Consider the following 144,179-nt stretch of genomic DNA (forward strand, 5'->3'; position numbering starts at 1 on the left):
CCTGTGGCAACCCTGAAACGACACCTATTGGCCTCTTAGGCTGCAACAGGAGGTCTGGCTTTCATTTTGATCATTCGCCTCGAGGCACCAGTATCAATAACTTAATAGATGGAAAGGATCTAACCGACGCAATGGCCACACTGGAGGACTCACACCAGTTCAACGTCCCCACGTTTAAAGGCCACAGTAAAGGTTCCTACATAGACCACATATTCCTTTCGAGAGATCTAGTTGATTTAGCCACAGACTTTGAAATCCTAACAAGCACTTTCAGCGACCACAATCCTTTATCAATCAGAATCGGAGGTAACCTTTTTGATCAGAGGAAGCCACGACCTGATCACGGTGTTTTAAATCCCATCAACGGAAATCGTCGCCTGAAGTGGTCAAAGGTCAACAGCGACTCCTTGTATGATTCAATTGCCATTAGCTGTAGTAATGACCTAGATCTTTGTGTTTCTCCATCTACTTTGCCCGAAGCGACTCTGATTGCCTTTGCTACTGTTGTTGAGAAAATCGGCCAATTGTTGTCAGTTCCAACAAAGGGACGTCATGAACATCAACCAGGGTGGTTCGATCAAGCCTGCTCAAAGGCCGGCCGAGACTTAAAAAAAGCACTCAAGGCTACCCCAAGAGATCCTGTTCTTATTAAGTCACTGCGATCTAACTATAAGTCAGTCCTGGCAGCCCGGAAAAAAGAAGTAAAAGCCGGTGTCTGGGAGAAACTATGTGATCCTGCAATTTTGGGCAATAGCTCCAAGTTCTGGAGCATTGTAAACAAACCCTTGTTTGATGTCCCCTTAAACTCTAACGTTGGGACTAATATACCTGAGGAAGAGTGGATATTACATTACAGCACAATTTTTAAAAGTGACAATTTGCAAGCAGACTTTGTTTTTAATTTCTTTGATGAAAATGTATTGTGTTTCACAGTGGGGGAGGTAGAAAAGGCGATACAAGGATTAACCTGTAACAAAGCACCCGGTCCCGATGGTATACCACCTGACCTATTTAAATCAAATATTTCTTTATGGGCACCAGTCATCACCGCAGTTGTAAATGCAGGTATCCTGGCTGGTTGCCCAAAAGCCTGGGGGTCCTCCACCATAGTCCCTGTTTTTAAGAAGGGTGACCGTGGTAGCGTTACATGTTATAGACCCATATCCCTGATTAACTCAGTCACAAAGGTGGTGGGGGGTATTATCCTAAACAGATTAACAGCCTGGGCCAATGATAATAACATACTGTCCCCAATACAATATGGGTTCAGACCAGGCCATTCCACGATAACCCAATGTCTGAACCTATATTTAATAAACAGTAAATACACCCCAACAAGAAAAGGGACGATCCATATGGCCTTTATGGATCTATCGTCCGCGTTTGACTGCGTAGACAGAACCAGGCTATGGGAGGTGCTGTTAAAAATGGGGGTGGAACAAAACCTGGTCAACCTTCTTGTTGACCTCCACTCGGACACAAGAGCAAACGTTCGTTACACCCATGACTTAAAAGTAACCAGAGATTTTAAAATAACCCAAGGAGTCAGACAAGGATGCATCCTTGCCCCTTTTCTTTTTAATCTTTATATTAATGAGTTGGAGGAGCACCTTTTAAAAACTGGTACAGACTTTCCTTACATTGGCAAGAAGGGCATACCGGTCCTATTATATGCGGACGACGCCGTGTTAATATCTAGAACGGCGCTTGGTCTTCAAATCTTGCTAGATTCTTTTAATGATTTCATGAACTCCCGTGGCCTGAGCATTAATAATTCTAAATCCTTTTCAATGGTGGTAGGTGTACCCCCCAAAAAAATATACCCTCACTCTGTAAACGGAGATAGAATACCCACCACAAAGACCTTTTCGTACCTTGGTTTACTCTTTGACCACAAACTAACTTGGGCACCAGCAATACTAAAGAAAAAGGGCGAGGTAGTGCGGGCCAACGCAGCAATACTGGACTTTACTAGAAAAATGGGCAATAGTCCGGTGGCTGCTGTCTTGAAGTTATATCAAGCCAAAAGCACCGCTATTGCACGTTATGGAAGTGAAATTTGGGGATCAGAATCACTAGGTGCCCTTGAAGTTACTGAGAATAACTTCTTAAAAAAGGTCCTAAGGTTACCCAGGGGGACGGCTAACTTTCCGGTACATGAGGAACTTGGCATTCCATATCTAAGTGACAAGCTGGCAGTGAACCCCTTGTTATGCTGGCTGAATAGCTGGCTTAACACAGCCATACCTCTCACCAGAAACATCCTTCAAGAGGCACTACTGTGGGATGGTAGGCTTAAGATCCCATGGATAAAATATGTAAGAACGTGGCTCTTTGAATTAGGCCGACCAGATCTATTTCTATCCCCCGAAACAATAACAAAAACTGATGTAACCTTTGTAAAGAACACTTTTATGCTGTCTAGGTGTATGACACGGGAGGAAAACGAATACAAGAAAAGCAGTGTGAGACAGTATGCCTTAACCAAAACTTGTTTATATATGGAACCCTACCTGTCCTGGCCCATGTCCGGTTATGACCGTTTTTTATTAACAAGGTTCCGATTTGATATGTTCCACTTTTTATTAGCTGTCCCAAGCGGAGCGCACAGAGGACAAGTGTTGCCAGCTTGCGGCTGCGACAATAAGTCTCCGCAAGATCTGGCACACTTTTTATTTTTCTGCCAGTTTTATACACTCCCCCGAAACCTGTTTTTAAAACCTTTACTTAAGCACCTGAATTTTGCACAATACAGACCTGCTTTGTGTCACCTTCAAATGCTAAACAGCGAATGTACTATGTTTGTATGTAATTTTTTAAAACTCGCAGTTAAATATAGAAAAAGCATGGAAGGGTAACCAACTCAGCTGCTGATTGCACTCTCACTTTTAATGTATTTTAGCCTTTTTAACCATATTACTGTGTATATGCTTGTGAATGTCTTGCTGTAATACTACTCTCACTATCTTTTATCATTGTATGGATTAATGTGTATGAAATGCTCTTTTATGATTGTATCATGTAAACAATCGAATAAAGATATTCTATTCTATTCCCTAGAGACGGTCTTAAGCTGCCTTATTATGTGCTTCTATCCCCTGTTTTTATCCTGGTTTTAAATTATTAGTTTTGAAGGCTCGTTCAGCTGCTGCTGTACCTATTTCGATGAGCGATTCTCAGCTCAGTCTCAAAGTCAATGCACAATGGAATTTCAGCAAATCAGCAGAAAGCTTTTTGCACGATGAAGACTACTTGTTGTAAGCAAGGCTGTCATTGGCTAGTGCCCCTTCCACCAAGAACAAAATCTAGCCTTAACAGGTCACTCACAAGCTCACACCTTCAGCTGTCGTCAAGGGGTGGGTTGTAAATCCAGAACACAGTGTTTGGCAGAATTTTTGCTGAATTCCACGTTACAAGCAGAGCGTTGAGTTGGCAAAACTGCGACTTCCACAGACAAAGCGGAGTTTACCGCCCACCCCTATTTATGGGGTGTTTTTTGTGGGTTAAGTATAGATAGAGATTGTATCATTGTGGCCATGTCTGGGAAGTGGAGAGGAGAGGGAAAACTTTTACAGAGGGAGAAGTAGCTGTTTATCTGGCTGATCATGCACTACTTGCCACAGATGCTGGCTGCATGAGGAAGGATCAGCCAAGGATACAGACCCAAGGATCGATGGATGTCACTGCAGTGACACAGGAAAGGGTGGCCCATGAATAACGCTTAATGTTGCAGCTCAAACATCGTTGGATGGGCATCATTTCCTGTGAGACTGATGTGCTGGACCTGCTGGGTAAAGTGAAGTATTTTGAGTAAAGTATATGTCTGCATTAGTAACATAAAGTATTTAAGGATGGGCACTTTAACAATAACTGCACACATGTAACTCTTGTCTTACACCTAGGATCCTGGTTCTGAGACACCATTTGAGGGTTCTCTCAAAGCACTTTGGATCGCTACCAACATGGTATGTTGACTGTCGTGTACAAATACCAAATCAATAATTTGATCAAATACACTTACTAGATGCATTTCTTTTCCAGCATTCTAATGTTATGCATGCCATGGTAGACTGACTGATCTAATCTGACTTGTGGGATACCAAGTTGCAGTCCCCAGGTAGGTCCTAGAACCACTTTACACAGTCTAATCAGCACTAGCTCACAATACCACATTATTTAACTTTTCTTTATTTCATTACTGCATGCCAAAATCCATTTTGAAGTTGTTCTTTGAAGTAGTGTTTGACACGTTCTGGATTGTGGGACTTTTTTGCCACAATAATTTGGTATGTAACAAAGGTTTCCTATACCTGTCATTGTCATTCAAAAGAAGTGTTGACTCCTTTGCATGATACCTGTGCTATTTTTCATTCCTACTTGCTGATACCCCTTTTTGAAGTTGCTCCAGGAAATAGTTTTAGACCCTCACTCGATTGTGGGTCGATCTACCTCAATTCTTTGGTATGTAACATAGGCTTACTATACCTGTCATTGCAATTTGATTACAAAACAAGTGTTCGCCTAAATTGATACATGCCTTTTTTACTTTTATGTGCCTCCTGTATATATATTTTGCATTCCTATGATGACCCTGCTCTAAAAACCTATGTTCAGGGTCAAAATATCAACAAATAACATATGCGGACTGTGTTTTTAAGAATTTGATGGTGGATACTAACACTCATTCTTCAGGTGTTGACTTCAAACATTCTATTGTCCCTATCAGCCACATGTATATAATTTTGTATATGGCACAAACACACTTTTTATTCACCATATATCCCTTTCACTGCACCATCACCTTCTAGGAGCACCTTGTTTCTAGAAAAGTATAAGTACTTCATTATACTGCTAACATTCATTTGTATATTCAGAAATGGGATATATATAAATACATTCTCTAAACGCATAACTGAATCTCACTCATTTGAGAGCCTTTCTTCGATCCCTGGTGTAATACATTTGCCGTGGAGATTACAACGCATGCCATTACAGAGCAGCTGCTATTACAATGCATGCCTTTACAACGTAAGTATGGGAAAGTATTTTTTTTTTTAATTAATGGGAGTGCAATAGTAGTGTAAGTGTTGGATAGTGTAGTGGTTAAAATTACTATTCTAACTCCAGGGGGGTGTAATAGTAGGGTAGTGTTGGATGGTGTAGGGGTTAAAATTTAATTAAATACTTAACCATACTTACGTTGTAATGGCATGCATTGTAATAGCAGATGCGTTGTAATGGCATGCTTTGTAATGGCATGCATTATAATGGATCCTCCATTGTAACATTTAGTACATCTAGTACTGCTACAACTCCTGAGGCGGAAGCTGGGAGTCTCTTTGCTATTTTAATCATTTTGTCACTTGTAATAAATTGCTTTTTGAACTCATTTACCTGCTACTAGCAGTCCGGATTGTACAGCGGATTTAGCGCTGTTTGTCATGAAGCCAGACTCTCCTTGCCAGCATACCGCCCAGGCTGCAGGCCACGCCCTCTTTTCCGAGGCCACGCCCCCGCCAAAGACTATTTAGTGACGCTGATCACTAGCGCCGCTACTAGTACTGCTACAACTCCTGAGGCGGAAGCCGGGAGTCTCTTTGCTATTTTAATCATTTTGTCACTTGTAATAAATTGCTTTTTAAACTCATTTACCTGCTACTAGCAGTCCAGATTGTACAGCGGATTTAGCGCTGTTTGTCACGAAGCCAGACTCTCCTTGCCAGCATACCGCCCAGGCCGCAGGCCACGCCCCCTTCTCGGAGGCCACGCCCCGCCCCTTCCAGCTATAAATTATGTGCCACTCTCGGACGCGCAGCGGACAAGCGCCGAAGGCGCGCCTAATGCAAGCCCGTCTGCGCCTGTCCGCGTCCGACCGGTGCTAGGGGCCAGCCACTCTGCTCAGTCCACACAATACTCCTCTGCGCAGCTACTTAACCTCCAAGGTCCGTGGCCCCTGGATGAAATTGTGACTGCACGAATAAACAGACTGGAATTGACCCCTCCACTCGCTTCCCCTCACTCCCCTTCCCCACCTCCTTCACCTACCACCGGCTCCCTCTCTGCTTCGCCAGTCCGCCCTCCCATTACCACTTTATCTGCGTTTTATCTTAATACCAGGTCAGCAGTCAAGCACTATCATGAACTCTTCACCTTACTGGACCTGCACCAACCCGATCTCCTTTTTCTTACGGAGATGTGGTTTTGTGACAGTTCCCTTCCCCCCCTTATTAGCAATGCTTCCTGCTTCATATTATGCTCTTCGTGCCGATCATCCCCCCGGAAAACCGGGTGGTGGCGTCGCCCTGATTGCCCGTAGAGAAATTGTTTTTCAACTTTTGGCCTTTCCCCTTATTGGCTCATCAGATTTTTTAGTTGCCCGTACACTCTCTTTCAGCACTCCGCTCACTTGTGTGCTGATGCACCGCCCTCCCTCTTCTCCTCAACGCTTCCTGCCAAGCTTCCAAGACTTGATGGCCACCCTAGTCATAAACAACTCAGCCATTTTGGTATTAGGAGACTTCAATTTTTGGCCGAATGTTCAACATCGAAAGAATTCTCGGAGTCTCTCCATTTTTTTAATTTTGCCCCAACTGTGAATTCCCAAACCCACTGTCAGGGCCACATCCTAGATCAGATTTGGTCCCTCAACTGCCCGATTTCATCTCTGACTATTTCCCCTTGTACCTGGTCTGACCATTTTCTCATTTCCTTTTCGTTACTTTTCAGTTTAGCCCGCAAGTCCTCCCTCCCGAAAAACATCTGGGCGCGCTCCTGGAACCATGCAGATGTGACCTCCCTGTCTGCCACACTTTCCGCCTCTTGCCTGGATCTTCACGGGTTGTCATCTCGAGAACAAGCTGAGTCCATCAATTTATGGCTTTGCTCAGGCTACGACTCAGTCGCCCCCTTAAGGCGGGTATCATCCAGACGAACCAAAGACGCTAATCGCTGGTTCTGTCAGGATCTCAAAGCTCAAAAACTCAATGTACGCCGGGCAGAACGCTCCTGGAGACGGGCCTACTGCCCAACACTCAGAAACCAGTACATTACTCTTTTGGCCCAGTACAAAAAATCTATCTTGGCGACCAAGAACGCCTATTTTTCCTCTAAAATACTAGCCGCAGAAAATCAGTCCAGAGAAATTTTCACTATTGTGCATGATCTTGCATACTCTGACAGGGCTTCCCTCAAACCCTCTCCCTCCCAGCATCTCTGTGACTCCCTCAATTCTTTTTTTCTCAAAAAAATCTCCACCATTAAAGCAAATATCCCCCCTCCTTCCCCTTCCTTTGTCAATCCCAATGCCCCCCCATCACAGCATGTATCGACTCTATCCCCCTCCTCACAGAAGAATCCTTTCTCTCTCTTCTACCGCTGGTCAAATCTGGTTTCCCTCTAGACCCTTGCCCTGCACATATTCTGAAACAGATTTACTCTGCTTGTGTCTTGCCCCCCCTCTCTTTCCTCAATAGCTCATTATCACAGGGCATCGTCATTCCATCTCTCAAATCGGCCGTCATCCTACCTATCTTAAAAAAACCCGGAGCGGACCCCTCAGTACTTGTTAACTATCGCCCCATCTCACTCCTGCCCTTTTTGGCGAAGGTTCTGGAGCGCCATGTAACTAGAACGCTCAGCACCTTCGTGGAGGAGAATAGGGTATTAGCCCCCCGGCAGACTGGGTTCCGTCCCTCACACTCCACGGAGTCCGTTGTACTATCGGTCCTGGACAACCTCAGAGAGGGTATGGACACCAACCATCCCCAGGCCTTGGTCCGCCTCGATCTCTCCGCCTTTTTTGACACGGTTGACCACTCCATCTTACTGTCCCGTGTCAGAGCGGCGGGAATCGGTGGATCGGCCTTGGTCTGGCTGTCCTCCTTTCTGAGTGACCGCACCCAAGCAGTGCGCTTGGGTGATTTCTCAGCGGACTTCCAGCCGGTCAAATGTGGGGTCCCCCAGGGTTCATCCCTTTCCCCGTTGCTATTTAATTTGTATATTGCTCCTCTTATTTTTGCCCTCCAACAGCTGGAGGTCACCGTCTACAACTATGCGGATGACCTCCAGCTTATGTTTTCCCTATCCTCTTCCCCAGAGTGCATTTCTAACTTTCAGTCTGTCATGACTTTCATCCGGGACTGGATGAACCAAAACCACCTGAAGCTCAACCCCGACAAAACGGAGTTGGTGCTAACAGGTGGTTGCTCCAGTCCCTGGTCTTCTGCCTTTTGGCCCCCCTCGTTGGGCTCCCCTCCAACTCCATCACCTCTGTAAAAACTCTTGGGTTTAAACTGGACCACCAACTCTCACTTCACTCCCAAGTCAGCACAGTGGTGTCCTCGTCTTTCCATTCCCTTCGCACCATTCGTAAAGTCTCCCGCTTTTTTTCCTTCCCTGCCCTTAAACTTATAGTCCTGGCAATGGTAATCTCTCGCCTGGATTACGGCAATGCCCTTTATTGTGGTATGCCCGCGTACAACCTGCGACGCCTCCAACTGGTTCAGAACCAGGCGGCGCGCCTGGTTTTCAATCTGTCAAAGTCTCACCATGTCACTCCCCTCCTTAAGACCTTACACTGGCTCCCCATCCGTGAACGAGCTCAGTTCAAACTAGGATGCATTATCTTCAATGCCCGGTCCGGCTCAGCCCCCGCCTTTATCACTTCTGAAATTCATTCTTATGTTCCTCCCAGGGAGCTGCGTTCTTCCACCCAACAATTGCTCGTAGTCCCTCGTTTCAAACATAAAAAGTGAGGAGGATCCAAATTTTCCACACTCGCCCCTGTCTTCTGGAACTCCCTCCCGGCTCATTTGAGATCCTGTCCCCAGTATTCACTCTTCCGCAAGACACTGAAAACTTTCCTTTTCACACAAGCCTTTTCCCCATAAACCCCTTTTCCGCGCTCTTGTTTTTCTGCTCCTCAGGGGTTCAGTACTGTACAGCGCCATGAAACCGCTAGGTGTTCGTGCGCTTAAGAAATATTTTTAAACTCAAACTCAAACTCAAACTTTAGTTGTACTGGTAGTGTGTTGTTTTAGTTGCGTTATAATGGCTGTTTCCCCTTCCCCCATAGGGACCACTTTATTACTAATAATTGTACACCCCAGGTACCTTGGTCACTGGGTTGCCACCTTGTTCTAGAAAACAGCATATCCGAGAAGCAGTTCTTCATAACAGTCAGTCAAGGCAAAGTGGCAATCCTTACAGCACAGCAGTCTTTACTCCTTTCCCAGGTCCAGGAGTGTACTGGTTTGGTAGGGTCAGAGACCTATGAATACTATAGCTGTGGAAGCCAAGGGCTACATTTCCCCCATAGAGACCCCTTTATTCTTAATAAGTCTCTGATTTGCTGAGCTTCCCTGCTGTCTGTTGATCTCTGCCCTGCTTAGGCCAAGGACTGGACACATCTCAGTTGAACATCACAGACGTTAGTTTTTGGAGAGAAAAGCAGTTTTCTCCAAAAACTAACATCTGCTAAAATGCTAGGGCATCCTTGCTGATAGCGGGAAGCCACGCTTTGATGTCCTGACATGTAGTGTATGTCAGGAACGCCCGCTTTGCATCTCATTAGAGATGCAAAGGTAGGTATAGTGAAAAAGGGTACTAACATGCAAATATGCATGTTAGCACCCTCTTGCTGATAGGGCAATGCTTTTTTATCCGCCTTTCCGGCTTTTAAAGCCAAAAAAGCGGAGATAAAGCCCTTGCTGATATGCCCCCAATTTCTAACTCAGAAGAAGGAATAGTCTAAAGTATCTAGAAAATGCCAATGGTCAATCAGTGCATGGTCTCCCATCAAATCCTGCAAGGGTGCTCTATCCATCAGGCTGTAGCTATCAGGACCCCCTTCTATGTCCAAAATTAGACAAATTGCCACATTCCAATCACCCCCTATTTATACAGGATGTTGTGCTGACCTGGTTTTTGGCTCTATTTCTGAGTGATGGTGACTTTAAGCTTGCTGCCATCCTTGATCCCTATTCTTAGCTTGTTTTGGTCCTTTTAGGCCTCTTTTAAGACCTAGAAGCATAAACTAGAGGATAGCCGCTTTATATTATTATTATTATTAAAGGGGTTTGTAAAGCGCCTGGTGACGCCTCCCGGCGTGTCCCCGCGCTGTGGAGAGAGAGTTTTAGGAGGGGGAGACAGAGATACAGACACTATAGGGTGAATAGATAGGTTTTCAGCAATTTTCTGAAAGATGCCTCGTTTATTTCTAGTCTGATATTCGTGGGGAGGGTGTTCCACTTCTTGGCTGCAAGAGTGCGGAAGGACCTACCTCCCATTCTAGCTCTTTTAGGGAGCGATGTTTTAAGCAAGCCCATTTCCTTAGATCTGAGGGATCTGTTGGGCTCATACAGTGAAGCCAGATCGGACAGGTAGGAGGGGGCTTTTTGGTGAATAATCCTGTGGCACCAGAGGAGTGCTTTGAATAGTATCCTCTTATGATGATAGATCCCTTATTCCTGACTCTAATCCATCTATTGCCTATTGGCTTTGACATAAATATGAGTCCTTTCATCATTCTACCTATAGTAGAGGGTGGATCCTGTAGTCCTGACTTTATATTACATATTGGTATGGTTTGTGTATGTACTCTGATAGAGTTAAGTGTCTATTTCATCCTTTTCGGGCCTACAAGGCCCAGAACTAGAGAGACTCCATTTTGTTTTCTGGCTCTGCAGACTGAGATGCTTGCAGGGTAAAGGTGATGTTTTAGTTATGAGGTGTTGTTCGCTCTTAGCAAACTAGAGAGAACCGGCCGGTGCTGAATCTTATCAGGAAATGTCCCTGGGCTCAAGTCTCTAGACGAAACAAGCAGTTGATCACTGTGGTGGCGTCTGGAGCAGGGAGCCTGTTGCATGGATTTGGTGGAAGGAGGCTACTGGCTGGAACTTTCCACTAGGAGAGAGCATTCCATATTAGCGAAGTGCAGAAGAGGCGGAGCAGTTAGTCGGTTCTTGCGATGGTAGAAGTCAGTTGGAGCTGGAGAGAGAAGTGAGTTGGTGTTTTTTGGAATGGAGAGAGAAGGCAGATGGTGTTTGGAGCTGGAGAGAGAAGTCAGATGATTTTTGGAGCTGAAGAAAGCAGTCAGAAGCAGTTACTTATCAGAAAGAGTTGTGATCAGTTGGAGCAGGCAGTTAACAGCTGGAGTTTGGAGTGATGCCTTTTGGAAGAGACTGAAGTTATATCGTGGATTAGTCTGTGGAAGCAGCTGGAGTGAGTTGGACATTGGAGCTGGGATAATCAGACAGAGTGAAGAAGCTAGTGAATCAGACGGTTATCAGAGCGGCAGAAACTATATCATTAGACTGAAGTTGGAAGGTGAAGACAGTTCGTGGGGGAGAGAAATCCAGTGCAGAGTGATCAGCGCAGATGTGTGTCCAAGAGTGCAGGGGAGAATCTGAGATAAGCCAAGGCACAGACGAGACAGGAACCCAGATGACAGCTAGAACAAGACTTCATACTAATCAGGTGATATCTGTACTGTTATATTAGTGCCCATATACATTAATCTTGTCTTTTATTTCCTAGGTTAGATTCCCTACACTGATTAATCCTTTTTCTTTCAGCGGTGTGCAGTCTGTTATAATCCAGTTCCCTTTTTAGCTATCTACAGTTATGTGAGTAATAAAGCTTTCCATTATAATAAAGAGACCCCGCAGATCTGTGTATGTGTCTATTCCCCTTTACTTTTCAGGCTATGTCTAGATTGCTAGTTATTGTGATGTTATAATAATAAAGGAACCCCAGTTCTTAGTGAACATTTGTGCAAGTGTTATCATTCATAATAAAGTTAACCTTTCTTCTAGTCAGATGCTGTTATGTGTACGGATGCATCTCCCGTCCAGGTAAATTGTAACTGAGCAAGGGAGTAGAGGAGCACTTGTATTTGATAATAACCTTTGCATATTGTGATTTGGCCATTCTTGTGTACCACATAAAATATAACAATTGCATATGAGACATCCCCAGTAGATATTAGAGAAACTTCCCAACAGAGAGAGAGAGAGCTGAAGGTATTCATAGGAAAGTGATCGTCATTGTGTAGCGGCGTTAATGAGAGCATTAATTGTGGTCAATGTGTATACCCACAGGATTGTGGCTTGAGTGAGCACTGATTGTGGTCAGTGTGTATACCCACAGGATTGTGGCTTGAGTGAGCACTGATTGTGGTCAGTGTGTATACCCACAGGATTGTGGCTTGAGTGAGCACTGATTGTGGTCAGTGTGTATACCCACAGGATTGTGGCTTGAGCGAGCACTGATTGTGGTCAGTGTGTATACCCACAGGATTGTGGCTTGAGTGAGCACTGATTGTGGTCAGTGTGTATACCCACAGGATTGTGGCTTGAGTGAGCACTGATTGTGGTCAGTGTGTAATGGTAAGTTATCAGAACTGCCCCCTTCATTATGAGTAGGAGGGTAGCATAGTCTGGGTCTGAGTTGCAGCGAGACTATAAGGTATGAGTGTGGTGTAGAGCATGGAAGTCCTTAGTAATCAGTGAGTATTCCTAGTAATCCTATAGATTTAGTGGTGCTTTTGATGATATGAGCTTGTATAATGCTAATATCCCATCCTCAGGTAGGTAACCAGGTGCCTGGATAAATAGGTCCTGAGGAGGGAGATGGTTACGTTTCGGCTGGATTGGTGGTGTTTTGTGAGCTGATTCTATCTGGTCCGAAAATCCGGTCGTCACATTTGGCGTAGTCGGGCAGTTTCGAATAAAGCGCAGAGGGGGGGTGGTCCTTGACATGTATTTGGACTTAAAACCCTTTAAAATTTGACATCTGGGAACAGTCTGTGAATTGCATGATGAGGTGTGGTCCCTGACCTATTGGCTTGAACAGTTGGAGTGTAAGGAGATTGCAGTACATCATGGCATCTGACTTATGCAGTGTAGAAGAAATGCTTTTCATCTTGGTGTTTGAACTGACAGGCTTGAAGGGTAACAGTACGTGAGTAGCCAATTACATCTTGGTGATGATGCAGTTGTAAATATGTGTATGAAAAAGGCTTGTAAATTGCCTAATAAATGGCTTGCTGCATTTGCTTATGCTGTGAAATGTGAAATGTATTCAGTGTAATATGATTGGTTGAGTTCCCTGTAAATAGCTCCTTGTAAATATGGCTTGCGAATAGCATGTTATCATTATGACTTGTTGAGTTTCTTGTGAATAGTGCCTTGTTAATATGGCTTGTGAATAGCATGTTATCATTATGAATTGTTGAGTTCCTTGTGAATAGCTCCTTGTAAATATGGCTTGTGAATAGCATGTTATCATTATGACTTGTTGAGTTCCTTGTAAATAGCGCCTTGTAAATATGTCTTGTGTATAGCATGTTATCATTATGACTTGCTGAGTTCCTTGTGAATAGTGCCTTGTGAATATGGCTTGTGGCGCCTTGTGAATATGGCTTGTACATAGCATGTTATCCTTGAGTTCCTTGTAAATAGCGCCTTGTGAATATGGCTTGTACATAGCATGTTATCATTATGTTAGGCAGGAGAGAGCTGGATCTCTTTCAAGTGCTTAGAGAAAATATTTAGAAAATGCACACATGTTATATGAAAACGTGGAGAGATAAGTTCTAGAATTTCCCATGTATCAGCAGATATCGGGGAACGATTGTGTTTGAGCTGCCAAAGGGTTAATATCTTGAATTGAGATGGCAGTGTTTATTTTAATATGCTGTTTAACATGCATTGTTACATGAGCTGACACTAAAAGTCAGTGAAGGTTTGGATTCATCTATGTACTTTGACAGCTAGCTGACGGAAGGATAACATCTTGCACAGAGGACAAAAGCTGTGTTCATTTACCATACTGTTTGATATGCGTCCACGAGTTTGTGTGGGTTTGCCTTTGAACACATGATTAAATGTGTCTGACTCGGAGGTCGGAGTGTTATAAATCAGCCAGTCGGACTGCGAGGGGGTGTTTTAAAATGAGCATTAGAAGAAGGTTTTCAGCTGAGCATGGACGGTGCAGAGAGATAAACAAACCAGTGTTTTAGAATTCGAATTCGTGTTCACCGGTTGTGGAAATAAAACAGATCCTATGTAGAATGTGCTTGAAAAAAAAAAGTGAAATGCAACCGTGTGCTTTTAAAATAAAATGCTCTGTAGTGTATTTTGAAAAAATAACTGATTATTTCCCTATAGCAAGCTGCCCTTTTGTTTAAAATTCAAATGCAAATGATTCTGTATTTTGCGCTGATATGAAGCAGAACAGCGTGAGAGAGAAAAATGTGATAAAATGTACCCATTCAGTTAGGAAAAAAGGCTATCTGCAAAAAATAAATCTGACTCTTTTAATAATTAGAACAGAAAAGCTTGCGCACAAATTTATGAATTCCTGGTTATGCTATGCAAAATTACATGTATAACTTTTTTTTTCCCCTTTGTTTAAATTGATGGTGTCCCACATGTTATTTTAAGAAATGTGTTGTGATTTTTTATGTCGTTACCAATGCATTTGATTTTAATGCTGCTTAATGTCTTTGCTTTTCAGCAAGTAACAGTACATTATGGTATATAGTTTCTTTTAGATTACTTTTTCATGAGGCTGCGGAAATATTTTGCTTCTTATTTGAGAATGCTAGCATGTGTCTAGGTTGCAAAAAAAATGACTTTATTAATTCTTGTTTTCAGGATGCTTTTCATCATGTCTAATTTGCTTAAATTAGTTAGAAATAACTGTGCAGTGTTTCAAATAAAGGCAGGGTTTCTCTGAAGCCTGAGAACGGGTATGTTTGTAGTTAGAAGGAATTTGCTTTTTGACCTTGGCTGATATGATAGCTCAGCCAGGCTCTCAGGAGCGTTTTGGAATGAGGGGCCCTTTTTGGAGCGAGGCAGACTTGCCCTTGCCTTGTTATTTCTTGGCAAATATTCAGGAGCTTTTCGCAGACACAGTTTTGAAAGGGTGGAGGAGCCCCGCGGGTGACATCACGATGAGGGGAAGGCAGTGTAGAGAAAAAACTTGGCAGGAGCTTTGCTCCTGCAATGAGATCAGCATTTGGCAGTGATTCAATTTTAGATCGCAGTGTAGCCCGTCTCCTGCTTGTTATGGTTGGAGCTGATTCAAAACTCTGAGTCGCGGACATCTTTCTGGAGGAGGGGGCTGCTTCTCAAAGGAGTGAGAGGAAGTTAGCCGTCCCAGCCCTTCTGGCTGTGTATGAAAAAATTAGATTTTGCCCAAACAAATTTAGAGAACATGGTATAGGTAGAATGCTTAAATCATTCCTTAGATTTAGAAGAGTTCTTTTATGAAATATAGGGTTTCTTACAGAGTTGAAAAGCAAATGGGGTGCTTTTGAATGGAATTTTTTTTTTTGCAAGATTGATGATGCTTGTTTTTCATTTCAGATGGCTGATATGTGGGGGCCCTGTGTGAGTGTTGTATTTTTTTATTTTGGAGTGGTGTGTTTTTCCTATTTTCGGAGTGAGTGCCCCTTCCCCAAAAACCCCCAAGCCTGGACCCAGACCGGAAGCTGACGTGCCTGGAGATGACCAGATTGGAGGGCGTGCTTCCTTGGCAAAGGATACAGATGAAGATGGAGGGTCGAATGAACTGTTTTCCTAAGGAGAAACCAACGATGGATTCCTATAGAAGAGAACTTTTCACTTAAATATATTGACTGAACTTTTAACATTGGTATTAAAATCTACAGTTGGCTGCCTTAGCAGTCAGGTTAAAACTCTGGATTTCCTAAAAAAAAAAAAAATTTTGACAAAGCCAATAGTTCTATTTTTGAAAAAAATGTTTTTATTAATTGACTTTTGCAAGTGATGATCTAAAAGAACCCATTTTTATTTGGTTATAATGATGTTTCCAACAAAAGGAGTCTACACTGTAATTTCTTGATCTGCATTCTTGAGTCTTGCATTTTTCCCATGTTTCTATTTCAGATGGACATTATGCCACTTTTGCAGTTACCACAAACAGGCCCCAATTAAATTTCACAGTCCTGTTCATGGTTTTGATTTTCCAGTTTAAAAGATGCAGTGCCACATTCATGATTTGGCCTTTGGTTCAATGATTCCTTTTGATATATGCAAATGATATTGTTTGAAAGTCATAGGGTGCAGTATATAATTAGTGAGCTGCTGTAATAATCTGATGCACTGTGATACATGATATTTTGATTTTAGTATGCTACGCTATTTCATTATTGATACAGATTGACTTTACACTATGTCTATTTTTCACCTATTTCATAGTTTACCTGTTTTCTGTAAAACAGTTTTGCCAATGATGGGAAAGCAGTGTTCTGAATGATGGTGCACACGTGTGTTCCACAGATTGATACAGAGGGATTAGGTGCAAACTGTTTCCTAACTTAGATGACTTATGACCTTTGACTATTGCCTTTGGCATGGTCTCCTATTACTTAATTTTCCAAGTTTAAGTCTATGATTTAGCTATTTCAGCTATAGGGATTTCTGGACAGACTATTTATGTCTGAATTATCTTTTAGAAGAATATATGCACCACACTTACATAACTTCTTGATATGCATAGTGCTACACCAGCTATTTCGCAGAGATAGGGTTATTCTTGTTTTCCTATTATTACACTTTCACTTTAAGCCATCAACTCTTAATTAGAACAGTGGGATTAGTTCCAAGGGTGGTCACTTTAGACTTTAAGTTATCCTGGGAGGTGTGTCTTTTAGTCAAGTTATGCCCTAGATCTATTAGTAATAGTTGCCCAGACTTTGAGGACCCTTTGTTATGTTTATTTGTCAGATTTTACCAAATCCTTTCTTAAGTTGACCGAAGTAGGTAGGCCTCATTTAGGCCCCTTGTTGTTTTTATTTCACAGACATTTCCCCACATCAATAGATTTCATGAGTTATCACTAGAAGTTGAGGCACATTTAGTTCAAGGGTGCTTTGGTTAGTTTTTTTTGTTATCAGATCAATCTTAGTTATATTTCAACATTCAGGTCAAGGGTGCTTTGATTAATTTTCAATTGGTTGTCAGATTTACATTCTCTACATTAAGTTTTAGGTGGTATTTTCCTTAGTTGTCATTCATTTTAGGGATTCTTTTTGTTTTTGATTTTGTTGATAGATTATGTTGATGTTTGTTTATTTGTTTGTTGTTGTTTACGGATGTTAGCAATTTAAAGTCAAGGGTGCAATGTGCTAACCTGGTTTTTGGCTCTATTTCTGAGTGATGGTGACTTTAAGCTTGCTACCATCCTAGATCCCTATTCTTAGCTTGTTTTGGTCCTTTTAGGCCTCTTTTCAGACCTAGAAGCATAAACTAGAGGATAGCCGCTTTATATGATGATATATCCCTTATTCCTGACTCTAATCCATCTATTGCCTATTGGCTTTGACATAATTATGTGTTCTTTCATCATTCTACCTATAGTAGAGGGTGGATCCTGTAGTCCTGACTTTATATTACATATTGGTATGGTTTGTGTATGTACTCTGATAGAGTTAAGTGTCTATTTCATCCTTTTCGGGCCTACAAGGCCCAGAACTAGAGAGACTCCATTTTGTTTTCTGGCTCTGCAGACTGAGATGCTTGCAGGGTAAAGGTGATGTTTTAGTTATGAGGTGTTGTTCGCTCTTTGCAAACTAGAGAGAACCGGCAGGTGCTGAATCTTATCAGGAAATGTCCCTGGGCTCAAGTCTCTAGACGAAACAAGCAGTTGATCACTGTGGGGGCATCTGGAGCAGGGAGCCTGGTGCATGGATTTGGTGGGAGGAGGCTACTGGCTGAAACTTTCCACTAGGAGAGAGCATTCCATATTAGCGAAGTGCAGAAGAGGCGGAGCAGTCAGTCAGTTCTTGCGATGGTAGAAGTCAGTTGGAGCTGGAGAGAGAAGTGAGTTGGTGTTTTTTGGAATGGAGAGAGAAGGCAGATGGTGTTTGGAGCTGAAGAGAGAAGTCAGATGATTTTTGGAGCTGAAGAAAGCAGTCAGAAGCAGTTGCTTATCAGAAGGAGTTGTGATCAGTTGGAGCAGGCAGTTAACAGCTGGAGTTTGGAGTGATGCCTTTTGGAAGAGACTGAAGTTATATCGTGGATTAGTCTGTGGGAGCAGCTGGAGTGAGTTGGACATTGGAGCTGGGATAATCAGACAGAGTGAAGAAGCTAGTGAAGCAGACAGTTATCAGAGCGGCAGAAACTATATCATTAGACTGAAGTTGGATGGTGAAGACAGTTCGTGGGGGAGAGGAATCCAGTGCAGAGTGATCAGCGCAGATGTGTGTCCAAGAGTGCAGGGGAGAATCTGAGATGAGCCAAGGCAGAGGCGAGAGAGGAACCCAGATGACAGCTAGAGCATTACTTCATACTAATCAGGTGATATCTGTCCTGTTATATTAGTGCCCATATACATTAATCTTGTCTTTTATTTCCTAGGTTAGATTCCCTACACTGATTAATCCTTTTTCTTTCAGCGGTGTGCAGTCTGTTATAATCTAGTTCCCTTTTTAGCTATCTACAGTTATGTGTTAGTAATAAAGCTTTCCATTATAATAAAGAGACCCCGCAGATCTGTGTATGTGTCTATTCCCCTTTACTTTTCAGGCTATGTCTAGATTGCTAGTTAATGTGATGTTATAATAATAAAGGAACCCCAGTTCTTAGTGAACATTTGTGCAGGTGTTATCATTCATAATAAAATTAACCTTTCTTCTAGTCAGATGCTGTTATGTGAACGGATGCATCTCCCGTCCAGGTAAATGGTAACTGAGCAAGGGAGTAGAGGAGCACTTGTATTTGATAATAACCTTTGCATATTGTGATTTGGCCATTCTTGTGTACCACATAAAATATAACAATTGCATATGAGACATCCCCAGTAGATATTAGAGAAACTTCCCAACAGAGAGAGAGAGAGCTGAAGGTATTCATAGGAAAGTGATCGTCGTTGTGTAGCGGCGTTAATGAGAGCATTGATTGTGTTCAATGTGTATACCCACAGGATTGTGGCTTGAGTGAGCACTGATTGTGGTCAGTGTGTATACCCACAGGATTGTGGCTTGAGCGAGCACTGATTGTGGTCAGTGTGTATATCCACAGGATTGTGGCTTCAGTGAGCACTGATTGTGGTAAGTGTGTATACCCACAGGATTGTGGCTTGAGCGAGCACTGATTGTGGTCAGTGTGTATACCCACAGGATTGTGGCTTGAGTGAGCACTGATTGTGGTCAGTGTGTAATGGTAAGTTATCGGAACTGCCCCCTTCACTATGAGTAGGAGGGTAGCATAGTCTGGATCTGAGTTGCCGCGAGACTATAAGGTATGAGTGTGGTGTAGAGCATGGAAGTCCTTAGTAATCAGTGAGTATTCCTAGTAATCCTATAGATTTAGTGGTGCTTTTGATGATATGAGCTTGTATATTGCTAATTCCCCATCCTCAGGTAGGTACCCAGGTGCCTGGATAAATAGGTCCTGAGGAGGGAGATGGTTATGTTTCGGCTGGATTGGTGGTGTTTTGTGAGCTGATTCTATCTGGTCCGAAAATCCGGTTGTCACATATGTAAATAAGTGAGAAACATCAGACAGGAAATTAGATTTATCTGCAGTGGGTGTATAGACAGAGCCCAATATTAAAGTCCGCTCCATGATGTGGCTCTTCACAAAAGCCCATCTGCCACAGTCATCCATCCAGGTGTTTAATATCCTACAATGCAATTGCCTACAGATCAGAATTGCCACCCCACATTTTTTGGAGCTGTTTTTTGAGGGGGAGATCTCACCAGCATCAAGAGCTCCTGGGTTCGGGATATCAAAAGTCATCTTAATTCCAGAAATAACCCCGCCACCCACCCACAAAGAACAAAGAAGGAAGTACGAATATCAAAATAAGCCAGGGATTAAGAAGAAAAGAAGAACCAGAGATGATGGCACTCACCCAGCGTGACTTCGCCTAGACAGCACCAGCACATCTGCACAAGAGAAACAGCTTCTGGGAAGCTGCTCTGCTACTGCTGAGATATTTCTGCCCCGGCTGATAATCTTGGCCGTGAAGAACGACGGCACGACGGACCGACTCCTTCACTCAGACCCCCGGCTAGGTGATGGGGCAGTGAAGATCCGGGGTCGGGATCCAGGTCACTAGCAAAGCGGTCGATGCACCCAAACAAGTTTGGCGCCCTGCTGTTGTCTCACCCTCTGACGCAAGGTAAGGGTTAAGAACGAGCTAGCAAATCCAGGAGCGTATCTGGGCTGCCTGCAACTGCGGCGATCCCAGGAATTAGATGCCCAGCACAGACTGCACATTGCCGAGTGCGTGCCCCCTTGGACATTGGCGGAGGCAGCAAGTGAGCAGTCAAATCCCAGCGAAGGTCTGGGATAACGGCCTGCGCCGATTATCTACTGAAGTAAGAAGGAGGACGAGGGGAGAGGTCGGGACCCCCAAAAACAAAACAAGAGGAGAAGCACTGTGTTGGGTCTCTGCAGGAGCGGATCGGGCAAGCACAGTGTGGACCCCAGCAGACCCCCATTACAGCGGAAAACCAATGCAAAGTGAGCGCTAGAATTAATCAATTCAATAAACACTAGATGTTCTGTGCAAAGGGAGGAGATAACAGAGGAGTCTGGACCCGGCTTGCCTGACCTTAAAATGGCGGCCGCCGAGGACATCCAGTCATGTGATCATCAGCTAAATCAGTCCACTCCTTGCTGTAGTCACTGCTATTTCGATCTGCACACATGGTATGACATCCTCTACTGCTGCAAAATACGGCCATCCTGGAGGTAGGAGGATAAAAAGACTTATGGTAGAGTTTATTGTTGTATACTATTCTCAGCAAAAACTTGGAGCAACAAGAAAAAGCAAGGGAAAGAGGACAACTAAGGACCACTAAATAACACAGGGTATTAGTAAGGGAAAGATTGAGAAAGGACTACAAAGGACTACTAAACAGCATCGGATATAAACAAGGGAAAGTGGACTACTCAGCAAGAGAGATAGAGAAAGGCAATCAGATCACAGCATAGGCTGACAAAAATGGCAGCCATCTTGAAATATTTGGAAATATTATTGAAATAAATTATTGATAAAAGTAAGATCTCTGATCTTCGCCCTGGCTTCTCAGATTAAGCAGAAGGTAATTGAAAAGAAAACAAAAATCTAGCCAATCAAGAAGATTACTGGAACATTCAACACGGTCAGTATATTACAACATTATATTCATAACAATCCCGACCAATCAACTACCATGGCGGACAACTGCTTAGAACCAGTAAGCATGAACTCCCACATCATAAGGTATCCTACCAAAATGTCCGAAAATGCAGCTAACAAATTCAAGCATAACCTATTGAGGAGAAACCCAGACACGCTGATATCTGACCCCACGTCTAACATAGTTACAGGCACTACAGTGAATGACTTGATATTCTTCACAAGAAGAACAGCTAAATTGCGCTATGCTATTACTAATATGCTAAAGGTAAAATCCATAACCAATATACCGCTTGGCACAAAAATCATGACGAAGTCAGCACCAAGATGCAAAGCTGACCTCAGCATAACTACATACAAGAACGGTGTAGTGCTCATACAAGCTTCTAACAACGAATTAGAAAAATTTGACAACATATTCCCAACTTTAAAAAGGTACACGGAGAACACAAGATCGGAACAACACCTAAATCAACAAGAAGGCACTCCGGACTCCGGGAACACTACTTCCTCAGACAACACAATAATAATAATAATAATAATCCACATTTGTAAAGCGCACAATCACCCGTAAGGGTCTCTAGTCATTGGGGGCTGTCAGGAAGATTAATCAAGCTATTGCCCAGAGTCATATGGTGCTGGGCTAATCTGCCGCCGGTGCCGGGGATCGAAAGGTGATCCCCAGATTCCGGAGTCAGTCGACCTAGCCGCGGTGACACACCTCTTCCTTAATCAGATAATCAGAGAATTGCAGGAAACACAACAGTCTACGCAAGTAACAGACACAAGCGGATTAAGAAGCACGTCGTCCAATATTCAGAGAATCGCAGGAAACACAACAGTCTACGCAAGTAACAGATACAAGTGGATTAAGAAGCACGTCGCCCAAAAATGATGCAGAGATATCAGAAATATCTACGCGATATTTGAAAAACAACATAGAAGGTCAGAAGGAAGATACAACATCCCGCCTCATTCAAGGAGCATCTCCGACGATTAGGGTACTTTCTGAACCTCGGGAAATTAAACATATAGAAAACCCCATCCCAGCTATACCCCACTCTACTCCAGCTCAAAGAACATCTCAAAGAACATCTCGAATTGCAAGAAAGTTATCTCACCCAAACATGGTATTAAGTACACAAAGTCAGGATAGAGCATCCAACAAGACAAATATAGGTGGAACAGACAACCAAAATAATTTCAAAAAGATAAGAATCTCGATGAAAAGAACAGAACTAAAAAAGGTGAATCACGCAACAGACGGGGAACACATCAAACACATCACCTCAGACCATGAGAGAATTTAAAGAGCTTTGAACAAAAATGAACAACATGTTGCAAAACATACTAAGCTCTCTGCAAGAGATGGAAAAACGTCATGAAATTACAGAAAACACCCACAAAATGTAGAGCACATCATAGATCTAATATATCACTCTCAAAGAAAAAGTAATGAGACGGCGATGCCATTTACAAACAGGCATAATCGACCGGACAGGAAACTTAAAGACTTAACGGAAGAAGAAACCATATCCTTACTCTGGGAATATGAGATGTCGGAACGCAGTAGAGGAGAGGAAATCAGAACAGTCCAGATCAATGTCAATAGAACGTCTAGACAGAACAATATGAAACCCAACTTTAATAACTTACTATAAGTCCAGGTAATTTCAGAACTGCAAATTCTGACCCCAAACTGCACTGAAAAATCATTAAAATGCCTTCGGATCAACTGTAGGTCTGCAGCTAAACATGCATCAGACATAGCTGACCTCGTCATTAGCCAAGAAATTGACCTGACAATCCTCATAGAAACATGGCTATTGGAATCATCATCTCTGGTTATGGACCTACTAGTGCCCCCTCAGTACAACATTGTGAGACTGGATAGACGAAAAGAAAGGGGGTGGCATAGCCTGCATACACCGTTCAGATATAGAAATAGGCCAAGTACATTCAGAACCTCTCAAACCGTGCGAATACCTGGGGCTCAATATAAGATCGGCCAACAACCAAATATGCAACTTGCATGCACTTTATCGCCCACCAGGTAACAATAGGCCGTTCATAGAACATTTAATGGAGATCATCACGGCAAATCATAACACCGACGCACACAATATATTCTTAGGGGACCTTAATCTACACTGGAACGACAACAATGACAATCAAATCAAAGCTTTTAAAGACTTTTTAACTGAGCTTAATCTCTCTCAAGCATGCACACAGCCAACTCACTCGAAAGGTGCTACGTTGGACTGGATAATATCAAAAAAACAAGAACATTTCAGTTCTATCAATAGAGCCATGCGACTGGTCAGACCACCATGACATAACATTCATGATCCCCACATGGAAAAAGAACAAGCACACACAACCTAATATAGTTAAAAAGTGGATGCGGGAAACTAAATGCTTGAACATTGAACTTTTATTAGAAAGCTGTGAGAAGGACCTATATCCACCTAAGAACATACAGAATGTAAATGATCTAACGGACCACTACTATACATCTATAATGGAGATAGTTAACTCCACAATGCCTCTAAGACAGAAAAGAGTTACAGAGAAGGTTAAAAATCCTTGGTTCAATGGGACACTAAATGAGGAAAGACGAAAACTGAGAGTGGCGGAAAGAAAATGGAGACAACACCCTTCTTCTCCCGTACTGAAATCCCTCAGAGAAACCAGGAAAGAGTACAACAAAAAGATCCTCAACTCCAAAAAGGAATTTATTAGATCAGAATTGGATTCCGCCAAAAACAGACCTCGGAGATTATTCGAAATAATAAAACAACAATCCAACAAGGCGGCCAAAACTACGCAAGAAATCACAAAAACACAACTAAATTGTGTAGTATTCTCATCCTTCTTCACAGACAAAGCCAACACGTTGGAAAGTGAGCTCAGGAGTGCAGCAGATAAACTAGAAATCTAAAAACCCACAACGAGCGTTACCAACGCTTTAACACCATCAGTGCTGCAGCAATTCCCCCTCTGTGCTACTTCTGATTTATTCCCATTGTTCATGACGAACTCAGCACGTCATGAGCACACGAGCAGTGTACTGCATGACGAGTTGAGCTCGTCATGAACATCAAAGGGGTTAATTAAAGAGGGGGGGGGAAAGGCACATGGGATACTTTGAAGTTATTAGACCAGAATAATATTGCCAAAACGCTACTAGATATCAAACCTAATAACCACTATAATGATCCACTCGAAATGCATGAAAGAAATCAGCCAGGCCGTGATTCCCTTATGGACAACATTTTTTAACGCCTGTCTCCCACAAGGGATACTTTCAGAATGCCTGAAAACTGGTCAAGTAGTCCCCATTATCAAAAAAACGACGGCGGACCCCGCAGATCCGAATAACTTTCAGTTGGTAACCAACATTCTGGTACTTGCCATACTAATAGAGAAATGTGTGCAAAAACAACTCAGCCAAAACATTGACAATTTCTCCCTACTGGTTGACTGCCAGTCGGGTTTCAGAACAGAACACAGCACGGAAACGGAGATTCTACATATAGTCGATGATGCTTTACAGGCCCTAGACCAAAATAGAACATGTCTACTCATCCTCTCAGACCTGTCTTCTGCATTCGACACAGAATTCCTTATAATCTTCTCACCCTCAAAGAACCACACAGAAGTTAAGGAATGGGCTAGAATGATCACGGCGCTTAACTGCACCCCTACCTTAGTCGACTCAGCTAAATCACTAGGAATAACAATTAACGAGAACCTGGATATGAAAGACCACATCAAAGCAATGGAAAAAAAGTGCCCGCTTTCACCTGAACTACATTAGAAAAGTGAAACCTTTCATTTCAAAAGCAGATCTCAAACTGGCAGCCCAATCTTTGGTCATCTCGAGGATTGAATATGGGTGCACTACGTTAGCAGGCCTTTCACAAAGCTCGACAGCACCTCTAAAAGCATGCCTCAATGCAGCGGCAAGACTTGTCACCGGTTCGAGGAAATTCGACCATATCTCTCCACACCTAAAATCATTAAACTGGCTACCGTACAAAGCCAGAATTCAGCTAAAAATGGCATGTATCACCCACAAAGCGCTTCATTACAACACTCCAAGATATATTGCCCAGAAAATAGTATTATCTGGAGGAAATAGACCTGCTAGGAGTGCCAAGGAGCTGGTCCTGAGACCACCCATTTTCCAGAAGAAGAGAACTTATGGAAGAGCTTTCTCTCCAAACATTAGAAAGATAACAAACACAGCAACATTTAAGAGGGACATGAAAATATTTCTAATGAGCAAATTCCTCCCATAGTTCTAGAGAGATCATTTTTAACACAGTGACAGAGTTAAATACAAGGGACCCTAGTAATTTAGGGATCAACGGAATGATAGACATATACTAGATAGTATATATGACTACTGTCCAGCCGGACAGAGTTTTTTATTTTTCAATTCTTCAGTTTAAGAGTGTAAATATAATATTTATACAAAAGTGGGCACAGCCTGTGACCCACAAAGGACAAGACAAAACATATGACAAAACACTTATGTAAAAGCGCACAAAAGCGGTCTGTACTGTTAATCTGTTTTACAGACTAAGATTAAATCGTAGCAACCCATTGTTTTACACAGTTGGTGAATTCCAGCAAACATATGGTGCAATAAGGTCGACGGCGTTTCGATGCAATTACCAAATACATGCATCATCATCAGGACAAAAACTTTTGTGTCAAGTTTGTCTTGAGAGTTTTTTTCAATATCATTACCCCTATGGCAGTTTACATAATGTTCAATTAACATTTAAAGAAAAAAGTGAAGAAAATGGGGAAGAAAAAATAGGAGAAACACATAAACAAAAAGATAATCATTAGAGCTTGACTAGGCATAAGTACATTTTACAGTCCACATAATTTACCAGCAAAGGTGGCGAGGTGGTAATTACTGTAAATTGAGCAGGTATAGACTGTGTGAGTTCTTGGCACATGCTAGTGAGCATTCAGTGAGAAAATAGTGACATATTTCAGTTTGGCTTCATGATGCGGGACGGTGAGCAAATTGTGTCAGTTTCGACGTATTTGGATTGGGACATGCACTGGGAAAAACTCGACGCATTTAGTTTTACTCATGCAAGTGGCGATTTACACTGATTGTCCATATTTCATAAAGAACGGCGCAGTGACTTTCGGCGCAATGTGATTCATTTAAAACCCGGAAGAAAACCTTATTGGCACATACAAGAAAGAGGAACATGTGATATTCGTCGTATTTAGTTTTATACATGCTTGTGATCTGGCATAATGTACTAGTGACGATTCGCAGTAATTGACAATGTTACATCAAAAAACGGCGCAGTGCGGGAACCTAAGCGTGATGTGAATCATTAAAACAACCCGATGCCAAAAAGGGTTGTTCTTAAATATTACCTTAAGAAGGCATAATAGCCATCCTGGGGGGTACTGTAATAGCGGAGAGCCGGGGGCTGTCTGTCAGTTTATGCCGAGGTGTGAGAGATTATGGTAATGTCTGCTCACATCGACTTCGCCGGTAATGTTATTAAAAACTAAGGGAAGAAAGTGCAAGGATTAGCTGAGGGAAGTGCACACAAGGCGGAGTGCCTGGGAACATTTGCCGAACTTACTTGGGGAAATGGAGCGGTGCTCGTATTCTCGGCGAGTCTTTAATCCATAATAGGATTTCTGGGGAGGCAGAGGGAAAGCATGGGTTAGGGCGCAAAGGGGGCCATCCCGGCTGCGAATACACGGAGCTCGTGTGCATTACTTACGGTTCAGGCTAAGCTTGATAGCAGGACAGATGGATTCTGGCGGGGATCTCTTCCTGGGCCGCTTTACAACCCGAATAGTATATGCATATTGTTTGTATATTGGAAGTATGTTCACCACCTAGCATCTTGACCACTCCAAGATGGCCGCCAAAGTCGAGGGACTTTCACTATTAGTCCTCCCTTTATTATAACCACCTGGGTCCTCCAACGGCCAGGAAGAGATCCCCGCCAGAATCCATCTGTCCTGCTATCAAGCTTAGCCTGAACCGTAAGTAATGCACACGAGCTCCGTGTATTCGCAGCCGGGATGGCCCCCTTTGCGCCCTAACCCATGCTTTCCCTCTGCCTCCCCAGAAATCCTATTATGGATTAAAGACTCGCCGAGAATACGAGCACCGCTCCATTTCCCCAAGTAAGTTCGGCAAATGTTCCCAGGCACTCCGCCTTGTGTGCACTTCCCTCAGCTAATCCTTGCACTTTCTTCCCTTAGTTTTTAATAACATTACCGGCGAAGTCGATGTGAGCAGACATTACCATAATCTCTCACACCTCGGCATAAACTGACAGACAGCCCCCGGCTCTCCGCTATTACAGTACCCCCCAGGATGGCTATTATGCCTTCTTAAGGTAATATTTAAGAACAACCCTTTTTGGCATCGGGTTGTTTTAATGATTCACATCACGCTTAGGTTCCCGCACTGCGCCGTTTTTTGATGTAACATTGTCAATTACTGCGAATCGTCACTAGTACATTATGCCAGATCACAAGCATGTATAAAACTAAATACGACGAATATCACATGTTCCTCTTTCTTGTATGTGCCAATAAGGTTTTCTTCCGGGTTTTAAATGAATCACATTGCGCCGAAAGTCACTGCGCCGTTCTTTATGAAATATGGACAATCAGTGTAAATCGCCACTTGCATGAGTAAAACTAAATGCGTCGAGTTTTTCCCAGTGCATGTCCCAATCCAAATACGTCGAAACTGACACAATTTGCTCACCGTCCCGCATCATGAAGCCAAACTGAAATATGTCACTATTTTCTCACTGAATGCTCACTAGCATGTGCCAAGAACTCACACAGTCTATACCTGCTCAATTTACAGTAATTACCACCTCGCCACCTTTGCTGGTAAATTATGTGGACTGTAAAATGTACTTATGCCTAGTCAAGCTCTAATGATTATCTTTTTGTTTATGTGTTTCTCCTATTTTTTCTTCCCCATTTTCTTCACTTTTTTCTTTAAATGTTAATTGAACATTATGTAAACTGCCATAGGGGTAATGATATTGAAAAAAACTCTCAAGACAAACTTGACACAAAAGTTTTTGTCCTGATGATGATGCATGTATTTGGTAATTGCATCGAAACGCCGTCGACCTTATTGCACCATATGTTTGCTGGAATTCACCAACTGTGTAAAACAATGGGTTGCTACGATTTAATCTTAGTCTGTAAAACAGATTAACAGTACAGACCGCTTTTGTGCGCTTTTACATAAGTGTTTTGTCATATGTTTTGTCTTGTCCTTTGTGGGTCACAGGCTGTGCCCACTTTTGTATAAATATTATATTTACACTCTTAAACTGAAGAATTGAAAAATAAAAAACTCTGTCCGGCTGGACAGTAGTCATATATACTATCTAGTATATGTCTATCATTCCGTTGATCCCTAAATTACTAGGGTCCCCTGTTCTGTAAAATATACTACTGCCCAAGGACCCTAGTGTTATTCCTTTTGGGTTTTCCCTTGTTCTGTGAAAATAGAGTTAAATACAAGACATTTACTCAAAGAAAGTGAAAAGAAACACAACAGCTGAGTTGGTCATACTCGAGGGAAGTACTCCAGGGATGGGGAAGATGGAAGTTAGAGGACTAAATCCTTACCCTGCTCATACTATGTTAACCTGCTTATATAGATCTACTGATATTTTGAAAGATAGCCTCTCCACGTACTGTACTGTACCTGGATCTAGAATTTGAAGAATATAGAACTCATCGGAAAGGTCACTTAAAAATCTTTCTGCAATCAGGGAATCGCATTATAGAGATAGTTATGTCACTAAACTAATGTCATACACTGTATATATTGTGTTTACCATATATTTTGTTTTCTGTATCTTTAGGGTTGTATACTTAAATTATGTCATATCTCTTTGTATAGCCTTACTTTACAAGATTTGTCTCCTTTTTTACCTCATGCTATGTACAGCGCTCTGATACCCATGGGTCTTGTTCGCGCTATACAAAACTCTTTAAATAAATTAAAATAAAATAAAATGTTTGAGGGACTCTTCTGATGATAAGTGGGTCTCTTGGAGGAGAGCTACTTTGCCATGCTTAGTGTAAATAGCTTCTTTCTCTTGATTTAGTTTGAAAGGCCATTGACGCTTAGTGAAACAACCACGAGAGAGGATGCCATAAAGCTGTCTCTCTGTAAATGAAGACTGCCCTAGAAGTCTGGAGGAAGTTATCAAGAATGTTAAATAATCTCCAAGAGGGTGATGTTTTCACCCTGTAATCTAAGTGGGATCAGAGAGGAATGTGAAACCAGTGGTGGTCCTGATGGATAGGTAAAGAGAGGGAGGAGAGATGGAAGGGACTGATGATTTCACAGAACTAAATTTACTTTCTGTGCTCAGTTAGCTCCATTGCAACATAACGGGTGTTCTGCCCTTACCTCTTGAAAGGATCTGGGGCATTACAAGCTGGTTTGGGACCAAGAGCACTGGGCTGTTCTTCAGGGAGCAATACTGTAAAGGGGCGGATATTTTCCCTAGTGAGTGTCAGAGTGGTCCCCGTCATGTAGGGTGATCGATTCTTTGGTCGGTAGATCCTAGTGATGACTTTCCCCAGGGTGTGAGAATTCCACTTCTTTTAATGGCCATTGGGAGAGCTTACTGGGGGGATCACATGCAGGTCACTGTGTGGGTTAGCCTGTATCTGGTAGTAATGTTGCAGATTCTAAACAGTTCAGGAAATATTCCCTCTCTCAAGCATGGAGAGATCTAGGAGAATTCTCACTGTAATGAGGTGCATCATCGCAAGCATGTGCCTTTTAATATTCAACAATTAGCAATAACTGACAGCCATCATATTCATAATATGGAAGGATACATTCTGTGACTTGCAAGACAGTCTGGTAGTCAGTCCTTTGTCCCCTCAGGGGGGTTCCCATCTTCTGTTCCCGGACTGTTCTACTTTATAGGCGATGTAGTTTATCTCTCTCTCTATCTCTCTCTCTCTCTCTCTCTCTCTCTCTCTCTCTCTCTCTCACACACTATCTATCTATCTCACCCTCTCTCTCTCTCTCTCTCTCTCTCTCTCTCTCTCTCTCTCTTTCTCTCTCTCTCTCTCTCGAAAGAGCTAGAGCGAGTACTTCAATGACTTGGTGGAGGCTACCTCTGTCCAAATATCTCCTAGGTCCTCCTCCTAATATAGTATTGTGGGGTAGGTACCTGGGTGGTGTCCATTGGAACAGGGGGCCTGCAGCTCCCTCTGTGTGGTATCCATTGGGTTGTCCTCCATTGCTTCACTCTAATACAAATTCAGAAGCTGCTCCAGGTCCCCACAGTCAATGTAGCTTCTGGTCTTTCCCTTTACTGTAATAACTTTTTGGCTGGAAAATATTGAGGCTGTGGTTGTTGAAAGAGGTGGAGTCGCTCGCAAACAATAATATGTAGCTCCTATTGACCTTTATTGTACTGCACAGACAGTTAAAATAATTATAAGTATTTGAAGGAGTAGGTACAAAATGTGATCTCACATTTTAGCCTATTGGCAAAAGTGAATATTCTTGTGCCTTTCTATGCCAGAGTGCACATGCATCAAATCTAAAGCCACCTTAGAAAGTGAGGCACATTCAGCTCAACGTCTACGTGATATTTTCGATTTTCTGGAGATCCTGGAAAAAAACTAGATATTTTAGGCTTTTCGTTGCATATGCATTCACATGACTCTCTGTGCCAATGATAAATAAATCAGTACCTTATTGATTACATATGATAAGATTAAAATGGTTAAATGTCCTCGAGGCTTCAATAGATCTGGACACAAGAGTTCAAATAATGGAAAAGGCTCTGGTATTCTGTCATTTTCTCAAAACAGAACATTAATTTTCCATAATTTTTTCATGAGAAATTCAATTTTACGTGCCAAATTTCTGAGTTAGCCTTGTTTTCTTTTGGACCAAAAAGAAGAAGCAAGAAATGCTGGTGTTGTGATGTATTTGGAAGAATCCTTCAGCATTTGCACAAAATTATCACTTGGCCTAATTCCAATCATTTTCCCACCACTTGAAATTTCATTTAAGGTCCAGTCCTACGATTCCAGAATATGAAGCCAAGACACAATAGAGTGCACGTATGTGTTTATTTAATCATCCGTTTGATCTACAAACATAGATGAATCTAAAAGCAAGGTTAATAAAATGAGTCATGTAGCTCTACTTAGAAGCAATGGTTTCTTGAATCCAGGATACAAAGTTGAAGACTTTGGTGTAGACCCCAGGATAGGTTGGAAGAGCACATCCAATGCCCCAGGAGACCACCCCATGGAGCTTGTCTTTGCAGACCACCGGCCCACCGGAGTCCCCCTGTGGAAGAGATAGAACTATGAGCGTAAACCAAGAAGACTTTCATCCAATCAACCACTTTGAGGTGATTTGATACAGTGCATATGCAAAGAGTACCACTAAGGTCATGGTGTGTAAACTCTTATCTGTATTGTATATCCTTTAGGAAACAGCAACAGGACAAATATGAAAAGGCTTCACGTGATGCCAATCTCGAATCTTCTCTTGAGCCTGACAGATCTCCGTAGAGCCCCAATAAGAGCGAGCTGTATAAAAGGAGCATACAACACCTATTCATCGAAATATGGAGAAAAAGTAAATTAAGTAATTAATTAAGGAGGTGAAGGAATGCCCCGGTAAGCACTGCCCCCTTGTAAACCAGGAGTCTATGCAAACCGCCACCAGACTGGGGGATTTCTTTACACACTTGCAACGGGTCTATATGCAGTGACGTAAGATTAGCCCCCGCGTGGGTGGTGCCAGGGCGTACTGTGCACGGAGGGCAGGCCTCTGGCCTGAGAGCTCATAACTGGGTCCGTAGGGGGAAGACTCCATGTACTTTGCAGGGGGTGCCCCCAAGTGGCCTCACCCTTACACTACTGTCTAAAAGAGTCACTCTCAGCTACAGCCTAGATCAGCCTTGAGCAATGAGAGCAGAGAACAAGGCACTGGATTGGAAGGGAATACCTACCAGGCTGTGGCAAATACAGACAATGTTTTTGAAACTGTGGGAGGTGACACAATGTCAGATATCGCTTTTGTCAGTTGGAAGGGGCGGCATGTTTTTGTCCATGACAATCACTGAATCGATAGTACACTTTTTAGAAGAAGGGACTGTTTGGGTAACCTGAGACCAGATTATGTTATTTTATGAATGGGGGAGAGGGTTTAGGAGAAGTCAAGTTTATTTTTTTAATATTTGGAGAGTCATGGAGAGATGTGAGATGGTGGTAAGAAGAACATCCTAATTTGACTAGCCCTACCCACAAATGTATAAAATATTGAAAAGTTCCTGTGTAAATCATACCTCCTGTTAGCATGAAGCTGGACAATTTCTACAAATATGGCTAGATGTCACAACATTTAATGATTTGGGAACCAGCGAAATACTGGTTACTGACTACTAAAATAGGGACTTGGAATGTACAAAGAGCTCTCAACGAGCTTGTCTTCCAATTGGAACTGGAACGTAATCCCTATAGAAGGCATTTTACACCATTTGGATTATGATGTCGGTTTCCAGCAGGGTTTCCGTTCTGGGCTTTCCAACATGGACACCCTGTCGGAGAGCATCTTTGGGGGCCCCTAGTAGGGCTCCCCTCAGCCAGCGGCCTCCGGTTGGAGACTGAAGGGACACCTATGGTGCCCTCCTGTTCATCCCTGCATGGCGTGGCAGGCACCATGCGGAGCCTGCCGCGCAGTGCAGAAATTAACACAAACTACCTTTTTTGTATTGGAGCTTGTGCTGCAGCTGCTTTCCGACTGCAACACAAGCTCCCATACTGAAAAGGGTGTTTGTGACTGCACCAGTGCAGTTGCATCAAAATTCCGCGGTCAGGACCGCCGACTGGAGGTCGATCGGACCAGTATTCACAACGGCCAATATCAAAATAAGTCCCTTAGGGCCCGATGTAGGTCGGTCTGTAACGGCCTAAAATTGGTATTTTCGGCCGTTACCGACCGGTATACAAGAATTGGCATGTAGGGGCACAATTTTACAGAATCGGTAAATTTACCGATTTGGTAAATTTACCGATTCTGTAAAATACCAAATCGGTATTTTTACCGATTCGGTAAATCTCAGATGTAGGTGGGACTCTTCTGAGTCCCAAAGGCCCTACAAAATCAGTATTTTACCACACAATCCTATTGTGTGGTAAAATACCGAATTCAGGTGTGCATGCACATGTGTGCATGCACACCTAGCCATGTGACAGACAGACATGCCCTTAGGGCATGTCTGTGTGCCACATGGCGCACATGCCTATTTGTGGGGTGCCAGAGGGTGTCAAAGTGACACCCCCTGCACCCTTGCAAAATTCGGTATTTTCCGATTCTGTAAATACAGAATCGGTATTTCCCATTGATTCCTATGGGCTTCAAAGCCCATAGGAATCGATGGGAAATACGGATTCTGTATTTACAGAATCGGTAAATACCGATTCTTACAGATTCGGTATTTCCACATCTGGAAATACCTACATATCCACCCTTTAGATTTACCGATTTTTAATTACCGAATCGGTAAAATTCGGTAATTAAAAATCGGTAAATCTAATTTACCTACATCTGGCCCTTAGTCTTTTGTAGATAAGCATTTTTATTAGCATGTTCCTCACTGAACACTACATACTCTTCTTTAAACTCTCCCTATTTTGTCATAGATATTTCACATTTTCCTGACACTCCCTCTGGTCCCTCCCAGAATTTCTGCATTTTATAATAAGCAAATATTATTTCAGTAGTGAGTTTCTACAAAATGCAGCTTGTGAATCTGTCCTATAATCTTTAAATATAAAGCTCACAATACTTTCTGAGGTTTTTGGATACATTTATAGTTGTGTTACCCCTCAACATTTTGAAATGCTCCAACACGGAGCCTGTGATTGAATATCTATAGGAGGAGTTTTATACCTGTATGCCTTTGTAGAGCATGTTTACTTCGCCTATAGGTGGGCTGCACCATAACCATAACCTACTTGATAAGCGCTACAAAAAGTAACTAAATAATGATTGTAAACATCATATAGCAGGAATTTCACAATGCTGGCAAGGAATATCATCTATGCAAAAAAAAGTGTCAGTGCTCATTTGTTTACTTACCCACTTATATATTCCTCTGAGTGAGCTCATTACCCAATCCAGAGATATGTCTGTACCCTACATGTCACTCATGCCTTACGTGTATTTTCTGGGAGTGAGGAAAGCTTGCTCTAGTCTGCCTTGCTAGATCTGTCCTTCAGGGAATGGAAGATGGCACATGCTGCCTATTGTGAGATGGGGAAGCTTGCTTTGCTGCTGCCATGCTGTACCTGTTCTGTGAGGAAGCAAAGCTTACACTGCCACTGCTTGGTTTATACATGCCCTGCGATGGGGAAAGTTTGTTCAGGGGCTGCTGTCCCTGCAATCTTATGTGAAACTCTTATGCCCATGACTAGCCCATCATTATTTACACAGCTTCAAACACCAGAACCTTTCCTTTGACTGAGAATATGAGGGGAGAAAGCAAAGCTCAACTGTTTCTAGCTAGACAGTAAATATTAAAGGTTTTAAATGTTGTCCAGATGGGTTAATCGTTTTGAAATTTGGTGCCAGTGGTGTTGGCCTTATTTCCAAAAATTGTTTTAAAAAATCAAAATCTCAGTATTTAGCCATAGAAGTGAGATACCACTAAGTCCTCCATATCTATCATGCCTATGTGCTGCCCCACTGTCTCCATTGCAGCTTCCTTGCCTACATTTCTCAACCTTTACTTATTGTTGCTCTGTAGTAATAGCCAATGTTAAATACCTGGTGACCTCAGTCTTCACTATTATAACAAAGATGATTTAAACCCTGAGCTTCTTTTAACATGTAAATTGTGGCATCAACCAGTTGATTAGCACCCCCTATCCTCTCTACTGGTCAAGCGTTGGATGTGTTATGGGCGCCCCCCAACATGGTTGACTCCCTCTAGGTTTTTCCTATGACCAGGATGGAGCATTATTTAATCTCCTTCCAGTTTTAAAAGAATATATAGTACTGGAAAATTCTAAAAATCTTATAGCTTTTTAGACTCTGACAAAATGGGAGTTTATATCAACTAAACAAAGCTTTTGATTCTAATCCCACTTTTTATGGTTTGGCTTATCGGCGCTGCTGTAGCCACACAATAATGTGAGAATAACTGAAAGAGGTGCTTTGACCTTGCCCACATGCTGGAAGCCTGCAGTTTATGTTGTGATTCGACAGAAGTTGTGTACTTCCACAAAAAAGTGCTTGCTCTCCAAGCAGCTGTGATCATTTTATTTATCCAGCTGCATGACCTTGAACTTTCAGTAGCACACACATGACACTGCATTGCAATTGAAGTGTCATATGTAACTAGTTACTTTACATCTTTTTTTCTCTGACTGCACCACAGGTGCGAGAAGGGCAAACATTAACCTATACAGACTATTAGGTCTTGCTTAACAGTGCAACTGTCACCTGACCTTATGCAATGAACAAAAAAGAGATGTTTGAGTCTTCTGAGAGAGGGGTTAGGCTCCATTCACATGTTGCTCCTCCGTCATTACAGGATTTAATTGTGCCACATTTTGAGATTCCACTAAAACGACTGCAAATATTGCACTTTTAGACTATGGGAAAGCTTTTACTTGATGCAGCAGGATTGAGTTGGTTATTGTGGGAAGTCAATGCTTTTGGCTATAGGCCTGGCCTGTTTATCAGGAAATGTTAAGATAAAGTCACTATCTGCTGCAGTCACCAGGATGGGCCCACTGAAGTTTACCTTCTCAAAATCCATGGCAGGAGTGCTGTTCATGGTGGAGTAGGCATCGAGGATCAGGGAGAGCGATTGCGGGAGGCTGCCAGCATGATGCGAAGAGCAGGTCAGAAGTCACAGGCGGGCATTGTTGGAGCTTCATGTTGGCTGATGCAGCAGAGGTCAATGCTGCAGCACAAAGGGATGGACTGAAAGAGCTTTGCATTGAATCCCGGTGTGAGTGGTGAAGTCTGGGTACAAACAGGCCCGTTTGTGTTTGTGAAGAGCCCAAAAGCTTGATTTCAGCTCATTGAGTCACACTAAAGTTCCAAGACTTGAGTGGCATGACTTGAGGATCCGAAACTCAGTGCAGCTGGGCCCAGGGAAAAGTGCAGGATGTTGGGAGCCTTTTGTCCCTGAGTCTCAGATCAGGATGCCAGCATACTAGCCCTTGGAATCACTCTTGGGTCCTGGGTTCAAGTCCAGTTCCTTTTTACCCAGGTAAAAGGGTAGCAGGCAGCAGGCCAGCACAGCAGGACAGCAGTTCATTCAGAGTCCAGCAGAGTGGCAGTCCGTTCAGAAGCACAGCAGTCCTTCATCCTGCCAGGTCCTGAAGAGTTGGTAGCACAGGAGGGGTACAAAGTTCCCCGGGGAGAGTGTGCAAGACAAGTGTGCGTGTAGCGTAGAAGAAGGTAAAAAGGGAGGGGGAATTCCCTTTCTGGAACTAAAACCCTCACACACCTAGCAAGCTAGATGTCATGCGTCATCATATGGGTTCTGCTCCTCGTCAGACTGGCGCTGCAATGTCTGACGGGCACCCGTAAAGGGGCTCTTTATCGGAGATCTATTGTTCCTGCCATATGGTGCATGCGGGTGAGAGGGCGAGTAAAAAAGTGTAGTCGTGAATTGGCGGTGAATTAAAAAAGGTGGGTCAGTCCACAAGGAACTTTATTAGCGTGGCTGACTCCCTTGATTAAAATAGGTGGGAGGGGAGATATGCGCTGAGAAGGTGCACAGCAGAATATCTGCAACCCTCTGGTCAGGTCAACATGTTTCTTGCCGACATGGCAATTCTTCAGGACCTAAGTGCTCAGTACTACACAGTGAACAATTAATTAAATGTGGATTACAACCTTATTCCTTGAGGTCACTAGGTAAGCCGGCCGGCAGGTCCTGCTATTGCGATGTGACCTAAAGGGAAAATATACAACATAGGGGTATGGTCAATGCTGTGTTCCATTACTTCCTTGGTCAAATGTGTTCTACGCTATAAAAAGCACACTAGTCAAAATTAAAACCAATAACAAACAACAAGAACATGGTGACAGGAGTGTGAATATAGCTATGTTAAAAAGGAGAAAATACCAGAACTCATGAAGAAAGGGTGAGGCAGACAGGCGCTTACCCTAAGTGATTCCCTAAGGTGCCTCGCAGTCTGCTCCCGTGGGACCTGCACCCATGAGTCAGGTACCTAATGGAGAGAGAAGACGTGCAGTAGAAGTGTCTGCCTGGAGACCAATTCGCACATAAGATTCAAGGTGAGCTGAACGCAATTAGCCCATAGGTTGTTACTCTAGGTGGTGACTACCTCAAGTATAGTCCAAGGCCACACCCGCGTGGTGAGTGTCATTGCCTGGTGGTAACACACGAGTCGGGGGGTAGTTCCTCACCTGTGGGAGCCTCCGGCACACTGAGTCGGCCCGACACATCACCGAACCCCCACATGTAGAAGACAGTGGAGGGCGGGACAAGCCAGGACCAGACCCACGTACAGGCAACACCCAGCGGGCATGGCAACTACACCCACCAGGGACCGCGCCTAGGACACAGGGCCCACGTACTCAGTAGCGCCGGCAGGTAGAGGCTATCCCTGAGGTAGAGCGCACCGCGCACGGAGTGTCGCAAGCATGGTACCGGGATAAAACCTGTGGAAGCCCCGAAAAAACACTTACCCAGTCGGTGCGCGGTCCTATCCGTAAACACCTACCCCCACAGAATCTGGTCAGAACGTTGGAGCGACTGGTAGCATACACGGGGGACACCCGTTGTTTATGTAGCGTCCTCACTTCCGTCCTGCCCTGGTCGGGGAGGGCGGGGCCAACGTGGATAAATACTGCGCATGCGCCTGGCAAGTGCAGCGGAATGGGACAACCACCAAGTTCAGCCTCAGCATCCTGAGGCTAATTGCGACGGCCATCTTGGGTGTAATAGATGTAAACAGGGATATGAGTGCCCGAATAAGCGTCCAAGGAGAAATTTGCTCATTAATGAGAGGACGAGCCAAGGATTGGCAATAACGGGCCCAGGGGATTGAATACTTCAGAAACAATGTTGCCCTGTTCGCAGCCCATTGAAATGTGGGGTACAATTAAGGATAGGTGACAGGGACTGTAACGACCGGATTCTCAGGACAGGCAGCTCATCAACCGTGGCTAACCCAGTCGTTACGTAACGACACTCTTCTCAGCCACTATTTACAAGATATCTAGAATACTCACCTGAGAAAGTGAAAAGAAGCTATTTACAAGCCTGTATAATCAAAGATACCACTAACATCTAATGGATTCCATATCTTATTCTATATTTACCTCATCTTATATCTTCTATATTTATAGCCCCGTAAGACTGTATCTTTAACGTCACCCGATGATATCTTTAACGTCACCCGACGATATCTTTAACGGCACCCGACGATATCTTTAACGTCACCCGACGATATACACTAATGGGGATACTAATGGGGATTCACCTTTAAGAGTTATTTCCCAAATGAAGTTCACACTCTCCCCCAATCATCAGTTACCTTTTCAGAAGGGCATATCCCATCCTTCTGTATGTCAGCACCTGGTTAAAAGGAAAGGTCAATCTCATTCATGAAAACATTCAAAGATATTTGTTATTAAATCTTTATTCTACAATCATACATGACAGAATGAGCAAAAGACAAATGAATTAAGTTAGTCACTACCTATAACCTAAAGGGGGATAAAGATGAATAGTTAAATGTATTCCACACTAAGCTCAGAACGCCTCGCCTTAGACGTGTGTCTTTCCATCTCAGCAGCGGACCTGATCCCTCTCTCTCTCGTTTTGTCTTCAATGCACTCGGGACTCTGCTCTCCCTCTATGGCTCACGAATACACGTCTGCACCGCTACGCCTCATCTAAGCTGCCATGGTTCCAGGATACTCGAACCCTCTTCTGGACTTAGTCTCTGCCACTCCTGTATGATGTCGCTACAGGATTTGTAGTCACTCTACCTCTTCACTTCAGGATTTCAATTAGCTGATGGTATCAATCTCTATGCACCAGCCTTCAGACCAACTTCTTCGGTCTTCTCCACACGCTGCTCTCTCTCTCTCCTTACTCGCTCCATGATAATATAGAGCTCACTTTCTCTATGGAAAATTCCGGTATTAGGCCGACTCCCACCGAATTCCTGTACCAGTCCCTGGCTCACTTCGCCTTCCACAGTGGCCACCTGCGTATTGCGTCTAGAGCCGGGGAGACAAACACATTCCTTCGATAAGGGACAGTCTTGACCGGTTCCTCTCTAGCGAACAACAGGATGAATTCTAAACATTACCTTTACCCTGCAAGCGCCTCGGACAGTCGAGGCAGAGATACAAAATGGCTTCTCTCTAGCTTTTGGGCCTGTAGGCCCGAGAAAATGATAAAAGGCACTAAACCCTGTCAAAGCACATAGTCAATCCCTACAAATGAACGCAAATGCAACTAGGACTGAAATGGTAGTGGATTATAGTCACCACCAGTCTGAAAATAGACTAAAATTACCCTGTCGCTACAGGGACTCTGGTCAAAGCCAAGCATACTCGAATCACCCGGCTGGGAAGGTGCCAACATGCCGGCTTGCAAACAGGTCATAAGCAAGGTGGAAAAAGAGGAAGGTAACACTGTGAGGTGAGGTTAATGTACAAATACCCCCAATTGTGGTAAACGCCAGATGGCGCAGATGTTTATGATTACAGGGGCTGTGCAAGGACAGATCGTATTGCGGTGAGAGCACTCTGGTTGCTATGGTCTGTCATTGAACGTGTGGTAGAGGCCCAATACTGTGCAGACTCCGAGGTGCTGTCAGTACGTATGATGTTCAGTTATAGCAGGCACTAGGTTTGGCATAAGCTAGTTGACCCCCTGTATGTTGAAGTTGGTCATAATGATGAGGGGCTGGGTCCCAGGAGCTTGCACTAGGTTATCAGAACAGGCCCCACAACCAGGGACGAGGTGCCTATAGTTAATTAACAGCATGGGTAGTGTGCATGCAACAGATATAGGGATGGTTATCAGGCATCCTCCGGGTCAGGGTTAGCGAGCCAGTGTCGACCATGGGCCCGAGTCATTAAGACCCGTTGTGTCAAGTTTCAACCGGTGAACCCATCTCTGTTCAATCCGGAACAGGGCCTGCTGGGTAATGGCAGGATGGGATTCTAGAACCAGCCAGAGTACACTGTCTGCTCGATGGCCATGCTGTATATTGGGTCCATACAGTCTGGTATGTGTCTTTAAGCATCTGATATTACTCTTGTGCTCCATAATTCACAGTTTAACTTGTCTTATTGTCCTCCCAATGTAATACTTATTACAGGGACAGGTTAGCATGTAAATGCATCTGGTGCTATTGCAATTGGTATGCCTCTGGAGATGCCAGGTGAACGTGTCTGTAAGACTGATCTCTTTGCACTGTTGTGTTTGAGGGCATACAGCGCAACCGCCACATGGGAAGTGGCCCACTACGGGGGGAGGTCCCATAATGTGCTCTGGCTGTTGATGTTCTGCTTCTTGGGTCGTGTGTGGATCAGTGCATCCTTTAGATTGGATGTCCGTTTGAATGCAAAACGTGGAGTGGAATGTCCCGACCACCTGTGTTGATGATATTCCAGTGCTTGTTTATTGTGCTGTTAATGTAAGCTGAGTTTTTGGTTAAGCAGGTGACACAGGTTATCAGGTCTTCTGGTTCCTTGGGACGTGTTTCCAGCAACACTTCCCTAGGGTTATTTAAGGCTCATTTATTTACAAGAGTTGCAAATGAGCCTAGTGGGGTACCCTCTATCCTGTAGTTTGTGTTGCAGGAGACTTGCTTCTTGTTTAAAATCAGTCTTGTTAGTGCAGTTTCTGCGGACCCTGAGGAACTGTCCAAATGGGAGATTGTCCCTCAGGGCCCTCGGGTGGTAGCTTTCATATAACAGAAGGCTGTTCCTGTCAGTGTTTTTGCCGTAGAGTGTAGTGTTTAGCCCGGTAGGGCTCAGACAGATATTCAAGTCTAGGAAGGGAATAGCCGTCTCTGAGATAGTGCCGATGAATTTAAGGAAAGGGTTCTGCAGATTGATCCATTAGCAGAAAGCCTCACAAGTCACACGATCTCCTTTCCATAGTACGAGGATATCGTCTATGTATCTGCGCCAGAGTGTTATGTTGTCACAGAAGGGGTTATGTGTGGCCCTGATTACACTTTCTTCAAAGGTAGCCATGTAAATGCAGGCCAGACTGGGGGCAAAAGTAGACCCCATAGAGGTCCCCAGGATTTGGTGGTATAGTTGTGTCCCATATTGGAAAAAAATCTCAGTCAAGGCTATTTTTGCACAGGCTATTATGAAGGAGACTGGTGTGGGTGAAGACCACTTTTCCTCCAGGAGAGTGGATTCCACAGCTTCTAGGGTGGCCTGTTGCGGGATGTTAGTATACAGTGCTTCGACGTCTAGTGTAAGGAGGAGGTCAACACCCTTCCCTTCCCTCAATGTTATCTATAAGACTGAGAACATCCCTTGTGTCTTGAAGAAAAGAGGGTATTTTCCTAACCACAGGTTGTAGGAAAGAATTGCAGAATTTGGAGAGTGGCTCTAGTAGAGAGCCAATCCCTGAGACAAGGCCTCCCAGGGACGGGTGTCTGCCCCTTGTGAATTTTGGGGAGGGTGTAGAAATATGGTATCACCGGGTCAGTAGTTAGTTAGAATGCCGCTTCGTTCTTGGTGATCCACTCGTTGGTCTCACCCTCCAAAATAAGGCTGGTGATGGTGGTGGTTAGCCTTTTAGTGGGGTCTATAGACAAAGGTCTGTAGTGGGTGGTGTTTGCTAACTGGCGTTTGCATTCCATGTCGAAGTCACAGCTGCTCTGGATCACTGTGGCACCCCCTTTGTCCGCCTGCTTGATGACAATGGTTGTGTCTTCGGAAAGGGACTGTACCGCCTGTCTTTCTGCTTTACTCATGTTGTTGAAACAGCTGGTGTTAGGTCTAGTATCCAAACTTCTGAGGACCGCCCTCTCAAAGGCTAATACCTCAGGTGGGACCATATTATCGGTTAGTGTAAAAGTCGATGGTTTGCGTAACCCAGAATCAGTTCTCTCATTTTCAGGTTTGTCATGAAAGAAGGACCGTAGCCGTACCTTCCTAAACAGTTGTTTGACTTCACACATCTCAGTAAAGCTGTCAGGTATTGGGGTAGGGACAAAGCCCAAACCCTTTTCAAGAATCTTGGTTTAAATGGGGTTTAAAGTCCTATCAGAGAGATTAACAATCAAACTCTCCTTCCCCTGGTTATGCTCCTGGTCTCCACCGAGGATGATGTGGTTGGCTGGTCTTGCCATTGTACAACCTTTTGAGCCCCTCGCTTGTGCCCTCTTCCTCTGCCCCAAACTCTGTCTAAAAAAGGGGGTTCATTAGGTAGAACTGTTGTGGTCCCTGTGGGTAAAAAGGGTATTGCCAGGGTGGCATCATTTGTGGTTGCCCATTGAACATTGGTCCATTGTTGTACCCTTGGTTCCAGTTACCACGTCACTGATTGCGATTATTCTTGGGAGGGTAGCTCCCACTCGAATCACTGCCAGAGGATCCCCGCCGGCTCCCAGTGTCCGAGCTCTCATCAGAAGAGTAGCCGTTTCTGTGGTTGGTATACCCATCTTTGAAATATGGATACACCTTCTCTTTATCGAATCTGGCCACATCTTTCTGTAGTTTGGTAATTTTCTGCTTTAAGAGGAACTCTTGGTTCTCTGAGATCTCTTGGTTGATCTCTGCCAGTTTAGTTGTAAAGGGACTTTTATTTAGTGTCTGATAGCCGTCTCTATGGCTGTGATCTTTACCAATAACGCATCAGCCAGTCTCTTGGCTGTTTTTACGATTAGGAAGAGTAGGTCTTTTGTACATTTCCACGAGACTTGGCACCAATCTACCTTGAATTGGCCATCCTCAAGGAAGAGTCTCTGCACGATGTTAACAATAAGACCCTGTGGAGCGATATTGGCTCTCAAATACTCGATCATCATAGCCCCATGGACAGTGATCTTGAGCCATTCTTTTTTCATGAAAGTAAGTGTCGCCCAATCTTCATTCGTAGAGCCAGAGGCTGTAGCCCCTCCCACCCGAAGAGTGAGGAAGCTGATCTTAAGGCCTCAGCTATTGCGTCTTCATCGAAGCTCAAACCTGGGACGTCCTCCATGTTTGGTACGAACGGTCAGGGTCAATTTAAGGAAATGGTCTGAGCAAAGTAAAAGAGTGGAAAACCCTGGAGTACCGGGTTGGTGTCAACAGGGATCCAATGGTCCTCTCAGTAAATTATTACTGGAGGTAACCTCAATGGTTCCGCAGGAGAACTCCTGCACACAGTTTATCAACAAAGGGGGAACCGTAAGCGGACGAAATTTAAGGGGGTCCAGTGTACATGTCCGGAAGACTAGTAGCACAAGAGGGGTACAAAGTTCCCCGGGGAGAGTGTGCAAGACAAGTGTGCGTGTAGCGTAGAAGAAGGTAAAAAGGGAGGGGGAATTCCCTTTTTGGAACTAAAACCCTCACACACCTACCAAGCTAGATGTCATGCTTCATCATATGGGTTCTGCTCCTCGTCAGACTGGCGCTGCAATGTCTGACGGGCACCCGGGCACCCGTAAAGGGGCTCTTTATCTGAGATCTTTTGTTCCAGCCATATGGTGCATGCGGGTGAGAGGGCGAGTGAAAAGATGTAGTCGTGAAGTGGTGGTGAATTAACAAAGGTGGGTCAGTCCACAAGGAACTTTATTAGCGTGGCTGATTCCCTTGATTAAAATAGGTGGGAGGGCAGATATGTGATGAGAAGGTACACAGCAGAATATCTGCAACCCTCTGGTCAGGTCAACATGTTTCTTGCCGACATGGCAATTCTTCAGGACCTAAGTGCTCAGTACTACACAGTGAACAATTAATTAAATGTGAATTACAACCTTATTCCTTGAGGTCAATAGGTAAGCAGGCCGGCAGGTCCTGCTATTGCGATGTGACCTAAAGGGAAAATACACAACATAGGTATATGATCAATGCTGTGTTCCATTACTTCCTTGGTCAAATGTGTTCTACGCTATGAAAAGCACTCTAGTCAAAATTAAAACCAATAACAAACAACAAGTACATGGTGACAGGAGACCCACAATCGTGGGTGTGAAAATAGCTATGTTAAAAAGGCGAAAACGCCAGAACTCATGAAGAAAGGGTGATGCAGACAGGCACTTACCCTAAGTGATTCCCTAAGGCGCCTCACAGTCTGCTCCCGTGGGACCTGCACCCATGAGTCAGGTACCTAATAGAGAGAGAAGACGTGCAGTAGAAGTGTCTGCCTGGAGACCAATTCGCACATAAGATTCAAGGTGAGCTGAACGCAATTAGCCCATAGGTTGTTATTCTAGGTGGTGACTACCTCAAGTATAGTCCAAGGCCACACCCGTGTGGTGAGCGTCATTGCCTGGTGGTAACACACAAGTCGGGGGGTAGTGCCTCACCTGTGGGAGCCGCTGGCACACTGAGTCGGCCCGACACATCACCGAACCCCCACATGTAGAAGACAGTTGAGGGTGGGACAAGCCAGGACTGGACCCACGTACAGGCAACACCCAGCGGGCATGGCAACCACACCCACCAGGGACCGCGCCTAGGACACAGGGCCCGCGTACTCAGTAGCGTCGGCAGGTAGAGGCTATCCCTGAGGTAGAGCGCACCGCACACGGAGTGTCGCCAGCATGGTACCGGGATAAAACCTGTGGAAGCCCCGAAAAAACACTTACCCAGTCGGTGCGCGGTCCTATCCGTAAACACCTACCCCCACAGAGTCTGGTCAGGACGTTGGAGCGACTGGCAGCATACATGGGGGACGCCCGTTGTTTATGTAGCGTCCGCACTTCCGTCCTGCCCTGGTCGGGGGGGGGGGCCAACATGGATAAATACTGCACATGCGCCTGGCAAGTGCAGTGGAATGGGAAAACCACCAAGTTCAGCCTCAGCATCCTGAGGCTAATTGCGGCGGCCGTCTTGGGTGTAATAGATATAAACAGGGATATGAGTGCCCGAATAAGCGTCCAAGGAGAAATTCGCTCATGAATGAGAGGACGAGCCATGGATTGGCAATAACGGGCACAAGGGATTGAATAATTCAGAAACAATGATGGCCTTTTTGCAGCCCATTGAAATGTGGGGTACAATTAAGGATAGGTGACAGGGACGCTGGTCAAAGCCAAGCATACTCGAATCACCCGGCTGGGAAGGTGCCAACATGCCAGCTTGCAAACCGGTCATAAGCAAGGAGGAAAAATAGGAAGGTAACACTGTGAAGTGATGTTAATGTACAAATACCCCCCAATTGTGGTAAAAGCCAGATGGCGCAGATGTTTATGATTACAGGGGCTGTGCAAGGACAGATCGTATTGCGGTGAGATCACTCTGGTTGCTATGGTCTGTCATTGAACATGTGGTAGAGGCCCAATACTGTGCAGACTCCGAGGTGCTGTCAGTACGTGTGATGTGCAGTTATCGCAGGCACTAGGTTTGGCATAAGCTAGTTGACCCCCTGTATGTTGAAGTTGGTCATAATAATGAGGGGCTGGGTCCCAGGAGCTAGCACTAGGTTATCAGAACAGGCCCCACAACCAGGGACGAGGTGCCTATAGTCAATTAACAGCATGGGTAGTGTGCATGCAACAGATATAGGGATGGTTATCAGGCATCCTCCGGGTCAGGGTTAGCGAGCCAGTGTCGACCATGGGACCAAGTCATTAATACCCGTTGTGTCAAGTTTCAACTGGTGGACCCATCTCTGTTCAATCCGGAACAGGGCCTGCTGGGTAATGGCAGGATGGGATTCTAGAACCAGCCAGCGTACACTGTCTGCTCGATGGCCATGCTGTATATTGGGTCCATACAGTCTGGTATGTGTCTTTAAGCATCTGATATTACTCTTGTGCTCCATAATTCGCAGTTTAACTTGTCTCATTGTCCTCCCAATGTAATACTTATTACAGGGACAGGTTAGCATGTAAATGCATCTGGTGCTATTGCAATTGGTATGCCTCTGGAGATGCCAGGTGAACGTGTCTGTAAGACTGATCTCTTTGCACTGTTGTGTTTGAGGGCATACAGCGCAACCGCCAAATGGGAATGTGGCCCACCACGGGGGCGGGGGGGGGTGGGTCCCAAAATGTTGATGGGAAGAGTTGGTGTCTAAGGTGCAATATTTGCACCTGTCACTCTTCTTCTGGAAGGTAGTGGAAGCTTCTAAAAATTCCCTTTGAATTCCCTGGGCATCCTATCTTGCCTGCCCTGGCTCACGACTAACTATATGGGGTATGCAGCCCTTTGTATGGAGGCGTAACGCGACTGTTTTATGCATAAGTGGGGCGGTGCCCAGCTACGCCCTCCCATCTATGCAGAAATGGCCTCTCAAGACACACCTCAGCTCTTTGTTGCATGTGGCTGTCTAGGAGGAATACACATAGCCCAATTGCCAGCTACACCCAATCAAGAACCCAGAGGCAGGTTGCAGGCATTACATAGCTAATGCAGAGAAATGGCAACTTTCTAAAAGTTACCTTTCCAAAATTGTAATTAAACCTCCTACTTTGCCAAGAGTTAGGATTTCTCATTACAATTCCAAAGATACCAAACATGAAGGGTGTATCTGTTCCCGTTTGGATATTACAGCTTATTAAATGTAATAAGAGAATTCCAATGTTTTCCTGTGGGAGGGGAGCGCCTCACAGTAGTGAAAAACTAATTTGGGAGTTTTTCACTACCAGGACATGTGAAACTTTGAAGTTTATGTCCAACCTTTTAATTACACCTCACCCTTCCCTATGGGACCACCTTGGGGGTGACTGATGTGTAATAAAAGGGAAGTTTAAGACTTGCCGTTACACCAAGTCGACTTGGCATTTTAAAACATGCATTCACGCTGCAGTGGCAGACCTGGGGTATATTTTAAGGAGCTACAGGCCTACTAGTAGCATTTAATTTAACAATAGGACACGTTGCAACGCAAACCTTTACAGTGCATGCCTTTACAACACATTTTTTACATCTCAACATCCATTGCAATGCAAGATTTTACAACGCATGCCATCACTACGCATTTTTGGAAACTACATTTACAGTGAATTCTATTACAACGCATACCATTACAATGCATACCATTACAACACATAGTACTTTTTGGGCAACAGTAGGGTAAGTGTTAGATAGTGTAGGGGTACAAATGACTGTTCCCACTCCAGTGAGTGCAGCAGTAGGGTAATTTTGGGATATTGTAGGGATAGAAAACTACTATTCCCACTCCAGTGAGTGCAAGAGTAGGGTAAGTGTTGAAAAGTGTAGGGGTAAATATTACTGTTCCCCCTCCAGAGAGTGCAACAGTAGAGTAAGTGTTGGATAGTGTAGGGTTAAAAATTACTATTCCCAATTACTAACCTTATAATGCATTGTGCTGGCACCATTCGCTGCCGATTGAATACGAGTCAGGCATGCTTGCTGATAATTGATAACATTGTTTTTAAAACGTATGTGTGAATTGATGTTAGACTTTGCCTTACTTTTAAAACCACCTTGCGGCGCACAGGACGGCTGCTCTCTCACCCCCAACTGATCCCCCTCACTTCCCCCCTTGCAGCCAATCACGTTGGGTAAGGGCGGAGTCGTGGGCGGGGCCAGAGCTCTTAAGCAACCGTAGTCTGGAAGCGTCCCCCTGGCACCATTCGCTGCCGATTGAATACGAGTCAGGCACGCTTGCTGATAATTGTTAAAATTGTTTTTAAAACGTGTGTGTGAATTGATGTTAGAATTTACCTTACTTTTAAAATCATCTTGCGGCGCACAGGATGGCTGCTCTCTCACCCTCAGCTGATCCCCCTCACTTCCCCCCTTGCAGCCAATCACGTTGGATAAGGGCGGAGTCGCGGAGCAGGGCCTGTACACTTATGCAGCCCACTACCCGGAGGCGCAGCGGACACGCGCAGCGGGAGCCTCAGCGGAACGCAGAAGGCATGCCAAAGGCAAGCCCTTCTGCGCCTGTCCATGCCCAGCCGGGACCAGGGGCCAGCCATGCTGCCCGCCGGATTACCTACTCGTCTGACGACCTCATAAAACTAAACACAGGTCAGTCTCGCCCCCACACGACATTCGTAGTTGGGCCAAAAAGTTGGGAATCCGTGCAGATTGATCTTCCTTCCCGGAGATTAAGGGCCATCCCATCCCCCCCACTGTAGACTCTCTTAGGCCGGCTCAGCCCAGGCCCCGAACCATAGCCATTTCCTATCCTAACACCCGTTCCCTCATCAAACACCAAGCAGATATCTTTCTTCTTCTGGCCAGCGATAGGCCTGACATTCTTCTACTAACCGAAACCTGGCTGACACCCCTGACATCCTAGCAGCACTTCCCGCATATTACTACATCCTACACGCCGATCCCCCCCCCGGTAAACCTGGAGCGGGGTCTCAGCCATTATACGTTCCAATCTCAAAGTAAATGCCCTAACCTGCCTCAACTTCCCGGATTCTAAGAACTTAGTCTTAAAACTAGAATCCCTTGGCGACGCCACTGTCTGTGTACTCATATACAGACCTCCAAACTACATGCCCTCTTTTCCCCCCACTTTAAGTGAACAGATTACTAACCTGGTCCTCGACCACGCTAGGGTCCTCATCGTAGGTGACCTCAACTACTGGTTCAACGACCCCCGCGAAGGCCGACACTCTAGGGAACTCACTGACCTGCTTACCAATCTGAACATCACTCAACAGGTCTTCTTGCCCACTCACCATAAAGGTCATATTCTAGATCAAGTTTGGACTAATTCATTGTTGGTCACCACCCCCGTCATGCTTCCATGTCTATGGTCCGACCATTACCTACTTAATTTCACACTAGCCCACTCTAGTATCAAGAAAGCCACGATGGCAGCAGGTGGCCTGGCTAGGAAATGGAACGCGCTAGATAAGATGAAATTCCTTCAGACAATGACGAGCACTATCTCGCCCTCCCATCCTGACATTGATGTACATGAAACCAACCTCTCTAACTGGCTGCGCGCAGTAAGCAACACACATGTCCCCCTTAAGAAAGTCAAACTGGCGCGACATGCGGACGCCCAGAGATGGTTTTCCTCTGAGCTCAAATCTCAGAAACTGGCCCTACGCCAACTTGAGCGACAGTGGTGAATGAGTTACGCCCCAGATATGAAGCTCAGATTTACCACAGCCCAGAATGAATACATGAAGGCTATCATCTCTGCCAAAGCTGCCCACTTCTCCTCACTAAGCATGGGCGGATTTTGCGGATCCACGATCCGCGGATTTTGCGGATTTGCGGATCGTGGATCCGCAAAATCCGCGGATTTTGCGGATTTGCGGATCCGCGGATTTGGGGCGGGGCTTCCATGCGAGTGCACATGCCTCTTGTGTGCATAAAAGGTCAGAGAAAGATCAGTTCAGCAGATGGAGAAAGACGCCCCTGGTCACAAGAACAGCACGGGTATTGTGCTTGTGAAAGTCAAGGATGCAAAGGCCTCTATACAGCATCACAGCTGATTTCCCACGGTAGAGTTGGGAAAAAAGGCACACCTGTCCAGCCTCGACGACGCTCACGATTGTTTTTGGGCTAATGAATGAGTCACTGAATTTGAGCATCAACTAGTTCGAGCGACCATGTGTGTGTTACTATGCAATCGCCCCGAAGGGCGCAGGGGTCCCTTGAGTGAGCTGTCCATCATAGTGGGTGAATGGCGGGAAGACGGTGCAAACTGCGAGTGTGTGGGCGGGGCCAAACGTGCGGGGCTTCCATGCGAGTTCACATGCCTCTTGTCTGCATAAAAGGTCAGAGAAAGATCAGTTCAGCAGATGAAGAGAAAAAGCTCCTGGTCACAGGAACAGCACGGGTATTGCGCTCGTGAAAGTCAAGGATGCAAAAGCCTCTATCCAGCATCACAGCTGATTTTCCACGGTACATTTGGGAAAAAAAGCACACCAGCCTTGCCTGTTGTAACTATTTTACGATGGCGCCGGCAAGCTGCCAGCGCCATCCTAAAATAGTTACTAAATTAGCTTCAACAGGAAGCTCTAATAGATAAAATCGAGCACCTGCTTTATTTTATCTATTAGAGCTTCCTGTTGAAGCTAACTTAGTAACTATTTTAGGATGGCGCTGGCAGCTTGCCGGCGCCATCGTAAAATAGTTACAACAGGCCAGGCTTCAACTTTCGCCCCCGGATCCGCCGCTCGCGGATTTGCGAATTCTCGGTAAATTTGCGGGAGTTCACGGATCGCGAATTTACCGAAAATTCGCAAAATCCGCGAGCGGAACGGATTTTAAGCTCATGCTTACTCCTCACGCATCCTTGACTTCAATAACAAATCTAAAGAAATATTCACTATCATGAATGAATTGACCAACTTAAGATAGCATCCGGCCCAGGATCACCCCCACCCAAACTCTCTGTGACTCACTCAATGATTACTTCATCGAAAAAATTGCGTCCATCAAAGCAAGTATCCCTAAACTTCCCAAAACGAACTCCCTTGCTCCCCGCAAAAATGTTTGCACAATCAACAGTTTCCCCCCCATCAGCCCGGAGAGATTTCAAGAGCTCCTTGTCAAGGTCAAATCGGGTGCCCCCTCGGACAGCTGTACCCCTCATATACTAAAATACTGCCTCTCTGCTCTCCCAGATCCTGCCCTCTCCTTCCTGAATATCTCCTTATCATCTGGCCAAGTCCCTTCAGTGTTTAAGGAGGCGACAGTAGTGCATCTCCTGAAAAAAACAGAGGCTGACCCCACCTGCATGTCGAATTATTGCCCCATCTCCCTACTCCCTTTCCTAGCAAAGGTGATGGAGTCACACGTAGCCAGATGCTTATCTGATTTCCGGGAGGAGTCCAGCTACCTCGAGTCCCATCAGGCAGGCTTCCGGCCTGCGCACTCGACGGAAGCTGTTCTACTCGCTGTACTGGACATACTCTGTGACTGAGTAGACAACGGTTCCCCTCAGGCCTTAGTGCTCCTGGATCTCTCGGCCGCGTTCGACACGGCCGATCATACCATCTAAATTGACCGTGTCGGCCCGGCCGGCATCCGGGACACGGCGGCCAGTTAGCTGAGCTCCTTCCTGGAGAACAGATCTCAGGCCGTCCATCTGAACAATCTGGTTGCCCCCAAACAGAGAATCATCTGAGGTGTCCCACAGGGCTCCTCCCTGTACCCCCACTTGTTCAACCTCTACATCTTTCCTCTAATTCAGTCCCTTAGAGATAGGAAGGTGACGGTCTTCAACTACGCAGACGACCTACAACTGCTATTCACGATAAACACCACTGAGGAATCTATTGCCAACTTCCAGTCTACCATGAGGTTCATCCAACTTTGGATGGACCAAAACCACCTCAAGTTGAACCCGGGTAAGACTGAGCTGGTTCTCACAAGAGACAGCCACAAGCACTGGGGCCCACATTACTGGCCTCAAGAATTGGGCTCCCCTCCTTCTCCCTCATCGTCGGCAAAAACACTTGGAGTCACTCTAAATACCGATCTATCATTAAAAACGCAAGTGAGTCTTGTAGTGTCCAAGTGCTTTTTCCAACTTAGGAAAATCAGAAAGGTCCGCCGCCTCCTTACGGCAGAGGCCCTCACCCAGGTGGTGATAGCTACTGTCCTGTCCCACCTTGACTACGCCAACTCCCTTTACCTTGGTATGCCACTCTACCTGTTAAAGTGACTGCAGATGGTTCAGAACCACGCAGTGAGACGGCAATCAGCCACCCCGTTGCTTAGAAAACTTCAATGGCTCCCCATGTCTCAACGCTGCACTTTCAAAACAGGATGTCTGATTTTTAAATCTTTACATGGCAAAAGTCCTAAATTCATAAACAACTTTGATAGACAGACATACCCCTCTCCGCAACTTACGTTCAGCCCACCTCTCACTTCTCCACACCCCCTCATTCAGGCGGAAGCGCACAGGAGGCTGCAGATTTGCCACACTCATCCCTAGACTCTGGAATTCCCTCCCCCTTGGAATCCGAGCCTGTCCGGACCTCATGAAATTCAGAAGAGCACTTAAAACCTGGCTCTATAAGCAAGCCAACAACTAGTGTCCTACCGAGTAGCAAATTCTGCCTTTTCCTATAGCGCCAAGAAACCAATCGGTGTAAGTGCGCTCTACAAATCATTCTTAACATTAACATTAACAATGGCATGCATTATAGTGACATGCGTTGTAACAGCATGCGTTGTTGTGACATGCATTGTAATGGCTGCAATGTAATGGCATGCAATGTAATGGCAGTTGCATTGTAATGACTGTGTTGTAAATGAATGTACGTTGTTACAACGCATGCTTTTACCACACATGCCTTTACAACGCAGGTTTCTCAACGCAAGTCGTTACAACGATTTGTGTTGGGGGTGCTGGATAGTGAATAGTTTAATTTATTATTCCAGCTAAAGTCCCCGTGGATAGTAGGGAAGGTGTTGGATAGTAAATTAAACTATTACCTATCCTGGAGCGCCCCCCAGCCCAAGTCGTTGTAATGACTTGCGTTGAAAAACCTGCATTGTAAAGGTACTGCGTGGTAAAAGTTGCATCATAAAGAATGTTTCCTGTTGTAAATGTAGTGCGTTGTAATGACTGTATTGTAATGGTTGTTTCCCTTAATTTACACGTCCTATGTACATGGACTACCAATTTACTACGGCCTTATGAGTAAATTAAATAGGCCAATTTGGTATGAGCCAATGAAACCATGTTTTAAGGTTTAAGCACCTGCACTTTAGCACTGGTTGGCAGGGGTAAAGTGTGCAGAGTCCCAAGACCAGCAAAAACAAGATCAGCAAATATGGAGGAAGAAGGTAAAACGTTTTGTGGAAGACTACCCTAAAGCTGACCGGTCCAACATTCCCCCAGTGAGGAAAGTGAGTATATCATTTATAGACCACATACTGTTGTAAGCCATCACCATGTTAGTGGTCTTCAACATGTAGCCATTAAGCAACACATTGCTGGCACCACCAAATAATGTTGCTCACGAGTTCTCAAATTCTTTTTTTGTCAGCACTGAAAAAAGCCAAATAGATAGTTTTAGTACCTTCACATTACCAAACAGGAATATTAACTGGCTGAAGAAAGAAGTCATTGGACGGACAGTCTTAATTTTCACAATGTGAGTGTTGGGCTACAGGTCAAATAAAGTTTGTGTGTCAGAATGATTCTCACCATTGTGAGTGTTAATGCTCCACTCAAAGCCTAGTGAGCAAGACTGAACCCAAGCATCATTAGCTTGGTTTAAAGTCTACCTTTATTTTAGATCTAAAAGTGAATAGAAAAATATGGTAATTTCTAGTTTGTACATTCTTTTTTTGGGCATAACCTGAGTTTACTGGCATTTTCATCTAGGTACTTAACAACTGAATTTGTCAATGTTAAGCAACAAGGTTCAAAGATCATATGAGGAAGTATTTTTTTATTCTAGACATGAATCAGTGGTTGAATGATGTGCCCCTGCCCCCAGGAGTATAATCAAGCCAAGGAAAATCTCCTGACTGGAACTATGAGCCACATATACAAAGGTAATAATTTGTTATTACAAAACAGTGAATATTTGCAATTTGTTATTTGGTAATCGCAAAAAGCTATGTTCAAATGTGTCTTTGACAAATTTAGCGACTTCCAGTGGGTCTGTATTATACCTACCTGATAAATGTTAATCAATCAATCAATCATGGTTTTATAAAGCACGCTACTCACCCAAGAGGGTCTCAAGGCGCTCTGTGGGGGGGAAGTGCAGCTCCGAATCAGTCAAAGAGCCAGGTATTGAGGCTCTTCCTGAAGATGTGCACAATAGGGGAGCATCTGATGTTGATTGGGAGCTCGGTCCAGGTCTTTGCTGTGACATAGGATTGATTGATTGATTGATTTCAGCTTTTGTATAGCGCGTACTGTCACCCTACGGGTATCCTAGCGCTTCAGACTAAAGAACTAGCTATGACCAGAGTTGAGGCAGGTCGCAGCAGAAGGGGAGAGAAGCAGGAAACTAAATCATGGGATAAAGCCAGGTTTTTAAGTTCCTACGAAGCACTAACAGAGAGTTGACTAATCTGAGGGTCTGAGGGAGCTCATTCCATAAACGAGCACCAACCCTGCTAAAAGCCCTTCCTCCAAGCCTGGCCCGTTTAAACTGGGGGATCGTCAACAGGCCAGCGCTAGGAGAGCGAAGCTGCCTTGTTGGATGATACCACATGAACCTTTCCTGTAAGGGGACAGGACCAAGCTCGTGCAAAGCTCGAAAAACCATACACAGAGCTTTAAAAGGGACACTTTCCCTAATGGGCAACCAATGTAGCTCTCTCAGAGCCATGGTAGAAGAAGAGCTCCATGGCCTGCCAAGGACCAGTTTGGCTGCTGCAGACTGGATTCTTTGCAGTCCCTGGAAGATGTACACAGGGGCTCCCAAATATAGGGAGTTGCAGTAATCCAGCCTGCTTCACACAATGCTACTTACCACCAGAGGAAGTGCCTCTTTAGGTAGTAAGGGGAGAATTTTCCGTAGCATCCGGATAAGGACAAAGCATACGCTAGCGGTCTTATTTGCCTGTGATTCCATCTGGAGGTCATCATCAAACAGCACTCCCAGGTTGCAAACTTTCCTGACTGGGGTTAGCAATTCCTCCTCTGGTAAGAGTCTGAAATCAAAAGGCAGTTGTCTAGACATCCTGCCTGCCGAGCAGTACATTACCTCTGTCTTACCACTATTGAGTTGCAGAGAATTCCTTCTGAGCCAGTCCGTTGTCTGCTGCATGCATTGCTGGAACAAGTCCATCGATACTGCGTGGTCCCCTTCCAAGGAGAAGGCCAGTTGAGTATTGTCGGCATAATTGACTAAGCAGACTACGAAGGACTTTATGATGGAAAATAAGGGCTGCAAGTAGACATTAAATAAGATAGGGCTAATTGCAGAACCCTGCGGCACCCCATGGGCTACTGAGGATTTACCAGAGGAAAAAGGTGCCAAAGTCACCACCTGCTATCGACCTTCCAGATAGGACTGAAGCCATTGAAGTGCACGGCCAATCACTCCTATCTTCTTCAGTCTTTCCACTAGTAGAAGATGGTTCACTGTATCGAATGCGGCCGACATATCGAAAAGCACTAGAATAGTGACATTCCCGCCGTCGGCCTGCATATGTAGATTATCCATCATCGTGGTCAAAGCGGACTCAGTCCCGTGCCCCGGGCGAAAGCCAAACTGGTCTTTATCCAGTAAAAGGTTCTCCTCCAGAAAACACGGCAAGGTCCTACTGAGTGCTTTCTCCAGAATCTTCACCGGGTAAGGGAGAAGAGAAATTGGCCTGAAAATAGCCGGTATAGACGGGTCCAAGGAGAAGGATCTTTTGCCTGCTCTGGTTCTGCGTATCGGTGGGGTCTCTGCCAGGGTGAGGTCGGCGGAGCAGAGGATCCTTATGGGTACATGGAAGGAGACTCTCTCGTTGAAGTATTTGGGTCTGATGTTGTGGAGGGATTTGAAGGTGTGGGTGAGTAGGTTGAAGGTTACTCTCTTCTCAGCGGGGAGCCAGTGGAGGTCACAGAGGTGCTGGGTCATGTGCTCATGCCATGGGGTTCGGAGAATGAGTCTGGCTGCGGTGTTCTGGATGGTTCGAAGCTTGTGTAGCAGGGTTCTGTTGATTCCGGTATACAGGGTGTTGCCGTAGTTCAGTTTGCTGGTTATGGGTGATGTTCTTTCTGCATTCGGGGCAGGGGCGGCTGGTGACATTTGAAAGTGGTGAGGTGTAACATTCTTGTCATACTGCACTGCAGCAAGTGAGCGAGCCCAAACAACCTAAGGGGGATTCGGGGGGGCGGGTTTCCCCCTGAGAACATTTTGAAAAAAGAGTGGACAAATGGTGCAGTTTCAAGCAAAGTTGATAACGCAGGAAGGTTAATAAAGCAATTGTGAAAGTGCAGTTATTACATTAATAAAGAGATATCATATAACATAGGTAACTGCTGATTCAGTATAACCACAGAGCTTCATAAGAGACTTCAAGATACAATGCATTGCTGAGTAATTTCAAAGGAAGCATTTTTTTATTAGCCACAGTGCTGTACCAAGACTATAGGAGGCAATATGGAAGCAAGAAAAACATGAAGGATCAAGGTGCTAAAAAATAGCCTTGAGCATAAGCTTCCCAGCCCAAGACATGAGCTCAGCGGCACCCACATGTGTAACTGGCATACCTGCCTCGCCCAGAGAACTGGAAACCAAACACTGGGAAGTATTACATGTTTAACACACCAGAAACCAGCTCACCATCTTCAGTCTTCATGCTGAACAAATCAAACATTCCCCCCCAGTCACAGATCTCGCTTAAATCCATTTTTTTTGCATGCCGGAACGTTTATGATCTGGAACAGGCCACTTGAATAAAACAGATCAATTTCACAAAACATAATACATCCCTTGCACCTGCCTTACAGGTTAAACATATGGCTCATTATACATCATTGCATATCTAAAAACCAGCCTGAAAAACACAATGACAAGACAAAATTACAAATTATACGGATAAAAAAGCTCAATCTTGCTTATGATAGGTGCACATGACAACAGTAATCGACATATTGGTTGCTGATGCCTGCTCTAGAAAGTAGACTAGGTGCACTAAGTGCGAGTAGGTGCCAAAGATATCAAAGAAAATTGCAAAATCCACAAAAAGGATTTCCATACAGGTAAAACAGATGAATAAAAGTACAAAGAAAACATGGAAGCAATAAGAAGGTCACCAAACACCACAAATCATCTACAAAAAAGACCAATACAACAGGTGCACAGTAAAGCCTTTATAATGTATTGTAGTGAAGGAAGGGTCCGAGTTGCAGTGGACTATTATTCTAATACCAGAGGCAGCATCAGAAAAAGCATGGCTGAGACATGATGATGTTGTATTTTGGAAGGGGCAGTCTTGCTTCTTGTGACTAGGGTCACCTGCCAGATTTAAAACCTATTCAACAGGTTAATGTATAACAAGTACTTGTAAGTTAGGCAGCAATGTTCAAACAAAATGCAGGAGTACTGTGGGAAATATTGTAAATTAAAATCAACATGAGTGGTGTGAGGGAATTTCAGCATGCCCGAGATAAGGCAGGCAAAGCATGAATCCATCCATAGAGACTAACAAACTTTTTTTGCCAAAGCCATTCATAGAGATAAACTAGCATTTTTAAATCTTTCACTTTTGCCAAGTCAGCCACTAAATCATATGGGACAATTATCAGCAAATTCCCTCCGACAGGCCCCGTGCCTGCTGAGGTAATGCAGTTGACAAACTTTGAAGCGCCATGCCCTCGCACATTATGTTCAAGTAGTGTGTGCATCTGGGTACCCTTTACGGCGATGCAGCAAACACTAATCAATTATTCCACTCTTATTAGCACACAAATAGGCTCTCTTCCTGCAAATGAAAGTAGTGCAGGCTTGCTTCATGCAAATCAAAGAAGTGAGGAACTGAAGTCTAAATTAGTCATTCTCAATATATCGTAGGGGCATAGTCCCACTTGGAAGTTAGCGTGATGTATCTATTTAATTCAGTATAAGCATTAACACACTGATAGGTATCACATGATTTCATTCTTAGTTTCTGCTGCTCTTGCTATATGAGTTTCTACCTTTAGACGAGCATTATAACTTAACCCGACCAGCGTCATTTTGTGGCCTAGCCTGACTTTGGCACTAGCAAAACCAATTACGCATTAGTTAGTAAGGTTTGCTCTTCCAAGCAATAGCGTAACAGCCATGACAAACTGCTGCTCCTGCATGTTAGGCCTGTCAAGGTTATAGGTGGGGGTAGGTCGGATAAGCACATTCCAGGAGGCGCTGTGCGAGCCCTCCTAAATGATAGGCAGAAGGGAGTCACCCTCATTGACCTTGCTATAACGAGCTGAGCCGAACAAGCTGCCTTTGTTTGCTATATATGGTTCTTCCTTTTCAGCAACCTGTACCAACTTGTATTTTTCCTTCTTAGGTAACGGTTTCGAAATGTAACAGTATATATGTGACCTCTTGATAATGTGTCAGCAGTCTTCTTGGCGGACCTCGAGGGGTTATGTCGCGAGAAGCTCCTCTGGCAGAGTCTTTGTATAATAAATGATTGAACCTTCTTCACTGCCAACTGACTGGTTATTGGTAATTGGTATTGGGGGCTATCAGTAAGTATAGCTCTATATGGTATTATTATTTTCGGTACTTCAGAAGTGCAGGCTCTCTCATTGGAAAGGAAAGAAGTGCAGGCTATATCTTGTCAAAGGAAAGCAGTGCAGGTACTCCGTTCCTGACTGTGCCTCACAGTTGTCCACAACATTGATTACATGTATCACACCTCGTCCTTTAACAATATAAATATTTAAGAAAGGCTAAGGTCAGCTTAATTCTCGTTTTATTGGCTGATGGGAGGAGTAGGAGACAAAGTTCCCTCTGTCACGGTGACCTATGCTTCAATTTGCCTGCCAACCAAACCTGACAGCACTGCTGTGAAAGCAGATTTGGAGCTAAACACAAAACGAATATATGTCTTTACATTTATATGTTGTAGATAAGACCATACCAGCTACAAGTGAATCCCTAGACCTAGATATTTGACGAACTCGCTAGAAAAATACCCTTCCATAAATAACTTTTGTTTCAGGCCAGGTATCTATGTAGAATGCTTCCACCGCCCTTTCCCACTTTTTTGATCTGAAAACCCCTCTACCCTAACCCTGGGCGGAGGACTCCGCTACGCCCACGGAGTGGGCGTAGTGCTGCCTACTCCGCCCTTTGCAAAGTAGGCGTAGCGGAGTTTGCCGCCACCCGCCTCCCTCCCGCATTCCCCTACTACTTTATTTTTGTTACCAGAGCCATAATCAAGTAAATAAAACGCACTTACCTTGTCCGCGGGTCCGGGGATCCCAATGCGCATGCGCGGCCGCCCGTGCATGCCTATTTCTCGCAAGAAATGCGCATGCACAGCCACCCGCGCATGCGCATTGGGATCCAAGATGGCGGCGCGCGATTAGAAGAGGGAGCCCCAGACCCGCGGACAAGGTAAGTGCGTTTTATTTACTTGATTATGGCTCTGTAACTAAAATAAAGTAGTAGGGGAAGGCGGGAGGGAGGCACGTAGTGGGGCTACGCGGAGTGTGGAGGTGGGCGTAGTTTCTCGCCCACTTCGCGTAGCTCCTCGAAGCCTCACTACGCCTGCTACGCCCACGCCACCATTGCTCACCAGCACTTACCTAACTGTACGGCCCATTGAGCTTGCTTCTTATGATACAGAGACCAGTCCAGAAGGTCTGTGAGTTTTGTCATTTAAAGCAACCATTTGGGTTTTCCCAGACTCAAACCGTCCCAATGCATTGTACATTTCATGACAAACCACAGCTAAGCGTCTAAGATCACACTGTTGTCAAATCTCGAATCACAAACCCCTAAGCCCGCTGCTGCCTGTGTTTCTATTACAGGAAATGCACTCTACAGTGAATTTTAGGGGACCATTTTAAAGTTTCCTTGCGTATTAGAAGATTCTATTTAGGCACAGAAAATGTGTCCATTATTAACTGTAAAATCCATTTCCCTAGATTTGCCATGCAGGTAATAGCAGGCACCACAGTGCGGAATCGGATGGAACAACACAAAGACGGGTAATAAATAAATGTGTAAATTCATAAATACCCGCTAGCACTGATACATTGTGCTTCCTATTCCAACAATTCCTCTCAGACCGCCTTGCAGTTATGTGCTAAATTGATTACCAGTAGCCCTGTGGCCTAGTTGTTAAAAGGGGTTCAAAGACAACCAGTAACCAAAGACCCCTTTATGTTGCCCGGCGGTGTCGCCTCTATGACCCACCAATATTAATCAATGAAGAAGCAGGCGCTGGAGACTGGAAGGCAGGAAACGAGGATTTTATTCTCTCCGGAGGAGAACACATCAATTCAGACAGCAAGTATCGTCACGAGGTGCTCTAACCACATCTCTGAGGCCTGGCCTCTTATACTAGGGTTTATGACCTTTATTACACGTAACACATTCTCGCAACACTTTGATATTTGAAAGAACATCCTCGGAATCTCCCCTTCAGGCCCGTTCCCACATACATTTACAGTTGAATTCCCCACCCCGGTCACAACAGGTGATGATTGTCGCGCAGCAGGGCATTCCGCCGATTCACGGAATGCGTGGAGTTGATCGGATCTCATAGGGTGGGGGCTTTGATCGGCTCGAGGGTCTTTTGATGGGGAGGGGAAGCTTCCTACTGTACGGGGTAATAAACAGTATCCGCAGGGCCAGGTGGCGGCCTGGGAACAAGGAAGACAAACGGGGACACAGGAAAAGGGGTTTGTATCAAAGGATTTGGGACCATGAAAGGAATGAAGGGAGGTGTCGCGCTGGGAACAGGATGGGATTCTGTGGCAGAGCTGCGCTGAAGAGGGGTTTATGGCCCAAGGCATGTGAGAGCGAGGGGGTTGTCAGCGTGCGGGGGATACCTGCGAGGATAGGAGAGCGAGAGACGCGCTGGCTATCAGGAAAGGGGCAGGGAGGCCATGGTGCTTAAAATGGCTGCCGCTTACGCTCAAGGCATCTGGGAGCGGGAGTGATCAGTGCGTGGGGGTGTTGGTGAGGGTGAAGGTCCGTGTTGGGGGTCAGGGGCGCGCAGAGAGTGGTTCTGATCAGAGCAGCTAAAATGGTGGGGACACATGACAAAAGTGTGGCATCAGAAAAAGGCAAGATGGCGCAGATGATGTTCACCAAAACGTAACAATTTTCCACAGTCCTCCCTTTAACATTTCCAAGACATCTTGCTGGCCTATTTCCTATCTATATCTACTGTGGTGGTCATAAGTAAAGGGATGGAGACCTAGGCAAAGGAACTGTACATAAATATCACATTATAAATATCACAGTTGAAAATCTTGTCATCTAGTAGGCGGGTTCTTCGCTAAACTTGTTGCAGAAAAAGTCATAGTAATGCAATATCAGACTGGAATTACATAGCGGGGGTGTTGGGTACAGATCATAGATGCTTATAGTCATTTGGAATAGGAACTGGTAAGTAAGTCCTTTTTGTACTCGGTGGGAGTATAGTCAGATTCAATGGTGGTTGGGAGAGAAATGAGACATAGCAAAAAATAATCAAGGTCTCCAGTGTCTTATGGTCGTGAACCATTATTAGCTAATTCTCAACAGTCTCTGCCGTCTTCCGTTGACACCGTTAAGCACCTGTATTACAATTCGTTCTTTCAACAGGAATGTTCATGTGGGTTGAGTCGTTGGAGGTCTGCGGGCGAGAGTACGTCTTTGCTTCGTTTCACCAGACCTCATGGAGAAATGCGTTACGGTTTTGGGGCAGGTGCATTTTCTTCCGTAACCCGGAGCACAGTTATTAGAAGACAGAAAAGGATTGTGATGAAAAAGTGCAATGGTCTTCGAGTTGTGGAGTCTGTTTGTTTCTTGAGTCTCTGTGGTGGGTACTTCCTGTTGTTTCCGTCATCTTCGAGGCGTTCAGCAGCGGGTAGAACCACATACTTCGTTCATCTTCTCTTTGGGGTGACCCTTGGTGGAGTTTAGGTCACCGTTCTGAGATTAACATAGTTCGTGGTCTACTTAGTCGGAGCTTCCTCCCTTTAGACGCAGGAAATACCTCATTCTGGATAGCTCAATAGGATTTGGAGGATTTTGAAAGTTCAGGTGGAAAAGGGGGGGGGGGTGTGTGTGAGTAGTCCTTATGGTAGGTCGGAGGAGGAGGGGATGGAGCAGGGCCAAGTCGGGAACAGACCAGGGGGACGGAAAGTTTTAGACAGACGGGTCCATAACCAGTTTCGGAGAGCGGGGACTTCTCGGCATACGTCGATCATAGAGCAGGGGCCTCAGGTCAGGCCCTTCCTTTCGTTTTGTCGGAAATAATGCCTCGTCCTGCGACTCCTTACTGTTACAGTCTCGCCTTGGTCACCGTCGCTGATGGTCCACGATCTTCGGACAGGCCGCGTGCTCCCACATCCGGTCTCTTTCTCCTCCGACAGTGGTACCCTTGAATGAGTTTGAAAAGACAGTCTTTAGAGATTTTGCAGAGGAAAGTAATCACATAAATCTATTTCTCTCCCAACCCCAAGCAACTGGGGTATACATCCGCTGCATCGAGGTTTGCAAACAATTGATGATAGGTTCGCTGGATTCCCAAAAATTTTCCTTTGTGGCTATTTCTTTGGTGTTTTGTTGATCATTACATTCATTTGTCGTGGTACGAGGTCTGATACCCATTTATTGCATTCGTTTATTACAGGCATGTCAGTTCTTCTGGCAGAGACCTATTTCCCTAGTACAAGCCTTTGCAAGACTAGATCGGTCTTCAGGGCTTTGCATTTTATGAAAAAGTGCAACGTGCTATTCACCATAATCTGATAGGTATCTTTCTGAGGGATGAACACAGGCTAAACGATTTTTCATTATACCATTGCACCTTATCTTTCTGCTAAACATTTTATTTTCAACAGGTTTTATCGCAACAAGTTCTTGTATTTTCCGATCTGATTTTAACTTTGCACACATCATTCTAATTTCTACATAGTCTCTTACAACATGGTTATTTCATCAAAAAAACTTCGGGGTTTGCGATGACTATTTAACTTATCTGTGGGGTGAGAGGAGCCTTATGGGAGACTATTAGTAACGTAGCGTATCGGGGCAAGGGACATTCTTCGGACTCTCCTTCCGGGCAGCTGATACGAAACTGGGGGCATTCTGGGAAGACGGGGATGTCTTGATCATTTTTACTGCTTGGGGTACGGAGACAACTTGGGACGGGGAAGGTTGCATTACCATAGACATTTTTTATCATAGAAGCCACTGACAAGTAGTTCCCTTATTGCGGGTCAGATTAGGGAACTTTTAGTCGTCTTACGTGTCCCTTTCTTTTTGGCCAATCTAATTTTCATCCATTTTTAGCAGAAAAGGAGAGGTAGTAACGTGGTATCGATATAATTTCATTTAGGACAAATTTGTGCAAATACTTGTGGTATTTGGGGCCAATTAGGTGGTGCACCAGGTTCGCCAATTAGGTGCCAGTCGCTAGGAAGAGTAAAAGTGTGGAGGAGTGAGAGACAGAGAGAGAGAGAGAGAGAGAGAGAGAGAGAGAGAGCAACAATAGGCTAAATAGTACACGTGTGACATGGAGAATGACCGTGTATTATTTAGGCTATTCAGTGCATTACCCAACGTTAGACATAAGGACATGCATTGAGTTGGGTATCTTTAGGAGCCATCTCGCAGTGTAGGTCTGCTTCAGGTATCGGACATGGCGTGGTACCAGATCTCTACTATCTCCTGGTCGTGATTCCAAGGTAACCTGCAGAGGGTGAGAAAGGTAGGAGGAAAAAGGAAGGGGGGGGGCAACATTCAAGCATATCAAACGTATGGGCACGAAAAGACCTTTACTTACCACTTACTCGTCTTATCTCCTCGGGATATAATCTCTGGGGTCTTGGTTTCTAGAGCCAAGAAGGAGGGGGAGGGGGCAGTGTGGTGAGGGTGGCGAGCGATAGGTTGTACAGGGGGAAGACGGTCTGGGCGTGGCATTATAGATAGGGTGTAGGAGAACGCTAAAATGAAATCAGAGGTGTCTAGTATAGCATCATAGGAATGAATTAAAAGATGAATCGAAGTAACATAAGGTTAGGTTTATTCCACAAGTAAGAGCGCATCCATACAGATCTTCTGTCAGCATACACAGTGAGCAACTGTCCTCACAGCGATTGCATCATGGAACATAGAACACAGGTAATGAAATGCATACGAGTCAGTAAAAGAGGAAATGCGTAATAGGCACAACGCTAGATACTGCGTCTAGTGCGAGGTGTCTGGGTTGTGGATGAGTCCGGCTATTGGGTTTCTCAAATCACTTCTCAACGCCTGTAAGGTGCTGAAGGCACGTTAGTTCTTCGGTCAACCCCGTTCCTGAGTACCTTCGAGTATCGTACCTTTGTAACATTCTACCATCTACACTGCTTCGCTTTACCCATTCTCAGAAGTCGAGGTCCTTCTTCATGTGTTAGTTCCCGAGCTCAGTCGCACATTTGGAGGCAGCGTATCATACCTTAGATTCAATCTTCCATCCGGGGCCGACCAACCCTTTTTTTTTTCTCACATCACCTAAAAAAAAAGCAGAACGGTTGCGCACAGAAAAGCCCTCCCACCAACTCCCACATTTTACAAAAGTATGCGATAACTGTTCATAGTTTTGCAAACCTTTATTTGCATAATCGTTCAGTAAGTAAAAGGTGCGAGTGCAATCGTATTTTGACCGAACATGGCGGTGACTGAAGCACATACAGTAGGGGGGCTATTTTTGCAACATTTAAAAACATTAAAAAAGGTCTACTTAGTTATTTGCGAGAAACTAAAAATGTCTATTAATAGTTGAGGAAAAAGGAGGCATTTATTTCATGATTGGAAACACAGTCATACTAATCGCAATCGTATTTCCTATACGTTTACCGTGGGTGTGCGTCATAAGCGACTTTAGGTATTGGTCATAATAAATATCATTATAAATCATACATTGAAATCAACATTTTAACGGGATCCTTTCAAATGTTTGCCAAGTGAACCCTCCTCCCTTTTTCGTCAAGTGTACAAAGGTTCACATACATATCTCAGAACATCAAGTCTTGTTAGCTAAAGAACACCATGCGGTGTTCGTAAGTTCCTATTGATACCGGCGCCATTTTGGGCGATGTCGGGTTGGTTGCACCAGAATCCCTTTCGGCAGTTCAAAAACCTGTGCTAACAGAGGGGCTGGTAATGTGGACCGTCAATCAAGAGGGGAGGGAGGTAGAATCTTCCCTACCAGGTCACGTTGAGGTTCAGCCGGAACTCACTCGAATTCGTTAGCCCACAATGTTCCTGGGTGGTTCAGACTGAAGCTGGTGCAGACACGAGAGCACCACCATCTTGCGGCTATGTCGTGGTCGTTCCAGTTGTTCCCTACCGGAAGCCTGTAGGGGCCGAGGGCTTCTGGGACTCTGGTAGAATCTTCAAAGCTGTGGGGATGCTGTCGGAGGTGGGGGCTCGTGCCCAGGTGGGCAAGTGCCCGAGTTGCAATTCCGGACAAAGTTACTCCAGCGGCCTAGACCCGCCTTCCAGAGGGCCCAGACGCCATTTTGAGACCCTGCAGCCGCCGCCCTTCGTCGTGTCTTTCAGGAGTGGAAGAAAACTTCTTGTGGCGACAAAGACAGAGCATCATGCTGTTGGAGCAGGACATTTGATTTGGGGCGCCAGGGTGCAGCTGTGGAGCCTTCATCTGGGGAGGTGAGGGAGGCTCGTCCGTGCCGCCTCCCTCTCCCGGCGCAGCCCACGCCGTCCCTTTGAATCAGGGGTGCACATGATGACCACCCTACACCCCTGACTCCGACTCTTGGGGGACCATTGTATGTCCGGTGCTGCACAAGTATGCCCGTCGGACATTGTATGTTCTGTGCTGCGAAAATAGGCCCGTTGAACATTGTACGTCCTGGGCTACGCAAATAGATCTGTGGCCTGGCTGGAGGATTTCGGCGCCGGGCCGGGGCTGGGAAACCTCCTACCTGTGGAGGTGGGAGAGGTTCGTCCGCGTCGCCTCTCCCTCCCAGCCCACCCTGCATCAGTTCGAAGGAGGAATTCGTGATGGCCGGACCAGGAGATACGAGGGAGGGGGTCATTTGCATCCGCCCCCTCCCTACTCGTGGCTCGGGGGACGCCATCCCTGGAAGGGTAGTATGGGAAGACCATTTCATTGCCTTCTTTGAGGAGCCTCCTGTACCTTCTCGCCGGCGATCTCTTTTGGTCTATGGCTGTTGGCAGGCCCCGCCCCACACGTGCTATGTGTTTCGGGTGGGCGGGACCGTCGAACTGTTACATTTCGAGGACTTCCGGAGTGAGCGTAATATGTTTTGTATTTCTCCTATTAGTACAGTTTGCTTTAGAGAGTGTTTTACTAGTTATTCTATTTACCGTTGGTTGTGTGTCATCTTTACCGTAATTAAATCCTAAATTATATAACAGATGCTTGGCTTCCTTGAGTCCTTTCTCTAACGGGGGTTGTTTACACTGGCCTGTAATTGTTTTTTTTTTTTGTTTTTCAGAGTGGGGGAGCAACAGAGAGCAATCAGTCCCAGAACTCTAACATGTCGTTAAAATTGGTCTGACGAAATCTGTGCCATCGAGCATAATCAAACGTGGTGGTTCTATCCGTCCTGTCCGTGCTAGTCTGATTGGTTTTTATCTCGCGCCTTTTCCCTTTCTGTCGGCCAGTTCTTTCTGTCGACCCTCCGCTCTTACCTATGCTCTGTAGAGTCGGGCATTGGGCTTTCCAGTGCCCGAGGCATCTACAGAAAGCACATTGGTTTTGTTTTAAATCTGTTCGTCCTGTGCATAGTGTCGGGGGATTACTTTCGGGTCGTCGTGTCCCGGGGTTGTTCTGTCGGCACATCCCTTTACACCGTTCCCTTTTCATGTCTACTCCTCGGAACTGTGCCATCACTGGCCCTTCCCTTTGCCTACTAGACGTTTGGAGGGTTGTCCGTCGTGTCTCTTCACCCTTTCTGACTTCATCGCTTTCCTTTCGTCGTGTGGCTTCTTTGCGCCACATACCGAGACTATCGAGCATAATAGGTGTTGTTTCATTCCTACGAAGGGCTATTTCTACCGTTTCTATTTTGTCAAGATCGAAGGATCCTATCAGTGGCCACTGACTTTCTCGATCCTTTTTCGTATATTTATGCCACAGCTGGCTATAGGCTATAGCGATTAATCCATGCTTCATGAACATGTCCTTATTAGGGGTGCCTTCCAGCGGAGCCGGATGGTTCATCTCTAATAAGCGGTCCGGGCTAAACAGGCTACTAACCAGTGGGGAGAAGACAGGCATGACGGATCGCAATGGGGATAATAGTCAGCACTACCTATCTTATCACTGCGTGCAAAGACTAGACAGAATATTTCTATTCTACGTTGTTTGCAGGCAGTGAATACCTCATGAACCAATCTTGAGCAATCAATGTTAGGTCAAAAATAAAAAATCAATATGGTCAATGGGGAGAATAAGTAGGCTCGCAAAGGTCCGCGTCACCTACCCTTTCACTATCTGCAAAGAGGGGACCTATTCTTCCCTGTTTGCAGACAGAGAATCTCCAGAAAACAATCTATAACAGTTAATCAATGGGGGAGGGGCAATTGTTCAGTGGGGGAGAAAGATAGGTCCGACGGATGCGTACCTATCCTTCACTGTTTATAAAGGGAGAGCCTGTTGTTTCTCCGTTTGCAGACAGTGAATCTCCAAATAAATTAACAAAAAGTAATACTAGTATTTTCTCATCAATTATCAATCACTTTCGCAATTCGTCGTGTTTACACGACCTTACCCGGACCGCATGGACAGTTTCTTGTCTTCCGAATCCAGCGTCCGATCGTCCTCTTCTCTTCGTACTCCTTGCGGCACTCCTGATGGTTCCCAGTCAGGACCGCAGATCACTCGAGAGAGGTCTGTTCGGAACCAGTGAAGTTCGGATGATCGGCTGTCAGACGAGGGTCTATCGGACAGGGTACCTTCCGATCGTTGCAGTCGTTCACTCTGTCGTCAGGACCTCTCCCACTGGATCCACGAGTCGCTGATGGGCCCCACGCTTGGGACGCCAATTGTTAAAAGGGGTTCAAAGACAACCAGTAACCAAAGACCCCTTTATGTTGCCCGGCGGTGTCGCCTCTATGACCCACCAATATTAATCAATGAAGAAGCAGGCGCTGGAGACTGGAAGGCAGGAAACGAGGATTTTATTCTCTCCGGAGGAGAACACATCAATTCAGACAGCAAGTATCGTCACGAGGTGCTCTAACCACATCTCTGAGGCCTGGCCTCTTATACTAGGGTTTATGACCTTTATTACACGTAACACATTCTCGCAACACTTTGATATTTGAAAGAACATCCTCGGAATCTCCCCTTCAGGCCCGTTCCCACATACATTTACAGTTGAATTCCCCACCCCGGTCACAACAGGTGATGATTGTCGCGCAGCAGGGCATTCCGCCGATTCACGGAATGCGTGGAGTTGATCGGATCTCATAGGGTGGGGGCTTTGATCGGCTCGAGGGTCTTTTGATGGGGAGGGGAAGCTTCCTACTGTACGGGGTAATAAACAGTATCCGCAGGGCCAGGTGGCGGCCTGGGAACAGGGAAGACAAACGGGGACACAGGAAAAGGGGTTTGTATCAAAGGATTTGGGACCATGAAAGGAATGAAGGGAGGTGTCGCGCTGGGAACAGGATGGGATTCTGTGGCAGAGCTGCGCTGAAGAGGGGTTTATGGCCCAAGGCATGTGAGAGCGAGGGGGTTGTCAGCGTGCGGGGGATACCTGCGAGGATAGGAGAGCGAGAGACGCGCTGGCTATCAGGGAAGGGGCAGGGAGGCCATGGTGCTTAAAATGGCTGCCGCTTACGCTCAAGGCATCTGGGAGCGGGAGTGATCAGTGCGTGGGGGTGTTGGTGAGGGTGAAGGTCCGTGTTGGGGGTCAGGGGCGCGCAGAGAGTGGTTCTGATCAGAGCAGCTAAAATGGTGGGGACACATGACAAAAGTGTGGCATCAGAAAAAGGCAAGATGGCGCAGATGATGTTCACCAAAACGTAACAATTTTCCACATAGTTTATTCAGTTTATTGCCTCTTAGAAAACAACACTCAGCGTACACGTCAGATTAGAGCAGTTCTGGTGTATTATGTTTTATTTACATGACAAAAACCCGGCAACACCAACGTTCCTCATTGGAAAAACTGGTATTTGCAGCGCCTACAAAGGCAATAGACGATAACGTTAAACGTTGCTTAAACACAAGTTATTAGTTTCAGCTGAACTGTCACGGAGCATCAAGTGTACTCAAACTTTCTGATTGTGACATTTCAAACCATTGGGCTTCATTGTAAAAACAGGCAAAGAAACCTGTGCTTTTCCTATCACCAACAACCATGCAGTGGTCTGTCCTGTTAAAAGTAGGACTGTCTTCATCCCCGCCTGTCTTACCTGTAAGAAAATGAACTGTTTCCCATTATTACAAGCAGTACTGCTTATAGCCCGGAAACGTTTTCAACAGCACAGCAACGCACTGGAGCACGGACTTACTTCTCTTTATCAGTGACGTAACCCAAAATGACGGGGTTCTTCTGAAGTATTTGATTAGAGACTCCCTCCGGATGGTACGTCACAGCTCTCTGTAGACTTTACACTGAAAGAGAGCCCCTGTCGAGGCATTCAAGTGAGCCACTGTTTAATGATCTGGGAGTTCATTCTACCTCTTGAGGGAGAGAGGATGCGGTGTAAGGCCCAGTGTTACCGACTTTGGAGCTAGGGAACCCTGCAGGTTCGAGACTCGACGTCCTGTGATTTAGGGCAGATCACTTAATCTCTCTGTGCCTACATAAATAAATGAAACATAAAACTGAAAAGTGAAACCTTACCTGACCACCGATCTGCGCTGCTTCTGCTTCTTCAAAACGGCACAGGAGCGGATTGGCAGCCACTCTCAGCCAATCCAGGTGCTGCCAGCAGCGCCAGGATGGGTCTAGGGCACTGCTACTCTTCGCCCCCAGCATGCCCATTAGGAGACCGAGGGGCTTGAAATTTGAATCCTACTTAATGGTCAAGTCAGGTTTTCAGTCACAATTCTGGAAAGCGCCTCTTTAGAAGGTTGGAATTCTCTTGTACTAACCATTTTGTTCCTGCAGCCTATATCCTGGGTCACATGACTAGGTATAGCTGGAAACTGGCCTTTGTGTATCACTCCCAGACAGTGAGACAAAGGGGGAACAAGTGTTGGCAGAACGGGCCATCTCTAACTTGATAGGGATTTTGAAACCTCCCAAGCATCTAACACCCTATTAGTTTAGTTGATAACTTGCAGAACCATTTCTAGAAACCAGTTTTGGGACACCGTCAAACAGGCATGCTGGGCAAATGTCAATATACATAGTTAGACCTTTGATTCCATAGAGAGAACTAAGGATTTCTCAAGTGCAAAAATGTATTTATATTAGAGGATGCCCGGGATTACCTTTAACTTAGTGCTGCGTTTATTTGTGGTTGACTGTCACTGTCACTTAATGCATTTTCTTCTATTGTATTGTGTTGAATATGACAGTTATCATCATTTGTCTGCTGGATGTTGTTGCTTGTCGATTCTATTTCATTTTGAACTTTAATTTATGTAATATGTTTTCAATGTAACAAGGAGAAATAAAGATATCTCTCCTCATTATGCGTCTCTTGGAAAGCCATACCATTTTGATGGAATTCCAGGTTCACTACTTTTAGTAAATCTCAGATGGGGTTAAATTCCATGCCTGTATGCATGGGAACACCCATGCTCCACCCATGGAATGCCTTCTCAACGCAGCATAACACAAGGCAGTGATTTGAGCCACCCGGAGTTATTCTGGATTTACTAAGCCAAAAAGAGCCACACAAGGTGACTTTGTGTGCCAAAGTACATCTGACTTAAGGGCTTATGTTGCCTTGCATCACCTTGCATGATGCAAGGGCAATGCACGCCCATCATAAATCTAGTCCTAGATTTTCAGAACCAAAAGTCAAAAATGGTTCACATTTCTGAAGGAAGTTTCTTTCAAAATGTGCTGCAAGAAAAATGTCAATTTTTCCATTTTTTTTTCTCCTGCAGGCAACTGAACAATCTTCAATAAATGGTGAACTAGTTGTATTGCTAGTCAATTAGTAAAACACTAGGGGCTCGATTCCGATCCGGTAAAAAAAATCCCCTGTACGATTCGTATCCGGAGCCGTTTCCGTACGAATCGTAAACACACCATACGACCCGGCGAGTACAATACGGACCGGGTGATCAGGGCGCTATTCGTACGGTCCGCATCAGGTAAGGGCGATCCGTACGGAAAAGCGCTCAATCACATACACACTGTACGCCGCATACCCCACATGATCGCCGTGGTACGCGCCGTACCCCTGCGATCATGTGGGGTACGCGCCGTACACCCAGCGTACATGGGGTGCGCACCGTACACCCACCGTACATGGGGTACGGTGCGTACCCCATGTACGCTGGGTGTACGGCGCGTACCCCACATGATCGCAGGGGTACGGCGCGTACCCCGGCGATCATGTGGGGTACGCGGCGTCCCCAGGGGAGGGCGTTCTGTACTTGTTACGGCGCGAACTATGCGTTTACGGCTGTTTCCAGCTCCCGTAAAAAAAAGGCTCGTATGTTGCGTACCCGACACGAATCGTACTTGCTGGGTCGTACAAACCAGCCGCGACCCGTAGCGATGTCACGTACAGCGCGTTCCGAGTGAGACTCGTACGGATATTTTAGTCGTACGGAGTCCTGTACGACTCGTACGGTCTTTGGCTCCTGGTACGGATCGTACTTCGTCGTACGTACGGGGACGTGTACGGGTACGATTCGTACGGGGAAAATTGCTCCGTACGACGATTCGGAGCGCATTTTACCGGATCGGAATCGAGCCCAAGGAGTTAGCTTTGGCTACTTTTTTCCAACTTCCTCTGCGGTTTCCCTTAATTCTTATTTAAGCCTGAAGTGATACATGGGAGAGCATCAGACAGACTGAAGAGTCCTCTATTTCTGATGACAAGCACCAAATCAAAATCAGTTGGCTCACCCCAGAATAGTTATAAATGCAGTTGTTGCATGCGCCTGAAAAATGGAGATAGATTCACAATGTCTCAGATTAGTAGTGCTTTGAATATAAGAATACCACTTCTGTAGATTAAAAGAGATAAGTATGTGTTTCCCAACCATAGCCTGGCCATAACTTTGTCCATTGCCTTTCCATCAGTGTTCAGTGTGGGCACTGGAGCAAATTTTTATTTTGGTTAAGTTCTGTTTATTGCAAAAGTTTGAACGTCCTCTCCAATTATAATGATCTCCTTCACCAAAGATGTTAAAGACAGGCAGTGGCTGGGGTGTGTATGGGACACTTTATCCCTGTGCTAGAGTCATGCGGATACCAGGTGGGACATATGCTAAACAGCAGAATGTTAGAATTAGGGAGGCAGAATTATTCTGTTAAGAATTGTGGTGGAATTAATTCTAATTGAGTTCCACAGAAGAGGAATTCATATTAATGTGAGTACCATATTGCAGTTTTATCCTGATAGATATTACACATGAGAAGCGTATGTAACAACAGATAGAAACTTCTAAAACTGGTGACATGAGGGTGGTAGAGCAGCTCTCCTCTGTAAATTTTCACGTCAAGAGGAACTATGGGGCATATTTCCAACAACGGGCGCTAAATATCGCTATGCGCGAGTAGCGCGATTTCAATTATCGCTGGCTATCGCTGGATTTTATCAGCCGGGTACTGCGTTATTAACAACGCTTATCACCCAGGCGGTAAAAATCCATCGCTACGTGTGTCAGGGCTGGCCTTGTAAATACCACGATGTGCAGTTAGCGACTTATTACCTGTGGTTTTGCTTGGTAATGCCTACTTTGCATCTCATTAGAGATGCGATGCAAGGCGTAAGCAAAACCGGTGCTACGACAAGGAAACACGCTCTAGCATGTCCTTGCTGATACTGCAATGCCATTATCGCCGCTTTTTGGCAGAAAACGTCCGCCAAAGTGGCGATAATGGGCTTGTTAATATGCCCCTAAGAGAGCAGACAAAGCCTACCTAGGAGCAAGGAGAAGAAGCCCCCCTTAGAAAAAATGTAAGATAAATGAATGGAACAAGTTCCTTTGGAAGCTTTTAAAATGGCACTGTGCTGCCTCTGAGTATTTACAATCACAAACAGTACATCAGTTCTTTGGGTTATGGCCCAACCAACTATCTGCAGAAAAACTATGCACAGCCTCATAGAACACACGGATAACAATGGAACTGACAGCTCACTGGTGGATATGAGACCTTTGGACAAACATTGCTGTACAGGTCCTGTCTGCTTCGAATTTACTCACCGCCATTGCTGAGGGTGTTGCCCCATCCTGAGATCAGACACATGGTTCCGGCTTCTGGACATTTGGTCGGCAGCAGAATGGGCTGGATGCTTGGGGTAAAGTTCACCGGTCGAGACAGCATGATCAGCATGATGTCATTGTCAAGGTAATAGGGGCTGTAGTCTGGGTGGCTGACCACATTGGCGGCAGCAATATATTCTTCAGTTCCTTCGATGATCTCAAGATTATAGTCCCCAAGCACCACCACGATATTTCTGAACAGAAAGATTTGAAGATTGTTAAGTTTGCGTATTAAAAATAAATTATATTATTGTGTACTGTTAGCTCTCAGCATCTGATGATTAGCGGTGTTATCAAGTGATAACACATTTAATTTTTTTAGCACAATTCCACGTTAGCTCTAGTACTAATAGTCTTTGCAGAGATAAACAACCTCAATGAATTGCATATGAAAAATGACCTTTTAGAAAGAGAACATGTAATTGACTGGGTAACTGATTGAGGGGGGTGAAACCCTATTCAAGCAGCAACCACAATTCCCAGTTAGGGTGAATTCACAAGCCAACCCTAAATTAACCTGTCCTCAATCCTCTAGTAGCGTGGCACAGAACAGTCAGTCTTACATTAGAGGCAATGTGTAATGAATTTATGCGCACTTCAAACACTAATATAGTAATTCACAACAGAAGAAAAGCACCACACTCATTCAGAATAATAGAGAAAATATAACAAATATTTTAAGAGTAAAATAAAAAAAATCCAATCAGTAGAACAGGAGATATGCAATTTTAAATATTTAAGTGAATAGTTCCTAAAAGCACAAAGCACCAACTTTGGTTATATGATGGGCCGGACAGGGATACACTCACAAGTTCCTGCTGACCTCAATAGGGCAGGGGCTGGCTACAGGGATCCAGTTAAGACTGATAAGACGTTTCTCTGTAAAAGCGTCCACCGGATGGAACTCCCTCCCACGCTCCCTCAGACTGGAGCCCAGTTACCTGACGTTCAGGAAAAAACTCAAAACCCTTTTATTTCCTAAATAAACTCTTCGGCCCTATCCCCCTCAGCAGGATTTAATCTTTATAGCGCGGGGATGCCCTCGGGTCACCAGGCGCTTTACAAGTTGCTAAAATAAATAAAATAAATAAATGAGAATACCTTCAATCTGGTTGTGGAGCGTTGCGAGGTCCCCAACCGAGGATGTGTTGCGCAGTCAAGGTGATGCAAGGTCCTGGAGTGGAGATGTGTCGTGCAGTGGTGGTTCTGGGAAGATGCAAGGCTGCAATATGAGGTCCTGCACCATCATTGAGGATGCGGTTGATGAGGGGCTTGCGATGCAAAGCCATGCGTTAAAGTTGCGTTGCACAATGACTGGTTCTGAGAAGCTGTAGGACTTGCAATGTGAAGATCTGCATTGTCGATGAGGTTATCATCGGGGAGGGGCTTGAAATGCAAAGACCTGTAATAAGGATGAGTCACACAGCGGCGGTTCTGATGAGGCTGCGGGCTACAATGGGAAAAGTCCTGAGTCAGGGTTACGTTGCACAGCAGTTCCGAAGCTGAGTTTGAGGAGGATTGCGATGCACAGCATCTCCAATGTGAAGTTTCTGAGAGGCGTTTTGTCACAATACGTTGGTTCTGCAGGGACTACTGTTTGAGCTGGCCCACTTCCAAGGGTCCAGGACTAGGGTGGTACCACTTGGGAGGGAAGGACCCACAGATTGTAGCGTCCAGGTGCTGGGTTCAACCTGGAGGAACTAAGCCATGCCCCTGAGACTTCTGATCAGGATGCCAATCAACTAGCTCTTGAAGTTACTCTGGTGGTCCAGGGTTCAGGTTCAGTCCTTCACTCAGGTAGCAGGGAAGATCAGCAGGGCAGCAGTGTGGCAGCCCTTCTTGCAGCAAATTAGCATAAAGAGTCTTCCATAGATCCATATGTGTACTCATGATTGTTGGGTCTAAGGGTCCAATATTTATACCTAGCACCTACTTTGAACTAAGAGAAGGTTCTAATAGCTTCCACCTCCAGATTTCTATGGAATGTCATGCCTCTCTGCCCTGGCCCGTTTGGTAGGTGACAGCTCCTTCCTTTCATCAACTCAGAGGTGGCCCATCCTGGCAACACCTATGGCCATTTGCCTCACCATCTAGAAGCAGTACGCGAAAGACCAACTGGCAGCTATACGTAGTCACATGACCCAGCGACAGACTGCAGATACCAAATGGTTAGTACAAGAACATTTAAACTTTCTAAAAGTGGCATTTTCAGAATTATGATTTAAAATCTGCCTTTACCATTAAAGAGGGATTTTAAATGCAATTCTTTAAACACCAAACTTGACCGATCTACATGCTCTCAATTGAAAGTCACCACTTATTAAATGTAATACGGGAACCCAATGTTAGCCCATGGGAGAGGTAGGCCTTGCAGTAGTGATAAACACATTTCTGAGTTTTTCACTGCCAGGACTTCTAAAATCTAAAAGTACATGTCCAACTTTTTGAATACACTGCACCCTACCCTATGGGATGTTTAAGACCTACACTAGGGGTGACTAATAAGATTTGATTTGATTTATGGATTTGTAAAGCGAAGCGAATACCCAAGGGCGTCTTGGCGCTAGATAGAGTACTTGACCGAGCTGCTCAACCGGAGCATGACTATCCCAGACTGAATAACCATATTTTTATCTCTTTCCGAAAGGAGAGTAGAGAGGGGCAGTTCTTAATTGAGAGTGGAAGTTGGTTCCATGCCTTCGCTGCATACAGCAGGAAGCTTCTCCCTCCCCATCTGAGTTGTATATATCTGGGGACATGAATCAGGTTGAGGTCACTGGATCTCAAGGGCCTTTTGGGCTGGTACCTTACCAGGTTGGATTTTAGAAACTGTGAGCCTGCACCGTGTTGGGCTTTGTATGCCAGACACAAAGATTTAAATTGTATTCTGTTTTTCGTGGGTAACCAGTGCAGAGCTCTCAGTCCGTGGGCTATGGACTCATGTTTGGGTATGTTCAGCACCAGTCGTGCTGCTGTATTTTGTAAGCGTTGGAGTTTCGTGAGATGTTGGGACTGCATCCCCACATAAAGCGCATTGCAGTAGTCTAATCTTGATGATGCCAACATTGTTACTACTGTTTTGCATGATGTCAGTGGGATGAAAGGAAGCACCTTCCTGATCCTCTTCAGTATGAGCCATATCGATGAGGATAGCTTGTTAGTTTGTGCTTCATAGGACAGTTTTTTATCGAGAAGTATGCTTAAGTTTTTTACCTTGTGTACTGGCGAAGGGCATTGCCCCAGATTATCTGGCCACCAGTCCTGGGACCAAGACTGTAGGTCAGAACCTAACATCATCACTTCGCTTTAATCACCATTTAACTTGAGGCAGTTGGTTCGCATCCAGCAAGTGATCTGTTCCATGCAGCTTTTAAACCTGGTCGCTGTCTCTAGTGTGTTGTTAGAGATAGATACCACTATTTGCGTGTCATCAGCGTATGAAACTGGGAGAAAGCCACAATTTCTAATAATAGCTGCCAGGGGCACCACGTAAAAGTTGAAAAGGGTGGGGCTTAGTGACGACTCCCGGGGCACCCCACAAGGAGATCTAAAGGCTTTATACTTGGCCTTTCCCAGTTCCACCGGAAAGGACCTGTTGGATAAGAAGGATGCTAGCAGGGCCTGAGCCGTCCTGTGTACTTCAGCCTCCTTGAGCCGGTTGAGTAGAGTGTTGTGGTGCACGGTGTCAAAGGCCGCCGAAAGATCCAACAAGATCAAGGCGGCCTTCCCCCCGGCATCTAGAACGCTCCTGAGTTCCTCTGTAGCCATCAACAATGCAGTCTCTGTTCCGTGACCTTCACGGAAGCCGAATTGTGAGTAATCCAATACATTAGCTTCTGCTAGGAATTGTGACAGCTGACTGTTCAGAAGCTTCTCTAATACTTTCGAAGCAAAAGGTATCCTAGCAATGGGCCTGTAGTTACCTGATTCTTGGGGATCTAAATTGGATTTCTTGAGAAGGGGTAGTACCGAAGCTTTTTTCCAAGGTGCGGGGAACTGGTTAGATTTTATTATATTAGTAAAAAGTAGGTATAGTTGCTCTCTTAGCAGGCCGTCGAAGAGGTGCATTACCTTCGGCGGACAGGGATCAGATGTACCTCCCGATTTTGTTGACCTGACCACCTGGAGAATCTATTCAATCGGAGGGGGCTGAAAAAGAAAACTGTGACCATGTGAATGGCATGAACCCTCTTCTTGTGTCTGTATTTTCGACTGCTTGTGCATCGGCGCCTCCGATTCTCTGAAGGAGTCATAGACTGCAGATACTTTTTCTACAAAGAAGTGGCCCAGTGTGTTACAGAAGTCTGAGTTCATTTCAGTGGACATATTGGTGTTTGTGCTCGTTAGTTTTCTGTCGAGAAGAGTTCTTTACTAGAGTTTTTTACCTCTTCAATTTTTTGTGTGAAATATTTGCTTTTTTCAGTCAGTATTAGTTTTTTGTAGATGCCTAGAGAGGCTTTGTATTCCTCTTTTGGTCCTTGTTCGTAAGCTAATCTCTATGTTTTCTCAAGCTTTCTGCAGTTCTGTTTTTTGTTCTTTTAGGGCCTGCGAGAACCAAGGTTGGGATGGCGTCTTTCTCCTACTTGTTTTGGTTTTGTGAGGGACTGCTATTTCTGTGGCTTGAAGTATCCAGTTTGAGACTTGGAGGGAGGCAGTGTTACAATCTTTGTCCAGCATTGGAGTAGATTGGTTTAGGAATTTTTTCATATTTACGACATCCATTTTGGACCAGTCTAGATAAGTGGTCTGTTTGTGGCATGATGCCAGTGCCTCCTCATTTTTTCCTACCTCTAGATTAAGTATTATTGCATTGTGATTGGATCATGGGATTGGGAGGATCTCGGGCGTCCTGGTGCATTTATTTGACGTAAAGATTCCGTCAAGTGTGTGCCCTGCCTTGTGGGCGGTGTGTTTCACTAATTGTTCCATGTCTAGATTCAATAGTGCATCTGATAGCTGTAGAACTCTAGGGTCAGAATTGTAGATTAAAGTCACCTAGGATAGTAGGGTCAGCATTCCTAACGCTGTTTTCAAGGAAGTGGCTCAGAATTTGAGTCAGGGGGGTCTTGGCCTTCGGGGGTCTGTAAACTAAAAGACCCCTGAAAGTATCGTTCATGGAAATGTTTATTTGGAAATTTAAAATCTCGCAGTCTGGGCTGCTTTTATGGTTGGTACCCTTAGTTCTTAATTCATTTCTGTATAATATTGCTAGCCCGCCGCCTCGTTTCTCCTATACATCTGCTTTAATGATAGAGTATCCGTCTGGAATTGCCAATGTTAGCTCAATGTTTGAGGCTTCGTCCGCCCAGGTCTCTGTTATGAAGAGTAGGCTGAGTTTTTGAGTTTCTATTAGTTCTGCTGTCTCTATATTGTGTTTGATAAGATACCTTTCGTTGATTAGACCTGCTCTAATGATCACGTTTGCTGTGTTCTCCTTTTGTTGAAAGGTAGGAGTAATGGCCCGTGTGTTAGTAAAAACCGAATGGCAAGACTGGCAAGGGGTCGCCAAGCTCATAACGGGACTTGGAGGGCAGGTCGGGGAACGCCTGAGTACAAATATCTCCCCTCTTGAATAGCGGGTCCTCGCTGAACCTGGTGAGAAACTTACAGGGGGTATGGCCCTGTGCCCGGTCGAGGCGCGGACGGGCGCAGACGGGCTTGCCTTAGACGCGCCTTCGGCGCGCCTGCGGCACGGCGCTGTGCGCGTCCGCTATGCGTTTGCCCTGACATTTCCATTAAATGGTTTTGTGCCTCCGATCAACTAGACCCCTGAGCGCTCGAGCGCCAGAAATGCCCCTTGCCGGAAGTAGGAGAGTCTGTCCCCGTCTCCACCCTCCGTTCAATCAGCACTTGCCGTGACGGACCGGGGTGTGTGGCGCAGCGGCAGTAGAGGGGTAATTGCAGGTAAGGAGAGCATAAGTGAGTTATTAAAAACAAAGATGCTGGATGAATTTTAAAATGAGTAAAGTGCGATCTAAATCAGCGCAGCCTTACTTCCAAACGTGCAGTAAATAACGCAGAGTGCATACAGTTTAAGCAGCCTTTCGCCAATCGTGGCGCCGGTCTAGTAATCAGACCAGTGCCTTCAAGGTCAGATCTTAAATGGTCTCGTGCCTCCGGTCAACTAGACCGCTGAACGCTCGAGCGCTGGAAATGCCCCCTCCCGGAAGTAGGAGCGTTTGTCCCCATCTCCACGTTCCATTCAATCGGCACTTGCCGTGACGGACCGGGGTGTTCAAAAAGGAAGGTTTAGATCTGGCAAAAGGTTTGTTTTGCCTGGTCCAAAAGGCAATTTAAAACTGCACACACCAGCTGAAATGGCAGACCTGAGACATGTGTTCCTAGGCTACTTGAGTGGTGGCACAATCAGTGCTTCAGACTCACTAGTAGTATTTCATTTAAATGCCCTGGGTACGTGAGGTGCCACTTTACTATGGACTAACAAACAAGTTAAATGTGTCAATGATGTAAATTTTACCATGTTTTGGGAGGATGTATGATGTTACAACGCAAGTCAGTACAACGCGTGCCGTTACATCGCTGTAGTTACAACGACTGCGATGTTACCACGCTATGCCATTACAACGCAAGTCTTTACATCGGCTTGCGTTAGATGGCGTGCTAACATTAAAAAAGTGTCATTTACTATTCCAGCTCCAGTCCACTTAACAGTAGGGAAGGTGTTGGGATATTAATCTACACTACTTGTCATGTTAGTATGCCATCTAGCGCAAGTCGATGTAAAGACTTGCGATGTAATGGCATAGCGTGATAACATCACGCTTGTTGAAACGACCGCGATGTAACAGCATTGTGGGGCACTGACCGCGATGTTAAGGATGTTTCCCGTTTCAGGGAGAGAGCACAAGCACTTTAGCACTGGCTATCGATGGTAAAGTGCACAGTGCCCTGAGGCCAGAAACATAAGATCAGCCAAAATAGAAGGGGTGAAACCAAAACATTTGGGGTAAGCTTACCCTAAGGCTGACATGTCTAACATAACAGATCACATCTTCCCTGCTAATTTACCCCCCTGAGGTTTGTTCTTTATTACTGTTAAGTTAGACAACACTGTGTTTTGTTCACTAGTCCTGTTAACCAATATTCTGCTGCAATTGTTCCTTAGGCTTAACGTATCTTGTCACAAGCCATGATGAAGCATGGCAAAGCAGCCTATCAGGTGCCTTGCTTAACTGTGCTACTGAAGCAGCTGAGTACTGTGTAAAATGAGTTAAACATCGTGTATAAGAGTATCTGTTGTGATAGTGCAATCATCTTTGGTGGATGTGTACCCATGGTTGGAGCTGTAAGCAGGGTCACCATGAGGGAACCTGGAGGAAGTGAGGGGATGCACAAAACTCGTGCAGGAAGGGGATACAGTAAACTAGAAGGAAGCAAAGCAGAGCCCTGGATGGAAGAATGAATTGCAGGAGCCTAGAGGAAATGAAGAGGCTATACAAACATGGAAGTAGGAAAGCAGCAATAAATAAAGAATAGTATAAAGCAAGAGGGAGCATTGCTTGAAGAAAGTGTGCAGATTGATGCCCAATGGGTGTTTGGAGAAAATGACAGGCACCACAAGATCCTTACTGACCCATAATTTGAGGAACACCTGTACCTCTCAGATCAGACCATCCTAATCCTTATATGTTGCTTTTTTAGCTCAATTCCTAGCAGGTACTCTGACCATGGACTGCTTGACTATGGTTTTTGGCAAATCTTGCTGAAGAAAAGTCCAGACTTATAGAACAGCAAGGGCAGCAACCATCTGAAAAGCTGATACTTACCAAAAATAGCAACTGATTTTCCTTTGCTCATCCAGCACCTGCTCTTACAAAAAGATTCATAAGTAAAATTCCAGAGGGGTGTCCATTCCAGCTTCTTCTGTGCTCTGATGGGCACAGATAGAACGGTTTTTGCCCGGGTGCAGAACGGTCAGGGCCTGCGTATGTCCCGCACAGCTGGGAATATACTTTACCGTGGCCTATCAAGTGCGTGAGGGCCCTGCCTCGCCTTCCTCCTCACTGCAGGCTGATGATTGCACTCATGCAAACAATCCATAATCAAATGCCTATCCTTTCATTAACATTTATTAGGATATCAGTTTAGAAGGGTGGGGCCCCACCAAATAATGAGCACAATCCTTGCCAAGGTGAACCACAAAAGTCTCAAAATACATTTGGGCTTATCCCTTCAGTAGTTTGGCACAAAAAAAATCAAGCTTTACTTTGATACAATATGTAAAGTATTTATACAGTACACAACCAGCAATAAACTGAATACACAATACAATAAAATCCCTTACCAATATAACAACATAGAGTCAATTGTAATGCAGAACAAGACATCTAAACAATGAAAATCTAATCAGAAGAACTGGTTTATAAATTCTTCAAGTTTCAGACAAAGTAGCACTAACAAGCAACGTGCCACTTACGGGTAAGTGGGGGTCAAAGTTACAAGTTCACAATGACCATGATGAAGTGCAGATTAGCTACAGGGACCAGGTTAATCACAGGAAAGAGTTTCCCTTCTATGAATCCAAGTCCAGGCAAGGAGTCTGATCTTTGCATTGGTGGGAGCCGCACGGTGGTCGGCATGCAGAGCAGGTTACGATTGGAAGCTCACTTTGGCGGAACACACGATGACTGGCGCAGATGCGAGGAGACAGTTTGCAGTCATGAAGACCTCCACCCCTTTAACCTCACTTAGAGGTTAGTATGAGGCAGGAAATGAACATTTTGATGCTGCGCAAGGGCCCAAGATCTCCGGGAGACATTTTGGGGATCAGGAATCACTACAGTAGAGGCCAGCTGCAGGGCTCAGGCAGGTCCAGGTGGTACTGGTGAGCTGCCCATTTGCCGGGAAGGCCCCTGGAAGCTTGTTGTGTCTCTGTAACTTAAATAGGAGGTCAGCCAACTGACCCTTGGAATTACTTCTGCGGAGCCTCACTTCAAGGCAGGCAGGTCCAGTCTTACATCTTCAGACAGCAGGACAGATCATCTTATGAATCTTCCTGAGGTCCGGGAGTGTTTGATGGAAGGTTGTGAGGGTGACACTCTTAAACCCAGTAAAATAAAGAAGTATTCCATAAATTGCATAATTAAAAATCCATTAAATAGTTAATACTTATAATTACTACTTCAGTAATTCTTACTTAATTACTTTCCTACCCTACACCCATAAACACCTAACATCCCACAAAAAACATATACACTCAAGAAGAGTATTACCTAATGTACATATTAAATATTAAATATATAATTAAATAACATGCATTCCACGATTAATTAACTCACCCCCTACAAACCCAGAAAATCACTTTGACACTGTAAATGACTATTAATAATTCAATGAAACATTCAAAAACACTCAAATTATAATCTATATTTAAGAAAACGAATAACATTTATAGAAACAATAGAGCACATAAAATTCATATATTAACTAAAACACATAAAAATACTGAATTGGATGATATTTTTAACAACAATATTACTGAAAACAATGGTAAAAATCTTGATATTCTTTAAATCGATATTACTTACCTAAAAAAAAGAATATTCTTTTCAGCGACATTTGTGCATCGTAATATTTGTGACTCCCAATATTTCAAACTCTATATTTTTTCCAAACACAGGCTTGTCTATATCAACTACTGTAATGCTGAACCTTACTACACTTAGGAGTTAAAAGTTTCAGGAATATCACCCCTATCCGCATCATCCTGAAATAGAATCTCGTAATATTTTCAAATATTTATATTATTGGTCAAACATTTAATTCAGGAATCCTGAGAGGACTACAATGAAAATTATACATTCTGGGGGAGCACTGTCTTCCAGCTCTGATTCAGTTGTTCACACAATTCTTTCCTCCATAACCAAAAAACCCTAGTGGAACCATTCTTAGGGAATGATCCAAAGTTAAGGAACTTAGGGGCATATTTACAACCCCTTATCGATACAAGAACATCACCTATAGTGACCTTCCTGTGGCAATATATGCTTCACCTTATTTACAAGGTAGCCTTAAGCCACTTAACGTGCCATAGGAATGGCCCATACACTTACCAGCAGACAAAGGGCAGCTAGGGATTTTTATCTCATCTCCCGCTTCCTGCGAGTGCTGGGTGCAATTGACTGTACCCATGTGGCCCTTCAACCACCCTGACGCAGTGCACACATATACTGCAACAGACACCAATGGTGTTCCATCAATGTGCAAGCTGTCTGTGAAGCTAGTGGGAGATGCATTGTTCACAGGCAGTAACTATGACAGCTTCATATACCGCATGTCACCTCTTGCCCGGCGGATAGCTGCAGGAGAATTTGGCAACATGTGGCTACTGGGTAAGTACCAAACACTAAAAATGAGGGATATGTGTAATTGAAATGTTTGAATGCCACCTTACAATAACAACTTGTGAACAATAAGAACCATAAAGCAACATACACGGACGCAACAGACACTGCATGTACCAAAGTATAGATGAAGTCCTGTGTAAATCAAAGAGGGAAATGTAACCAATTGTCCTTTCTTCCCTCCTCAGGCAATGCTGGGTATGCACTCTCTCCACAACTCCTCACCCCTTACAGACACCCAAACCTTGTACCTTAGCGTAGGTACAATAGGGCGAACATACAGACTCGAGCCATCATAGAGCGCACTTTTGGGATGTTGAAGTCACGACTCAGCTGTCTTGACCGTACAGAGGGTGTGCTGATGTACTCCTCTGATGTTGTGTGCAAGATCATGTTAGCCTGTTGTGTTTTGCACAACATAGCTTTAACGCATGGCTTACACATACCTATCGTACCTTGGCTCGCTCAGAATCTGGGAAACAGGGCCATTGCACATAACCGAGGTCAGGGAATGCAAGTCCGTGATGAGCTGATCGCCGCTTTTTTCACATGAGCAACCTGTTGTGCAATGGACTGAATGAGGTTTGCAGTCTGTTGTCAATGATGAAAGTTGTATAAGTACGAGTCTGTCCAAAAATCCTATCCTGGGACTACTTTGCAAGCCACACCAACTTCATGTAAACCACAACTGTTGACACTAGTCAAAAGATTGACAGTGCTTCAGGTCATGTGCCTATGTCAGCGATCAGTGTAGCTGATGTCCCCAGGAATCTATTGGTGCAGAGGTAAAAATGTACATGTTCTGAGAGACCTTCCTGGGGATTATGAGGGATGTGGTTCTTCATCACAAAAGGGCATAACCATTGCAATCTCACAGCCTTTGCCCTCAACAGATTTGAATCCCCCTCAAATGATAGGCCCACAACCTGAGTGACAATGTATTGGGTGAATCTGGCACTATGTGTCTGTGCACTGCTTCCACCCATTTTTCTGTAATACAACACACAACTCTTGTGTTTAGCACTAAATATGGACTACATGTACCATAATGCAAAGTGGGAGAAAATTAAACTAGGGTTTGATGTTGTCAGCCCCCCCTTGTCTGAGGCAAAATATCATTTAATGGTCTGCCCCCCTTTTGTTTCATCTCTATTATTCTCTCTTGCACTGTTATTTCAGGTCTAATCTCTACAAAACAACAGGATGGCAGTGGATTTGATTGGGGATCGTGGATAGAGCAGAATTATTAAAAAAGGGCTGTCAACTACTTCCTGGGATGTATTTCCTGAGTACCACTTCCCGAATATAATTTCCTGTATGAAATAATCACTTCTGGTTCAATTTCGGAGGTTACAGCCCGAAAACGTAATTTCCAGGGCTGGAGCAGAGTTTGTGGTCTGGGATCGGAATTTCCGCTCCCGGGACGCAACTTCCGATTCCGGGCTGGAAATTCCAATCCAAGTCCGGAAATTCCAGCCCGAGAGCAGATCGTAAAGTTACTAGTTGTAAGTGCATTCTGTGAATACCATAAATCGTAAGTGCATTCTGTGAATACCAAAAAGTACTAAGTTTAGGATTTTGTCTTAAGTTCATTCTGTGAATCGGTCCCATAGTTCTTTTGGCAAGATGGGTAAATCAATGAGAATAGACCAAATTCCCCAAAGCCCATTACTTCATGTTAATAGTACCTTCTCTAAAATAATTGAATTTTAAGATAATTCAAATGTTTTGCTGTTCTGTTTTTAATTAACAAACTTTGTTTTACAGTGATTAAATCTCCATAGGAGAACTGTAAATAATGATTATATTCTGTTTCTTCAGAAAATAAAGTTTCACAATATTTGTTGTTACAGCTGCAACTTGTGTGATTGTGGGTCAGGAAGTGTTCTGTCAGCCTGCTAAACACTTCCTGACCCACAATCACACACCCAATGACTTTTCCTGGACTGTCATTGAGAAGTTTGACAACTCTACAAACGAAAAACTCCTCTTACAAAAGGAACAACGCTGGATATATCGATTATCCACACATACCAATGGCCTTAACGACGCCATACCATGGAACGCCTTAGCTGTGTAAATATGGATTAATCCCCACCATGCATTCTTAAATAATGGAGTCTATACTGTGCCACAAGACCCCTACTTGAACGTCCCCTTTACTGCCCTCTTCTTTTTCTCCCCTTCTGTGCACATTGTGCACTCATTACCACCCACATGTGTGTGTAAAAATTAAAAATTATAAATCCCCTGAACCTTGACAGTTCATCCGTACAATGACCAATCATCACCACTGGTTACTCATAGCGCTTGCAAAACGCAACATTATCCATATGATAAATGCCATTCACGTGTAAAACTCAATCGGGACAATGTCCACAATACGCATGCGTCTAAATACCTAGCGCATGCGCACAAGCACCGGCCAAAAAACTCTACCGCGATCTACTGCGCAAGCGCGACCCACCGTGCATGCGCCTCAACGCGCACTGATCCCTCGCACAGGCGCAGTAACCACCCACCATGACATGGCGCGATGTGCGAACCCCTCCCTCTCTGTCTACCGTTTTAACTCTACTCAAGTGCACCGCATTTAACAACGAGTATAAATGGAAACCCAGGCGGCCCATTCATTTCAAAACGGGCGCCGCGGAAGGACGAATAGGTCCAAGGAGGAACCAGACCGAACTACTCGTGAGTAAACAAGACCACTATACCTACAATGGGGTAAGCACCAATTCTTCTTCCCTACAGGTTAGATAGCCCTGTACAACCTTTTATTCCCACAGGGTCTCTTTCTCTGCCAGGCGACCCATGAGGCTTTGTACCAGAAAACACAGAGTGAGGACCCAGTATCTATTCTTACCTATACCTCACCTTGTGATTTCGTTTTTTTAGCCCACCACCTCTCACTAACGGTTTCATTAAACCCTCACAAGGTTCATGCAGTAGCCATGAGCCCACACTAGCCGTATATAGGTCGCACACCACCTTATAAGTCGGCTATCAGTGGTTCAAAAGATATACCACTCTAATATGACTCTCCTCTGTACGTCCTGTCTCTGTCTTCTGTGTTTTGTGTAGCAAAGCTTGAGGGAATCCCCCTCTAACAGTTACAGCGCCTTAGCGTGCGCAACACATAATAAAGAAAACAACACAAACACTTAATATAGTTTATTTTAATTTATTTTGCACCTTTTCACTTATCCTATTTTGGTCCTGAGGAAAGCCAGCTTAGAAAATAAAGGCACTGGCTGAAACATGTAGACCACACTGGACGTTGGAGGTCATCATAACACTCCTACTTACATCCTTTTGCCTTTTTAACCTGCTAACAGAGACCCAGTTTATTAAAACTTGTTAACCCTCGGGTGCTGGGATCTTCTGTATAGCTTTTAAACTTCACTATTTTCACCCCTTCACTGCACACTCAGCAATATACCAGCTCCCGCGTCACCTGGCGTTGCAGCACACCCGGGGCACATTCGGTGCCACTGTGGTGGCCCGATGATGAAGCATGCCACCGACTAGGTCAGTGGGTGAGGGATTTTTAAGGAAAACAATGTTTCTCCTTACCACTATTGTCTGACGTACTTGAGTCTTCTATACTCTCCCTTAAAGCAGCTAGTCCCTATTGATCTTTATATATATAACCCAGGGGATCCGGACTAGCCTATCTAGTCCTCTCTCTCCCTTTGATCTGTATAACAAGTATTTGTAAAACAGCATCTAGCAAACCAATGCATAGTCCATTGATTTCCAAATTAGATACTCTTTTTCAATGTAAATTCTGAAATGAGGGCATATCACTTTTTTCTGTTTCTACATATCTGACTTCACTAATAGAGTTAATATGTCAGTATCAGAATATCTTTTGTTTGACATTTTTGTCCTTGAAGTTACGATAAAACCAAAAGATCAGAGGTGGGACGTGGAAGATGTCCTTGCTGGGAATAGATATAGAGATCTGGCCTACATGAATGGTGAGGAAGACAGTTATATGAGTAACATCGATTAGGAAGAAGGGTCGTTGCACAGCCTTGCCATTCTGTCCTGGAATGTAAATGGATGCAATAGAATAAAATCACAGGAAGATTTCAAAAACATCTTGAAGAAAAATGATATTGTATGCCTCCAGGAAACATGGCTGTGCGACGAAACCCCTGTTACGGAAGGCTTCACGCACCACGTAAAACCAGCAAAAAAGAACCAATCAGGTAGACCTTCCGGTGGCCAGATGACGCTGATCTCAACAAGGATAGCCAAAGATATGGAACCCCTCGAACTTAAGTGCAAATGGGCGTTGGGTAGTAGAGTGTGTACCGTAAATAATATGCTGGGGGGTGAAAACTTATGTATTATAAATGTGTACATACAGAAAGGGAAATCAAATGAATATAAGACTGATTTAGAACGTTTAAAATCAGACCTGGAGTACCTATGTGATTGCTATCCAAGAGATGTGCTAATGATATTGGGGGACTTCAATCATAGATTAAATCCTATTAAAACGGACCCCTGGTTGAGGGATATGTTGGGAGTATATAAAATAGAGCTCGCACATTTTCCCCGTTGTGAGATTTCAACTCAAGACGATGAGCTTGAGCAACTGCTGGGGGCCATAGTTATGGTCTGCGTAAATGGAAGGAAGGATGCAGACCGGCCCGCTAATCGCACCTTTAAGATAGGACAACAAATGTGCCCAATAGATTACGCATTCATTCAGGCCTGGAATATAATTAAACAATTTGAAATCCTTAGGCTTGAGGGTAGTGATCATTACCCTCTACAGGTAGAACTCCAGGTACGCAGTTCCCCTCACAGACAAAAAGTGCTTCCAGTAGAGGTGGAATACCCTAAACATCTTACTACGAGAATTACTGATGAATATATAAAAAAACTGAGCGCACACCAGTTATCCGTGAATTTAGATAACCTAGCACCAGTGGAGGGCATAATATGGTATGAGGATACAATAAGGGATATGGTGGAATGCCTCAGGATAAAATTAAAACACGGTAATCGTAAAGTAGTAAATATTGTGAAACCATACCGCAATAGCACCTCCCATTGGTTCGATGATGAATGTCGGAAGGTTAAAGCCAGTATCAGAAAACAGGAGAGACACCTAAGAGCATATTATAGTGATGAAGCGGTAATAGAACTTAAGAAACTAAAAATAAAATACAAGGTCACTATTAGAGATAAAAAAAGGACATTTAAGGACAAATGTTGGGGGAATTTACTTGAGACAATTGAAGAAAAGAATGTGAGAGGCTTTTGGAAGTTAATTCAGGAATGTACTGGGAAAGCCTCAGGAACCCTACATTGCTCGGTGCCAGAGGTCAAGTGGGTGACATATCTGAAAGAAATCTATGGTACATGGCCAGATAGAGAGGGGACAACGACTAATGATTGGCCTAGAATAAGGGAAGAAATTAAAGCACACTTCTCTCCAGAAGCCATTAGCGGTATAATAAAAAGACTAAATCTAACACGGGCTGCTGGACCTGATAATTTACCAGCAATTATAATAAAAACGAATATAGATTGGTGGGCGGAGTTTTTTCTAATATGTTTCAAGAGATCCTAAACACAGGCAAGTTCCCAGATAATTGGAAAGGGGCAATTGTCAGGCCAATACATAAGAAAGGTGATGTAAACTCCCCAAAACATTATCGCCTAATAAACCTATTGGATATAGGCGAAAAGGTCTTTTCAAAAGTAATTTTGGGTATACTAAAGGACTGGGTGGACAACAAACAAATAGTACCACCAGAACAGGGAGGGTTCAAAGAAGGCCACTCAACTATTGACCACTGTTTCGCCCTTTGGTCCATGGCACGGAAGTCGATCGATCAGGGGGGAAAATTATTCGCCTGTTTCGTGGACTTCCGTGCAGCTTTCGACCTGGTGGACCGGGAGCAGCTGTGGTCATCACTGGTTGGTTATGAAATACAGGGTGACCTGCTAGCCCTAATCCAAGAACTGCATACAGAAAACTGGGCACAGATAATCCTGGATAAGGAGGGAGGATTGACAAAGAGAATCCCAATTTGGAACGGTTTAAGGCAGGGTTGTGTACTTGCCCCCCTATTATTCTCTCTGTTCTTAGCAGACCTGCCTCAAAAGTTGAGAGAGGTTAGAGGGGCAAACCCAAAACTGGGAGGAAACCAGATATCATGCCTCCTCTATGCTGATGATCTGGTAATTATGGACCAGACGCAGATTGGGCTCCAAAGAAAATTTAATTGATTCAAAGAATACTGTACTACCAAAAAACTAGTAGTAAATATGGAGAAAACAAAAATCGTTTGTTTTGGTAGGAGAAAAACAAAGTTCTCTTGGTACCTGGACACAGTATTACTTGAGAGGGTAGCTGAATATAGATATCTGGGAATGTGGTTTTCTGGTACCCTGAAATGGCATACTCATTTACAAGCACTAAAAATGAGGGCGTTGGCTTCTGTGAAATGTTTAAAAAGATTCAACAATACATACGGAGAAATGTCGGACAGACCGGTTCTGAAAGCCTATCAAGCAATGGTGCCTCCCCAATTCTTGTATGGAGCCGAAGTTATTTACTTAAGCTGTAAGACCTCCTGGGATAGAGAGGAGGGAAATATATTAAAAAGCCTATTTGCACTGCCCAAATCTTCTATGGTACAGGCGGCCAGACTTGAGTTGGGAATCACCTCGTGGCGATAACCGCCTGTATGGCCCTTGTACGATTCTGGCAGCGATTGGGAACAGATGAGCTCCTCAAAATCTCTCAGTGGGCCAAAGAGGAAATTACAAAGAGCGACCTACCCTGGGCAAAAGAGGCTAGAACATCAATAAGGAATGCATACAGGGTGCTCGATCTGAAGGTCTGCCCGCTACAAGAGCATATAATAATAGGTAAGAGAGAACTAAGGCTCCAAGGCACCGATATGTCCCGCACTTATGACCGGGAGTACCTCTCACAAAAAAGCTCGGTAGCCCACATGACATCTGCCTGGGAGCTCGACCAACACTTTCCGTATGTGGACCGGCTACCAAGTCATAACTTAAGGCAGGAAGTCCTAAAAATGAGAATCGGAATAAACCCATGCTACGCGAATAATGGAACCCAAAATCAAATGTTAAGTTGTAATGGGTCCTGCATTTGCACTTTAGGTACTACCTGTAATATTATACACCTTTTATTAGATTGTATGTGGTTTTTAGATTTAAGGAAGGAGATTTTACGTCCGATTTTTAAAAATTATAATATTACAAATAGGATGCAAGCCGCTAAATTGTTGATGGAAATGGAGAACTTAGACATAGCCTGTGCCTTGGGGAAATATATGAAAAAAGTTAAGGTATTTATCAGCTGCACAGAGTAAGATCTAATAAGATAGATCCTTGACATCAAATAAAGGGAAACATTTAGTGTTTAAAATAGCGCTGTATGACTATGAAGATGTTGTATAGAATTAAGTGTTTTTTAAATTAATTGTGATAACATTTCGATTTTAAAAATGATAGTTAAGTATACGTATATTAAGATGTAATATGTCTGTCGATACCGCCGTGTTATGTATTTTTGTTGTTTTTATTTTCCCTGTTTTAGTAAGATAAGAGGCAAATTGTACTTTTATGGTTGTAACAAACCAAATAAAGTTTGTTTTGACTGACTGACTGACTGACACAAGTATTTGTAAACACTAAAGAAAGGGAGTTAGAGGAACAATAGCTAGGCTCGCCCTCCAAAAACTATAGTTAAACAAATGGTCTCTGTTACCAGATTCTTAAGAGCCTTGCTAGTTACCATAAATCACAACCAACACACAATGGGGTCGATCGAGGAAAAATGTTATTGTGTACAAAAAAGGAGAAATTGCTCCTTTTTTAGGTGTCCCCTCACTCACCAGGGTTGCCCCATGGTGACATGCTTCATCATTGGGGCCATCCCAGTCCTCTACGGGCTGGGGCGTGCTGCGACTTGCGACAGTTACGTAGGAGCACTTTTTAGAAGACTATGTGTGGTGCATGTGTATTTGAGGAGTGGACTATGTGATGTATCTTAAAAAATACCTGCCCAGTAGGTTGACAATAAACTTTATTCTTGCCTCTAGGTGGTAATATTAAAAACGGGGTGGATAGATAGGGCGCCCTAAACGTAATGTGTCAAGGTGTACCTATCAACTCCTATCGTCGACATGTTTCGTGCATACCCCAAGCACTTCTTCAGGACTACACAGGGACCAGCCCTGTGTTCGCCACTCCTTAGCTCTCCAATGAGTTATTTTGGTATAATAATAAAATTAAAGTGAACTTGCAGCAAACTATAATAAGTGCATGCAATGATACCTACGTATTTAATCCAAACACGTGGTTCCTGTAAAATAAAAGACAACTTGAGAGGTCACGGGGTGGATTACCCCAAATCTTATCACACATAGATCACAAAGTGGAATTATTAAGGAAAACGTAATTACATTTCCCGTGGTCCTTAACGGACGTTTTGACCGTGGTTGTTTCCATGCACAAAACGTGTCTGATCTCATGCATCGAAAACGTGATGAAAAAACAAACACCTATCGGTGACACACCCAAACATTCATCTATCACACACACTCATACTTGTTTTTACATACATGTCATGAGACCTAACTGGGCCCCATGGATTCGGAGGGGTTCAGTATCCCAGCAGATCTAATGGAAATAGGAGAGATTGGATATCGTAAATAGAAGACCACAGGGTCGGTTTGAACTGGCGGTGGTAAAATGACCCGTTAAATTGCAGGGTTAACACCCTTCGTTCGTCAGATATTTACTTACTTGTGCACTGGATACCTCCCTCTTATAGGCACCTACTTGTTTCCCTCCGGTCCGGATATTACTCGACCGAGGGTTTTAGTTGTGTTTATAAGGAAGCTCCCGATCCCGGTTGCTTCCGCATACGTGCCCACGCTCATTGGAGAGCTGGTGCGTATGGATCGTCCTCTGCGATCGCGGGTGGCGGCCATCTTGGGAGTAAAGATTGCTTTTTCGTAATTTCAAAAGGACAGAAAAGGCATAAATAGGCAGTGATTTCGTCCTAGAAATAATTTGGAGTATATATAATTACTTATTCTATATTATCAGACGTATAGTCAAATTTCAAAGAGTTTTTTGAAAAAGTTTTTTGAAAAGGCTATTTCGTAGATCCAAAATTGTTTTTCAACCTGCCCTTCAAGTTATTGGTAGTCCGTTTATATTACTCTCGAGGGTAGAGTATTGGTTACTCAAAAGTCAACAAAGATACCCTCATTACATACAGATACAATTGGGTTGGTGATGGTATATTCTCAGGTTTAAATGTACCGGTCATATCAATCAAGTTAGCCACAGTTATTCTATAACATATGCCTGTGGTTGTTTTTGTTCAGTTTATCTCATTACAGATACACTTCAATTCTGGGAAGGGCTCATTCCTGTCAGGTGAATTGCCCCCATGGAATGTCATCATTTAGTCCCACTATGTGAGAGCGGAGTCTGAACACCCAGCGTTGTTCTTTTTCAAGTAGTTTCTTTTCCATTTCTGCATGTGGTTGTTGCGTTTCCAAAACCACCCACCGCATGTCATTGGGAGTATGTCCTTTTTCCAGAAAATGTGTAGTCATTTTGGTATTTGAGTGTTTGCATCTGAAATTGCTGCGGTGTTCCACCATCCTTGTGTTAACCTTCCTAGTGGTCATACCTATGTAGTGTAAATTACAAGCACATGTGATCATGTACACAACCCCTGACGTGTTGCAATTGGAAAAGGACTTCAAATTCCAAATCAGGCCGGTGTTACACGTTACCTGTTTGGTTGCATTGGTCAGATGACACACACTGCAACTGGAACATGGATAGTGTCCCACAGGCAGTGGGTGTAGACGCCTGAGAATTGAAATTGCAGGAATGGTGGAAGAATGTCTGATAAACGACTGGCTATCCAAAAAGGAAGCAGACTTTTTGGACAACAAACATCCAAGAACTCCGTATTTTTATACGATTCCAAAGATCCACAAAAGACTAGTGAATCCACCCGGGAGACAAATTGTCTCTGGGATTGGATCGATCCTAGAGCCATTGTCAAAGTTTGCAGACGCTTTCTTAAGACCGCTAGTACAAAAAACAGAGACATATCTGCAAGATACCAAATCTGTTCTATGCCTCATAAAGGACCTCACTTTTGACCCCACTACACAGGTATTGGTTGGACTCGACGTGGAAAGCCTCTACACGAGCTTGCCCCACAGAGAAACATTACAAATTCTGGAGGATATTCTGTTTGAGAACGAGTGGGAATACAAGACACCAAGACATGTGGTGTTAAAGTGCTGCCGCCTCGCACTGACCGAAAACTTTTTCCTTTTCCAGCAAACTATGTATAGACAGACCCATGGAACTAGCATGGGAAGCACATTCGCGCCGAGCGTGGCTGGACTGTATGTCCACTGGCTGGAGAACAAAAGAATCCTAACTCCAAACAATCCCTTCTCCACAAAGATACAGATGTGGAGACGTTATATTGATGATGTCATCCTCATCTGGAATGGCAATGAGATGGATGCAAACTCTTTTCTGGATTGGCTGAATTTGCAAGACCCCTTTCTAAAATTTACCTCTACAATGAGTAGAGACCAATTGGTCTTTCTTGACTTGAATATCAAAGCGGATAGAGGAAAATTGACAACCACAACACATTTCAAACCAACGTCGAGGAACTGTTTATTAAGCTTTGAAAGCTTTCACCCTCGACAACTCCGGGAAAATCTACCTTTCGGGCAGTTCCTACGCCTAAGGCGGAACTGTTCTGAAAAATGTGACTACGAGATGCAGGCTAAAGAACTGTGCACAAAACTACGCCAGAGGAAATATCCACAAAAAATTGTCTCAAAAGCCAAAAAGAGAGCATCAAATAACAACAGAGATGCACTCTTAGAGTCAAAACCCAGCTAACTACCTGTAGATAACTTTTTTTTTTTAATTTTTTTTATTTATTTATGCAATTTTATATAGCGTGGACTTTACCCGAAGGTGTCAGAGCGCTTCACAATAGGAACAGAAATGATACAAACTGAGAACATTACACGAGCAACAGATTGCAGAGGCATACGTTACGTTACATACGGTAAAGTGATAATTGTGAGCAAACAAGAATACATGAGGTAGTAAAAATTGTGAGAAACCAAAAATACATGAGGTAGACAAGGTAATTGTGACACTTGTGAGCAAACAAAATACATGAGGTAGTAAAAATGTGGGCTACCAAAAATACATGAGGTAGTAAAAAGTGCACAGGAGGAAAAAGTGACAAGTGTGCAGGCTACAAGAGAAAAGAGTATAATTTGCGGTATAATACTGCAATATATGTTAGACACTCAAGCACAAGAACAAACGATTACGTAGGCAAAAGTGGCACTTGTGCAAGTATCAAAGGTAAAAAACATGTGAGAGGAAGCAAACCGTGTGTTACAGGGGCAAAGTGGTGAGTGCAAGTTGCAAGAGGGTACCAAACACAAGTACATGGATAATACTGCAATAAAAGGCAAACACTCTAACCGCAAGAACACACTGGGAAGGCACTTCCATGGACATGAGAAGTAGAAATTATCAGTAGTGGGAGATCTTCCTTCAGATAAAAGAGAGTTACTTTTGGAGGTGTCTCTGGAGGAGGAGAGCTTTGAGGTCCCTTTTAAAGGCCTGGGAGGAGGCGGTGGTCCGGAGCTGAGGCGGGAGTGAGTTCCAGATTCTCACTGCGCTGCCTGAAAAGGATTGGGCCATCGTTCTTTCCTTCTTGAAAGTGGGAGGTTCAAGCAGTAGATTCTCCGCATTGCGTGAAGGTCTAGAACCTCCAGAGAGTTTCAGTTTATTCGCCAGGTAGAGAGGAGAAGAGGAGTGCAGGGCTTTGTGGGTGATACAAGCGGTCTTGTAGATAGCTCTAGCCTCAAAGGGAAGCCAGCGGAGGGTAGATAACATCGGTGTGATGTGATCGCTTCTTTTGGCCCCATAAATGAAACGAGTTGCTGAGTGGAAAACAGACTTAAGTGGGGACAAGTGGGATTTGGGGAGGCCAGTAAGAAGAGAATTGCAGTAGTCGAGTCTGGAGAGGACCAGTGCTTGCACCAGGGTTATAAGGTCCCGCTCCGCGAAGAAGCAACGGATTCCCCAAAGAAGGCGCAGTTGGTATCGAGCTGATTTCGCAATGGAATTGATGTGGGGAATTAGATTGAGTTTTTTGTCTAGTATGACACCAAGGGATTTGGCGCTGTCGACAATGATGGGTTTATTGTTTAGTAGATTCATCTGATCCATCCATGATTGAACCGGGGGAGGAGAGAGTGAGGAGGAGAAGAGGAGGAATTTAGTTTTGGAGGGATTCAGAATCAGTTGATGAGTTGACATCCAGTTTTGAATGGAGTCGAGAATGGAGCTTAGGATGGAGAGATCGTGAGTAGAGGCAATCTTGAGGTAGAGTTGAGTGTCGTCAGCATAAAGATGATAGTGAATCCCGGATTTACTTAGGAGATTTCCCAGTGGTTCTAAATAGAGATTGAACAGTGTGGGAGCAAGTATCGAGCCTTGGGGAACACCTTGACCTACCGCCACAGGAGGTGAAAGACTGTTCGCTATTTTGATCATTTGGGATCTGCCAGAAAGGAAGGATGCAAACCATTTAAGCACAGTGCCCTCCATGCCCATTCTCTGTTGAAGAATATTGAGGAGGGTGTTGTGATTGACAGTGTCAAAGGCTGCGGAAAGGTCAAGGAGAATTAGAAGACAGGACCCCCTGAATCGAGTATCCTCAACGCGTCATCAACCACTTGCAGTAGGGCTGTTTCAGTGCTGCAGTTTTGGATGAAGCCGGACTGACAGTGGTCTAGAAGATCATTGTCCTTGATATGACAGGAGAGTTGTTTTGCTACACATCTTTCTGTGATCTTCGCCAGAAAGGGAAGGTTAGTGATGGGGCAGAAGTTGTTGAGGTCATTCGCATCAGCAGTGGGTTTTTTCAGAAGAGGGGTGACCTGCCCAGTTTTGAAGGAGGCAGGAAGGGAGCCTTGCCAGAGGGAGAGGTTGATCAGAGTGGTCCAATAGGAGAGGGAATGGGTATAGAAGTCAATGGCAATGGCACTGGGGATAGGGTCAAGAGAATGGTTGGATGGCTTCGTTTCCCGTATGCACTTGAGAAGGGCATCTTCAGATATGGGGTCAAAGCTCTGCCAAATGGCTAAGGATTTGCGCTCCTCTGGAGGGGTAGGATGAGCGACCTGATCCATAAGTGATTTCACTTTTTCATCGAAGAAAATAGCAAAATCCGCTGCTCTCTTTGTAGAATCATCCACCTTGGAGGTTGGGGGAGAGCAGTTAGGCGTTTTGATCAGATCGAATAGTTTTTTGGGTCTATTTTTGGCGGAGTCAAGGAGGGTTTTGAAGTGTGTCGCTTTCCCAAGGAAGATGTGCTTGTGGTACTTGGATCTTGCTGAGCGAAGCTTGGCCAAATTGTCGGAGGAGGGCACTTGCCTCCATTGTTTCTCCAGGATCTTAGCTGCTTCCTTTCCTCATAAAGGGATTTGTTGAACCAAGGTGCTGAGGGAGTGGGCCTTAACCTTTTGCTTTTGAGTGGAGCGACTTTATTAATTTCAGCTGCAAGAACTATGAGGCTTTGAGAGGTGAGTTCGTCAACATCTAGGTTCGGGTCGAGCCTTGGAAGAGATAACAAAGCTGATTCACAGAGGGGACCGACATCAATATTTTTAGCATCCCGGAACCATGAGATGGCCCTCTTGGGTTGGCCAAGAGTTATAGAGTGTGAAAGTTGAAGAGAGAATGGGATGAGGAGGTGGTCAGACCAATCTACATGAATTGGGGTAGTGGTAGAAAGCATGCCTGCTTTAGAAATAACAAGGTCCAGGATTGCGCCCTTAGAATGGGTTGATTCAGTGCAGTGTTGGATAAGATCGTTAGTAGAGAGGAAAGTGGCCAGTGAGTTCGCAGAGGAGTCTTGCGGTACTCCCCAGTGGAGATTGAAGTCACCCACGAAGGTCTGATTGTCACTTCGCGAGTATTGGTCGCTGATGAAGTCGGTGAGTTCATCCATAAACGAAGGGCCACTACGAGGTGGGCGGTAAATGACATGGCATCTGAGGGGTGAACGGTGTTGCAATTGAAGCTCAAGAGAAAGGCATTCAAAGGTTTTGGAGGAGCTGTTAGGAGAGGCCTTGAGTTGGAGGGTGTTTCTAAAGATGACTGCAACACCTCTCCCCGTGTTGTCAGTTCTGTCATTCCTAAGTAAAGAGTAGCCTGTGGGTAATAGGAGATCAAATATAGAGTGAGATGTATCTTTGAACCAGGTCTCTGTGAGGAAGAGCATGTCAATATTATGAAGGGTGATGGTATCGGAGATTTCAAGTTTGTGTTTTACTGCAGATCTGCAGTTGTGAAGCATGCAGCGCAGCTCTGTCAAGACTGTTTTGGTGACGGGGGCACTAGGGCTCTGAAGGGTGATCGGGATATTGTACTTATGAGGGGGTGCTCGGGGGGGTTTAGGTGGATGCTTTGTTCTGACAGAGGTGATGATCGGAATGGCGTAGATAGTGGGGTTGCTAGGGTATGCCGGTTTAGGAGGGGTGGCGTTCAAGGGCTTGAGTGAGTTAACAGAGTTTCCCGAGGATAGGTTAAGCTTGGCTGTACTGGGGTGAGGGGGCGAGGTGCATCTCGTGGGAAGTTGGGAGGGAGTAGCGGTGCAAGAAGGGGTGACAATCTTAGAGCATAAAAGTGAAATGGCAGCTGTAAGCTGGGAGATGGAGGTGATAAGAGAGCCTAGCGTGTTTTCCAGTGAGAATGGGGCAGAGCACGGAAGGTTCGGTTGGGGAAGGTTGGGTGGCTCTATTGAAACAAGGGGGGGTGGAGTGGGTGGTGGCAGGCAGGGAGAGGTGGCAGGAAAGGAGGTAATGTTGGGTGTGGGGTTCATAAGTGGGGAAGGGTGGTGGGTGAGAGCGGGAGTTAGTGAAACAGAGGTTAAGGGAGAGTTGTCTATGTTGGTGTTGCAAGAGGGAGAGGAATTAAGGACAAATTTAGGGGGAGAGGTGTGTGGAACACGGCGGTTGGGTAGAATGAGAGGGGAGGCCTGTGTGGCGTCATGAGAATGTAGGAGGTTTGGGAGGAAAAGAGGTGCGGTGGTTGTGGAGGACCTGTCAGCTAGGAGAGGTTGCTGCGAGGGAACGGGCATCAGGCAGAGTGAGGGGTGTTGGGAGAAAGGGGAGTTGAAGAGAGGAAGTGGTTCTGCTGGGCCCGAGGGAGGGAAGTGGAAGGGGTTACCGGGCGGGGAAGGGGAGTAGTACAGCATTACTGGCGGAGTAGGAGGGAGGAGAGAGATGCGGTGGGATTGAGGAGAGGACGGGGTGAATAACGAGGGGAGGAGGGGGTAGGGGGGAGGGATGGAAGGGGTGAGGGGAGCATAAGGTGAGGGGAGCATAAGGAAACTCAGAAAGAAGACCCATCTGCATCACTACCTATACAGTAGCCTCAGAGCAAGTGACAAAGATTGTCAAAAAACATTGGAAAACGTTGAATAGCGGTGGTCTCAACATCACCCAACCAATGTTTAGCCACCGAAAAGGTAAAAACCTGAAAGATTTGGTAGTCCACACACGTCCAAAAAATGTGGAACGTCCAATTCGACGCCTACACCCACTGCCTGTGGGACTCTATCCATGTTCCAGTTGCAGTGTGTGTCATCTGACCAATGCAACCAAACAGGTAACGTGTAACACCGGCCTGATTTGGAATTTGAAGTCCTTTTCCAATTGCAACACGTCAGGGGTTGTGTACATGATCACATGTGCTTGTAATTTACACTACATAGGTATGACCACCAGGAAGGTTAACACAAGGATGGTGGAACACCGCAGCAATTTCAGATGCAAACACTCAAATACCAAAATGACTACACATTTTCTGGAAAAAGGACATACTCCCAATGACATGCGGTGGGTGGTTTTGGAAACGCAACAACCACATGCAGAAATGGAAAAGAAACTACTTGAAAAAGAACAACGCTGGGTGTTCAGACTCCGCTCTCACATAGTGGGACTAAATGATGACATTCCATGGGGGCAATTCACCTGACAGGAATGAGCCCTTCCCAGAATTGAAGTGTATCTGTAATGAGATAAACTGAACAAAAACAACCACAGGTATATGTTATAGAATAACTGTGGCTAACTTGATTGATATGACCGGTACATTTAAACCTGAGAATATACCATCACCAACCCAATTGTATCTGTATGTACTGAGGGTATCTTTGTTGACTTTTGAGTAACCAATACTCTACCCTCGAGAGTAATATAAACGGACTACCAATAACTTGAAGGGCAGGTTGAAAAACAATTTTGGATCTACGAAATAGCCTTTTCAAAAAACTTTTTCAAAAAACTCTTTGAAATTTGACTATACGTCTGATAATATAGAATAAGTAATTATATATACTCCAAATTATTTCTAGGACGAAATCACTGCCTATTTATGCCTTTTCTGTCCTTTTGAAATTACGAAAAAGCAATCTTTACTCCCAAGATGGCCGCCACCCGCGATCGCAGAGGACGATCCATACGCACCAGCTCTCCAATGAGCGTGGGCACGTATGCGGAAGCAACCGGGATCGGGAGCTTCCTTATAAACACAACTAAAACCCTCGGTCGAGTAATATCCGGACCGGAGGGAAACAAGTAGGTGCCTATAAGAGGGAGGTATCCAGTGCACAAGTAAGTAAATATCTGACGAACGAAGGGTGTTAACCCTGCAATTTAACGGGTCATTTTACCATCGCCAGTTCAAACCGACCCTGTGGTCTTCTATTTACGATATCCAATCTCTCCTATTTCCATTAGATCTGCTGGGATACTGAACCCCTCCGAATCCATGGGGCCCAGTTAGGTCTCATGACATGTATGTAAAAACAAGTATGAGTGTGTGTGATAGATGAATGTTTGGGTGTGTCACCGATAGGTGTTTGTTTTTTCATCACGTTTTCGATGCATGAGATCAGACACGTTTTGTGCATGGAAACAACCACGGTCAAAACGTCCGTTAAGGACCACGGGAAATGTAATTACGTTTTCCTTAATAATTCCACTTTGTGATCTATGTGTGATAAGATTTGGGGTAATCCACCCCGTGACCTCTCAAGTTGTCTTTTATTTTACAGGAACCACGTGTTTGGATTAAATACGTAGGTATCATTGCATGCACTTATTATAGTTTGCTGCAAGTTCACTTTAATTTTATTATTATTCCAAAATAACTCATTGGAGAGCTAAGGAGTGGCGAACACAGGGCTGGTCCCTGTGTAGTCCCGAAGAAGTGCTTGGGGTATGCACGAAACATGTCGACGATAGGAGTTGATAGGTACACCTTGACACATTACGTTTAGGGCGCCCTATCTATCCACCCCGTTTTTAATATTACCACCTAGAGGCAAGAATAAAGTTTATTGTCAACCTACTGGGCAGGTATTTTTTAAGATACATCACATAGTCCACTCCTCAAATACACATGCACCACACATAGTCTTCTAAAAAGTGCTCCTACGTAACTGTCGCAAGTCGCAGCACGCCCCAGCCCGTAGAGGACTGGGATGGCCCCAATGATGAAGCATGTCACCATGGGGCAACCCTGGTGAGTGAGGGGACACCTAAAAAAGGAGCAATTTCTCCTTTTTTGTACACAATAACATTTTTCCTCGATCGACCCCATTGTGTGTTGGTTGTGATTTATGGTAACTAGCAAGGCTCTTAGGAATCTGGTAACAGAGACCATTTGTTTAACACAAGTATTTGTAAAACAGCATCTAGCAAACCAATGCATAGTCCATTGATTTCCAAATTAGATACTCTTTTTCAATGTAAATTCTGAAATGAGGGCATATCACTTTTTTTCTGTTTCTACATATCTGAATTCACTAATAGAGTTAATATGTCAGTATCAGAATATCTTTTGTTTGACATTTTTGTCATAAAAGCAGTAGTAATATATACATACACAGCTGCATTAAAAAGAATTGGCCTAGAACGATAACATACAGTTATTAATGCCAGTATATCGCGGCATACCAAAGAAAGATCGTATAAAAGAGTTATAAACCACCCAGAACATAATTCCTCAAAGAGCCCTTGCTCTGAGTACCCACATCTATCCCAAAAGGTTAGCAACAGCACATACAATAGTTAGACTGCTACCTGTTCTAAGGGCTCTGAGCTAGTTCCTGCCCCCATCTACCTGCACATCGCTTTGATATATCTACGTTGTGGCAAATAATGCATGACCCGTCGATTCAGGAAAGTTTTACATGTGTGACACAACACATCATACCTTTGGGCCCATAAATTAGTAAAGGTTTTAAAAGGCAGTGTGCCAACCCTAATTTGGAAATACTATTTAATATCTAAGGGGTCGGTGATGGTATCTCAGTAGGGGTCCAGAGAGATTCTCCACAGGAAGCGCCCCGTCTGTGAGCAGCCAGAAGTATTCCTTTAGTGCCAGAGATGGTTTGGAAAGTGGGTTGTCCTAAAATTCTCTAAGACCTATAGCTGTTAAACCCTCTGGACTTGTCTCAGCCAATCGATTTTATGAAATCTATCGGCCTCGATCACATTCCTTGGGGCCACAGCATACTAGGCGAGTTCTGGTTATAGCCAGATCCTCCTACAATATAGCAGAGGTCATAGTCTGGCTCCGTCTGCCAAAGTGTGCCTACCCACATCCAGCAACAGGGGCTTCAGTGGGGTACGCTGTGGGAGCTGGACCATGGGGCATATTTTCAAGCTCCTATCGCCACGGGAACGTCACTTTCAGTGACGTTGTGATGGCAATGGGAGCCTTGCCTTATTTACAAGGCAGCCTTAAGCCACCTAAAGTGGCTTAACACTGCCTTGTAAATAAGGCCCTCTTTCACGTAACACTTAGCGTGAAAGGGGAGCTTGAGACAAAGGGATTTGGTGTATAAGAGAGGGGCTGTGACCCCATGAAAATGTTTTTCTGATCCTAATCTGAGGGGGGCCTGCTGCTGCTGGGCGCCAGGAGGAACGCCACTGGAGACTGCCTCCCTGCCTGGAGGGCCCTGTGAGCTGGCCCCTGGGCCCAGCCTTTGCCCCCCTACCTTCTACCAGACTTTCCTGGACTTTGCCTCTAAAAGCGCCTTGGGAGCGCTATATCCTGAGTGCTGGGAGCGCTTTATTTTCCCTCATCGGGGGAGCTCTTCTACTCTTAACTGCAGCACGGAACTGCAATCGCCCTGCAGAGGGAGTCTCCTTCATGGATCAAGCGGGTGCCTACCCCGTATCTTTGCCTTGGTAATAACCTAGCGGGTGCCCACCCCGCCAGGGATCGTGCGCATGGAACGGGAGCCTACCCCGTGTACTGCCGCTGTTAGTTGCCCAATTCCGAGCGGGTGCCCACACCGCTCATTTTGTTCTACTGAGGGTGCCTTCCCCTCGTTTTGCTGTGGAAAACTTCACCGCCGCTAGCCCGGGGGCTCGAGGTGAGGGCTGCGCTGTTATTGGCCTAGGCATCCCGGAGCCGGAGGCTCGACGCCCCGGGCCGTGCTCCTATTGGCTGCCCCAGGAGAAGTAAACAGGGAGGACGGGAACCCACCCCGCCTCCACCCGATGTGACAAGAGGAAGCAGGCGCCTCTCCCCAGAGGCTCCCAAGAGCAAAGAGAAGCCCTGGAGTGCCGCTGAAAAGTACGGAGGGAGAGCCCCGAGGAGCGGGAGCTCTCCTGCAGACCAGACAAAGAGGAGTCCCCCGCAAGAGACCGGTGAGTGGATCCAGATGCCGGTACTGTGTTTAGAGCCCACGAGGCTCCCGGGGTCATTTTGAAGGTTCCGAGCCTAAAAGGCATTTCTGGAGGTAGAGCAGCACTGGCTGGCAGCGGGCCGCTCCCACAGTGGTGGCAGCATTTTTTTTCTTAAGGCCCACGAGGCTCCAATGTTATATTCGGGGGCATTTTGTAATTTAGAGCCACGTTGTTTTGGGGGCACTGTTGTTTCTTAAAGCCCAGAGGAGAACCAGGGTGCATGCCAGTGCCCATGCACAGTTCCCCAGCTGCCCAGCACTTAGTGGGCAGCTGCATCATTTAGGCCCTAAAAACCCTTGCACAGCCTTGACATTTTGGACAAAGGGCGTTTGAGCCCCTGAGAGGTTAAGTTGGTCTGGGGGTCAGTGTCTAATGTAGGTCTACGCAAGGTGATGGTATTTGTGTTCATGTTGGTAATGACCTGATGCCTAATGTGATTTATGCGTAATGTGCAATGCCTTTATGCTTGTGATACCTCTAACGATGTTTATATGCTTAGGAGGTTGTGTTGCCTAGTATAATTTATGCTAGTGAGCAATGTTCCCTGTGTGATATAGGCCTAAGGTGGTAAGGATTGCGTAGTGTGTACCTACCTTTTACCAGTGGTTACTGGTTGTGTTCTACAAGTGTTATTTGGTGCTACAATTATCCTATGTTCTAAGTGCTATTTCTACTAAGTGCTAATTCTGACAGTGGCCCACGTTGTCCTGTCATGTGTATGTAATCCCCTGTAAATACTGCCCAGTCCCAGTTGGCACAGTGTAATTATGTGATTATGATCTAATATGTTTATGATAATACAAAGGCTATTTTTATATATAACCTTGTGTAGAGTTCATTTTTGTGGTGTGCCTAGTGTGTTGCTGCAGTGTGTGTGTGTTGCGCAAATGCTTTACACATTGCCTCAGAGATAAGCCTGACTGCTCGTGCCAAGCTACCAAGGGGGTGAGCAGGGGTTATCTTGGCGTGTGACTCCCTTGCCCTGACTAGAGTGATGGGTTCTGACTGGCTTTGGCGCAAGCCTTAGCCAACCATAAATCCCATTTCTAACAGACAATGTCATCAGGAAATAGTCAAAGTAAGGTAGGGGCCAGAACACAGCCCTGGCAAACTACTTTGTTAATGGTGAAGTGGTCAGTCACTTGGCCCTACACACCCCGGGGTACCTGGTTTTGCCTGACCTCATGCAGACGTATGAGTATATTTAAAAGACTCCTAGGGATACCAATGTCACCAAACACCTGCCATAGCTTCCTGCATGGAACCAAATCAAATGCAAAAGCAGATTTGAGATTGACGAAGGCAACATACAAGCGGCCTCGCCTCTTCCAATAAAGGCGGAGGAAGCAAAAGACAGGATCTATGCTAGCTATTTTTTCCTTAAAACTAGCCTGAAAAGTGTATATAATAACCTTTTCTGTAATTTACTCCTGTATGTTATTTAGGACCAGTTGGGGAAAAATGTATTTAATTAATTGAGTTAATAGTTTAGCCTCGCTAATGAATTCTTATACTGAAGACCTACCACATCAAATGTCCAAGTACTTTACAGCACAATGTGTTTCATATGGAGCTGCCTGTTATTTGATGCAGGAAGCCATATATCCAATTCCAGCCTGTATTCTCATATTAAGCAAGAATGGGGAGAATCATGTGTAACAAAAATACCAGTGCCATACTAGGAGCTTTTCTACATGCCATTCACATGCAGGTGGCAAACGTCAGTTTGGGATCCGGGAAAGGGCACTTCAGGGCAGGAAAATGCTGGGGGCAATGTCTGTTCACCTACAGTGTATCAAGGTAACTTGCAGGGGCTAGGCTGCACCTCTGTTTGTTGTCACTTACCATAGGTTCACGGGATGTAGATTTGAACCTTTGCATCTGCTAAAACCTGGTTCCATGTTCAGCCGGCTACCTGATGTTGCCCAGAGCAGTACTATTCTGGAAAATTCCTACTGAGGGCCTCTGAAGACAACTTACCATTGGGAGCAGTGGGCAGCAGACACCACCCACTCGCTGTTAATCAAGGACCCTCCACAGTAATGGTAGCCAATGTTCAGAGACGCCTGGTATGTAAGATGGCAAGGGTATCCACCGATGATTTTGTCATCATCTTCGAAACTGTGGGCAACTGGAAACAAAATCAGACACTATTTAGCATTGGTGAAACACAACATTGAATGAAATCACATTGATGCTATATACTGCACGATTACCAATGTTTGTCAACAGCACATTCACTTCTGCAGTACTTACTTGGGGTTGTCCTCATTGCCTTTAAAGTGCTTCTCAAAACTTTGAACGTTCACAATATTTCATTATTTATGTTTCCTTCTTCTGCATGACCAATAACGCAGCATTTTGTGCTTTGTTATGCAGATTTGTGGAATGCGCTATTGCCCGGAAGGGCATCCTGGCGCTGGTGGATGTAAGGTGTCTTCTGCAGAGATCTGAGTGTAACTAGTGGGGGGTAGAAAATTCTGCTCCACTTGCAGAATTTGCACAGTTTTGCCTGCTCCACACTACGTGAGTATCGCAGAGTTCTTGCAAAACACCTCCAAGTGACACATGGTTGGAGTTTGTTCTCGCCTGCGTCTCATCAAAGTTAAGTTGGCAAGCAAAAATTTGCATCCCCATATCACAGTTTTCAAGAGCTAGAATGTCACCTAGCGAGATTTTCTCAGCATGTGCGGTCATGGCAGGTCACGGCTTTTCGCGTTGAGGAAGAATATCTACTCGAGCAGCAGAAAGAAGCAGTGCCTTCTGGTACCGTTTGTGCTGGTTTTACAGCACGGAACAAGCTCCTGTGCTACAAATCTGTGCGACCAGTGTCATGTGCTGATTTCCATCAACTCTTGGAACCCAACTAAATTGCATGGAGTTTTTATATAACTGTGCAGAATTTTGTAAAGTAAAACTCTGCCATCCCCTAGCTATAACTTGCTTACAAAAAAAGCATGCTCATGTTGACAAAAAAAGCAAGGTTCAGCTGTTTAACTCCAAAGTAGAGATCACTGACATCAAACTAAAGGCATACCTGTATTATTAAGTATCACTTTACAGCCTTGATATGGCAGGTCCTTCCTTCGCTTTTTTATCTAAAGCTCATAGAACCACCATCTGCAGACAATGAATTCCTGTTCAAACTATCATCACTTCCTGTTCATTAAGCTTTTCCAGGTACTTCAGAATGCTTTATTGCAAGCATACTTGAATTGAGAGGGCCTAAGGTTCTTCCACTCCTAAATCTCAACAGTGGCGCCTTTAGGACAGTCTTATATTTATAGTTTGCAGTTTGCCCTTTAAACAAATTTCCAATCAGATCCCAGGACATCTCTGTGGGACCTCTCCCCCTAGTATACATTATATTGCGTAGACGCTCTATTAAATGTTGTATTTCATGTTTCCTTCAAACCTAAGTCTTTGTCAGTGTCTTGAGGATATATAATGTAACCCCAGAGATGGATAGCAGTGTTCCACCAAAGACATTTAAGCATAGGTTTAGCTATTAATAGGGTGAAGTATATTAGAGAAGTGTTCCCCTAACATGATGTACTCTATGCTTACCTACATCTGTGTGATACTACATTCTAATATTGGTAACAAAGTCAGATTGTTCCCTGCATTTGTAGGTAAACAACCTTATTTCTTTAGTGGTGGGCTCTTAGCCAGTATGCAGCATATGCAATAGGTGCACTGTGATGTATGCCGAGTGTGAGCTTATTGATCTTAGACTCTTGTGCAGGAAAATGAGTGTATACAGTCAAGAGAGACATTCTCCAAGTCCAAGTCTGAGGGGGATAGTTTCGAAAGATCTGAGTCAGGTGGGCTTCATAAAAAAAAAAAATGGGAAAGAAATCACAAGAGTACTATTTTATTCAGACCTGGTAAAACTGGCCATTGATAAAGCAGCCAGTGAGATACTTCAGGAAGGTATACGTTTGGTCCCAGAGAGTGAACTAAAGGGAAACTCCCAAATAGGAAGTAGTTTCTTAAATTGTCATGCTGGCCTAGGTAGGAGATAGGTAAGGCTACTGAGGGATAATAAAGAAGAGGGTAGTGTCCTGAACACTGCCTAAACGCTCTGTTCTGCAGTGTCCTGAGGCGGAAAGCCGGGTCCTGCTTTTCAAAATCTATCTGCTTTTCCTATCCTAAGCTATCCCTGCTCCCTGGTCACTGACCTCGAGGTAGGACTATTAGCGTCGGCCATATTAGATGAGGAGAAGGCTGGGGGACTAAGAAGCAAGCGCTTAGCCACGCCCACCCTCCCGCCCTCGTGGGCATAAATGAATCGATTCCTTTATTCTCCTCACTGATTGAGAGTGAGTGAGTACTACGATTTGTGCGCGAAAGCGTTTGTTCATTTTTAACAAATTTTAAAAATACTTGTTGCATTATTTTTAACCTGCGTGTTTTGCACTGTGATTATTGCTACTTTGCACAGCACCTACCCTCTGCCTAAACGCTCTGTTCTGCAGTGTCCTGAGGCGGAAAGCCGGGTCCTGCTTTTCAAAATCTATCTGCTTTTCCTATCCTAAGCTATCCCTGCTCCCTGGTCACTGACCTCGAGGTAGGACTATTAGCGGCGGCCATATTAGATGAGGAGAAGGCTGGGGGACTAAGAAGCAAGCGCTTAGCCACGCCCACCCTCCCGCCCTCGTGGGCATAAAATGGAACCCTCATACAGGCAGCGCAGCGGACGGGCGCAGCGGGGGCGCCGAAGGCGCGCCAAAGGCAAGCCCGTCTGCGCCCGTCCGCGACCGGCCGGGACCAGGGGCCAGGTCCCTTGGCTCAGCGCCGTGGTATTCCAGGGAAAACCTAATTGCGCTTAATAGCACTACCTACTCCATTAGCCAACATACACAGCAGATTCTGAGGCGGGAGAACATACTGAAACCCGCAGCTGAAACAGCCAGAAAAAAACTCGATCGGAGAAGGAGAGCAACGGTAACGTCATTGAGCGTCAGCTTGCTGAACACTCGTTCGCTCCAAAAACACCATCTAGAGGTATTCTCCCTGCTCCAGGAGAGGAATATAGATATTCTAGGAGTTACGGAGACATGGTTGGATGACTCTTCCGCACCCGACCTAGTGGCCGCCCTCCCACACAACTTTGGTGCTATCTCTCATAACAGAAAAGATGGCAGAAAAGGGGGAGGAGTAGCGCTGCTATACAAAAATGCCTTTAAAGCAGAAACTATATGCGCTGAATGCATTGAGGGAGCAGACATCCTAGGCGTTAAGTTCTGCTCTCCCACAAATTGCCTCACGATAATCATCGTATATCGCCCGCCCAAAACCCCCCCAACATTTTTAGAACCTTTCTTGGGTCTGGTCCACGACCTCCGTACAAGATATGAGGGTCTCGTGGTAATGGGCGATTTTAACCTCCACTGGGAGGAGCCCATTAGAGACATTACGTCTAAACAGCTTGAAGACGCAATGACCGCACTAGAATTAACCCAGATTGTGACAGGCCCAACACACATGAAGGGCCATACCTTGGACCTGATATGGACTTCTGTTCCTGCCCTGCGCCCAGTCATTTCATCGCCCTGCATTTGGTCAGTCCATTACCTCTTACAGGGTAGCTTAGCTTTTCCGAAACAAGAAAGCATCTCAGCCGACAATTGGCGGGTAGTGAGAAGATGGAACTCCATTAATCCGGATACTTTGCTATCTACTTTACTGCAACCCTCCCACCTAAACAGACTACCTGAAGATGACCTAGAGAAGGCCAGTCAAAAGCTATTGTAAAAACTAGAATCTGCAATTGAGGTGGTAGCCCCAGCTCGTAAGATAAAAATCAGGGAAAAAGGCAAAGGCGCCCCTTGGCTCAATGACAATTTGAGACTCCTAAAACGGGCCCTGCGGCAGTGCGAGAGAGCCTGGCGAAAGGGGTATGATCTTAACTGCCAGACTCTATATAAGGAAAAGCTCGCCTTGTATAAACAAGCCATCAGAACTAGAAAAAGTGAGTTCTACGAGAGCAGAATTGCCACAGCACCTAACCCCCAGAAGGAAATTTTCCAAGTACTTACTGAACTGAGGAAAAAGAAGGAACAACCGCCTTCTTTTACGCAAGAGGACTGCCATAAATTTTAATCCTTCTTTACCTCAAAGATATCCAACCTTCTGATAGAAATCGAAAGCACCCCTAGATTCGACTGCCCGGAAACTCCGCTAACTCTCCCGCCCACAATCACAGAGCCTTTAACCTCCCTACCCCTACTTACCAAGGACTCCCTGACAAAAGTGATGAACCAAGTTAAATCAGGTTCCCCGGTAGACCCTTGCCCCCCGCAGATATTTAAACAAGCATGGCCAGGCCTGGAGGAGGATATTTTATCGCTCCTAAATAGCTCCCTAACCTCGGGACTAGTCCCCTCTATTCTTAAAGAAGCGAGACTGATCCCCCTGCTAAAAAAGGCTGGTGCCGACACCAAGATTCTAAAGAATTACAGGCCCATATCTCAACTGCCTTTTTTAGCAAAAATACTAGAACATCATGTGCTGTCCGCCCTCTCGCACCACCTCGAGAGTAACGCACTACTCGAACCCAACCAAGCTGGGTTTAGAGCCCACAACAGCACGGAACTAGTCATGTTATCAGTTCTAGATGACCTACGTCTCAAAACAGATAATAAAGATCCCTGTGCCCTGGTGCTACTCGACCTCTCCGCGGCATTCGATACGGTCAATCATGACCTTCTTTTGTCGCGGTTGGGGGAGTTTGGCATCAAGGGCACGGCTCACGCCTGGCTGACCTCGTTCCTCGGTGGACGGGTTCAGAAAGTACAACTGGATGACATGGTGTCAGAGGCTGCTAAAATCACATGCGGCGTCCCGCAGGGCTCCGCCTTGTCCCCCTTGATGTTTAACACGTATCTGCAGCCCCTCATTTCATCTCTGAATCAGATGGACTGTAACATATATAATTATGCCGACGACACCCAGATCATCATTCAGATAGGCGATTCCCCTATGGCTGATCAAAAATTGAAGAATATTCTAAAATTTACCGTCAACTGGATGACGGCAAATTTCTTAAAGATCAACCCGGACAAGACGGAGGTTCTTCCTATCACAACTTCATCTAGCCCCTGGTGCAACCTCCTTTGGCCATCCGAATTAGGTAACCCCCCAATACCGGCAACAGCAGTAAAAAGCCTGGGCATAATCATCGACACAAATCTCACTATGTCAGCCCAGGTCTCGGCGGTGGTGGGCACCTGTGTAGGCCTCCTGAAACAACTGCGCAAGCTAGCTCCCATCCTAAAGGCAGACACTCTCAGACGAGCAGTGTCAGCCTTAATTCTGGCCCGACTGGATTATGGCAATGCCATGTATTTCGGCATTCCGAAAAAACTCACCAAGAGACTCCAGATCGTCATGAATGACGTGGCCAGACTTATATATAATAAACCAAGAAGGACAGCGGCCACCCCCCTCCTCGGGGAGCTACACTGGCTGCCAGTGAATCAACGAGCCAAGTTCAAGGGCCTATGCATTACGCAGAAAGCCTTATATGGGCAAGCCCCGAAATACATCAAAAAACGCCTTGTCCCATATGCCCCTAACAGGATCCTACGCTCAGCCAACGCCGCCCTATTGATCTGCCCTAGGATCAAATGATCCACCATCGGTGGTCGGACATTTTCCCACACAATGCCCAAAGCCTGGAACCAACTGCCTGAAAATCTGCGCAAAGAAACCAGACTCCTGCCTTTCAGGAAAAAGCTAAAAACCGTGCTCTTTCAAGGGGCATGGGGTAACATCTAGTCGTTTTTCTTCCTGCCAGTACTCACTCGCCTGCTAAGCGCTTAGAGACCCCGGGGTGATAAGGCACTCTACAAGTCTAAAATACAAATACAAATACAAATAAACAACTCAGTAAATGATCTCTCCTGGAGCAACTGGAGCCAAAGAAGCAGTCCCGCAGGCCCCTCCCCAAAGTATAAGGAGGTAATGGATGAAGAGGGCGGCTTAAGTGAGAAGGTGGAATAGGAAGGGGGGGTGTTGCATGGCCTAAATCTCTTATCTTGGAACATTAATGGATTAGGAAATTAGTTAAAAGAAGAACAAATAAAGGAATCAATAAACAATGTGGAAATTGCTTGTTTGCAAGAGACCTGGCTGTGCGACGAAATCCCAATCTTCGACGGTTACCTGCAAATAAATCGCCCAGCAAAGAAGAATAGATTTGGATGCCCGACCGGGGGGATTATGACCCTACTTTATACAAAAGTAACAAGAAATGTAATTGGGCTAAATGTGAAGTTTAAATGGGTATTGGCGTGTAGAGTAACCCTGCTGACCCAGGATAAGAAATATGAAAATGTTGTTATAACTGTATACATGCATTGGGTTAATGTTGCAGAGTATGAAATTGAGATGGGGAATTTTAAAGAGGATATAGACTCTCTATGGGAAAAATATAATGCAGATGTGTATCTCATTATGGTGGGATTTTAATCATAAGTTGATCCAAAGGAGGTTGACCGTTGGCACAAGGAACTTTTGGATGCTTACGGAATAAACCAAGCCAAGTTTCCAGTTTGTGAAATCCCAAGACAGGACAGAGATCTGGTAAATTTCCTAGGGACAAAAGGTCTCCTCTGCCTAAATGGCAGATTTAAAGTAGATTGCCCCACTAAGAAATCGTTTAAAAAAGGCTTAAAAAACTGCCCAATTGGTTAAGTTTTTTATATTCGCCTGGAACTTTTCTTTAGTGCGAGAATTTAGGATACCCCAAAGCGAAGGCAGTGATCATAATCCATTGCAATTGAATATATATGGGGGAACTAGGAAACATAGAGAGAAAGTGATCCCACAACTTGTCGACTACCCAAAGCGAGCATCAACAAGGCTGACGGAAGTATACTAGGAAAAACTAAAGAAATTCCAGAATAAGGTAGAACTGGGGGATATAAGGAGTAATAATCTGGAATGGTATGAGAAGAAGATAGACCAAGTAGTCCAATCCCTCAGAATAGAATTAAAGAAAGACAAAAGAAAAGAGGCTACTAATCCAGTTAGCAGACCTAAATGGTTCACGGTTGAGTGCCAAAATAAAAAAAGGGAGATAAGGTCAGTAAACAAGAAGCCAAAGGAAAAAAATTAGCAGAGAGAGACAAAGCAATCTTAAGAAACTAAAAAAAAGAGTACAAAAAGATGGTTACCAGTGCAAAAAGGATGTTTAAAGAAAAATGTTGGTCTAACCTAATAGAAACAATAGAATCCAAAAATTTGAGACAGTTCTGGAAGCTGGTAAAAATAGCGTCCGTCCCCTCGACAGGAGCACTTAATTATGTAGTTAGCGAGGCAACTTGGGTAAAATATTTGAAGGAACTTTATGGAACTCGAGGTGAACTTGTAGTAGAAGAACACCAGACCTGGCAAGCGCCATCGGAGGAATTTAGATTAGACTTTTCCGAACAGAATTTGGAAAGTATAATATTGAAATTGAATCTAACACGTGCGGCAGGACCTGACAATCTTCCGGCAATAATACTGAAGTCAGAAGTGAAGTGGTGGGAGAATGCCAATGAACTGGAAGGGTGCTGTAATCAGGCCAATCCACAAAGCATGGAAGCGCCACAAAATTATAGGCTGATTAATCTCCTAGATATTGGAAAAAAAGCTTTTTCAAAGATAGTCCTAAATAGGTTAAATGGATGGGTAGAGGAGTCCTCAATAGTTCCCACTGAACAGGGGGGCTTTAGAGAAGGGCCCGCTACGTTTGACCACTGTTTTGCCCTATGGGCAATAGCACGAAAGTCTACGGAACAAAATGGTAAGCTTTGCTGTTGCTTCGTAGACTTTTGTGCAGCATTTGATTCAGTAGATCGGAATTGTCTTTGGAAAACTCTTGTAAATAAGAATATACCGAAAGATTTGCTGGCCATAATAAAGGAACTGCATCGCGACCGCTGGGCACAAGTAATTAAGGATACCGAGGGGTCATTGACATCAAAAATACCTATTGAAAATGGCCTGAGACAGGGCTGTGTCTTGGCCCCCCAGTTATTCTCTATATTCTTAGCTGATTTGCCGGACTGTTTAGAAGTTGAAAGAAGCGCAAGCCCAAGAATGGATGGTAAAAAAGTGCCTTGCCTATTGTACGCTGATGATTTTGGTGATACTAGATCAGACCGAACTGGGTCTCCAAAGAAAGTTGAATTCCTTCAGACAATACTGTATAAGGAAATTTTTAACAGTAAATCTGGAAAAGACGAACATTTTATGCTTTGGAAAAAAAGTCAGTAAGTTTAATTGGTTTTTAGGCGACCTGAAATTGGAATTTGTCAATGAATATCGCTACCTTGGGATGTGGTTTCATAAATCCCTAAAGTGCAATATGCATCTTGAGGCGCAGAAAATGAAAGCTCTCACATCGATCGCTGGCCTGAAAATCTTTAACTGCGACTACGGCGACATGTCTCACCGACCGCTGTTAAAGGCATTCAGCGCAATGATACCCCCACAGGTACTCTATGGTGCAGACGTCATTTATTTGAGCGGTAAAGGCATCTGGGACCTGGAGGAAGGAAAGTGTCTGAAATCTTTGTTGTCCTTGCCACGATCATCAATGATCCAAGCAATAAGATCTGAGCTAAGAATAACAGCGTGGGGGGTCCAAACCCAAATAGCTTTGCTAAGATTTTGGAAACGGCTGGATAAAGAGAAAGGCCAGAAAGTATATCAATGGTGCAGAAGTGGGATCCAAATCAGTAATCTAAGATGGGCAAAAGTGAACAGGAAGAGAATTGCGCAGGCTTGTGAGAGTTTAAAGGTTGAGATTTGCCAAGAATCACTACCAGTAGAATGCTCTAAAAGGGATTTGAAGTATCAGGGGCAAGAAGTGTCAAGAAGAACATATATGGAATACTTGGCAAAGAAAAAAATTGTACAGTTTATGATGGAATACTGGTCTAATGAAAATTGGTTCCCCTACCTGGATATCTTGCTGAACCATTGGTATAGCCAGGAGATCCTAAGACTGCGAATCGGTATAAACCTGTGGTTGGTAAACGAAGAACTAAAAACAAAGAGGTTGGACCATAAAGGGTGTTGTATGTGCAGTGTGGGGACAAAGAGGGATATGATGCACATCCTAATAGACAGCACTTTAATTCTTGAGCAGCGTAAACTATGTCTTCACCCTATATTTTTAAAATATGAGATAAAGACGCAAATACAGGCGATCAACTTACTTATAGAAATGCCCACTAGAGAAATTGCAATTGCACTAGGGAAGTATATGAAGGTAATACAAAGATTTAAAAAAACCTTTGAAGAATAATTTTTAGAAACTCTTTGATAAATTGATGTACTATGAAGTTTTTATGAGGGAATTGTTGGTGTTTAAGTGTTTAAGATTTTTAAAGAGCAGGTCTGCCCAAAGAAACTTTGCTGCTATTGTTATCTATTTGAAGTTACGTTTTAATCGGTGAATTTTACATAAATGGTTTTGTGGAATGTTTTTAACTGTACATATTTTTAGTACTGTTTAAAGACTAAGGTCTGAATAAACATAACTTTGACTGACTGACTGACAGTCAAGAGATTACATCAGTTCGTGTTACATGGTTTGCGTTTCAATCACTACCACACAGAGAACGAAGAAAGCATGTACTGTTGAGGGGTTCGAAGAAGACATCTCTTGCACCCCTATCTTTAGAATCGCATACATTGTGTGATCCCTGCCAGGATGCATTTTATGGAATAACATAGCATTTTGTGTAAGAGTGTGGGTGCAACAGGGCAGAGAGAAATAGTCAATACTGAAAGTAAGTGTTCCTGAAGAGCGGTGGCAGCGGAATAACACATGGATCTGCAGACATTGCAGATACCTGTGCTACTACCAACCCTTCAGAGGGGCCTCATTCCGCCCAAGGCCTATGGATATGTGCGAGATATGGGAGAATCAGGGTTCTCCTAACCTTCTGTATAGGTGCCTTACATTTTACATTGCATCACTGAAAGGTGGCAGTCTCAGGTGTATCATCAGCTTCAAGGGTTTGTAAAATAAAAGCATGTGAATTTTGCCCTTGTTCCCTTCCCCACAATTTTCCAAGAGATCTTTCTTCTTTCCTTGGTTGGTGCCTAGTATACAACATAGAGTCCACATAATGCTCTTTGATGGGTCTTTTGTGTTCCTGTTCGAAGGATCCTGGTGTGTCTGTGAGCATGCCTTAGCACAAGGAGTTCAAGAAGTATTTGCTCATTTTCATTGCACACCATCAACATAGCTGAAAATATTTTAGACTGTTCTTGTGTGACATTTCTATGAATGCAGTGTGGATATGACTGACATTTTCTTGGAAGTAAATCAAAGCAATAGCGAGTATTGGAGTTGACTCTGAATTTTATGTTCCTGTGTCAGAAATCATACTGCAATGAACATCTTCCTAAAACTTTGCTTTGGTAACGCTTGTTGGCAGAATACGTTTGTTGAAAGGTGATTTATTAGAAAGTGCACGTAGGTATCTACAGCTAGTAATAACACCACAATCACAAATAAGGTCAAGTCAAGTCTCAGTACATTAATCCTTGCTCAACACTTGGTAGCTTGCCTAATGAGCAGTCAGGCTTAACTGCTGTGTAAAGTGTTAAATAACACCAAAACAGTACCAAAATAGTACATAAGTAAAAGACACAACACAATTAAAATCCAACACCACTTTAATAAAACAGAAAACCTTTTTATCTTTAAAATGACATCAAAAAAACAAAAATCCAAAGTAAGGAACAGGAGATATGAATTTTAAAAAATTAAATACATTAATTTACTTTTTAATGACTAAAGGTGTTAAGCGCAAACCACAGCTATTTGATCGCACTGGTGTAAGATTCAGGCCAACCGCGAGGGTGTGCGAGTCAGATACAATAAGTGGTTGGGCCCGGTCAAGTTTATACCTTCTGACCTACTGACTTTTAGGGAGCTTTTCTCTTGATGTTGAGTAATCGTGCCTTTGGACCCAAGTTTCAGTTCGAGGACAACGACCTGCTGCAGCACAATGCCTCTGTGAGTACTGGAGGTCTTTGTCTTTGTTGTGGATGCTGAGGAGCTCTGTAGCTTTCAGTGGGGTAAACTTGCCTGGCCAGGCTGAGCCGTGGTGCAACATCACTGGCTTCACTCCCATCGTCAATGCCAGTCTTCTTCTGAAGCTTTTTCGCAAAGTTGACAAAAAGTTCACACACTTTCAGATTTTTCTCTGAAAGGTTCCTTGAGGGTCAAGAAGGGTCCAACAGCACCAACCAAGGTTTCAGAAGCTCTGGTTTGTGCCTTGGGGTGTGGGACACCAACTCAGTCCAGGAAAATCAAGGTGAAGCTGGTCAGCTGGATTTTGGCGTGGATTTTGCAGGTGACTTCTTCCAGCACTTTTCTACCTGTTTCTGCTCAGGGAGTCCACTTCTTATCCTTAAAGACTGGCAAAGTCTCGAAGAGCCTTTGGAGTGCAGCAGGTGCAGTCCTTCTGAATGTAGTCCTCTCTTGTGCAATTCAACGGTCCAGCAGGGCAGTCCTTCTTCTCTTGATGTTTCAGGCAGGGATCTGAGATGTTCTTGCATCTCTCCCATATTTATTTTCCATTATGAGTTGGAAAGAGGGTGGACACTTCAACCAATGGGGTTCAAGTTTTCACCCTCTACCAATACAACTTCCTAGGAAGCCTGTCATATGTTTGTCCCAGAATGCACATGTCTTCAAAAATCCAAACAGAGAAAATTTCTCCTTGGAGTTCAGGTCTGGCTAATCCAACCCACAGGTGTGGCAAACACTTCCCTACACTCCCCATAAATCCCTTTTCCTAATCTAATTAGAGGGGCTCCCATCTGGATGGGGTTCAAGGAAGTGTAGGATGGCCTGGGTCCTGTGATTTCCGAGCTTCTACCTTTGAAGTTCACTTTATCTTCCCAGCCAACTTCCTGTCCCTGGCTTGTCCAGTAAACAAATCTCCTTCCACCAAATGGCTGCATTGTTTCAGCCCCAGGCCTTTTCACACCTAATCAGAGAGCAGTATGGCTCAGGCTGTCAGAGTGTGACCAATCAGAAGAGACTGCTACACGGCTGTTTTAGATAACATCAGGATATTAAGTTCTAAAACATGGGTACTCGCAAACATTTTCCCAAGGGCCATAAAGTGTGGTCCGTGATCAAACCAAGGGCTGCAAGCAGAGTAGTGTTTAGGGGATGTATGGTTGGCAGTAAGGTGGGTGTAGGGGAAACGAAGAATATACATCTAGTGGCTAAATTGCACATTGTGAAACCAGGCGACCTGGGACTAGTCTTGTCTGTCCCCACTTAACCACATTGTGTAATCCTAGGCAATTGTCTTGACCTTGAAATACATGACTTCAGGATGTACGATGTACAAAACCTTCTCCTTTGTCTGATCTAATAAACTATAATATTCTTAATGTATAATAAGAACTCAGTCCACCTACAGAGTGCACATAACTGACAAGACTCATAAATCACTATTGGCATTGTTATTAGGGTGTGGGGAAGAGTGAATGTTTCTACATTCATTTTTAAAAACCATCTCTTAAAATAAATACTTCTCCGTGTACTAATATAATCCGATGCACTGAGGTGAAATGGTTCTGCATGTTAATGAAATACACCTTTTAAATGTCGAAGAGACTTTGCTACATATTTACACTCTACGGTAAGATGTCTTTAAAAATTAAGATGTTCCTATAGTTAATCGATTCAGGACAACCTAGTTACTTACTTTCTTTAACTTCAATTACCAATTGAATAAATACTTGGCTGGTTATTTAGCTTCTAATAATGTTGGTGCTGAGTCGAGCGAACATCAGCCCAGTGCTGCTGTTGATTAGGGGGCTGCATGCGGCCCTGGGCCGTACTTTGAGTATCACTGCTCTAAAACTACTTTCCTGCAATAGTTATAATAAATCTGACCTTGCCATGCTATTGGATTTACTGTAACCATAATGTTGATACTTTCAATCAGGTTGCTAGCTATTTCCAATTAAAAGTTTAATAAAGACTTTCCATGGTACCCTACGGAGGTAGCAGCATTATAATTAGGAAAAATCACTTTGACAGTTTTTCCCTCACCAGGGCATATACAACATATTTTATAATGTTTCTACTTTTTATAGCAAGAACCAACCCCTTGTGTCACCTAGGGCAGATGTTAGGGGTGACTTATGTGTAATAAAAAGGTAGTCTTATACGTTATAAGTACTTTTGATTCCTAAGTCAAATTTGGGCACAAATTATTTTAAAACCAGCCTGTAAGGCAGGGCTGGCTTTAAAAAGGCACCTGACACCACAGCAAAGCACACTTAAGTGCATTAAGTCCACTAGGGTCTCTAAACCTACATGACCTACCATGTACTACAGATTTACTTGTAGGTTGTTGTTAGACCTGACTACCTGTCATCTTCCTAAGATCTCGGGATCAGGGAGACGACAATAGTCACACAACAACAACAACAAGTTGTTAGGTTTACTTACACAGCATCTGTTTAATGTACACAGTATTTTAAGGGCAAAGGAAATAAAGAATAAATGCTTCACTGTCTCGCTATGGTGAGCATGCTCCCAACCACCCTCTGCTAAATAATAATGTAACAATAAAGTATAACGATACCCATCAGCCGTCAGCCTGGTCCTTAGCAGGGCTCAATTCCAACCATCCTCCGCATCCGGTCCCGGTATTTATCCAACAGAGGACACCTTGCAAAGTAACGGCCGAAAATGCCGTTCGAATATGACTGATGGGGCAGATTCTGTTCTCTGCGTGACAGCGCGTAAGTTGATGACCTTGCGCTGACGAATACAGCACTCGGGAATGCCCGGCAGGGCACTCTACCGAAATGTCCTGTTGTTGTTTGAAGGGAGCGGCCGCTCTACCTTCGGCGTCAGGATTGCGCTACACCGATCGGGAAGTATAAGCACTAGGGGTAGTGATAGTTGTTGGCTTCCCTCCGGTAAGCTTCGACCAATACCCAAGCAGAGACGCGGCAAACACCTCCCTTGGTGTGCGTCTCTGCCCAATGTCCGTCCTGGGAGTGTAGAAACCAACACTCGACCAAGACTCCTTCGGTGCTACGATAAAACAAGCAGCCGCTCGTCTTACCTCCTTCTATGATCCTGAGAACAAGAAATGCGGGTCCGTTAACTTCAGCAAGGCTATACGGGTCTGGCTTCCACGGACAACAAGGTACCTGCAGGAATCAAGAAGGCCGGCAAGAATCAAAATATCCGACAACGTCCCATCGTCCTATGCGTCTTAAATACATGTGTACGCGCTAGTCGCGCCAGGCATGCTGGTCTTTGTAGTTTCTTGTCCGCCTACCGATGCCGGGTTCTGTGGCTGTCTCTGCTGTCATGCCCCATTGAACCACACAGCGTACCGAAATTCCTGACAGTACATCCTCCTCCCATCAGGCCCTTGGCACAGGGCCTGCGCAGGCAGGGTGCTTCTTGTGGAACGAGGACACCAACCTAGGGGCATGAGCACCAGACGCGGGCTCCCACGATTGCTCCTCCGGGCCATACCCCTTCCAAGCCACGAGAAACCATAGCTTGTTACCCCGCCACTTGGAATCCCGTATTCCGGCCACCTCATACTCCACATCGGCGTCCACTGACACAGATACAGGCGGCGCACGTCTGCCAGGAGCAGAGGGCTTTAACAGTGACACGTGGAACACAGGATGTACTCGCAGATGTCCAGGCAAACATAGCCGCACGTTCACAGGGCTGATGCACTTAGTGATGCGATAAGTTCCAATGTACCGGGGATGAAACACACTGTGTTTGCGGAACCGCAGGTTCCTGGTGGACACCCAGACATAATCCCCAACAGCGTACACAGGCCCAGGCCACCGTCGTTTGTCCGCTGCAGCTTTGTACGCCGCCTTGGCCACCTCCAGGAATGACTTAGATCGAACCAGCGTATCCTTGATGAGCGCCACCCTCATGGCTGCTTCTGGCACCCTAAGGTCCCTGACGGGGTGTAGGAACAGTAGAAACCTGGGGTGATGACCATAGTTGCTGTAGAAAGGGGATGCTTTGGTGGAGCCATGTGTGGCATTGTTGTAGGCAACCGTCGCAAGCCACAGGAGATCCACCCACTCCTCTTTCCCTTGGTCCACAAAGCAACGCAGGTACTGCTTGAGGGACTGGTTCAGGCATTCCGTCTGGTCGTCTGTCTGAGGATGATAGCTCGTTGACATAGCCGATGTGACGTGCAGCGCCGAACACCACGTCCTCCAAAACTGGGCCGTGAACTGTGATCCCCTGTCCGACACATATAAGGCTGGGCAGCCCGGGCAACCGTACAACATTCCTCAGAAGAAGCAAGGCTAGCTGGCCAGCCGAGAGAACCCACTTACAGGCTATGAAGTGCCCCATCTTCGTGAGATAGTCCACTACTACCAAGATCACTGTACAGCCCTGATCCACCGGCAACCCAACGACGAAATCCAGGGATATTTTCTCCAACGGCCAGCAGGGCATTGGGAGAGGCCGAAGCAGGCCCTGTGGACGTCGATGGTCTGATTTCATGGCCGCACAGATGGAACAGGCTTCTCCCCATCTCCGAACATCCACACGCAAAGACGCCCACCAGAAATGTCTCCCCAGGCTGGACATGATTTTCTCGAATCCCAGATGGCCTGCACAGGGCGATTCATGGCATCAAGTAAAGGCCTGTTTCCTAAGCCGTGGAGTAGGCACTAGCAAACGGTGACCATTCACTGGTATTCCGTCCTTAACCAGCCATTCTTTGTGGCTCATGAGCCATCTCCTCCAGGCAAAGGTTTGGATTCCCCTCTGGATGCCTTTGAGGAACGTGTCCGGCTGTATCACTCCAAGCACCGCACCCGGAGGAATGATGGAGTACACTGGTGCGGGCGATGAAGTCAGAATAGATGATTGATGGGAAAGCTCATCCGCTTTCCTGTTTTCAGTGCCAGGCCTGTAGGTGATGTGGAAGTGAAACCCGGAAAAGAAAAGCATCCACCGCATCTGCCTAGGCGAAAGGTGTCTTGCCGTCATCATGAACTGCAGGTTGCGGTGGTCCGTGAACACAGTCACTACATGTCTGGCTCCCATCAACAGGTGTCTCCATTCTGCGAAGGCGTCCTTAATGGCCAATAGCTCCTTCTCTGCTATATGGTGGTTTCCCTCTGCATCGTTCAACTTCCTGGACATGAAGGCCACGGGATGTAGTGCTCCTGTGTGTTGGTGCCGTTGTGACAGGATGGCCCCCACCCCGACCTCTGAGGCATCCGCCTCCACCACATATGGCAATTCCGGATTGGGATGAGACAAGATGGGTGCAGAAACGAACGCCTGCTTCAGAGCCACGAAGGTGGCCTGAGCTTCTGCGTTCCACATGAAGGGCTGCGATTTTCGTAACAGCCGAGTAATCGGGGCCACCAACCTGGAAAACCCCTCGATGAACCGACGATAGAAATTGACGAACCCGATGAAGCACTGCAAGACTTTCACCCCCTGTGGCGTCGGCCAATCTTCCACTGCCCTGACCTTGCGTTCTGCCATCTCATGTCCATCAGGGCTCAACATCACCCTAAGAAACTCCACGGATGTGACGTGGAAATCGCATTTGCTGAGCTTATAGAACAGCATGTTCTCTCTGAGTTTCTGGAGTACCGTGGCTACATGTCGTACGTGCTCCTCCTCTGTGTTCGAATAGACGAGAATATCGTCAATGTACACCACCACGTATTCATCCATAATGTCGCGGAATACCTCGTTTAGAAAGTACTGAAAGGCCGCAGGGGCATTGCAGAGTCCGAACGGCATGACGAGGTATTTGAAGAGGCCGAATCTGATCTTAAACGCCGTCTTCCACTCGTCGCCGTTCCGCATACGTACTAGATGGTATGCTCGTTTGAGGTCAAGCTACGTGTAGACCCGGGCTTTTTTTACTTGTTCCCTTAAGATGCTTATGAGAGGCAAAGGGTACCGTTTTTTCACGGTAATAGCGTTCAAAGCCCTGAAGTCCACACAGGCCCTCAACTCACCATTGGCTTTAGGGATGAAGAAAAGGGGCGAAGCTGCTGGGGACTTGGAGGGTCTGATGAATTCCAGCCCCAGGAGCTTATCAAGGTAGGAGCGCAGATGGATGTTCTCCGGCTCCGTCAAGGCGTACAGCCTGCCACTGGGCACACAGGCACCCGGAACCAAGTCGACTTGACAATCGTATATCCTGTGCGGGGGAAGGACCTTGGCCCGTACTTCGTCAAAGACGTCCCTGAAGTCATGGTATACTCTGGGCAGCGACACAGCTTTCTCTGCCGCTGTGGCCACTTTGTGAACCAACCCTTGACCGGTGGCGGACCCCGTCTGCACCCCACAGTGTTGGCGACAGTGCGAAGACATCATCAGGATCGTGTGAGACACCCAATCAACGGTCGGGTTGTGTTTCCTGAGCCATGGTAGATCCAGTATTATCCCATACTGAGGTGCTCGGATGTTACTGAAGTCTATACTCTCCTCGTGCTGTTCCCCGTATCTCACAGGCAGAACACCTGTATGGTGTCCTATTGGGCCGGTGACCAGCCGTCTCCCATCCACAGCACATACGTCCTCTGGTATGTCTTTGGGTATGAGGGCAATGCTCAACCGCTGTGCCTTCTCTTTGTCCATGAACAGGCCAGTGGTCCCTGAGTCTACCATGGCTTCAACGGGAATCCACCTGGCATCCACGGATACCTGAACAGTGACATACAGGTGCTGCGGTCTTGTATGATCAAGGCGTGACAAAGAAGGGATGCTATAATGACTCAGAGAGGCCCCTTCTCTGTTCTGGGAGTCTGTTAGTTTTCCGCCTGGACATCCACTGCCGCAGTCACTGGTCTATTGGCCCTGAATCAGCTGTTCTTTGGCTTGGCCGGGCATTCTCGTACACAATGCCCCTTCTTGGCGCAGTACAAACAGAGGCCCTGTTTGCGGAGTGTCTCTTTTTCAGTGGCGGTAAGGCTGGCCCGAATGGCTCCAATATCCATGGGTACAGCCTTAGCGTTGGTGTTGCTATCGGGAGTTCCAGGCGTCACGTACGAAGGCAAGGGCCTCCCTTTCCTCTTGTGGTCTCCTTTGCGTTCGTTCAAGCGATGGTCCAAGCGCAGGACTAAGGCGATGAGAACTTCGCAGGTATTGGGCTGTGGGTCGATCTGGGCGACAACATCTTTGAACTCCTCGCTCAGTCCCTGGTGAAAAAACGCTATTTGTTTCGAGACTGGCCATTTGGTTTCTGTCACCAAACGACGAAAGGAGTTCAAGTATTGCACTATATCGTTGCTGCCCTGACGTAGTTCGAGCATTTCTCTGTCTGCGGTATAGGGATCTGCACGTCTATCGAAGACTTTCATAAACTCCTCGCGAAAAGCCCCCAGTCGCATAGCAGTGTGTCATCCCTGCCCACCAACGGAACAGCCCATTGTGCTGCGTTCCCTGCAAGGTAGGATATGAGAAAGGCTACCCTCGCCTGACTAGTGGGGAACGCCTTGGGTTTGCAGGACAGTTGCAACGCCACCTGCGTCAGGAAGACCTGAACCATATTAGGGTCTCCACTGTATCTTTCTGGTGTGGCCAAGGGAATGGATACGGGCATCTCTACCACCACTGCCGGAGAAGTGGGAACAGCCTGACTCCCAGCATCAAAAGGATTCCGTTGCACGGCTTCGAATCAGGCCTTCGAATCCGCTGTTTCTTGCCTGGATGCGGCCAGCTCGACTTGGACAGTGGCCAGAGCAGCCAATACATCATCCATGGTGGCCATGATCCCCTGTCCCCGATCAGGGGAAGATTTGTATAATGGTCGGATATTATGTAATCTTCCTAAGATCTCTGGATCGGGGAGACGACAATAGCCACACAACAACAACAAGGTGTTAGGTTTGCTTACACAGCATCTGTTTAATGTACACAGTATTTTAAGGGCAAAGGAAATAAAGAATAAATGCTTCACTGTCTCGCTATGGTGAGCATGCTCCCAACCACCATCTGCTAAATAATAATGTAACAAGAAAGTATAACGATACCCATCAGCCGTCACCCTGGTCCTTAGCAGGGCTGAGTTCCAACCGTCCTCCGCATAAATACCAGTCCCGGTATTTCTCCAACGGAGGACACCGTGCAAAGTAACGGCCGAAAATGCCGTTTGAATACGACTGATGGGGCAGATTCTGTTCTCTGCGTGACAGCGCGTAAGTTGATGACCTTGCGCTGATGAATACAGCACTCGGGAATGCCCGGCAGGGCACTCTACCGAAGTGTCCTGTTGTTGTTTGAAGGGAGCGGCCGCTCTACCTTCGGCGTCAGGATCGCGCTACACCGATCGGGAAGTATAAGCACTAGGGGTAGTGATAGTTGTTGGCTTCCCTCCGGAAAGCTTCAACCAATACCCAAGCAGAGACGCGGCAAACACCACCCTTGGTGTGCGTCTCTGCCCAACGTCCGTCCTGGGAGTGTAGAAACCAACACTCGACCATGACTCCTTCGGTGCTACGATAAAACAAGCAGCCGCTCGTCTTACCTCCTTCTATGATCCTGAGAACAAGAAATGCGGGTCCGTTAACTTCAGCAAGGCTATACGGGTCTGGCTTCCACGGACAACAAGGTAACTGCGGGAAACGGCAAGAATCAAAATATCCGACAATGTCCCGTCATCCTATGCGTCTTAAATACGCATTTCCGTGTACGCGCTAGTCGCGGAAGGCATGCTGGTCTTTGTAGTTTCTTGTCCGCCTGCCGATGCCGGGTTCTGCGGCTGTCTCCGCTGTCATGCCCCGTTGAACCACACAGCATACTGAAATTCCTGACACTACCTTATGGTGGTTTTCCACCAACGTTTTGCCTTCCTCCCTCCATTTTCTGAACTTTTAGCATATTTAATGAATTTGTAAGTCACTAATAAAGTGCACTACATGTGCTAAGGGTCTGTAAATTAAATGCTACTAGTGGGCTTGCAGCACTCCTTCTGCCAATAGCTTAAGCAGCCCTCTAACCATGGCTCAGGCCTGCCACTGCAGGGCCTGCATGTTCAGTTTTACCCTGCCACTTCGACCAGGCAAACAAACATCTTGCCTGACCTAAACCTTCAGTTTTTATACATATATTAGGCACCCATAAGGTAGGCCCTGTATTACCCACAGGGCAGGATGCAGTGTATTTAAAAGGTAGGACATGTACATGTCTTGGTAGTGAAAAACTCCCAAATGTGTTTTTCACTACTGCGAGGCCTATCTCTCCCTTAGGATAACTTTGGGATTACCTTATTACATCATTTAATTGGGAAGAGATCAAGGGCCAGATGTAGGTGGGAGATTTTGGCCATTTACCGGCCGGTAACGGCCGAATTCGGCCGTTACCGACCGGTAAATGGCCATGGAGATGTAGAGGGATAAAAAACATGCATTTTCGGTCATTTTACCGAATCGGTAATTTTACCGATTCGGTAAAACTACAGAATTGGTAAAATTACCGATTCTGTATATTTTACCGAATTGGTAAATATACCGGTCGGTAAAATTACCGAAAATGCATGTTTGGTATGTAGTTGCCAATTTTAACATTGACACAGGGCTTTGAAAATCGGTATTTTACCATGCAATACAATTGCATGGTAAAATACCGATTCAGGTGTACATGCACATCTGTGCATGTACACCTGTGCCATGTGGCACACATACATGCCCTAAGGGCATGTATGTGTGCCACATGGCACACAAGCCTAAAACAGGTGTGCCAGAGGGTGTCAAAGTGACACCCCCTGCACCCTTGCAAAAATTCGGTATTTACCGATTCGGTAAATACCGAATCGGTATTTGATATTGAATCCTATGGGCTTTAAGGCCCATAGGATTCAATAGCAAATACCGATTCGGTATTTACCGAATCGGTAAATACCGAATTTTACCAATTCGGTAAAATTTACCGAATTGGTACCTACATTAGAAATACCTACTCTTAATTACCGAATCGGTAAAATTCGGTAATTAAGAGTTGGTATTTCTGATTTTGCTACATCTGGCCCCAAATTTTTAGGTTTGGTGTCACTAGACTCACAATTTAAAATCACAACTTATGGTAAAGTTGGAGTTTAGAAAATGCAATTTTCAGAAAGTTGGCAGTTACTTACTTTAGTGATTTCTTGGTTGCTGCCTGTCTCTGTTCAATCTGGGCTGGGTGACAGCTGGGCTTTGGGTGTTTCCTCTAGACAGCCACGCACAAAAGAAGCTTAGGTGTGTCTTGATGGGTAATCCTGGGTGATGGAAGGGAGGTGCTGTGCACAACCCCACAGTTACACTTGAATAGCCTGTGTCCTGTCCAAACACACGGGGCTGCATACCACCATGGAGTGATTCTCCTGGACTTTGCTTGCTGCAATAGTTGCCCTGCCAAGTGGTACTAACCCAGTCATGGGCCCTTGTAAGAGGGTATAAAGTGCTGATTCAACCAGAACCAATGCATCTTCATTTGAACTGATGCATCTGTGCGTGAATTGTAACCATCTCTTCCTCTTCACTGCATGGATTGGATTCAGCCAATTGCCTCTGAAACCAGACCATAGCCTTATGAATCAAAGCTTTGAGTACTGCTCGAGCAGCGGCTGCACATCGGATTATGAACCAGCACCTCGCACTTGGAACTGACGCATCACTGCAGTTGCATGGAGAAAATCGTTCACTTCAGCTGTACCTCGCACCTTCGTCGATGACGTCTCCCTGATCAAGGTGCTTTGGTTCCCTGTAGTTGGTCCCTGTGTCCAGCCCACCCTTCATTCTGTTGTGGTTGCCCTGAGCTTTTACTTTGCACAGGTCTAATGCGAACAGATATCCCATGTAAGCACTTTTTGCTTCTGAGCGCTATTTTACATTCTTTCTTTGAAAATTAATATCTCAACCTTAAGTATTTTTCTATTTTTTTTGTTTGTCTGACCCCATCAGTAGATGCCAGCCGCCAATGCCTGTCAGACTTTTCGTAGTAGCTGCATTTGCTGCTGCAAGGCAAGGAAACTGAAACCTGCCATCCACCGCTTGGTGTCTCTGGAAGCCAATCAGCTACACTGTGTGCTCACAGTGGGGTGGCATCTGGCTGGAAAAGAACCAAGAGGCAAGGAGCCGATGATGCAATGAGGGGATTTCTGATTCCTTCTGATTTTATATTCCATGGGTGATGCTAACAGACCGCCTGGTTTGCTGGAGTGTGAAATTGGCTTGGCTAGCTGATTGAAGCCCTAGTCCGGCCCACGTAGCCCCAATAAACTACAGTGTTCTGGCCAAACTGGTGATTTGACACAGCAGACCTGGTTTTGAGCCAGAACAGAACACATTCAAGAGCAGCACATGCTGCTTAAATCACGGGCTTACACATGCCCCCTCAGCCATGTGGTGTGGGGGCCCCCGAGCTGCAGGGGGCTCCTCAGCACTGTACATTGGGCACACATCTCACTGGGTGTGTGGCTAATGCATTTTAGTGTGTTGATGTGGTAACCACGCTACAATGCGTTAGTCTAACCCCTGATGCGTGGCACTTGGCAGGGATGTGGTGGATCTGTCAGAGTCTTAGTGGAAAAGGGATGCACTGGGATACAAAAATAGGCCAAGGCTCCAAAATAAAAGTGGTGCCCATTAGCAAATTAGATAGTTAATAAGGTGGCCTGCGTCTGTAAATCGAGGACGTTTTATTCTTGGAAAGTCAAGCAGTATAGGTGTTTTGCAAGTATAGGAGAATACATTCATTTGTGCTCGCTGTATGCAATGCTGTTATGGAAGGGAAGCCAGCTGTTAAAACGTCTCAAGCAGACTGTAAATCAGGCCCACAAACAGACAAACAACTGACTCACACTGACTTTGCCAGAGCGGCTCTTCTGGCACTGCCAGTCTGCCCTCAAGGCCAGGACTGAGGAGAGCACAGAACACTTGCTCTCAAGAGCTGTATGGAGCTCAGAGTCTGTCTATCTCTGCAGAGACCCTCTGATCGTTGTTTCAGAAACAATGTATATGAATTGTAACAAGCTGGTCCCAGAGGAGGTTCCCATGGTAACCACAATCACCTCTTCTCAGGCCCACTCATACTGTCTGCAGATTAAACAAATGACCGCTGGCTGTACACAAACCAGTTGAAAGCAACTCACGTCGAGGAATGCTCAAAGGAGCTACATAAGCTTGACAAATGCGTTCTAGTGCGGGAATGCGGTATTGTGTTCTAACATGCGCGTCACAATCACCCCTGATGTGTGGTATTTGGCAGCGATGCATTGGAAAGAGGACTATTTGTTTGCGCTTGGGAATTGATGTATGCTGCCCTGTGGTATCTGTGTGCACACATTTTTACAGGAGCTAATAGGAGTAAATTGTGTCTGAATTGTTCTAACATAGCCCTTATGCCATTTCAATAGACAAATCTGTATTTTGGCCAAATGTGTAAATTGTATGTACTCTTTTCAGTCACAACACGCAGGTCATTTCAGAATGTCATAAGTGAATTTGTAGATGCTCAGAGGGTTACCCGATAAGGCACGCATTGCTCACTAGGTAACACCAAATGCTATATTAGATGCTCAAGTGTGGACTTCTTTTGGTGTGCAGGCCCACAACGCCCCTTGTGGGATTATTGCTCATATAAGCCACCTGTACTCTGAGTCACAAACAGCATGCCATTTTGGATGGTCATTTGTGAATTTCTTGAAAGGGGAGGTAAGTTGTGTCAGTTGTGTGCCGCCGTGTTTTTGGCGACGTGTCATAACCCAGCTTTACATGGGTGTGTGTTTTCACAAACTTTCTCTGGTCTTTTAAAGTCAGTAGTTTTTGCAGTGGTTGGGAAGTGGCTTAGCTCTCAGTGCTGTTGTTTTCTTCCCTGTTTTTCATTGTCCCTCTATGATTTGTCTTTATTATCTCATGGGGTACTTCTATTCAACTTCATTAATTGCATTTGATGGACACATCGGGAGTAGCCTAAGTGCAGTGCATTGTGGGTACTGTTTGAAGCGGGGTGCCCAAAGTATTCAACTTTTCCCTTTCTGTCGACGACTAACACGTGATTACATGTTGTGGCACTCTGTAGAAGAGACAGGCTCCATAGACATTCGCGTGCGACAGAATATAGGGTGCAGGGCTCATTTTGGGGGGTCGCAAATATGCATCTTCCTCATGATAGTTTTCGCACCCTGGATTAATTTATGTCATATAAGGATGCTCTGGCATTCCCTCATTTATGTAGGAATACACCCATGAATATAAAAGGCAATCCTGACAGACCTCCTTCATCACCTGTGCATTTGCTACTTACTTCAAGATTCAACTGTGCCACAACCTGCTAGAGTGGAATACGAGATATTTTGATAATGGCACACAATAAAGTCGAATAGTACACAGTAGTTAGCTCATATTCTGAAAATATAGAGATGATGAAAAGTATATTTCAAATAGAAATCATGTAAAAATAATAAAAAATTAACACCATCTCTGAGTGTGTGCATATACACAGACACACACACACACACACACACACACACACACACACCCACACCCACACACACACACTTATAGAATACCTTACACCAAGTCTACTTGCAATACAATTTTAAGTTAACTCACCCACTGATCCCAAAAAGGTAAACAGCAAAAAACGATGCATGATGGCTGGTGATCTATTGCCTAAATAAATGTATAGACTAGTGCAGATTGGCATATATATATATATATATATATATATATATATATATATATATATATATATATATATATATATATATATATATATATATATATATACATATATACATATATATATATATATATATATATAAATATATATATATTACCTACTGGCAGTCGCCAGTAGGTAGTTATAGTTAGGATTTTTTTCAATGCAAAATCTCAAAATTCTATTTGGAATAACTTTGGCGCCGGTTGACGAATCTGCCTGAAAATTTCCTCAAATTTGCCTCGCGGAGCTCCGGTCCTTCCTTAAAAGTTTGAGGGGGATTTGTGAAGCGGGGGCCGAGATAAAAGCGGGGTCCCAAAACGTGTTTTCCCCATGTTAATTTCCATAGGGCGGTCAAACTCACTTTTAGCCCGAACGGCTGAATGGATTTCCACCAAACATGGCACAATTGTAGGGACTGGTAGCCCGATGTGCCTTTGCTATGTCTCAAGATATGTGCTCCAGTGGTAATTTAGGTTCAAAAAAATATATATATCTATGGCAGCGCCCCGGTACGCGCACCGGGGCGCGTACCGGGCGCGCTATGCGACCTGCGTGCGGAAAGCTGATTGGCTTTCGGGTGTCAGTAAACATTCCAAACAGTCCGGAGCGGCCGCCATCTTGTGTCTCGGTAGGATCGAGACACAAGAGGTGGCAAAAACAAAGGGGGAATTGACCATAATGGGGCAGAGTAGACCCCCCCTTGACCTCCTAGGTTTGATGTAGGGGCCATAAAAGGGCCCCGCGGGGCAAAAAAAAAAAATGTTTTTGATTTTCGCGGGGGGAGCGCCTGGTACGCGCACCGGGGAGCGTACCAGGGCGCATACCATGGGGAATAAAGAATGACAGTTTCAAAAAAATGCAGCTGTTTCAAAAAAAATATCTTTTTGTTGTTTTTTTTTGATTAAGTACCTACATGTAGAGACTTAGGGACAGATTTACAAGCCACTTGCGCCACTTTTGCGTCACTTTTCTCATGTTAAATGTGATGCAAAGGGGGCGCAAGGGGCTTGAAAATCTGCCCCTTAAATTGTTGTTTTCCTCTCACTTCACTCCCACACTCACCTTCTTTCAGTCCCCCTGCTTTACTTCCCTTCCCCTCTCTTCCCTTCATTCGCTCCCTCAGTAATTCCTCTTCTCTCACTCACCTTACTCCACTTCACTCACTCCTTATCTCATTCCCTCTGTCCTCTCACTTTCTCACTACTCTTCCCTCATTCCTTCTGTCTCACCCTCACTCCCTCTATCCTCTCACCCTGTCACTCCCCCTTCACTCACCCTCACTCACCTTGCATTCCTCACTGTAATCAACTCACCTTTACTCACTCCCCTTCTGTCATTTGTTACATCAGTCTCTTTCTCCCTTTCATTCAGTCATTTCATCCAAACAGTTATGCAGTACACATTCATTGAAAAAAAGAACAACACAATATGTAAGGAATATAGCTCTTTTTGGAGAATTGGAGGTAGTTCTAAAAAGAACTGTTTTTTTCTTCTTTTTTAGTTTTTATTGTTTTTTTTACTTTTTCCGAACGTTTTTAAATTTTTTTGGTATTTTTTTCAGAACAAAAACAAAACTAGGGAATGCAAAACTGCTCAACAGGAGAAAAAAAAAAGGGCACAAATTAGGGCTGTGGGGCGCAGCGGTGTTCCTCCCTCTTTCTAACAATCAGCTCAATGCTCTGCTCCCCATAACAGAGCAGTTGGTCACACTGATAACAATGAATTGTAATATCTGCAAAAACAGGCTGAATATTTGGGATCATCACTGCTGGTCTTCATCTCACCGATGATGTTGAAGCTCCGGTGGAAGTGGAGGGGCCATCGGGTGGTGGATTGCGAGCCAGGGCCCTGGTGCTCTCCCATGCATAATTAATCGGGTGCCTCCTCTCAACATGCCTGATTAAAGTAGCATTCCCGAAACTATACTTCCGGGTGGGATCCCCACGTGATAGGACAGTGTCACAAATTTTACAGGTGACTTTTGCTGCATTGCATTTTTTCTCCCCCTCTGGAAAACAGAAAAACTTCCATATGAAGGGGTCCTTCACTTTTCTCTGTGGGGGGGCCTCCTGCAGGAATCCATCCGAAGAGTCTGAGGACTGGTCCTGGGAAGGGTTCTGGGAACCAGACATGGTTGAATTAGATTTTTTTGCAGGAACAGACAAGAGGTGTTGTCTCAGCAAAAGCAAACAGGTTGTGAGGGAAATGGATGGGGTGTTTCCCTACTTGTGAAAAAAAACTGTTATTAACCAATGAAAAGTGTTATTTTCTTTTCGCATGACCCGACGCGCTTACGCTACGCGCCCCGGGGCGCGCCCAGGGGCATGCCCAGGGCGCATCAGGTAAGCGCGTCGGACGCCTACGTTGCGCGATCGTATTCGCTCAAGTGCTTCCGGGTGCGCTTACGCCATGCGTATCACGCGGACGCCGCTACGCGATACGTCACAATTATGTTTTCGTTCGCGATATTGGCGCTTACGGGACGCTCCCCGGTGCGCGCCCCGGGGCGCTTCATAAAACTACGCTTTCCGGGGCGCGCACCGGGAGCACTCCAAGGCAAAAAAAAATATATACAAAAAAATTTGGCAAAATTGTAGGGACTGGTAGCTTGATGTGCCTTTGCTATGTCTCAAGATATATGCTCAAGTGGTTTTTACGAAAATTAACTTTGAAAAAAATATATATTGGCCTGCATTGGGCAATATATATGTTAGAGCCCAAATGTAGCCCAATGTAGCCCAATGTAGCCCAAAGATGGCGACCAGAGACAAAAAAAAACAAATGTAGCCCAAATATCAGCCAGATGTAGCCCAAATATAGCACAATGACAGAATGTCCCAGAGTGTTCTAAAGAACAACTAGAGCGCTAACAGTCTTACATATAAACTGAGACTTATAGTTAGGAATTAGCATTTAAAAAACCTATTAAATTTACTGAAAAAACTATAGGTTTCACACCAGTTATAGTTAGCTGGAAATTTTACTGATATAAAACCATTGAAATTCCCACGTTATAGTTAGTTGGACTCACTATAACTTGCGCGTGCAATGCACTGCTGATGACGTCACATATAACATCACTCATGACATGGTCAGTGACATCACTCATGACATCACTGATGACACCATCCAGTGAATGTGTGTCTTTCTGAAAAATAAATATTAGTGAGTAATGTTTACATTTTTAAATATATGTATTAGTGTTTCACTTTGTGTATAAGTAGCTGCATGGGTTGGTGAGAAGCTACATGTGTATGTATATGGGTTATTAGATGTTTTTTTAGTATCAGTATGAGTGTCTGTATGGTTTGGTGGGGGTATTACTTTGTACATAGATGCATCAATGACTGACTCACTGTTTGTATGTGTTTGGAAGACGGCATATGTGCAGGATTGTATGGATGGATGAGTGTGTATATGTGTGTGTTAGGAAGTGAATGACTGTCTCACTAGTATCTTTATCAGTAACTACATATGTTTTAATCTAGTATATGTGAGTATTGATGTATATAAGTGAGTATATGTGAGAGTGAGAGATTGAAAGAGTTCTTGTTTAAATAGGTATGTGTTTCTATAAGTGATTGTTTAAGAGAGTAAGTATGTGTAAGTTTCCTTAGAAGTAAGGTGGTAGTGTGTGTATAGCTGTATATGCAAATAAATGGATATTCAATAGTTTATTTGCATGTGTGAGTATGTGTGTGAGCAACTTTTGGAAGACCGTCGGTGTGTTACAGGATGTATAGGTGTATCACTACATATGATGAGTGAGTATATGTATGAGTGACTATATAGAACTGTTGATGAATGAGTGGATGTGTATATAAATGGTGGAATTACTGAATTGGTTGTTGTAACTGGTATGGGTAGCTCCACTTTTTTGAAAATGTTAGTTTCTATTTTTGAATATGTGTTTCAAGGGTTACTTTACAGTGAAAGGAGGTCTTTCACTCTGTCACAAGGATGGTGTCATCAGTGATGTCATGAGTGATGCCACTGACCATGTCATGAGTGATGTAATATGTGATGTCATCAGCAGTGCATTACACGCGCAAGTTATAGTGAGTCCGACTAAGTATAACGTGGGAATTTCAATGGTTTTATGTCAGTAAAATTTCCAGCTAACTATAACTGGTGACAAAACTATGTTTTTTTCAGTGAATTTAATAGGTTTTTTAAATGCTAATTCCTAACTATAACTGATCTGAAACCTCTGTTTTTTTCAGTGAATTTCATAGGTTTTTTAAATGCTATTTCCTAACTATAACTGGTGTGAAACCTATGTTTTTTCAGTGAATTTCATAGGTTTTTTAAATGCTAATTCCTAACTATATATAAGGCCCCAAACCTATGTATTTTTCAGTGAATTTCAAACTTTTTTAATAGCAAATGTCTATAGCTATGAAATGTAATATTTCTTTTCTTTCTTTAAACATTTTTTTTGGTCTGGAGCGCTCCCGGTGCGCGCCTCGCTGAGCGCACCGGAAAGCGCACTTTTTCGGTGTGCCCCGGGGCGCGCACCGGTGAGCGTCCCGTTAGCGCTATTGCCGCGAACGGAAACATCATCGTGACGTATCGCGTAGCCGCGTCCGCGTGATACGCACGGCGTAAGCGCACCAGGAAGCACTCGAGCGAATACGATCGCGCAACGTAAACGTGCCCCGGGGAGTGTAGCGTAAGCGTGTCGGGTCATGTGACCTAAAAATAACACTTTTTATTTGTTCAGGACAGTTTTGGTTTCAAAATGATCAAAGCCCTGGTCATGTGTCCTTAAAATAACACTTTTCATTGGTTGTTATCAGTTTTTTTTACAATTAATGAAAACCCCACCCATTTCCTATATTTCTTCTTTCACTTTGGAGACAGCAAGACCTGGTTTTTTCTGTCCTACCATTTTGTGCAAAGAAAGCAGTAGTGAGAACTCAGATGGCTTCATTCAGGAAGAGCCTCCTCAGCCCAATATCAAGGAGCATTTTATTTGGAATTTTTTTTCAATACCTGAAGTATTTAAAAAGGTGAATGCTCCCAAAGTAGAATGCCAAATCTGCCATACTGTGCTTTCCTGAGGAGACCCAAAAAGGAAGTACAGTTTTGGCAATTCGACAATGATTCGCCACGTCCAACGCAGGCACCCCCAGAACTATGCCCGGGAGAGTGTCCGAGACCTGGCACGTAATCCCCCAAGGGATGGTGCCTCTACATATTCAGGAGGACCCACAACATCAGGGAGAGGACGTGCAGCGGAATTGGAGATGATTCCGAACAGTCAACCTGTTTTTAGTGACATTACTAGAAAATGCAAGCAATGCGATGAACTGCTGTGCTATGGTGAGCAGACCATCAAGCTCATTGCACGAAAGAGGCAAGAACACCGCTGCCTTCCCCAGCCCTAATTTTTCCCATTTTTTTGCTCCTGTTGAGCAGTTTTGTTTTTGTTCTGAAAAAAAACAACAAAAAGAAAAAAAAACAGTTCTTTTTAGAACTACCTCCAAATTATAAAAAAAGGCTAAATTTTTTAAAAACTCTGTCATTATTTTTTCCCCATGGTACGCTCCCCGGCGCGCTCCCCGGTGCGCTCCCCCCGCGAAAAGTAAAAAAAAAAATGTCTTTTTTTTTGGCCCCGCTGGGCCCTTTTATGGCCCCCACATCAAACCTAGGGGGTCAGGGGAGGTCTACTCTGCCTCCTTATGATCCTTTCCCCCTTTGTTTTTGCCACCTCTTGTGTCTCGATTCTATCGAGACACAAGACAGCGGCCGCTCCGGACTGTTTCGAATGTTTACAGACACCCGAGAGCCAATCAGCTTTCCGTGCGCAAGTCGCGTAGCGCGCACGGTGCGCTCCTCGGTGCGAGTACCGGGGCGCTGCCATAGATATATATATATATTTTTTTGAACCTAAATTACTCAAAATCCACTGGAACACATATCTTGAGACATAGCAAAGGCACATCGGGCTACCAGTCCCTACAATTTTGCCAAGTTTGGTGGAAATCCATTCAGCCGTTCGGGCTAAAAGTGAGTTCGACCGCCCTTTGGAAATTAACATGGGGAAAACACGTTTTGGGACTCCCTTTTTATCTCGGACCCCGCTTGATGAATCCCCCCCAAACTTTCAGGGAAGGACCGGAGCTCGGCGAGGCAAATTTGAGGAAATTAAATTTTCAGGCAGATTCGTCAACAGGCGCCAAAGTTATTCCAAATAGAATTTTGAGATTTTGCATTGAAAAAAATCCTAACTATAACTACCTACTGGCGACCGCCAGTAGGTAATACATTTACATATAAACATAGGTATATATATATAGGTTTGTGAAGCAAGCTGGCTTGGAGGAGTATGTGAAGCGGAGGTCGGCTCTGCTTGGACTGACACGCCCCTCGGTCTGGAGCTCCGCATCAAACCGACAAAACTTTGCAAAACTGTGCATGTTCTGCGCAAATGCGGCGCCCCCCCGACCTGGATGGTTAAAAGGTATCGGGGAGAGGAAGCAGTTGGACTGCTTACGGGTGTGCAGCAGGGTGAATTTCGCCAGAGAGACTTGCCCGCCAATAAGGAGAAAGGAGAGCCAGAAGCATTATTGTATGCGAGCAGCGGGTCATGGTACCGGGTTGCTCATCCTGGACCGCCGATCCCCTACGTGCGGGCTGGACTTGACACATACCGAGGGTAATTGGCAGAAGGAGACAAACAATAACAAAGAGGAACTTTCCCCTGTCCCCTTTCTATGGCGGTGATGACCGGCCAATAGGAACCCTCGGCAGGACTATTTAACAAAGCCCCGCGAAAAGCACAACCTTTGAACCCTCAGCAACTCACCGGCATTGATAAAGGCACCCACCGAAACGCGTCTGCCAGGGACTGATGGGAGCAACTACGCGTGATGTCATTGTGTGACCTGGCGTCAATAAATCTGTGTTGCACACCCAAGCATGTGTGAGACCCGTTTGTGAAGCAAGCGGGCTTGGAGGAGTATGTGAAGCGGAGGTCGGCTCTGCTTGGACTGACACGCCCCTCGGTCTGGAGCTCCGCATCAAACCGACAAAACTTTGGAAAACTGTGCATGTTCTGCGCAAATGCGGCGCCCCCCCGACCTGGATGGGTAAAAGGTATCGGGGAGAGGGAGCAGTTGGACTGCTTACGGGTGTGCAGCAGGGTGAATTTCGCTAGAGAGACTTGCCCGCCAATAAGGAGAAAGGAGAGCCAGAAGCATTATTGTATGCGAGCAGCGGGTCATGGTACCGGGTTGCTCAGCTAGGTTTGATGTGGGGGCTATAAAAGGGCCCCATGGGGCAAAAATATATATATTTTTTTCGTTTTGCGCGGGGGGAGCGCCCGGTACGCGCACCGGGGAGCGGACTGGGGAGCGTACCGGGGAGCGTACCATGTGGAAAAAAGAATGACAGACTTTTCAAAAATTGTATGTTTATTAATTGTTCTTTTTGTTGTTTTTTTTTTTATTAAGTACCAACATGTAGGTACCAATGCAGAGTCTAAAATTTAATATACACCGTCTCCTTTGTAGATATCTTGCAAGTTGTTACAGAAGTTATTGTGGTATATGGAATTCATACCATTGTCTGTCAGGAAAGCAGAAACAACATGGAGGCAGGAGATGGGAAAGAGATGTTAAATACACATTGGAGATAATATAGTGGGAGAAAGGAAGTAACTATGAGCAAACTTACTATGTAACACAAAAAAGTTGCATAGTATACTATAAGTCTCACTTTATATTATAAACATTTTGGAACTACTTGATGAATTACATATAAAAATGAATAATGTCTCGAACAACTTTTGATTATTAAATATAAATTTATTCTTCTGTTTCTTTTTCATAATTTAATAAAACTTCTGACAATATATTGTCTGGAATGTCCTCATTTTCATTCTGTGATTCCATTGATTCCACACACTGAACTAATTCATGGTCCAGAGACTCATCCATAAAATCAAAGTTATAATTTTCAGCAATTTTTTCTTCAGGGTTGTTGTCCAAAACAATTTCAAAAGAAATATTCTGTTCTCCTTCCATTTTGTTGCTGTAAATTGCATAAAAAATAAATATATCAGTAGAGATAGGGCACTGTTGGGTTTAAGTTCAGACAGGTAGTTTGGATTTTTTAACAGTGAAGTTATCTTTGGGCAGTGTATGGTATCAGGCTGGAATTATAAATATAAAAAAGTGTATATGATAAAGCCTAAGTAAATTTATAATTATACAAGAGAAGCCTAACTCAATCCATAACTATAACAGAGAAGCCTATCTCAATCTATAACTATTACAGAGGGATAGTATATAACTATCAGAATATTTTTTCTCAAATTAACTTAAAGTGCACAACATACTTCACTTTCCAAAATAACAACTTACCTTTGAGAAAGCAGTTGAAGTTCTCAGTGTAATTCTTTTTCAAATGTACTTCAGGAAGTAGTAGTCAAAATGGCTGTGTTTCCCTCTCTTTTTTTATATATATTCATGTACATAACCAATCAAATGTCAGGAAATAATCGTAGAAAATGAAAGAAACTTTTTAATTGGTTGTAAATTCTAACACTTCATATGTGTTTTTGTCATGTAATTTACCTCAGGATATTTAGACAGGCCTACAGCCGGGAAGCGTACCGGGGAGAGTACTTTGGTGAAAAATAGTGAAAAAAGTTAGAAAAAGAAAATCATTATGAGTGATCAGAGGTAGGGTAGCCCTGAAAAGAGATTTTGGGTTCTGTGGCTGATTTAAGTACCTACAAGTAGGTTCCAATGTACAGTCTTAAATTCAGGAGGAATATTCTATTCCCCTCATCTGAGAAGTGCACACCATCTCCTCTGTAGATGTCTTGCATGTTGTAATGCAAGTTATTATTGTATATTGAACCCATTCCACAGTCTCTCATGTAAGCAGAAAGAGATTTATTCACATGTTTCCGTGCTTTCTCAAATTGTGGACAAAATTGGTTGGACCAGTTCCATTTCTTTCTTTGGCATATATTGGAATATACCAAGGCAGTTTGTGGAAAAAGTGTCATCAATTGATCAAAGGTGTCCTTTAAAAGCATTTCCAGACCTACCCCAGTTAAAGTGCCCAAGTCATTTCCTCCACAGTACACTATTAAGAGGTCAGGGTTTGGCAGATGCAAAAAGGTTTTCACCAATGGTATCAATTGGTGACATCACAATCCTCTCTGGCCAATCCATTTGATTTCCACATTTGATAAATCAAGGTTGTGAAAATTTGTGCTAGCTGCATACCTTTGAGCCCAGTGGATGTAGCTATGTCCAATAATCCACACAGAATACATGATGAGAGAAGGTTCTGGTGCAGTCAGATGAAGTGTGGGAATGAAATGGCAGTTGGAACAGTAGGAGTTTACAAAAAAATAATTGTGGAGTTTCTCTGCTCTTGAATCACAAGCAATGATTGGTGGATTCATATAGTTGAAAACTGAAAGTTAGGGTGCATGGTTGTGTTGTGTGAAAGAAGCAATTTGAATGGTTAAGAAAAAGTTACTAAAATAAATCATGCCCTGGATAAGCTGGTGTATTGAGAGTTCAAACATCCTTGCTGACTTAATTTGCAACATTGTAGAATAAACTTTTGAACCTAAGAGTTCAGTTAGGAGGGAGTTGCTATGGTAACAGATAGAAAGGTCTGAGAGGGGGTAGGGTGTTGGTTTGAAAAAAGTGAGGGAAGAGTTTGATTGGTTGAAATGAGGCATATGTGTGTAGAATTAGAGGTTTTCTCTGCCAGTCTTGGTTTTAGTGTATTGAGTGCACACCTTTTGCTCTGCTAAAGAACAATTGGTGTGTGTGTCTGACACTGTTCTTAATCTCCCAAAGCATTTGTAAAGGTAAGTAATGATTCATTTAATTTAGATAGAGACTTATTTGCTCTATGGAGAAGATTTGGAAGCAGATAGTGAAGTTTCAGCAGTACTTTAAAAAATATATTATATTAATATACAATATAGGATTCATTTTTAGGAAAAAATACATATCTAAGCTATAGACATTTGCTAATAAATAACCTTAGAAATTCACTAAAAAACACATAGGTATGAGGCCCTATGTAAAGTTAGGAATTAGCAGTTAAAAAACCTATGAAATTCACAGAAAAAAACATAGGTTTCACACCAGTTATAGTTAGGAATTAGCATTTAAAAAACCTATGAAATTCACTGAAAAAAACATAGGTTTCACACCAGTTATAGTTAGGAATTAGCATTTAAAAAACCTATTAAATTCACTGAAAAAACCATAGGTTTCACACCAGTTATAGTTACCTGGAAATTTTACTGACATAAAACCATTGAAATTCCCACGTTATAGTTAGTTAGACTCACTATAACTTGCGCGTGTAATGCACTGCTGATGACATCACATATTCCATCACTCATGACATGGTCAGTGACATCACTCATGACATCACTGATGACACCATCCTTGTGACAGAGTGACTGATCTCCTTTCACTGTAAAGTAACCCTTGAAACACATATTCAAAAATAGAAACTAACATTTTCAAAAAAGTGGAGATACCTATACCAGTTACAACAACCAATTCAGTAATTCCACCATTTATATACACATCCACTCATTCACCAACAGTTCTATATAGTCATTCATACATATACTCACTCATCATATTTAGTGAGACACCTATACATCCGTTAACACACGGACAGTCTTCCAAAAGTTGCTCACACACATACTCACACATGCAAATAAACTATTGAACATCCATTTTTTTGCATATACAGCTATACACACACTACCACCTTACTTCTAAGGAAACTTACACATACTTACTCTCTTAAACAATCACTTATAGAAACACATACTTATTAAAACAAGAACTCTTTCAATCTCTCACTCTCACATATACTCACTTATATACATCAATACTCACATATACTAGATTAAAATATATGTAGTTACTGATAAAGACACTAGTAAGACAGTCATTCACTTACTAACACATACATATACACACTCATTCACCCATACAGTCCGGCACATATGCTGTCTTCAAAACACATACTAACAGTAAGTCAGTCATTGATGCATCTATGTGCTAAGTAACACCCCCACCAAATCAAACAGACAATTATAAAGATACTAAAAAAAAATATAATAACCCATATACACACACATGTAGCTACTCACCATGAGTGATGTCACTGACCATGTCATGAGTGATGTAATATGTGATGTCATCAGCAGTGCATTACACGCGCAAGTTATAGTGAGTCCAACTAACTATAACGTGGGAATTTCATCTTCATAATTTTTTATTGGACTTCAAAGATAGGCAATTTCATAGGTTACAAAACAATATAATAAATATAAATCAGTATGTGACAAATTATATACACCTGTAATATATTAAGGAAGAGGAAAAAAGGAGGGAAAGGGGAAAAAGGAGAAGGGAAAAAGCTATATATAGGGAGGGAAAGAAAAGAGAATTCGAATTTCAGGAATCGCAAAGAAAGGGAGTCCACACCTGCTGGAATATTTGTTCCTGGTCTTGTATCCTATAAATTACCTTTTCATAGGATGCTGTCTGTATCATCGCAAACATCCAGTCCACTTTGGAGGGAGGGCTAGGTGATTGCCACAGCCTTATTTTTTTTTTAAAATCTGTTTATTAGCATAGTTTGAGAGCAGTAACAGCATACAATTTCATATATACAAGTTCAGTGTTAATCTCGGTGTTACATGTATGCGTTCGCTCGGAGCATATATAGAAACATAGTGAATTCGATTTTTCATTTTGTCGATGAACCAGAACAAACTAACAAACCCCGTTCACATCCGATCCCTCCCGCCACCCCTATGAAATCCCACCCGTCACTCTCTACGCTGGCACATGATTGAAATATCGACATGTGGGTCACACTCATTGCATTGATACATAGTGAAGGTTAACACACAGGTAGGGTGGGTAATGTGATCGATGGGTCGGGGCTACCCTTATCCCATCGCAGTGCACCGCAGGCAGTGGCCATGTCAGTGTGTGGGGGAGTGAGTCGGGGCATAGCAGCACCCCGAGTGGCTATTCACTAATATCCTCTTCATCTTCGTCATTGCCAGTCTCAAAGACCCCCAAAGTGTCAAACCATTCCAGTGAGATTGGTGTTTTGCGGAGGCTCCTACTCTCCTCCCTTTGTAGTGCCTCGCCCTCAGCCTTACCCCAGCGCACTACTTCCGCCCGCCACAGGTCGGGGTTGGGCGGTTTAGATGATTTCCATCGCATCGTGATGGCACGCTTCGCCAGCAACAGGGCCAGATCTGAGAAGCGCGCCGCCACGGTTCTGGTGCGGGTTGATGGCCCCAGGCCTAGGAGGGTATGCTCCAGTGTAGGTGATCGGGGCAGTGAACCAGCCTTCTCGAGTGAGTCATGGACAGTGTTCCAGAAATACCCCAATTTGGGGCATTGCCACAGCATATGTACCAGCGATGCGTCGTCTGCATCGCACCGGGGGCAGTTGCTCTTGGATGCAGGGAACATCACATGTAGGCGGTGCGGTGTCAGGTAGGCTCTATGTAGTAACATCAGTTGGATGAACTTGTATTTGGGGTTTCTAGCTACCTTCCTGGGGAACTGAAGCATGCGTTCCCACTCCCTGTCTTGCAGTGGCCTTCCAATATCTACTTCCCATGTCGCCCGTAGTGGTGACAGTGTAAGTGCCCTCCCCGATTTAATGCTAGTCGTGAGCCACTTGGTCAGATGGCCGCCCGTTCCCATGAGGTAGAGCATTGTGACGAGAGGGTTCGTAACAGGTTCCCGCCCTTCAGGCGACCATTTGCGTGAGATATAGTGTCGGAGTCCGGCGTGTAGGAGAAAGGAGCCGCTGGGGATGCCCTGCGTGTTGCTGAAGTCTGCGAAAGATAATAAGTGTCCCTCCGCAAACAGGTCACCCACGTGCGTCACACCTGCGTCATGCCAGGGCTCTAGTAGGGTGGCCGTGAGTGTGCCTGAGCCTAGTGGTATGCCCAAGAGTGGAATCGTGGGGGCATAAGGTGTCCCGGGGGACGTGTATTTCAATGCCCTCCGCCAGTATGTGATCGCCAGCTTGAGAAGTGGCGGGGCGTTTCTAGGTAGATCCGAGCCAGGTAGGAGCAAGATGTGCACTCTCCCCTTGGCATGGTCGTCCTTTGATATATTAATCTCATGAAGATTGCGGCCTGCCACCCAGTAAGCTAGCCATTGTAGCTGACATGCATAATTATAAGCCCTGAAGTCCGGTAAGCCCATGCCTCCGGAGTTGGAGGGGAGCTGCAACTTGGCCAGACCTATGCGCCTGCGGCCATGTCCCCACACAAGTTCGGTGAGTAGGGAGTCGAGGGTCTTAAATGTCGCCGCTGGGATCTGGAACGGCAGATTGGTAAAGTAGTAGATAAGACGGGGGAGCATCACCATCTTGGATATTGCCACTCTGCCGGGTATGGAGAGCGGCAATGTTAGCCAAAACTGAATTTGTGACTTCAGCGTTCTAATGGTCCTCCCCAGGTTGCCGTCTATCATCATGCTCGCCTCTCTGCATATCTGTATCCCAAGGTATCGGAAGGTGGTGTCCGCCATCTGGAATTCATGAGGGGCAAAAGGCAGGGGGGCCGACTCGCCTGCAGCTGCAAAGGTGAACCCGTAGGACTTAGACTCGCTGATGGTGAGGCCAGAGATTTCTCTAAAATCCTCAAAAACCTGGGAAACTGGGCTCAGATCACCCCTCAGGTCGCGGAGATATAATATGATATCATCCGCGTACGTGCCATAACGGGGGGTCATCAGCCTAAGTCTACAGAGCAATGGCTCGAGGGCGAGGACGAAGAGGAGTGGGGAGAGCGGGCAGCCCTGCCTGGTGCCTCTGGCAATGGCCATGGGATCTGAGATTTGATTGGAGGT

The sequence above is a fragment of the Lissotriton vulgaris genome, chromosome 7 (genome assembly GCF_964263255.1).
Source record: "Lissotriton vulgaris chromosome 7, aLisVul1.2, whole genome shotgun sequence".
NCBI classification, from domain to species: domain Eukaryota; kingdom Metazoa; phylum Chordata; class Amphibia; order Caudata; family Salamandridae; genus Lissotriton; species Lissotriton vulgaris.